The 144,179-nt window shown below is 31.4% G+C and overlaps 2 protein-coding genes across 6 annotated transcripts; one reads left to right on the plus strand and one right to left on the minus strand.

Annotated features, from left to right (window-relative positions):
• Window positions 1-634: 634 nt before the first annotated feature.
• LOC142228861 (uncharacterized) lies at window positions 635-117,527 on the minus strand. 5 transcript variants are annotated; one of them, XM_075299388.1, is made up of 4 exons: window positions 117,166-117,527; window positions 101,972-103,410; window positions 6,086-6,518; window positions 635-1,865 (listed from the first exon to the last, which is right to left on the minus strand). In XM_075299388.1, the coding sequence occupies exons 3-4, from the start codon at window positions 6,515-6,517 to the stop codon at window positions 1,671-1,673; spliced, it is 627 nt and encodes a 208-aa protein (XP_075155503.1). In that variant the 5' UTR covers window position 6,518; window positions 101,972-103,410; window positions 117,166-117,527; the 3' UTR covers window positions 635-1,670. The 5 variants fall into 5 exon arrangements, with proteins under 5 accessions (XP_075155503.1, XP_075155502.1, XP_075155506.1 ...); XM_075299387.1 differs by having other exon boundaries at window positions 116,980-117,527; XM_075299391.1 differs by lacking the exons at window positions 101,972-103,410; window positions 117,166-117,527 and adding an exon at window positions 51,222-51,446.
• On the plus strand, window positions 44,669-50,753 carry LOC142231169 (uncharacterized). The gene is made up of 3 exons (XM_075301787.1): window positions 44,669-44,741; window positions 44,919-45,028; window positions 49,882-50,753. The coding sequence occupies exons 1-3, from the start codon at window positions 44,669-44,671 to the stop codon at window positions 50,206-50,208; spliced, it is 510 nt and encodes a 169-aa protein (XP_075157902.1). The 3' UTR covers window positions 50,209-50,753.
• Window positions 117,528-144,179: the final 26,652 nt, after the last annotated feature.

The raw sequence follows: 144,179 nt of genomic DNA on the forward strand, positions 1-144,179 counted from the left end.
TTTATTTCTATCGAACATTTTGTCAAAATTTTATTTCTATAGAAAATTTTGTCAACATTTTTATTTCTATGTAAGATTTTGTCAAAATTTTATTTCTATAGAAAATTTTGTTAAAATTTTATTTGTATGGAAAATCTTTTCAGAATTTTATGTCTATAGAAAATTTTCTCAAAATTTTATGCCTATAGAAAATTTTGTCAAAATTTTATTTCTATAGAAAATTTTGTCAAAATTTTATTTCTATAGAAAATTTTGTCAAAATTTTATTTCTATCGAACATTTTCTCAAAATGTTATTTCTATAGAAGATTTTTTTAAAATTTTATTTCTATAGAAAATTTTCTTAAAATTTTATTTCTATAGAAAATTTTGTCAAAATTTTATTTCTATGTAAGATTTTGTCAAATTTTTATTTCTATGTAAGGTTTTGTCAAAATTTTATTTCTATAGAATATTTTGTTAAAATTTTATTTGTATGGAAAATTTTGTCAAAATGTTATTCCTATTGACAAAATTTCTATAGAAAATTTTGCCAAAATTTTATTTCTATTTGTCAACATTTGTATAGAAGTTACTAAGATTACTTACCTTATTTTAAAAACAACGCCACCTTTATGCAAATTAAAAATTCACAGTTCAAAATGAATAAAATTTATTGCATCGTTTTCTTACAAAAATCTTATAAACAATCTTATTTAGACCTAGGTTTATATCGTCTAACTACTAGGAATACCTCGGTATGGAAATTTTTAATTTACTAACTAAATATAAATTTATAAATATATATACAACTTATTAATGTAATTATATACACAGTTATGCATAATTACCTTCGTGTGGGTTCGTGTGCTATATGTAATAGCATTATTCCTATATATACATATGAATATGGTTTTATATAATATTTAAGTAGAGGATTACACAAATTTCGGACTAGATGAATTGGTTTGTGTGTGTATGTGTGTGGGTAAGGGTATATGTATGTGCATGTGTACGTGTATATGTGTATTTATATATGTGTGAATATAGCTGCCGTGACATAATTTAATAATTCGTAATAGTTCACTGAAATTATTTCAATCAAAATGTTAATTGAATTTCGGAAACGATATAATTAAAAAAATAATTTTAACAATTTCATTATTAAACAAAATAAGACTTTTTCACCCAAAAGTGAATCATTTAATGTTTCATGTCAATCAAAAATCCAATTAAATTTTAATCGATGCCCCTGTTCTTTGTTGTTGATTCGATCAATTAATTTTTGATTGAAAAATATTTTGTGTCTATTTTCTTTCAATTATAAAATTCATATACATATTTTTTCTTAATACAACACATGATAAAAATTTCCTTAACTTTTAGGCGCTAGCAAAATATATAAAATACTATACATTTTTTTCTCTCTCCCTCTATTTGGAAAAAGTCAAGAATTGTCCTTTACAATATTCCAAGCCCTTGATTTTCCTCATTGGCAAACATTTTGGTCAAACTAAAAAAATGCATCTATTTACAAAAAAAGCAGTATAAAAAAGCCCTATATATGTGCTTCAAATGAAATATTTTGTATAGATTTTCTATTAGAAAAAATTCAAAATTATTTCAATCTCTTTTCAATTCTCTCTCCCAAGGGATTAATCGTTTGTTTGCAGATTTTGTTGTTTGTCTTCTTTACATATGAACTACAGATGTATCGGTGGTGGTTGTTGTATTCGCCTTATCCGGTGAATCCTGTTCATCTTTGCATTGTTCCATATCGATTACGAGACAGTCATAGGGCGGTGGTGGTATATCGAATTTAACCACACTATCATAGCTAGGTGGCAGTGAGTCTACTATTCGTAGAATGTCATTTTGGGAATTTATCTGTGAAGTGGAAATAAACGAGAGAATTAATAATTCATATTTTCTTTAAGTATTTCGGAAAATCTTCAATAATCTAAATAGAAGATTAAAAAATTTCGGTTATGTTAGCTAAGATTAATGGCTCTTGCTGGCAGTCAATCACATGAGCATTCATTCATTCAAATTTTCTCTTCCTATTTTCACTTTATATGTCAAACATATTAATTTTGTCTCCTCGACGTCTTCCATAAGTTTTCTTTATTGGTAGGTTCGGTATCAATGTGTCCTCTAATCTAACATATATGCCTGGTCGGAATTCTTAAGGTCGCACTGATCATGTTCTTACTTTCCTTCAGTTATCACCTACCTAGCGACACGAAAAAAATAATTTCTATTTCTGTGAGACAAAATTTTAGACCTACGAAGTTTTGTTTTGTTGTTAAAGTTGTTTTTTTTTAAGCTAAACAAAGTTTTGTTGGGAACAAACGTATCATAAACAAATGTTTATTTGCTTTTGAACAGACAAATTTACCAGTAATAGAAAACATCGTTAGTCTAAAATTTCATTTCAAAGGAAAGAATTATTTTTTTTTTATTTAAATAAACCAACAGATATCAAGCTATTCTCATCGATATATTCCTTGTGTTTCTTTATTCTATAGAAAATATGACATATATTTCTATATAAAATTTTCTCAAAATTTTATTTCTATCGAAAATTTTCTCATTTTATATTACTTGTATTGTCAAAATTGTATTTTATAGCAAATTTTCTCAAAATTTTATTTCTATAGAAAATTTTGTCAAAATTGTATATCTTAGAAAATTTTTTCAAAATTTTATTTCTATAGAAAATTTTGTCAAAATTTTATATCTATAGAAAATTTTGTCAAAATGTTATTTCTATAGAAAATTTTGTCAAAATTTTATTTCTATAGAAAATATTGTCAAAATTTTATATCTATAGAAAATTTTGTCAAAATGTTATTTCTATAGAAAATTTTGTCAAAATTTGATTTCTATAGAAAATATTGTCAAAATTTTATTTCTATAGAAAATTTTCTCAAAATTTTATTGCTATAGAAAATTTTGTTAAAATTTTATTTCTATAGAAAATTTTCTCAAAATGTTATTTCTATAGAAAATTTTGTCAAAATTTTAATTCTGTAGAAAATTTTGTCAAATTTTATTTCTATAGAAAATTTTGTTAAAATTTTATTTCTATAGAAAATTTTGTTAAAATTTTATTTCTATAGAAAATTTTGTCAACATTTTATTACTATAGAAAAATTTGTCAACATTTTATTTCTATGGAAATTTTTTTCAAAATTTTATTTCTATAGAAAATGTTGTCAAAATTTTATTTCTATAGAAAATTTTGTCAAAATTTTATTACTATAGAAAACTTTGTCAAAATTTTATTTTTTGATTTAGCCTAAAATCATGCATACACTAAACTACAAGTGTAGCTTAACCAACAGAGGAAAAGAATGTTTGTCAAATTTATTTGGTCAAAGCCCTATAGACTGCAAGATGGTTGGATGGACGCACGTTTCGGAATTACCACATTCCTCATCAGCATCCTCTACTTGCAGCAAAACTATCAACCTATTATCAGAATAAATTCAGGCCGTTCATTAAACCCAACAATGAACCACACCTGAACCTTGCGAAAAAAGTTTTGCATGATAGCCGGCTTATGCCGAAATAAATTCGTACAAACATATCTCTTTTCCTATGTCACTGTAAAATCATGGATTTGAGTGCAGTTGGCTGGGTTTATTGTGAGCGTGCTTCCTCTTTTTGTCATTCGTTTTGTTATTGTTGGTTTTGTTCTTTAAGCATTGTTGTTTTTTGATTTCAGCTTAAAACCATGCATTGACTAAACTACAAGTGTAGCTTAGGAAAAGAGATATGTTTGTACGAATTTATTTCCGCATAAGCCGGCTATCATTCAAAACCTTTTTTCGGAAGGTTCAAGTGTGGTTCATTGTTGGGTTTAATGAACGGCCTGAATTTATTCTGATAATTGGTTGATAGTTTTGCTGCAAGTAGAGGATGCTGATGAGGAATGTGGTAATTCCGAAACGTGCGTCCATCCAACCATCTTGCAGTCTATAGGGCTTTGACCAAATAAATTTGACAAACATTCTTTTCCTCTGTTGGTTAAGCTACACTTGTAGTTTAGTCAATGCATGGTTTAAAGCTGAAATCAAAAAACAACTACAATGATTAAAGAACAAAACCAACAATAACAAAACAAAACGAATGAAAATTTTATTTCTATAGAAAATTTTGACAAAATTTTATTTCTATAGAAAATTTTGTCAAAATTTTATTTCTATAGAAAAATGTTATTTCTCTAGAAAATTTTGTCGAAATGTTACTTCTATAGAAAATTTTGTCAACATTTTATTTCTATAGAAAATTTTGTCAAAATTTTATTGCTATAGAAAATTTTGTCAAAATTTTATTTCTATAGAAAATTTTGTCAAAATTTTATTTCTATAGAAAATTTTGTCAAAATTTTATTTCTATAGAAAATTTTGTCAAAATGTTATTTCTATAGAAAATTTTGCCAAAATTTTATTTCTATAGAAAATTTTCTCAAAATTTTATTTCTATTGTCAAAATTTTATTTCTATAGAAAATTTTGTCAAAATTAATTTCTATAGAAAATTTTGTCAAAATTTTATTTGTATAGAAAATTTTGTCAAAATTTTATTTTTATAGAAAATTTTGTCAAAATTTTATTTCTATAGAAAATTTTGTCAAAATTTTATTTCTATAGAAAATTTTGTCAAAATTTTATTTCTATAGAAAATTTTGTCAAAATTTTATTTCTATAGAAAATTTTGTAAACGTTTTATTTTTATAGAAAATTTTGTAAACATTTTATTTTGATAGAAAATTTTGTCAAAATTGTTTTTCTATAGAAAATTTTGTCAAATTTCTTTTTCTATAGAAAATTTTGTCAACGTTTTTTTCTATAGAAAATTTTCTCAAAATTTTATTTCTATAGAAAATTTTGTAAAAATTTTATTTCTATAGAAAATTTTGTCAAAATTTTATTTCTATAGAAAATGTTGTCAAAATTTTATTTCTATAGAAAATTTTGTCAAAATTTTATTTCTATAGAAAATTTTGTCAAAATTTTATTTCTATGGAAAATTTTGTCAAAATTTTATTTCCATAGAAAATTTTGTCAAAATTTTATTTCTATAGAAAATTTTGTCAAAATTTTATTTCTATAGAAAATTTTGTCAAAATTTTATTTCTATAGAAAATTTTGTCAAAATTGTATTCCTATTGAAAATTTTGTCAATATTTTATTTCTATAGAAAATTTTCTCAAAATTTTATTTCTATAGAAAATTTTCTCAAAATTTTATTTTTATAGAAAATTTCTCGAAATTTTATTTCTATAGAAAATTTTATCAAAATTTTGTTTCTATAGAAAATTTTGTCAAAAGCATATTTCTATAGAAAATTTTGTCAAAATTTTATTTCTATAGAAAATTTTGTCAAAATTTTATTTCTATAGAAAATTTTATCAAAATTTTATTTTGTCAAAATTTTATTTCTATAGAAATTTTTTTCAAAATTTTATTTCTATAGAAAATTTTTTCAAAATTTTATTTCTATAGAAAATTGTGTAAATATTGTATTTTTATAGAAAATTTGTGAGTAACTCTTAGTTGTAGAGGAATATTTTTCAAAATATACCAAAACATCAAGAATTCGGCCAATCTACCAAACAGTAAAAAAAAATCTACCAGTATTGGCAGAATTCTTCCAAATATATCAAAAATTGTTTTTTCAGTGTTTGATCCTCTACAGGAATGCTGGTGATAATTGTGACTGTATGAAAGTAGATTCAGAAGTAATGCTCGAGCTAGGATATAGAAAACAGGCATGCTTGTCATTTAATTAAAAATAAAATTGTGCAGCATTAATTGGAAAGAGAGACTAGAAAATTGACTGTCACTACTGGATACATTTTTAAGTACAATAATTTCCCTCATTTTCCGATTTTCGTTTGATGATATTTTCCTTACCCTAAATCATATAAAATTAAAATTTGGCATTATACTTCTCCTTAGGGGAAATCTCAAATTAAAATTTGATTTAAGTCTGAGGGCATCTCGATTTTTTCGTTACAATATTTAAAAATTCTTGCGATTTGAGGTTCCGAATATCGGAATGGGGTTAGTTATAATTCTACAAAAAATGTATACTTACATGTGTCACACTTCGACTCCCACTTGAACTACCCACACGATTGCCCGTCTCATCAATGGGACCCGCCCATATGCATACTCCCATACGATGTGTAACATATCCGCATATTATAACACTGACAATCAGCATACCAATACCCAAAGCAAAGACAAGCCATCTACTCTCAGGACTATTGCCCATATCATGGAGATTCTTTTCCAATTGTAAAGCACACAGAATCAAAATGGGCACAGCAATCATGGCCACTAAGAGATCAATAATTGGTCGTTGTTGATTCATTCTGAATGTGGTGGCGGGTGGTGGGGGTGATGGTGGCAATGACAACGATTCATCCGTACTACTGGTGCTGGTTGTCGATGGGCTGGCGGTACGATTTGAGTTCGTCAATGTTCCAGATCGTGTTGGTATGGTGTTGTGATTTTGTAGTACCATGCTAGAAAAAAAATGATAAACAAAAAATGTCGCAATAAATATCAGAATCGATTGTGATAGACGTTACAAGACAAAGAAATTAAAAAAAAAATAATGTGATGCAATTCTAATTGATTTAAATATTTTCGCCTAAGTTTACAGTAGTTCCTGGCAGCTTAAAAAGGAATCAAAAGACAGTTTAATTACGTTTTGTAAAATTGTCGTATTTGTTGTTAAGAAAATCACGTTTCTTATCATTTGAATGCATAGCACATTCATCATATCACGTTCATAAAGCTCTACTGATGAGGGAGTTTTTGAAAAGGCTCGGGTTAGAGATGCATATTCGGGATTTTTATACCTTCCACCATATGATGGGGGGATATACTAACTTTGTTATTCCGCTTGTAAATATTGATCTCAGATACCACAAAGTTTATACAGGGTGGCTGATATGTAATGCAGCAAGCTTAAAAACACTATATTGTTTGTTTTTTTTTTCAAAAGCAAAAAATTTCGAAACATCGAAGTTTAGAATAAGTTAAGATTAGTGTGAATTGGCTCGAATTATGGCCTTTAAAGACCGACAAAGCCATCACACGACGCACGAACGCGGCTCTATGGAAAATTCCAACGGAGATTGGAGTGAGTGCGAAAGTTGTGAGTCCTGTTGGAATTACCATGCCCAGCAAAAAATGGAGCACTATTTCAGCAGGATTGTAAGGGAGAGAGGTGGTACCAACTGCTTACAAAACAACCGAATCAGCGCTGATTTTTGTGGGTGATGTCCCGATTTAAAGCAGCTTCTACATAGCGCTGATATAATTGCTAATTTCAATAGCAATATTGCTCAGAAGTGATACATAATCTTGAGTTTCCTATTTTATAGCATTTTTGGTTTGAAGGAAAACAGCACTACCTTTTATACATCTAAAACAAGTTTGATTACTCGTTTACGTTATTGTCAACGATACATGCAGGGTGGATGCACTGCCTACTTTATTGTATAACAAAAAGCGCAACTAAACTCATACTGCTGAAGTATTTTTTGCTGGGTGGTCTGCGTCCGAAATGTTTGTCTGTTCTTACTCTCCAAAATCCACTCACAAAAAAAGTGAATCCAATATGGCACTAAAGCCAATTTCATTCTATTCCGATATGGATCAATTTTTGACATGGTTATTAGCGGTCATATACTAACACCACGTTCCAAATTTCTACCGAATCGGATGAATTTTGGTCCTCCAAGAGGCTCCGGAGATCAAATCTGGGGAACGGTTTTATAGCCCCCATATATAATTATGGACCGATATGGACCAATTTTTGAATGGTTATTAGAGACCATATACTAACACCACGTACCAAATTTCAACCGAATCGGATAAATTTTGCTCCTCCAAGAGGTTCCGGAGATCAAATCTGGGGATCGATTTATATGGGGGCTACATATAATTATGGACCGATGTGAACCAATCCTTGCGTGTTTGTTAGAGACCACATATTAACACCCCGTTCCAAATTTCAACCGGATCGGATGAATTTTGCTCCTGCAAAAGGCTCTGGAGGTCAAATCTGGGGATCGGTTTATATGGGGGCTATATATAATTATGGACCTATATGGACCAATTTTTGCATGGTTGTTAAAGAACACCAATGAAAATCCATTCCGAATTGAGCAGTTTGTGAACAAATAAAATAGTCGGCCTTATTTGCCAAAAAGGTCAGCTGAAAATCTACACATTCGATTGACCATCAGAACTCATGCGCCGTCGATGATACCGCTGTAACGACCGTGGGGTAAAAATAAATGCCGAATATTAGCAAAAAATGTCCTAGACAGTATGAAGCCCATGGCAGACAAACATTTCGGCCACAAGACATGGACATTCCAACAGGACTCATGGCCACCAAATCTCTGGATCTCAATCATCTCTCGACCCAAAATTGGAGAAAATTTACCAAAACAAAAAAATTTATTTTGCAAAAGTTTATTTCTATAAATCTTTTTAAAAATTTTATTTCTATAATTTTTTTTCAGAATTTTATTTCTATATAAAATTTTCTCAAAATTTTATTTCTATAAAAAATTTTGTCAAAATTTTATTTATATAGAAAATTTTGTCAAAATTTTATTTCTATAGAAACTTTTTGGCGAAATTTTATTTCTATCGAAAATTTTGTCAACATTTTATTTCTATAGAAACTTTTTTTGGCGAAATTTTATTTCTATAGAAAATTTTTGCAAAATTTTATTTCTATAGAAAATAATGCCAAAATTGTATTTCTATAGAAAATTTTGTCAAAATTTTATTTCTATAGAAAATTTTGTCAAAATTTTATTTCAATAAAAAATTTTGTTAAAATTTTATTTCTATAAAAATTTTTGTCAAAATTTTATTTCTATAGAAAATTATGTCAAAATTTCTTTTTCTATAGAAACTTTTGTCAAAATTTCTTTTTCTATAGAAATTTTTTTCTCAAAAATTTTTTTTCTATAGAAAATTTTTTCAAAATTTTTTTCTATAGAAAATTTTGCCAAAATTTTATTTCTATAGAAAATTTTGTCGAAATTTTATTTCTATAGAAAATTTTATGAAAATTTTGTTTCTATAAAAGTATTGTCAAAATTCTATAAAAACTATTGTCAAAAATATTTTAAAAAATTTTTTGAATTTGAAAATTTTTTCGCTTCAACCGGGTGTTGAACCTGGCTTTGTAGGCGCCATAATAGAATGCCTTAACGAAGATGAAGCACCGAAATTATTATTGTTAAAATTATGTGGTTTTACCGTACTATGACACCAAGGCATAATATTTTAACTACTTCTAGAGATGTTCTATTAAAATTATGTGGTTTTACCGTACTAACCAAGGCATAACATTTTAACTACTTCTAGAGACGTTCTTTATTATTATTTTTAAAAAACTAAAGAACCAAGATTATTTTTTTATCAAATATTTTTCTAAACATTTGTTTTTTTTATGTTAAACATCACTTTTATTTTGTTATTTTCGGCACATATTTTTGTAGAAATATATTTTTCCATTTAATCAACAGAAAATTTAAAATTTTCGTAATTTGCAAAATCTTCTCAAAGGATCTTCCATGGCAGCGAAAAAGTCAACCGACCTGTGTCAGTTGACTTTTTCGCTGAGGTAAAACTTTTAATTTTATTTTCATTGATTTTTACTGTTTTATTGATTTTGTATTATTTTTTGTGAAATTTAATCGCCCAAAATTTAAATTTTCTCGTTAAACGGTCTTTATAAGGCTTTTCAAAAAAAAAATTATCGGAAGTGAAAAAAATTGGTGGAGGATCCCGGGATGCGCTTAAAAAGAAATGTTTGTGGAACAACTTCCAAAATATTTTTTCTGGTCTGTTTTACATATCTCCCTCTTTTTTAGGCGCGTAAACTTGCATTCACTTTTACAGTTTAAACTTCACACACACAAAGACATTTTTTTCTGATTCAATCACGAAATTAATTGTGATTAAAGACATTTTAAATTAAATGTCTTTAATCACTATTAATTTTTGTGATACTATTAATTTTTGTGATTGATTTGATACTATTAATTTTTGTGATTGATTTTTGTTTCAATTAATATATTTGTTTTATCAATTAAATTTTTAATTAAATATTTTTTTTAACTCAAGACTTTAATTGGAAAAATTTTCGTGAAAATGTTTTCTGTGCACCAAGATTGAAAGCTTAAAATCCATGGCGAAGGGTGTATGCTTGACCGCATTCTGCGTAGTTTTCTGATATCTTTTTCGCTACATTCAGAGATAGATAATCTATTGATAGTACTGGAATTCGTAATTTGTATCTTTTTCACATTAATTTTGGACCATATCGTTTTCATATACTGCTACAATACTGAATTACATTTTAATGGGAAAATATACCACTTTGCCCCGAAACATACCAAGTATTAATATTTAACACTATTCACGAACTAGTTGGAATATTGTTTCACATTTTTGGTCCGTACTATTTGAAATCACAATATCAACTGGAAATAGTTCAGAAAATTTTGTTACATTTGCAAAAGGGCAATTATCAGTAAAACCTTTTCTTTGTGCCAGATAAAAAAAAACTAATTCACTTTATAGGTGATATAAATATTATAGATAATTTTGCTTTTATATAAACTTTGCCCTTTATTGGATACATTTTAGTATTTGTACACAAACTTTATTTCTCTTGCATTACAGAAAATATACCCACAGATTATATTATGATATAAAAGTTGTTTATAGTTTTTTACTATGAAAAACTATTAAATGTTTATATTTTATACCAGACTTTTTTATTTGGAAATATAGCTTGCAGTTTGCAAGATTTTAGATAATTTGAGAAGAATTTGAAAGTACCTTTGTTTTGTTACATTTTAGATCTTCTTCTTTTCTTTGCAAAAATACTGATTTCATGTTTTTTATATAAAACGATTTCAAGCCTATTTTTTTGAGAGTATAATTAAATTGAAAAAACAAAAAAAAAAAACAAGTATATACGGCCGTAAGTTCGGCCAGGCCGAAGCTTATGTACCCTCCATCATGGATTGCGTAGAAACTTCCTCTAAACACTGCCACCCACAAGTGGCAGTTAAGTTGCGGTAACGCTTGCCGATGGCAATGTATCTTAAAACCTCCTAACACCATCTTCTAAATTGTATGTAAGTCCATACGTGGTATATATTAAATTAAAAAAGATCGATCCAATATGTATATAATTCAGTTTGACAAAGTAGACATAAAATTTTGACAAAATTTTCTACAGAAATAAAATTTTAACAAAATTTTCTATAGAAATAAAATTTTCACAAAATTTTCTATAGAAATAAAAATTTTCACAAAATTTTCTATAGAAATGAAATTTTGACAAAAATGTCTATAGAAATAAAATTTTAACAAAATTTTCTATAGAAATAACTTATGACAAAATTTTCTATAGAAATAAAATCTTGGTAGATTATTTTTGGCTAGAGTGGCAACCATGATTATGAACCGAATAAAATTTGAACAAATTTTCTATAGAAATAAAATTTTGACAATGATGAAAATTTTATTATGAACCGAATAAAATTTGAACAAAATTTTCTATAGAAATAAAATTTTGACAAAATTTTCTATAGAAATAAAATTTTGACAAAATTTTCTATAGAAATAAAATTTTGGTAGATTATTTTTGGCTCTAGTGGCAACCATGATTATGAACCGATATGGATCAAGTTTTGTGTGATTGGACCAATTTTGGTATGGTTGTTAGCGACCATATACTAACACCACGTTCCTAATTTTAACCGGATCGGATGAATTTTGCTCCTCCAAGAGGCTCCGGAGGTCAAATCTGGAGAACGTTTTATATGGGGGCTATATATAATTATGGACCGATATGGACCAATTTTTGCAAGGTTGTTAGAGACCATATAGCAACACCACGTACCAAATTTCAGCCGGATCGGATGAAATATGCTTCTCTTAGAGGCTCCACAAGCCAAATCTGGGGATCGGTTTATATGGGGGCTATATATAATTACGGACCGATGTGGACCAATTTTTGCATGTTTGTTAGAGACCATATACCAACACCATGTACCAAATTTCAGCCGGATCGGATGCAATTTTCTTCTCTTTGAGGCTCCATAAGCCAAATCTGCGGATCGGTTTATATGGGGGCTATATATAATTAAGGACCGATATGGACCAATTTTTGCATGGTTGTTAGAGACCATATAGCAACACCACGTACCAAAGTTCAGCCGGATCGGATGAAATATGCTTCTCTTAGAGGCTCCACAAGCCAAATCTGGGGATCGGTTTATATGGGGGCTATATATAATTATGGACCAATGTGGACCAATTTTTGCATGGTTGTTAGAGACCATATACCAACACCATGTACCAAATTTCAGCCGGATCGGATGTAATATGCTTCTGTTAGAGGCTCCACAAGCCAAATCTGAGGGTCCATTTATATGGGGGCTATACGTAAAAGTAGACCGATATGGCCCATTTTCAATACCATCCGACCTACATCGATAACAACTACTTGTGCCAAGTTGCAAGTCGATAGCTTGTTTCGTTCGGAAGTTAGCGTGATTACAACAGACGGACGGACGGGCATGCTTAGATCGACTCAGAATTTCACCACGACCCAGAATATATATACTTTATGGGGTCTTAGAGCAATATTTCGATGTGTTACAAACGGAATGACAAAGTTAATATACCCCCATCCTATGATGGAAGGTATAAAAATGTATTGTTAAAACATCATCAAGGCGTATACGTTCAACCAAAAACCTTAGTACTCATACGCAACATTGGATATTTGAAATGTTATGAATCATACGCACTGGGGGAAGCAAATATATGTCAATATTATGCAACTTTTTTTCCATCAATATAAAATTTCCTAATAATATCCTTATGCGATTCGATAGATTTTTCATTATTTTCTTGTTTTCTATTTTTCGTTGTCAACAACTTCATTAATAAATTTATTATTTAATTTAAAACTATTTTGTCCATATGGTAAAATGTATCATATAATATTAAAATATTAATAATGTAGACGTTAATTTGTAAAAATTATCACTTTTCCCTTGTAGTCATGCCATAGCAACGACTTGTACTATCAAATATTTGTACAAATGGTGTAAATTAATTAAATCAATTATTTATCGTTATGGATAAAGCAAACAATACAAAAAAGCGATATCTTCATTACCAGCGCAACCATTTTATACACAAAAATGTAAGTCTACGTCCAATTAATTACCACAACTGTATTATAAAAATGATAAGCAGATGTGATTGCGAAAGCAAAGTGAGAATGATGAGTGATTTAATTCAAATGTTCACCTAATTGGACTATGCAACTATACGATATTTAAAGTATTGGACATGTTTAGGTGACAATATTGACTGGAAATCTGGATTTGGGCTTTCAAACGGCGCTATGAATATGGGCCTACTCAAAATTAGCCCCAAAACTAAATTGAGTAGAATCCCGAAAACTACAACCTGAAATGTTTATTTTTTTGTGGGGAGTAAATTTTACTTTTGTACAGCGTTGCCAATTTAGCTTTTTTCCCGCTAGATTTGGCTTTTTTTGAAGACGTTTAGCGGGGAAAAAATGCATTTAGCTTTTAGCTTTTTTTCTGGCTTTTTTTCATGACCCTTTTAGCTATTTTTGGCTTTTTTATTTTCGACATGTTCCTATTGAGATATGGATAAAACTTCGTTTTTATCTAAGTCTTGCTGCCAGAATAAGGTTTTCTGCATATTTCAAAGCTCAATTGAAGCCTTAATAATTATTCAAGCCATTATGCGGGCATTTTTGCAGCAAATACACCTCGTTGTAAAGTTTTTTCCTCGTCTTCATAAAAGTTATCGTAAACTTTAAATCTACTATTACCATACAAATTCCATATATAAACTGTCAGTAAATTATTAGGAATAATAGCATTTGACTCGTTTATCCTTTTCATGTTATTTTAATACGTATTCTAAAGTTATTATGATATTACTAAATTAAAATAGTAGATGTGAATTGCTTTGTACACTGAAAAAATATTGTCATGAGGCCAAAGATTTCATGTCATTAAAATACGAACGCGAATTTTGGTTATAATAGCATTTGTGAATTTTTCTTATATGTTATAAAACTGTTTTCCTTGTCCAAAAGCCGATAAAATCGTTTTGTCCTTATAGTTAGGTGAACTTAAAAATGGGTATCTTTTCATGAAAGAAGGCTAGGGTCAATTCTAAAAAATTCTTAAAATTAATTAAATAGTCTTTAAATTTGTGGAGTTTTTGTATCTTGACCACAAACCAAAATAGCGTTCAAAAAAAGAAGAGGTTTTTCAACATTTTATTTTAAAAACGTATACACAGAATAATTTGTACTTAAAGTCGAGTCTGAATTTGGAAATTTAAGTTGTCGTTAGCACGTTTTTAAAGCACTGTGGTAGCTCATGAAGAAAAAGCTGAAAAAACGAATACATTCAAATTTGACTCTGAATCAATACCAAAATCATTAGTGTACAAAATCTTTGGAACCGAACATAGAAATAATTAAGGAAATAAAGTTTTGAATGTGGTATTATTTTTTTAACATCAAAAAAATGCAATAAAAAATTCGTAGTGATAGGGTCAAAACAAATCTGCTATTTATTAATGGAATGGATTTACATTTACGAAAATTGGACAATAGGTTTGTATGGGAAATTTTCGAATAAAAGTTATTCAGTATAAACTTGCAAGACAGTTAGAATGGGTTTTATTCTCTTGAGTAATATTAGGAGAAGTGTACACGTTCACAAATTTATCATTAATTCAGTTAAAACGAAATATATTGATATTTTCTAATGCAATTCTATGTGACATTGGTGATTAACCAGCTGATAATTGCAAGTTTACCGGGAAAAAAGTTTTTAGGAAATATAAATGAAGGACTTCCAGTAAAAATTTGTGATAGTAATCAAAATGTATCGAGTACGCACGAGTACGCAAACAGAGCTAATATGACATAGATTTTCTTACAGTCTCACAGAAATGGAAATAAAATGAATACAATTAAAATAATGTGCATTTTAAGTGAAATAAAGCCTTTAAGTTTGTTAAATTTCAATCAAAAATGTGACTTTTGATACAAAAAAATTTAGCTTTTTTCTAGCTATTTTTTAACATTATTTAGCTTTTTTTGGCTAGTTTTTTGGGCAAATCTAGCGGTTTTTGGTGAAACAATTCTGGCAACGCTGCTTTTGTAACCCTTTGCATTCACAGAAAAAAAATGATAACAAGATGTAAAATCTGGAATTTTACATTCAGTTTCAAGCAATTTTCATGATAAGTGCACTTTTTGTACCCTCAAGATCTAAAATCGGTCTATACGGAGGCCTTACCAAATGGACCGATAAAAACTAAATCATATACACTATTTTGTGGGTCTAAAATGCCAGTATATTTTTAATTTGTGGCAAATCGGATAAAAACTACAATTTCTAAAAACCCTGGGAGTTAAATCGGGAAATCGGTCTAATGGGGGCTATGGCAAAAACATGTGGGGATACACACAATATTCAGCACATCTAATTGTAGTTGTAGAATCTATACCCCAAGTCGGGGGGTCGGTATATAAGGGGGCTATATCCTAGAATACCTCTAGATTTCCAATCTGAGGCAAATTGGGTAAAAACTACGGATTCTAGAAGCCCAAGAAGTAAAATCGGGAGATCGGTCTATATGGGGGCTATATGAAAACATGGACCGTTACTCACCATTTTCGGCACACCTCTTTATGGTCCTGAATACCTCTAGATTTCCAATTTCAGACAAATTGGGTAAAAACTACGGATTCTAGAAGCCCAAGAAGTAAAATCGGGAGATCGGTCTATATGGGGGCTATATGAAAACATGGACCGTTACCATTTTCGGCACACCTCTTTATGATTCTAGAATACATCCAGATTTCCAATTTCAGGCAAATTGGATAAAAACTACGGTTTATATAAGCCTAAAACCCCATATCGGGGGACCGGTTTATATGGGAGCTTTATCAAAACCTGGACCAATATAGCCCATCTTCGAACTTGGCCTGCGCGCACACAAAAAACGATTCGGTGCCAAATTTCAGGACGATAGCTCCTTTATTGAAGACAACAGACAGACGGACGGCATGTATCGGGAGCCACCGTTATCATGCCCGCATTGCATACACAAGGTCGTGGGTTCGATTCCTGCTTCGACCGAACACCAAAAAGTTTGTCAGCGGTGGGTTATCCCACCTCAGTAATGCTGGTGTCATTTCAGAGTGTTTCAAGGCTTCTCTAAGTGGTTTCACTGCAATGTGGAACGCCGTTCGGACTCACTATAAAAAGGAGCTCCCTTGTTATTGAGCTTAACATGGAACCGGGCAGCACTCAGTGATAAGAGAGGAGTTCACCAATTTGGTATCACAATGGACTGAATAGTCCATTGTGGTGGTGGGTATAACAATTAAAATTACCAAATTAAAATATGAAAAGAAAAACGAGTTATAAAAAAATAAATTTAAAGACTTTTTATGTAGTTTAAATAAATAACATATTTGGGAGGACATTTTTGGAAGTGTTTTTAAAATTGTGCCTTTGGAATAACTTACAAAATTTTTTGCTGGATAGCTCTTGAACTAATTGAGGTAGGACCTAAAAATTATTTTTTTTTCCTACATGATGCTACACACAAAATTTTCTAATTCAATTTCGAAATTAATTGATCCAATTAATTTTTTTATTAAAATGTCTTCAATCACAGAAACGACAGTATCAATTAAAATAATTAATTGAAAGTAAAATAAAAAATTAATTGATACTTTTGTCATTGATTTTTGTTTTAATTAAACAATTTGTTGAATGAATTAAATTGTTAATTGATGTTGAATCAATTAAATTTTTAATTGATTACTCAATTAAGATTTTAATTGGAAAATTGTGAGCGAATTTTTTTTTCTGTCTACGATAATTAAAAAATAAAGAAAAAATAATGTTTTTAACATTAGGTTTATTTCGGTAGTGAAATGAATTTATTTTGATTAACTGCCCAACAAAAAAAGCGTCGCCAAAAAAGTAATGAAAATGTTATTTTTGGATCCGGAAGTGGTGCAAAATTGACGCAGAAGCGATGAATTTAACATGGGCTTGTCATAACAGGTTGGCTGATAAGTTCCCGGTCTAACAAAGAAAAACACATTTTTTTAGTACTCCTTCGGTTTCGCCTCAAAATAGGCCTAAGTTTTGGCGATCAAAATTTTTTCCCTGCGAACATCCTTTTGAGGTCTGAGAACAAGAAAAAGTCGCTGGGGACCAGATCTGGAGAATACGGTGGGTGGGGAAGCAATTCGAAGCCCAATTAATGAATTTTTGCCATCGTTCTCAATGACTTGTGGCACGATGCGTTGTCTTGGTGGAACAACACTTTTTTCTTCTTCATATGGGGCCGTTTTGCCGCGATTTCGACCTTCAAACGCTCCAATAACGCCATATAACAGTCACTGTTGATGGTTTTTCCCTTCTCAAGATAATCAATAAAAGTTATTCCATGTGCATCCCTAAAAACAGAGGCCATTACTTTGCCAGCGGACTTTTGAGTCTTTCCACGCTTCGGAGACGGTTCACCGGTCGCTGTCCACTCAGCCGACTGTCGATTGGACTCAGGAGTGTAGTGATGGAGCCATGTTTCATCCATTGTCACATATCGGCGGAAAAACTGGGGTGTATTACAAGTTAACAGCTGCAAAATCGCTCAGAATCATCAACACGTTGTTGTTTTTGGTCAAATGTCAGCTCGCGGCGCACCCATTTTGCACAGAGTTTCCGCATATCCAAATATTGATGAATGATATGACCAACACGTTCCTTTGATATCTTTAAGTCCTCTGCTATCTCGATCAACTTCACCTTACGGTTATTCAAAATAATTTTGTGGACTTTTGGATGTTTTCGTCGGTAACCATCTCTTTCGGGCGTCCACTGCGTTCACCGTCCTCCGTGCTCATTTCACCACGCTTGAATTTTGCATACCAATCAGTTATTGTTGATTTCCCTGGGGCAGAGTCCGGAAACTCATTATCAAGCCAAGTTTTTGCTTCCACCGTATTTTTTCCCAGAAAACAGTATTATATCAAAACACGAAATTCCTTTTTTCCATTTTTTCACAATAACAAAAGTTGCTTCACAAAAGACTCTCTATCTGACAAACTAATTGACTTACTGACGTCAAATTTTGACACGAATCATTTAAAGGTTGGTACTATATAAAAATAATATGCATTTAATACTAGCGACGCCATCTATGTGTCAGACCGGGGACTTATCAGCCAACCTGTTAGGTTTCACTGAATTTGCATCACTTCTTTGGGTGTGATCCGAATTCAATGTTTTGAATTTGATATTTTGTCAAATAAATAATTTGTATACTTTTTATGATTTTTAGTCGATTCTAACGCTTGTCGGAAACGTTTGACCTTAAAAATTGAATTAAAAGAACTTTCTGGGTAGTTAAAATAAATAACATCATTGGGAGTGAATCTTCTGGAAATGCTTTTAAAGTTGTGTCTTTGGAAGAACTTCCAAATTTTTTTGCTGGGTGTATGAGTTAATTTTTAATTGATTCCGTAATCAACTCCATCGGCATTTTATTTGGAAATATTTTGGTGATATTTTTACTGTGGTGTAAATTAAGTTTTATTATCTAAACCAAAGTAAACTGAATAAATTAGAATTAGGTTTACGTAAATCAAATTAAACTTAATTAGAATGCATTTAAATAAACTAAATTAGATAAATAACAGATATAATTTGAAAATAATTAAATTCAATTCAAATACACAAATAATTTAGCCGTATTTGGCGTTTGGTTTTTAGTTAATTTTGAATTGAATTGTAAGCCCCATGGTTGTTGACGGAATATATTGGTCGGAGCTGTGGTCATATAAGACACGTGTTCAAACATATTTGTTTATTAATTTTACAAAATTCAATAATATAGGTCATGACAAATATATAGGTCAGCTTTTTGTATATATTTATGTATATATAGATTTAAATGTTGGATAAATTAAGAATTGTTATATATAAATAAATGGGCTACCTTGGATCAAAAGCACTTTGAATCAGCAAATCACCAGGCAAGCTTACACGCATTTTGCCGGTTAACACAAAAACTGATTGGTTGATGAATATATGATTAACTTAATTTCGTTTGTGTTCTTAGTTGGGCATTTGTTGTTTTTTTGTTGTTTTCTGTTTAATTTTTTTATATTTTTATTTAGAATATTTATAAAACATTTATTACTTGGTGGCATTCGGGAGCATAAATTGCATTAATTGCTTGTCGTTGATTGGATTTAAGACGATTAACATTTCAAACTGCAAACAAATTTGAATTTTATTATTGTTATTTATTTGAATTTTATTATTGTTATTTATCTTTAGTTGGCACTTCACATATACACACTCACACACATCAAACACGACGAACACTTTCATTAAAGAACGTAACCTAAATGGATTCTTCTGAGGCGATTTGAATGGAACCACGACGATTGATATGTAGATAATAACGCTCATTGTTGTTTGAATTAAATCAGTGCTGTGTTGCTAAAAATATATTTATAAATTTTCTAAAAATAATATTTTTTTATTTGTTATAATTTTTTTCTCTAGTGCTTTAATTTTTTTTTTTTGTTATTATTACTATTTTTAATAATATTAAATATTTTTTGTTGCCATAATTTGTCCCGTGTGATGGTGTCATTCAAATGTACCTAGCAGAAAAAAAACAAATTTTTATTGGTGACAAAACAACAAATGATCGGGCATTGTTGTCACTACATTCATGGGAATTTGTTTTCGTTTACTTGCTTACCCATCAATTCGGAAACTAACAATAGCAACTAAATCAATGATTACTGGTTGTGAAATGTTTTTCCCATAATACTCAAATATACTAATTAGTAATATGCGTCCTTCCTATTTTGGTAATGAACTGAGAATCATTTAACAATAGCTGTCAATAGAGAGTTATTGAATTTTTTTTTTCACAAATAAAGGTCAAGATTAAGTTGATAGTATGAAAAATTCTTATAAAGGGCGATTTTGTTTAGCTATTATGGTTTTGACAACACTGGTTTAATCAGCTGACTTGTTTTGTTTCACTGTCAAACATTTTCAGTTTGGTCAACAAATTAACCATGACTTACAAGCGAACTACGATTGTAAGTTATTGAATTTTATTTTCAAAATGGGTGCTCCTTCTCGAAAATTGGCTCAATACACGGACGAAAAAGACTGTTTTTCATATGTTTGGGTGTAAAAATTATATGTTTGGAACTCAACTTTTTTAACACAATATTTTTAAGTGCAAGCATATAATGTTCATAAACTAGCATAACATATTTGGGACATATATGTTAATAAAATGTCTTTAGCGCTGTACGAAGTTCAAGACCTGTACAATTTTAGTAAAATTTACTCATTTGAGAGACTTATGAACTCAATTTAAGCTAACTTCTGACATTTTCGGAAAATATGAACTATTTTATTTTGTAGTAAAATTGTGCACTATATTTGTATACAAATTTTTTTTATTGTTTTTAGTTCACTTCATTAAAGTTAGCAAAAAATTATTCAAATAAGGAACATTTACTCATATTGTGCAAAATTTAACTAAAGTCAACTAATCTTCATGAACTAAAATAAAGTTCAGTTGGCATTAGAGCTCCTTTTTTCTGGATGCATGTAGAACAAAAATTGTTATTTTGAGAACCTATTACTTACTTCAAGAGTTATATGAGTTTGTTCTGAAAACTTGATTCTTGAATTGTGACCAAATGGCCTTACGAATATAAGCTAGTTGACGTATAATATCTCTCTACACTCAAAAAAAGTGAACTCTCTTTTTCACTAAAGCCAATTTAACTTTATTTTAGTTCATGGATTTATTATGTTTGAAGAAAGTTCCCTTTACTCTAATAATTTTTTGTTTACGTTAGTTAAATTAACTAAAACCGAGGAAAAAAATATACTCAAATGAAGCATAAAGATAAACTAAATTCGTGTCTTCCACAAAATAGTTCAGAATTTCTTTAAATTTGTAAATTTTACCAAAAATGCGTCCATCATGAACTTCGTATGTCACTAAAGACATTCTTGCAATTTTGAACTCCAAGTTTTTCCTTCAAACTACAACATTTTCTTTAACAAGTGAAAAAACCTAGTTATGTCTAATAAATTTTCTTGAATTTGTCGAAAAATATTTACTTATTTTTATGATATCGGCGTGATGCCAACGTTTGTAATACTGTTTAGTTAAAATTTTCTACAAATATTCAAAATTTTCTGAAATTATGGAAAGTTTTCTTCCTGGTGGGTTCACTGTTTTTTCAGTGTATTCAAAAAATAACCAGAAAAAATATCAGCTTTCGTTTTTGTATGAATGTCCATTTACTAGAGACATACAGTAGAAAAATGGTCCACAAAATGTCGTATTTTTCTTTTATTGTTAAAGAAGCTTACGAAAATACTAGCTTATTTAGATTAAAGACTCTACTTTAAAATAACATCGAGAAATAAATCGAAACTAAGTGGGAAAATAGAAATTGGTGTCGTCTTCGAATGTACTCCTAACTGGACATCACACCCTCAAAAAAAATCGCCTCTCTAACATATGTTCCAAACATATTTTGCAGGAAGCACATATATTATTGGATACTGCCGAAACATTAATATGTTTGTTTTATGTGAACATATAATATGTTTGGAAGCATTTTGAGCCCAAAAATATTATATGCTTGGAAGAATTTTCCCCAAAGAAGATTGTGCTCATTCCCTAATATAATTTTCACTTCCACGAATTTTTTTAGTTCTTGACACCTTTTTCTGTAATACAAATAATGTTGAAGAAATTATTCAATTTTATAATTTTTTTAAATTTTACCTTTCGCCTGGACGGAGAATCGAACCGAGGACCATACAGTTTGTAAGCCAACACACTACCACTGAGCTACGTAGCTGTTATAGTCACCAGTAGACAATTATCGTTATAAGTTACATTTATATAGCATAGTTTGCAGCGCCCACGAGCCCATGCAAACATAACATTATTTAACGGAAACATACATGTGTTGGCAACGTGGAGCAGTGGTTAGCATGTCTGCCGTACATACAAAGGGTCGTGGGTTCAATCTGTTCCGACCAAACACCATTTTTTTTTAAATTTACACATTTATATTTATACTATATTAAATTTTTATAATGAAACTTCGAAATGTGGGTTATTAAAGATTTACAGTCAGAAACAGTGCTTGATATAAACGAAATGGACTGAGCTTTTGGCTAAGATATTATTTTTTTATTGCAAAAATAACAATTTTGTAATAAAAAACTGGTTTTGGTATAAAAGTTTGAAATTTTGGAAGGAATTCAAAAACTCTAACAAGGGAAGAACGTGGGGTCGAGTATAAACATACATAAATAATTTTATAATATACACAAATTAAATAATAATTAGGCTTAAATTAAATAATATTTAGACTTAAGCATATACAATTTTTGGCCTTATCATAAAGCAGTTTCCGAAACAACATATAAGCGGTTTCACAGAAATTGCTCTCTTTTGATTCTCTCGCTGTGTTAATTTGATATCTTTCGTCGACCCTCCCGGTTTTTATCTCTATTTCTTTCTCTATACTCTCTCTCTCTCTCTGTCGCTCTCTGAATAAAATATCACAACATATATATATTTACTCGAAATTTTGTAAATGTATATATGTTTACATTCACACATATAATTTTTATGAAACATGCATGCCCCAAACATAATATATTCTAACATATTAACATATGTGTTCCAAACATTTAGTGTTAGTTTGAGAACATTACATGTTTGCACTTAAATATATGGTGTTTAAAAATTGTGCCCGAAACACATTTTGTTTATATCGAAACATATGAAAAACATATTTTTCTAACAGTGCAGTAGTCAAAGTGTTAATAAAGTTATTGACGTACAAAAAATGTTTAAAAATTGAAATTATAACGAATATTTCAAAGAAATATATGTTTTCTTAATTCAAAAAAAAAAAAAAAAAACTTTAAACCAAACATGCAAATTTCTCAAAATAAGTCTTAGCCTATATTTGAAGCGTTTTAATCTGAAATCTAAAGATTCAATATTTATGTTAATTTAAGAAAGATTTCTTCAAATCAAAAATGTGTTTCTTTACTTTAAGAGAAATCTGACTTAGTTCCAAGACATGCTACTTTAATGGAGGGACGTATATTTCCAAAAGAACAAAAAACATTTTGAAGCTAAGATTATAAACTATCCTTTATTCAAAATTTCATTATTTTAAAGAAATTTGTCCTTAATATTTTGTAAATTGCGCATCCTAAAATTAAGGTTGCATAATCTTTAATATCACGTAAATATTTTTTTCAGTGTGTGGTATCACAATGGACTGAATAATTGAGCCAATATACCGAACCTAACCCATCATTTTTCCAATATATGGCGTTATTTATATATTACGACGAAATTTAGACGAAATTTCGCACTAAAAACTCTTCTGCCAGTTTTGTTCTTAATTGCAAAACAAAATAATCTTTAAACCAAAGATGCGAAATCTTCAAAATATTTCTTCGTCTATATGGTTTTTATCGTTTATCTAGAGATTCAGCATCTCAGTTAATTTAAATATATTTCTGCAAATCAAAAATGTTTTTCTTTACATTAGGGAAAATTGTCCATACTTCAGAGACATACGACTTTAACGGAAGGGCGTAAATATCAACAATTTGTTTGTGAAATTTAATGAAAAAACTATTATTACAGAAAGATTATGAACATTGTTTTTGGATTTTAGAAAATATGAATCGAAAATTTGGATCATCTCCACTAAATTTTACCTGGACTTGTCATAGGATGGATATAGTCCGTTTTCGGATCCTTTGTACTACTTTAGAATTCATTTATTCATTAAACATCATTCATTTTTTAATTAAAGTAAAAATCAATCACATACATTAATTGAATCAATTACATTTTTATAGGGTAATTAATTTGTTGTAATTATCGTCTATAGATAAAACATTAGAAACATTTTTATAGAAAAAAGAATGACAAAATTTGCTATAGACAAAAAAATTTACAAAATTTTCTATAGAAATAAAATGTTGACAAAATTTTCTGTAGAAAAAAAAAAAAACAATCTATAGAAATAAAATTTTGAGAAAATTTGCTATTGAAATAAAATTTTGGGAAAATTTTCTATAGAAATACAATTTTGAGAAAAAATTTCTGTAGAAATAACATTTTGACAAAATATTCTATAGAAATAAAATCGTCCGAAACGAACCGATATAGCCCGTTTTCGGATCATATGTACTACTTATTCTTTAATCATCATTAATCATTAATTGTTTAATTAAAATAAAAATCGGTCACATACATAAATTGAATCATTTACATTTTTATAGGGTAATTAATTTGTTATAGTTATCGTCAATAGAAAAAAACAAGTAAGAAAAGTCTAAAGTCGGGCGGGTAAGAAAAGTCTAAAGCCGACTATATTATATATATATATATATATATATATATATATATATATATATATATATATATATATATATATATATATATATATATATATATATATATATATATATATATATATATATATATATATATATATATATATATATATATATATATATATATATATATATATATATATATATATATATATTTTTTTTTTTTTTTTATATATATCACATCCGTCAAATGTGTTGGGGGCTATATATAAAGGTTTGTCCCAAATACATACAATATATACAATTTAAATATCACTCAATCTGGACAGAATTTGATAGACTTCTACAAAATCTATAGACTCAAAATTTAAGTCGGCTAATGCACTAGGGTGGACCACAATGTTAGTAAAAAACAAGTAAGGAAAGTCTAAAGTCGGGCGGGGCCGACTATATTATACCCTGCACCACTTTGTAGATCTAAATTTTCCATACCATATCACATCCGTCAAATATGTTGGGGGCTATATATAAAGGTTTGTCCCAAATACATACATTTAAATATCACTCGATCTGAACAGAATTTGATAGACTTCTACAAAATCTATAGACTCAAAATTTAAGTCGGCTAATGCACTAGGATGGAACACAATTTTAGTAAAAAAAAAGTAAGGAAAGTCTAAAGTCGGGCGGGGCCGACTATATTATACCCTGCGCCACTTTGTAGATCTAAATTTTCGATACCATATCACATCCGTCAAATGTGTTGGGGGCTATATATAAAGGTTTGTCCCAAATACATACATTTAAATATCAGTCGATCTGGACAGAATTTGATAGACTTCTACAAAATCTATAGACTCAAAATGTAAGTCGGCTAATGCACTAGGGTGGAACACAATGTTAGTAAAAAAATATGGGAAACATTTAAATCTGGAGCAATTTTAAGAAAACTTCGCAAAAATTAATTTATGATTTATCGCTCGATATATATGCATTAGAAGTTAAGGAAAAATAGAGTCATTTTTACAACTTTTCGACTAAACAGTGGCGATTTTACATGGAAAATGTTGGTATTTGGACCATTTTTGTCGAAATCAGAAAAACATATATATGGGAGCTATATCTAAATCTAAACCGATTTCAACCAAATTTGGCACGCATAGCAACAATGCTAATTCTTGTGCAAAATTTCAACTAAATCGGAGCAAAAAATTGGCCTCTGTGGTCATATGAGTGTGAATCGGGCGAAAGCTATATATGGGAGCTATATCTAAATCTGAACCGATTTCAACCAAATTTGGCACGCATAGCTAACAATGCTAATTCTACTCCCTGTGCAAAATTTCAACTAAGTCGGAGCAAAAAATTGGCCTCTGTGGTCATATGAGTGTAAATCGGGCGAAAGCTATAGATGGGAGCTATATCTAAATCTGAACCGATTTCAACCAAATTTGACACGCATAGCTACAATGCTAATTTTAATCCCTGTGCAAAATTTCAACTAAATCGGAGCAAAAAATTGGCCTCTGTGAGCAAATGAGTGTAAATCGGGTGAAAGCTATATATGGGAGCTATATCTAAATCTGAACCGATTTGGCTGATATTTTGCAAGTTTTTCGAGACTCATAAAATATTCGGATGTACGGAATTTGAGGAAGATCGGTTGATATACACGCCAATTTTGACCAGATCGGTGAAAAATATATATGGCAGCTATATCTAAATCTGAACCGATTTTTTCCAAAATCAATAGGGATCGTCTTTGAGCCGAAACAGGACCCTATACCAAATTTTAGGACAATCGGACTAAAACTGCAAGCTGTACTTTGCACACAAAAATACATCAACAGACAGACAGACGGACAGACAGACAGACAGACAGACAGACAGACGGACATCGCTAAATCGACTCAGAATTTAATTCTAAGACGATCGGTATACTAAACGATGGGTCTCAGACTTTTCCTTCTTGGCGTTACATACAAATGCACAAACTTATTATACCCTGTACCACAGTAGTGGTGAAGGGTATAAATATGGGAAACATTTAAATTTGAAGCAATTTTAAGGAAACTTCGAAAAAGTTTATTTATGATTTATCGCTCGCTATACATGTATTAGAAGTGTAGGAAAATTAGAGTAATTTTTACAACTTTTCGACTAAGCAGTGACGATTTTACAAGGAAAATGTTGGTATTTTGACCATTTTTGTCGAAATCAGAAAAACATATATATGGGAGCTATATCTAAATCTGAACCGATTTCAACCAAAATTGACACACATAGCTACAATGCTAATTCTACTCCCTGTGCAAAATTTCAACTAAATCGGAGCTAAAAATTGGCCTCTTTGGTCATATGAGTGTAAATCGGGCGAATGCTATATATGGAAGCTATATCTAAATCTGAACCGATTTCCACCAAATTTGACACGCATAGCTACAATGCTAATTCTACTCCCTGTGCAAAACTTCAATTAAAGCGGAGTAAAAGATTGTCCACTGTAGTCATATGAGTATAAATCGGGCGAACGATATATATGGGAGCTATATCTAAATCTGAATCGATTTCAATAAAATTTGGCACACTTGACTACACTACTAATTGTACTCCTAGTGCAAAATTTCAACCAAATTGGGGTAAAACTCTGGCTTCTGGGACCGTATTAGTTCAAATCGGGCGAAAGATATATACGGGAGCTATATCTAAATCTGAACCGATTTCAATAAAATTTGGCACACTTTACTATAGTACTAATTGTTCTTCTTGTTCAAAATTTTAAGCAAATTAGGGTAAAACTCTGGCTTCTGGGGCCATATAAGTCCATATCGGGCGAAATATATATATATGGGAGCTGTATCTAAATCTGAACCGATTTCTTCCAAAATCAGTAGGGTTCCATTCTGAGTCAAAACACATACTTGTGCCAAATTTGAAGTCGATTGGACTAAAACTGCAACCTAGACTTTGATTACAAAAATGTGTACACGGACAGACGGACATGGCTATATTGACTCAGGAGCCCACCCTGAGCATCTTTGCCAAAGACACCATGTGTCTATCTCGTCTCCTTCTGGGTGTTCCAAACATATGCACTAACTTATAATACCCTGTTCCACAGTGTGGCGCAGGGTATAATTAACAAACAAATTGTTGGCTGAATATAAATATAAATAAATCACTGACTTAAATGATAGCTATGATTTGACTTCATTTTGCATTAATAACAAAACAGGGTATAAAAATTAAAAAATTTTTTATAGAAAAAATTGACAAAATAGAAACAAAAATTTGACAACATTTTCTATAGAAATAAAATATTGACAAAATTTTCTGTAGAAAACAATTCTATAGAAATAAAATTTTAAGAAAATTTTCTATTGAAATAAAATTTTGAGAAAATTTTCTATTGAACTAAAATTTTGAGAAAATTTTCTATAGAAATAAAATTTTGAGAAAATTTTCTATAGAAATAACATTTAGAGAAAATTGTCTATAGAAATAACATTTTGACAAAATATTCTATAGAAATAAAATCGTCGGAAACGGACCGATATAGCCCGTTTTCGGATCATTTGTACTACTTTAGGAGTCAGTTAATCTTTAATCATCATTAATTGTTAAATTAAAATAAAAATCAGCCAAATACATTAATTGAATCAATTACATTTTTATATGGTCTAATTAATTTGTTATACTAATTGTCGTCGGTGATTGATGGTACAATTTCCGTGATTGAAGAAGTCTCAATAAAAAAATTAATTGTATCAATTTTGTTGTTGTTTAAAACTAAATAATATTTTTTTCTTTCTGTATTGAATTAGTTTTGTTTATTATTTGACAAAGATTCTTCGATAAGGGGGAAACACAAGCTACGCGTTTACATTGGTTTGCATAGGATCCAAGAATGTTTGGAATCCGTCCCTAACTATCGCAAGTGGAATTGAATGCAATTTTTCGCCACATCCGGAATTACTGCTATGCATTATAACTATATAATAGTTATATAGTTTTTGCCTCTTTGTAAAAAAATACATCACAAACATGTGCTAAAAAAAACTAAAGAGAGACACCTTTGTCTAGAACAATTGGTCATAGACTATGACACCTCTTTTTGTTTGAAACGAGAGAAATATCTTATCACCATGCCGTAATCTAAATAAGGCTTTTTCACGAATTAAATAACTACTATTTTTAGTATGAAATAATAAATATAAGTATGCAGTGCTTGTCTTGGACATTTAAATGAAGTGGACAAAACAAATTGTAGTTATTTTAAGATGAAACGATGACTTATAACATATTTGACTTTAACGTCATCGAAACCATTATTAATTTGCCTTTTTTCGTCAAGGCATTGAAATATAAAACTAAGGCAAATAAAGTTTTTCCCATATTCAAAAGAATTTATTGACAGTTTATCGAATGAATTTATATGGCAAAATTAGGCTTGAAGTTTTCTTTAACTCTTTTTGTATATGGGAAAGTTTTTAAAGATATATAAAAAAAACAATATTATTTTTTAGTTTCAATCTCGAAATTAATGGATCGAATTAATTTTTAATTGAAATTGCTTCAATAACGGAATGGATAATATCAATCATCGACAACTGAGATAGTATTTTTAAATACTTTCTCGGTGTTTTTATATAGTTTCTTTGCTCTTAAGCAAACATTTTTTCCAGTGCAGATTCCATGGCTCAGTAAGTTGTACAACTTACTACGAGAACAACTGCATACATATGAGTATGCAATTTGTGTGTTTATCTTTCATCAAATGACATCGTAAATACGGGTAAATGTGATCAGGAAAGACATTACAGTCAAGTCAGCCAGCCAGCCAGTCATTCTATTAGTCCGTCAGTTACTATGTCATTTAGATGAATGGATCTAGTTTTTGTTTTGTGGTACAAACACACACACACATACTCCATACACTCCATTGCCGTAATTAGGAACGATGTGTAGTGCATATGATAGAGATCAATGTGCTAATGGTGATAATGATGGTGATCACGATTATTATTATTATTCTCCTCATCATTGCAATCATCATCTGTGTTATGGATTCAGATATTACTCATAATAATGTAGGATAATAATCTACAAAGAATTTAGTTTGGATGTTGGAAATGGGAAGAGTTGTCACATTGCCGTAGGTTTCTGTAGAAAAAGTCCGTATTGCTGAAAATTATATCGAAATACAAAACAACTGCTGGTGAAAAATTTGTTCGTAACACAAAAGATAAAAATACCCTAAACCACATAGTGGTCAGGGTATAATAACCAAAAAAATGTGCCTACCAGAAATATTGATGTTAGACCGCAGTGTCCACAGTTGGTAGAAATCTACCAAAAATGTTAGATGTTTTACTGTTTGGTAGATTGATAGAATTCTTGACGTTTTGGTAGGTCTTGTAAAATATTCCTTTTCACAAATTTTCTATAGAACTAAAATCTTGACTAAATTTTCTATAGAACTAAAATTTTGACAAAATTTTCTAAGAAATAAAATTTTGAGAGAATTTTCTACAGAAATAAAATTTTGACAAAATTTTCAATAGAAATAAAATTTTGACAAAATTTTCTATAGAAATAAAATTTTGACAAAATTTTCAATAGAAAAAAATTTTCTATAGAAATAAAATTTTGGCAAAATTTTCTATAGAAATAAAATTTTGACAAAATTTTCTATAGAAATAAAATTTTGACAAAATTTTCTATAGTAATAAAATGTTGACAAAATTGTATTTAGAAATAAAATTTAGAGAAAACAAGTAAGGAAAATCTAAAGTCGGACGGGGCCGACTATATTATACCCTGCACCACTTTGTAGATCTAAATTTTCGATACCATATATACGTCAAATGTGTTGGGGGCTATATATAAAGGTTTGTCCCAAATTTATACATTTAAATATCACTCGATCTGGACAGAATTTGATAGACTTCTACAAAATCTATAGACTCAAAATTTAAGTCGGCTAATGCACTAGGGTGGAACACAATGTTAGTAAAAAACAAGTAAGTAAAGTCTAAAGTCGGGCGGGGCCGACTATATTATACCCTTCACCACTATGTAGACCAACATTTGTGTTACCATCTCAACTATTTCAGATTTGCTGGGAGCTATATAAAGGTTTGCATTTCCAGATACAAATACTTATAATGGAGACAATTTTTTGTACTTCTACAAAATCTCTAGAATTAAAATTGAAATCGGCTAACGCCCTGGAATGAAACACAATGTTAATAAAAAATATGGGAAATATGAAGCGAGAGAAATTTTGAGGCAATAGTACAAAAGAGCATTTGCGATTTATCAGGCGATACTTATGTATTCGAGATATAGGACAATTTGAGTAACATTTACAATTTTTGCTACTCAGTGACGATTTTACAAGGATATTGGTTAGATCTTGCCAATATATGTGGTCAAGTGTGGGTTGCGATATATTATTTGGTCAAGTCGGGCGACTTGGAGCCTCATTTAAAACTCAACCTTTCTATGGAAAGTCTGGCATTACAGTGTGTAGGATATGATATGGGGAAATTATCACAGAATTTTGTGTAAAGTGTGGGAATTTTGGCCATATTTGTATAAACCGGAAAAACGAATATATGGAGGCTTTATCTAATTCTGAACCAAATTAGATCAAACTCGACACACTTGAATATCATATTAAATATATTCTCCGTGGAAACTATGCAGTCAATTGGAGGAAAATCCCATTGAAAATGGGTCTAAAATGTGAAATAGTCTACCATATTTTCCCAATTCTGGTGTACATATAACGGGAGCTATATATAAACTGAACCGATTTCGACTAAATTTGACATGCATAGTTAGAATAATAATTCTGTTATCTCTGCAAAATTTCACGTAAATGGGAGTTTAACTTTGGCCCCCGTAGTCATTTGAGTATAAATCGGGCGAAAGATATATATGGGAGCTATATCTAAATCTGAACCGATTTCAACCAAATTTGGCACACTTACCGATACTGTTAAACGTACACTTTGTGTGAAATTTGAACCAAATCACGGCAAAACTCTGGCTTTTGAGACCATATAAGTTCAAATCGGACGAAACATATATATGGGAGCTATATCTAAATTTGAACCGATTTGGTACACTTGTCGATACTATTAAACGTACTCCTTGTGCAAAATTTGAACTAAATCACGGCAAAACTCTGGCTTTTGAGGCCATATAAGTGCAAATCGGACGAAAGAAATATATGGGAGCTATTCAAAATCTGAACCGATTTCAATCAAATTTACCAAGCATTGGTAGAATGTCAATTCTACTCTTTATGCAAAATTTCACGTAAATCGGTAGTAAACTTTGGCCTCTGTGGTCATATGAGTCTAAATCGGACGATATGAAGGGTATATATATGGGAGCTATATCTAAATCTGAACCGATTTAGCTGATATTTTGCAAGTTTTTCGAGACTCATAAAATATTAGGATGTGCTGAATTTGAAGAACATCGGTTGATAAATACGCCAATTATGACCAGATCGGGGATAAATATATATGGCAGCTATATCTAAATCTGAACAGGTTTTTTCCAAAATCAATAGCGATTGTCTTTGTCCCAAAAAACTACCCTATGCCAAATTTGAGGACGATCGGACGTAAACTGCGACCTGTACTTTGCGCACAAAAATACATGAACAGACAGACAGACAGACGGACGGACGGACGGACGGACAGACAGACAGACAGACAGACGGACATCGCTAAATCGACTCAGAATTTAATTCTAAGACGATCGGTATACTAAACGATGGGTCTCAGACTTTTCCTTCTTGGCGTTACATACAAATGCACAAACTTATTATACCCTGTACCACAGTAGTGGTGAAGGGTATAAATATGGGAAACATTTAAATCTGAAGCAATTTTAAGGAAACTTCGCAAAAGTTTATTTATGATTTATCGCTCGATATATATGTATTAGAAGTTTAGGAAAATTAGAGCCATTTTTACAACTTTTCGACTAAGCAGTGGCGATTTTACAAGGAAAATGTTGGTATTTTGACCATTTTTGTCGAAATCAGAAAAACGTATATATGGGAGCTATATCTAAATCTGAACCGATTTCAACCAAATTTGGCACGCATACACGGATGAAAAAGACTGTTTTTCATATGTTTGGCTATAAACATTATATGTTTGGAACACAAATTTTAAAACACAATATTTTTGAGTGCAAGCATATAATGTTCATAAACTAGCATAACATGTTCGGGACATATATGTTAATATGTTAGAACATATTATGTTTGGGACATAAAATGTTTGTAAATATAATATGCTTGGATGCAAACATATATTAATTTAGAAATAGCCTATAAACATATATGTGTTTAGTAGCTTGGAGCGATATTTAACAGGGAGCGATATTGAATTAAGTTGGTGGTTGTTGCTTGTTATTACAAAATTAACATTTTATTTTTCCTTGGGCAATTGATCAGCTACTTCTTTGATCCTTACAAACTGTGTGGTCCGCTGTTCGAATCCCCGTCCGGCAAAAGGTAAAATTAAAATAAAAAAAATCATAAAATTGAATAATTTCTTCTACAATGTTTGTATTACAGAAAAAGGTGCTAAGAACTAAAAAATCTCGTGGAAGTGAGAAAGATGTCGGGCAATATACAATTTGGCAGAAACAAAATTTTGAGCATTCAGGTCGAAAACCTATGTTGTTAGCAGCTATATTACCTGTTTATTTTCATAGTTCATTATGATTGTAAATATATAAATAAATAAATAAAATTTTGAGCACAATATTGTGTGGAGAATTTTTTTTAAGCATATAATATTTTTGGGTGCAAAATGCTTCCAAACATATTATATGTTCACATAATAACATATTGTTTTTTGGAAGACAACATTATTGAATTTGGATGCAAAAATACAAAATGTTTGGAACTTAGACTACCCAAACATATATTGTTTAGACCAATATGCTTTCAAACATATTATATATTGGAAGAGATCAAACATTTAAATGTTTGGGCAATACCCAAAAATATATATGCTTGAAGCAAAATATGTTTGGGAGTATATGTTACAGAAGCGATTTTTTGTGAGCGTGTAGCTACAATGCTAATTCTACTCCCTGTGCAAAATTTCAACTAAATCGGAGTTAAAAATTGGCCTCTGTGGTCATATGGGTGTAAATCGGGCGAAAGCTATATATGGGAGATATATCTCAATCTGAACCGATTTCAACCAAATTTGGCACGCATAGCTACAATGCTAATTCTACTCCTTGTGCAAAATTTCAACTAAATGGGAGCAACAAATTAGCCTCTGTGGTCATATGAGTGTAAATCGGGCGAAAGCTACATATGGGAGCTATATCTAAATCTGAACCGATTTCAACCAAATTTGGCACGCATAGCTACAATGCTAATTCTACTCCCTGTGCAAAATTTCAGTCAAATCGGAGCAAAAAATTGGCCTCTGTGGTCATATGAGTGTAAATCGGGCGAAAGCTATATATGGGAGCTATATCTTAATCTGAACCGATTTCAATAAAATTTTGCACACTTGACTACACTACTGATTGTACTCCTAGTGCAAAATTTCAACCAAATTGGGATAAAACTCTGGCTTCTGGGGCCATATAAGTCCATATCGGGCGAAATATATATATGGGAGCTATATCTAAATCTGAACCGATTTCAATAAAATTTGGCACGCTTGACTACACCACTAATTGTACTCCTAGTGCAAAATTTCAACCAAATTGGGATAAAACTCTGGCTTCTGGGGCCATACAAGTCCATATCGGGCGAAATATATATGGGAGCTATATCTAAATCTGAACCGATTTCCAAAATCAATAGGATTCTATTCTGAGCCAAAACACATACTTGTGCCAAATTTGAAGTGGATTGGACTAAAACTGCGACCTAGACTTTGATTACAAAAATGTGTTCACGGACAGAAGGACATGGCTATACAGTCGACTCCGCTTTAGCGCAATGCGCTTTACTGAAAAACCTCGGATAACTGAAATCGATCGCATTCCCCAGTTGTTTTTTCTGTCCATTTCATTTAAATTACTCCGCTTTAGTGAAACTCCGCTTAACTGAAAAAATCGGATTACTGAAAAGTTTTTTGTGTTCAAATGAGTTTCGTCACATTAGTATGACTTCGCTTTACTGAAAATGCCACATTCTCGCTATTGAGAGAGAGTACATTTTCTTCTCCGTATTGAGAACGCTTTATTTCAAGTGAAGATGGCACTTTCAAAACAGTTTAAATCACTCTGTAAATAAAATCAACTGAAAGGTAAACTTGTAGATGGCACACACACGGAATCAAACACCTTGTTTTTATTATCTTATGTACATAGCATTGGTCATAAGTTCGGTTAACTGAAATTGAGTGGATTTTTTCCAGTTATACGGAGTCCGCTTTACTGAAACTTTTTCAGTTATCCGAAGTTCGCATTACTGGAAGTTTTTTTCAGTTATCCGTAGTCCGCTTTAGCAAAAACTTCGGATAACTGAAATTAAATGGCTGCATTTTTAACGTTTCAGTAAAGCGGAGTCGACTGTATGGACTCAGGAGCCCACCCTGAGCATTTTTGCCAAAGACACCATTTGTCTATCTCGTCTCCTTCTGGGTGTTGCAAACATATGCACTCACTTATAATACCCTGTTCCACAGTGTGGCGCAGGGTATAAAAATTTTCTATAAAAGTAAAGTTTTGACAAAATTTTATGTAGAAATAAAATTTTGACAAAATTTTCTATAGAAATAAAATTTGAGAAAATTTCTATAGAAATAAAATTTTGAGAAAATTTTCTATAGAAATAAGATGTTGAGAAAATTTTGACAAATTTTTGGAAAAATTTCTTTAGAAAAAAAATGTTGACAAAATTTTCTATAGAAATAAAATTTTGACAAAATTTTCTATAGTAATTAAATTTTGACAAAATTTTCTATAGAAATAAAATTTTGACAAAATTTTTTGTAGAAAAAAAAATGGACAAAAATTTCTATAGAAATAAAATTTTGAGAAAATTTTCTATAGAAATAAAATTTTGACAAAATTTTCTATAGAAATAAAATTTTGACAAAATTTTCTATAGAAATAAAATGTTGACAAAATTTTCTATAGAAAAAAATATTATATTTCATGTTAGCTCGATACCGAAACAGGCAATTGACGTTCAAATGCGTTATATCTAATTATACAATCATTTTTCGAGCTTCATGGACAGATATAGAAAGAAAACGCCAGATACAAATCTATACACGCCTGGACTGTACATGTTTCGGTTCGGGCGAATGAACCTTTCCACAGCCTTTAGTATAGATCTGGCTGGGAGAGATAATTCAATTCTGGGCCCTTTATGCTAACTCCTTATGGAGAAAACATTTGGGAATTTTCCTCTTACAAATTGAATCATCTTTTCTCCCACTGTACATCATCTTTTCATATAACTTACAAGTCCCTTAATCTTATTTTTATTTCGTTTTTTTACATAGTAATGCAACAACACTAAATTTATTTTTAGAAAATTTCAGAAAATTTTCTATTAAAATAAAATTTTGAAAAAAATATTCTATAGAAATAAAATTTTGGCTCGAGTGGCAACCGTGTGTTAGACCCCATAAAATATATACCGATCGACTGAGAATCATCTCCTGAGTCGATCTAGCTCTAGGTGCCCGCCATTCTGTCCATAAATTTGTTGTTTGCCGGATTTTGGTCGCAATTATTAATCGATTTTGATGAAATTTTGTATATGGCGTTTGATTGGCACCAGGACGAACGCTATTGAATTCGGAAAAGGGCGGATCAAATTTAGATATAGCTCCCATATATATGCATCGCACGATTTCGATAAATGTGGTGAGATTGAGTTCCTTTACTAACCGATCGGCGTCACATTTGACAGAACGTAATCCAATTCGCCACCCTTAAATTGTGCGAAATTTCATCGAAATCGGTTCAGATTTAGATTTGGCTCTCATAAATATGTATCGCACTATTTTCCCAAATTTGGTCCTAAAACCCTTATTTATTAACCGATCGTACTCTTATTTAGAACAAGATAACCTTCTGTGGTATTGACCAAACCTGCAAAATATCATCCAAATCAGTTCAGATTTAGATATACCTCCCACCCAGTAGTGATAGTAGTGAAAATGTTCTTTTTGGATACGGAAGTGGTGCACAATTGGGGCAGAAGCGATGAATATAACATGGGCTTGTCATAGGACGGATGTGCACCATTTCAACAGCCGTTGAACTGAATTTGCATCACTTCTTAAGGTGTGATCCCAATTCAGTGTTTTGGATGAGAATTAAGAAATTTTGTGATATTATGACAAATTATTTTTATTTTTGTATAATTGTTTATGCATTATAACGCATGTCTCTATTGTTTAACATCAAATATTTGCAAAAATTCGCAAATTTTCTAGAAAGTATTTTGCATTTTTTTTTGGCAAAAATTTTAATAATTTGTACCATTTTATTAATTCTTAATCTGTTTTTAACCCTATTTCCTATTAAAAATATGAAAAAAGCGAGTTATAAAAAAATTGACTCAATTGAACTTCCTCTGCAGTTAAAATAAAGAACATCTTTGGGAGGACATTTTTGGAAGTGCTTTTATAGTTGTGCTTTTAGAAGAACTTCCAAATTTTTTCCTGGGCAAACTTTTTTTTCCTGGGACCGAATTTCCCAAATTTATCCGATATTGCTCAAACTTCAATAATTAATATTTTATTGAAATTAACAATTAGTATTTTAATTTAACCTGTAAACATTTGCTATTAGTTTCTTAACTAATTTTATTTTTCAATTTGTATATTGTGTCACTTAGTTTTCTAATTGATAAAGTTTTCAGTTATAATAGACTTTTTAATTGGAAATAGTTTAGTTATATTTTTTCTGTGTATAAAAATATATAAACTCCTCTATTTGGAAGTTGGTTGATATTCTGATTACCTAGCAATAAAAGAAAATGTCATATGGTCTTTGCAAATATATTTTGGACAAATATTTTTGAATGTATTTATAAACACGAACTTATCATTTGTCCTAATCACTTGCAATTATGAAATATGAAAGTAACGAGAAAATTAATTTATAAATTGAAAAGCCAAATACATACGATGAGTCTGTAGTTGTCAAGATAAATATTCATTATCTCACACACAGTGAAAACGGGAGAAAAATTTAAAAAAAAAAAAAAAAACATGCAAATTGTTCATGAAAATGTCAACAATTTAATTTAATTAACATTTTATCACGCGTTTAAAAATTTTCTATCTTGCATACTATAGTATCTTGTGTATATAGTAAAAGTCAAATATTTGTGTTCTGGAAATTCTTGACATTTTTTTTACATATTATTTAATTACATTATTTAAATATTTCCCTTATCGTTTGGAGGGAGCTACTACAAAGGGTGATACGGTCAAAATTTGGTCAATATAAACTTGACGTATTTCTTTCAATTTTGCATTTAAAAACCTGAACACCCCTCATTTTGAAGGTGTGTGTGTAGAATGTTGCTCCTATTTTGATTTTGGAATTCACTCTTCAGTTGTCAAAATGCCGTCCAAGCAAGAAGAGCAGCGTATCAAAATTTTGCACGCGCATCGCGAAAATCCGAGCTACTCGCACGCAAAGCTGGCAAAATCGCTAAAAGTTGCCAAATCAACCGTTACAAATGTAATTAAAGTGTTTGGGGAACGTTTGTCGACAGCCAGGAAGTCTGGATCGGGGGGAAATCGAAAACCGGAAGCCGCTGAGACGACAAAGAGAGTTGCCGGTAGTTTCAAGCGAAACCCTAACCTCTCTCTCCGAGATGCCGCAAATAAGCTGGGTGTATCGTCTACAACCGTGCATCGAACAAAAAAACGAGCCGGACTATCAACTTACAAGTAGGTAGTGACTCCAAATCGCGATGATAAACAAAATACGACGGCCAAAGCCCGATCCCGGAGGCTGCACACGACGATGCTGACGAAGTTTGACTGCGTGGTAATGGACGACGAAACCTACGTCAAAGCCGACTACAAGCAGCTTCCGGGACAGGAGTTTTATACGGCAAAAGGAAGGGGAAAGGTAGCAGATATTTTCAAGCACATAAAACTGTCAAAGTTCGCAAAGAAATATCTGGTTTGGCAAGCCATCTGTACCTGTGGCGTGAAAAGCAGCATTTTCATAGCTTCCGGGACTGTCAACCAAGAAATTTACGTGAAAGAGTGTTTGAATAAACGCCTGCTGCCTTTCCTGAAGAAACACGGTTGTTCCGTACTGTTTTGGCCGGATTTGGTATCTTGCCATTACGGTAAAAAGGCCATGGAGTGCGAAGAAGGTGGACAAGGTGGCTGTACAAAATCTGATGGCAGGTGTCAAGCGTGAGGCCCGGCAATTCGGATTTGGAAAAGCGAAAGTCTAACTGAATATTATTCCTGAATTTTATACTAATTGAACTTGAAAAAGAAATTTAATTAAATTGGACCGATATGTACCAATTTTGGCATGGTTGTTAAAGACCATATACTAACACCACGTACCAAATTCCCACCGGATCGGATGAATTTTGCTTTTCCAAAAGGCTGCGGAGGTCAAATCTGGAGACCAGTTTATATGGGCTATATATAATTATGAACCGATAGGGACTAATTTTTGCATGGTTGTTAGTGTCCATATATATAGTTACAAAAAACACAAAAATTCAACTGAATCTGATGAAACTTGCTTCAACAAGAGGGTTCAAAACCAAATCTGGGGATCGGTGTATATAGGGGCTATATATGATTATACTCGTAGACCGATATGGACCAATTTTGGCATGATTGTTAAAGACTATATACTAACACCATGTACCAAATTTCAGACGGATCGGATGAAATTTGCTTCTCTTAGAGGCTCCGGGGGTCAAATCTGGAGATCGGTTTATATGGGAGATCGGTTTGTTATGGACCGATGTAGATCACTTTTTGCATGGTTATAAGAGACCATATACTTCTGCCATGTACCACATTTCAGCCGGATCGGATGAAATTTGCTTCTCTTAGAGGCTCCGGAGGTCAAATCTGGGGATCGGTTTATATGGGGACTATATATAATTATGGACCGATGTGGACCAACTTTTCCATAGTTGTGAGAGACCATATACTAACACCATGTACCAAATTTCAACCGGATCGGATGAATTTTGCTACTCCAAGAGGCTCCGCAAGCCAAATCTGAGCGTCGGTTTATATGAGGGCTATACGTAAAAGTGGTCCGATATGGCCCATTTGCAATACCATCCGACCCGCAACAATAACAACTACTTGTGCCAAGTTTCAAGTCGATAGCTTGTTTCGTTCGGAAGTTAGCGTGATTTCAACAGAAGGACGGACGGATGGACGGACGGACCGACATGCTTAGATCGACTCAGAATTTCACCACGACCCAGAATATATATACTTTATGGGGTCTTAGAGCAATATTTCGATGTGTTACAAACGGAATGACAAAGTTAATATACCCCCCATCCTATGGTGGAGGGTATAATGAAGCATAAAGATTTACTAAAATCGAACATCTGACAAAATAGTTCATTATTTCTTTAAATTTGCAAATTTTTCTACATATGTGCCCATCTGTGCCCTTTTTAAACTCCAATTTTTTTTCCTTCAAACTATAAAATTTTCTTTAACAAGTGAAAAAATAATTATGTCTAATAAATGTTCTTGAATTTGTTAAAAAATATTTACTTGCTTTTACGACATCGGCGTGATGTCAGCGTTTGTAATACTGTTTAGTTAAAATTTTCTCACAAAAAAAATCCTAATTTTCTAAAATTAATTAAAATTTTTCTTCAAAGTGGTTTCACTGTTTTTTGCAGTGTATTTAAGATACAATTCTCTTTTAAATTTGAGTTTTGCTTACTTGATTCTAGGTAAAAACTTTTATTTTATTCATTATTTCAGTATATTTCTTTATGTGCTATTAAAGTTTTGACCTTAGTCAAACAAAATTTTCATTCATTTTAAGAAACCCATCTTTAATTAAGTCGAAGGACAAAACAACTTTAATGAAAAGTTTATCGTCTTTTGGATCAGGAAAAAACTTATAGCAGATATGCTAAAGCAACACATTCGTCTTCTATGCTAATGCAACGCATTCGTAGTTTAAGGATCTCAAATGTTTGGCCTCACGACAATGTTTTTTTTTCAGTGTACTGATGAGAGGTTAATTTTAATATGACCATATAGCAAAAGTCCAATTTTGAGAGTGTCCGTTTTTTCAGATTGTCCAAATATCAGTGGTTTCACCGTTATTTTAATTAATTCATTTTAAATTTGCACAGAAAAAAAATCTGTTGTAAAACTGATGCTAAAAAGAAGTAATATTTATTGCAAACAAAATTATTTTGTTTTAGTCTATTTTTAAAATTTTGTAAGAAATTTTCCCCAGCCCAACGATTTTTTCTTTATTCCAAGTATGTCTCAACAATTTTATGAACTAAATGGCTGAAAAATTTCAATGACATAGAAATTAGTTAAATTCTAACAAAAACAGAAGAAGTTTTTCGTACACTTCTCAAAAATTGTGGGAATGAACTATAGCGTGGTTAAAATTAACCCTTTCACTACTGATGTCCACTTAGAAGGACATTCGAAAAAGACACCAAATTTTATTTTCTATAGAAGTTCACCAATGTGGTATCACAATGGACTGAATAGTCTAAGTGAGCCTGATACATCGGGCTGCCACCTAACCTAACCTAACCTAAATATTGTCCATATTAGTGAGATCTAAAATACATTTTTATAAACATCTTTAACAATAAACGAAAAATACGAACATTTGAGACAATTTTTCTACTGTATGTTTCTAGTAAATGGATATTTATACAAAAACTATAGCTGATACTTTTTCGGGTTCTGCTTTGTATTTTTTTTCTCACACTTTGAAAGATATTATAGGCCAAAATAGCGCTTATTTTCGTAAGGCCATTTGGTCACAATTCAAGAATCAAATTTTCAGAACAAGTTCATCATATAGCTCTTGAAGTAATTTAGGTAGGTTTTCAAAATGACAATATACATGCTGTTAGTACAAGTAAAAACAGAAGAAAAATTGAAGTTTTTAACATTAGGTTTATTTCGGTAGTGAAAGGGTTAAGATTTTTTCTTTATTTTTTGCTCATTTTTCTTTTCGAGAAAGATGCATTTCGTAAATGGTAATTAAAAATCAAAAAATGTTGGAAAAATTTCTTTAATTTAATGAATCTCAAAATTTGGAATACAATTTAGTTCAATTCAATTCATACACAGAAAAAAAAATTCCGTAGTTAAACTAGCGCTAAATTTAAATGTAGTTAAATTTTATTATTTTTATTTTATTTTCCACAGCTTAATGAAATTTTACTTTTTTTAAATATGTCTCAAAAATTTTATGAACTAAACGTGAGTAAGTGAGAAAGTTCGATGACCGTACATATAAGTTCAATATGAACTAAAACAAATGAACATTTTCGTACGATTCCCAAAAATAGTAAGAATGAACTACCGTATAGTTAAAATGGTCATGATTTGGTGCCAATGATTTTCTTCTTAACTTTTAGTTAATTTTTTCTTCTATGAGATGATGTAATTTCGTGAACTGCAGTTAAAAAGTATAACAGGACATTAAAATTTCCTGGTTTTAACATCGCTTTGTGGAAATCTCAAAATGTGGAGTAAAATTTAGTTCAATTTTCGTGCATGGTAGTTCATTCTTCCTATAATGAACTACCATATGGGAAAAATGATCTTCGGTGTAGATCATTTTTCCTTTTTTATACCCTCCACCATAGGATGGTGGTGGTATATAAAGTATATATATTCTGGGTCGTGATGAAATTCTGAGTCGATCTGAGCATGTCCGTCCGTCCGTCTGTTGAAATCACGCTAACTTTCGAAGGAAACAAGCTATCGACTTGAAACTTGGCACAAGTAGTTGTTATTGATGTAGGTCGGATGGTATTGCAAATGGGCCATATCGGTCACTTTTACGTATAGCCCCCATATAAACGGACCCCCAAATTTGGCTTGCGGGGACTCTAAGAGAAGCAAATTTCATCCGATCCGGCTGAAATTTGGTACATGGTGTCACCGTATGATCTCTAACAACCATGCAAAAATTGGTCCACATCGGTCCATAATTATATAAATATATACCCTGATTTATATATATCCCCCCGATTTGGCTTGCGGAGCCTCTAAGAGAAGCAAATTTCATCCAATTCGGCTGAAATTTGGTACATGGTGTTAGTATATGGTCTCTAATGACCATGCAAAAAAAGGTCCACATCGGTCAATAATTATATAGCCCACATATAAGCCGATCTTCCAATTTGGCTTACGGAGCCTCTAAGAGAAGCAAATTTCATCCGATCCGGCTGAAATTTGGTACATGGTGTTATTATATATATAATGACCATGCAAAAAATGGTCCACATAGGTCCATAATTATATATAGCCCCCATATAAACCGATCACCAGATTTGACCTCTGGAGCCTCTTGGAAGACCAAAATTCATTTGATTCAGTTGAAATTTGGTACGTGGTGTTAATATATGGCCTCAAACACCCATGCAAAATTGGTCGAAATCGGTCCATAATTATATATAGCCCCCATATAAACTGATCCCCAGATTTGACCTCCGGAGCCCCTTGAAAGAGCAAAATTCATCCGATTCGGTTGAAACTTGGTACGTGATGTTAGTATATGGTATCCAACAACCATGCAGGAATTGGTTCATATCAGTCCATAATTATATATAACCCCCATATAAACCAATCCCCAGATTTGACCTCCGGTGCCTTTTGGAGAAGCAAAATTCATCCGATCTGGTTGAAATTTGGTAGGTGGTGGTAGTATATGATATTTAACAACCATGCCAAAACTGGTCCATATCAGTCCATAATCATATATAGCCCCCATATAAACCGATCCCGAGATTTGGATTTGGAGCCTCTTGGTACGGTTAGAAGAGGTTTATACGCAATCCATGGTGGGGAGGGTACATAAGCTTCGGCCTGGCCGAACTTACGGCCGTATATACTTGTTAACATTAGGTTTTTTTTCGGTAGTGAAAGGGTTAATATTTTTTCTTTATTTGTAGTTCATTTTTTCTTTTTGAGAAAGATGCATTTCGTAAATGGTAATTAAAAATCCAAAAATGTCGAAAAAATTTCATTAATTGAATCTCAAAATTTGTAATACAATTTAGTTCAATTCAATTCATACACAGAAAAAAATTTCCGTAGTTAAACTAACGCTAAATTTAACTCATTTTTGTTGGAAAAAATTATTTGCTTGTAGTTGAATTTTATTAATCTTACTTTTTTTAAATATGTTTAAAAAATTTTATGAACTAAACGTGAGTATAAAGTTCAATGACCGTACATATAAGTTCAATATGAATTAAAACAAATGAACGTACGATTCCCAAAAATAGTAAGAATGAACTACTTTATGGTTAAAATGGTCATGATTTGGCGCCAATGATTTTCTTCTTAACTTTTAGTTAATTTTTTCTTCTATGAGATGATGTAATTTCGTGAACTGCAGTTAAAAAGTACAACAGGGCATTAAAATTTCCTGGTTTTAACATCGCTTTGTGGAAATCTCAAAATGTGGAGTAAAATTTAGTTAAATTTTCGTGCATGGTAGTTCATTCACTTTTTTTTCGGTGTAGATCATTTTTCCCATAATGTAGTTTACTTTTTTTTGTTTGTTTACTTAAAAAACAACTTGGAAAGTAATTAAAACAGAGAAGAGACAATCAGTGGTTCGTTTATTAAATAAAGAGGCTTTTTATATATCACAAAAAAAAAACTTTAGTAATTTTGTATACAAATTTCTTTAATATTATTTAATTTTTATTTTGTCGCTTGTTCTCGTTTTCATCGAAATTATTGTTTAAGTTCAAATGCCGTTTTTTTAGCTTTGTTCAGTCATATAATCATTTTCAAGTGTAACCCCTCCGTTAGGATTTGTCTATGCCTTTTTCTGCCTTTCGGTACGAAAATAAGGACATTTTCTAACGTCAAATGTCATCAACCCCCGCCTTTCGGCATCCAAGCTTTTTGTCATTCTCTTTGAGACTCTCTCGCTTCTACGAAGGTAAATATTGTTTGACGAACAATAATTTATTAAATAAAGCCCATACATTTTGGTTCAAATTCTAAACCAGTGCCTTTTTATTTCTTTTCTACTTTTATGCCACGCATTCATTGGTCCATTCGAGCCGAATAATTATTGGAAAGTATTAATTCGGTGTTTTTTATTTCTTCTTCGAAGGCAAAGGCTACGCCAATCAACAACAACAACAAACGATCGACGATCACCATCCTCTACGAGGCATTTTCAATTTATTGCACATAAATATAATTATATTATCAACAACCAAGGTATGTACTTTCAGTGATAATTAAAAAGTGAGCATATCCTTCGGTGTGAATATAAATAAAAACAGAAATAAACACTCGCCTACGGTCGCTTTACAACTCGTATTTTATATCGGTTGTACATTAAATCTCTACGAGAAAAAATTAAATTATCCGTCGGTCTTTAATACCCGGTTACATTCTCATTAAAGTGTTGAAAAGTGCGTTTAATTCCACTTTATTTTCGTCCAAATATTCTACGTCAAAGTTGAATTCAATTTCGCTGTATTTCTCCATTTGATTACATTCATATTGGTGTGTTTTTTTCTTTTGGTTTTTTGATCTTCGATCGGCATAGAAAAAACAAAAACAATTGCATTGGTTGTAAGCATTGGTTTGCCAATAGGCATCAATAGTAAAGTGTTATACAGTTGCCGTTCAACTTGCTATACACACGTACGCACACAGGTGTTACATCCAACATACGTTCGAACTGCATACACGTTGGTTTATTAGCGTGGGTCGCTTACGGCGCGAAATTATAAAAATAATTTTTTGCAAGTTCAATTGAGGAAAGTATTTATTGTTGATTCCTACGGATATCGGTCGTTTACTATTATCGTTCGTGTTACGTGGTAGTGTACCCTACGGTCGGTCGATATAAACAATAAAATAACAGTATTTATTATATATTATATTATCGTAATACTGACATATTTGAGTTTCCACGAAACTTTTTTATTTTTTATATTATTGTTGGACCTTACTGTTTCGTAGTGTGCATCTTACAGTCCATGCACCCTACAATCGGTCAAGTTGACATTTTACAATTTAAAGTTCACGACTTTTCATTGTCTTGTAATTTTTCCATTTGGCAAGTGATATTCACGATACACTTGCACAAATTTTGTGTATCTACGTACACTGGGAGAAATTTTGGATAATATATACACTGAGAGAAACTCTCTCGTAATATATAAAGTTTTCAATTTTTTCGATAATTCGCCACGCAAAAATTATTCTTTGTATTCTACGATACACTGAAAATATTTTTTGTATTCACGATACACTTGCAAAAATCTTTTGGAACACAGGGTACACTGGAAAAATATTGTAATATTTTCCAAATAAAGATTTTGCATATATTTCGCCACGCGAAAAAGGGTTTCTTGTATTTACGATACACTTGAAGAAACTTTACGTGTTTTCATACACTTGGAGAAATTTTTCGCCAATTTTTACAAAAAGTTAAAATACTTATACTTTACATTACAGAGCTAATTTTAGCTGGTATTTCCAATACACTGTAAGGAAATTGGTGTATCGACGATACACTGTAAAAAATTGGTTGTACTCCGTACACTGTGAGAAAGTTTCGGATCTCATTTTTTGTGTTTTTGTGGTAATCACGTTACCTTACTCACATTTTTAGTACTTTCGGTACACTGCGAAAAATATTGTGTGTTGACGATACAACTTTCGCATACACTGAGAGGAATAACTGCGTTTTCATTTGTTCGACGACAAATCGAAGTAGCTTTTTGAACCGATTTATACTCTTTTCGAGAGTTTTGGACATCACGTGTCAATTTTTTCGCCCTTTAAGTTTGACAGTACTTGGTCATAATGACTACTACACCACTGACTGCTTTCACAAGAGCAACTGACGCAGTAGTCCGATTTGAAACGAAGTTTCACAGTTTGCGAGACGATGATTTAACCGCCTATAGACTAGAATGTCATGGTTCCGAGGCTAAGTCGTTGTGGGAAAAAGTTAAGAGCTTATTCGACGAATGTCTTGACTTTGTGTCCACACAGAGCAACGCAACCGAGGCAGTCGCCGCTGCTGACAGCAAATATGACGTGGCTTATAATTGTTATCTGAATGTTATGGAATCAATTCAACGTAAATTGGATGCACTACGTGCACCATCTAAGCATTCTGCTAAATCGCCTCGGTTGGAGGACCAAACATCTCTTTTGAATGTTTCTCATAGGTCCGATGACTCACACAGTTCTTCCGTTAGCTCTAGGGGAGACAATAGTTCCTCCCATAGTCTCAATCTACCGCCTTGTGATATAGATGTTTTTGACGGCGATTTTCTCAATTGGCCAACATTTAGAGATTTCTTCACAGCGGTATACATTAACAATAGCCGACTTAGCGATATTGAGAAATTGTGTCATTTGCTCAAGAAGACCAGTGGTGAAGCTCGCGAGGTTGTTTCGAAATTTCCGCTCACGCATAGAAGCTTCGCTCTTGCGTGGAAGGCACTAAGGGGTACTTATGATAATACCCGCCTATTGGTGAATCACCAACTCAAATTATTATTCGATTTACCAGTCTTGGAGTCTGAGACCAGTTCAGGACTGAAGAAACTACAACGTGGTATCTCGACATGCATTTCGACAATGTCCATCTACGATGTGGCTACTGACGATTGGGATCCCATCCTCGTCTTTTTATGCCTTCAGAGGTTGCCGAAATGTACTGTTACACTTTGGGAACAGAGTATTAAGGACAAGTCTGCTTTGTCTTCTTGGTCAGATTTGGACTTCTTTCTCACGGAAAGAATCCAGACATTGACATGTCTTCGGGATATCCGCGGCATTGACGCCAGGCCTCCGGCCAACAAAAGAGTTCGTTCGCATTTCACGAATGCGAAAGCACCTCGTTCCCCAACAAGTACGCCTCGTTCCTCCCAGTCCTCTCCTGACAGATTATGCGTTCTCTGTCGACGACAGCATCACCTCAGAACGTGTTCTAGGTTTCATAATCTTTCAGTTCTTGAGAGGATGAATGTGATTAAGCGCCATCAGTGTTGTATGAATTGTCTGTCACGCAGACATGTGACAAATGATTGTCCCAGCGCATATGATTGCGGTAGATGTGGTAGAAGACACCACACTCTTTTGCATAGTGATATGTCGAATAGCCCTAGGACTACTCCGGTCGTTTCCGCACCGGCTACGCGAAATACCGAAGTGGCATCACCGGATGCCGATCAACCTTCTACGTCGACTGGCATTGTTTCTGGGTCGTCGAGTAGACAGGTATTCCATACTTCACGTACTGGAAATGTATTATTAGGGACTGCAATGGTGAATATCGTTCACCAGGGTATCACGTATTCTGCTAGGGCCTTAATAGATCCCGCTTCGGAATCATCCTTTATTACGGAAGGATTGCGGAACCGACTTGGACTGAGTACGTCTTCGACTTCGGCTACAATTTCTGGTGTGAATCAAAGTGTTTCGATCACGTCGAGAGAACTTTGTTCACTTTGCATTGGTACCCCACTAGACGAGTCGCTCCTACTGGAGACTACAGCGTACGTTCTCCCGAACATTTCCGGCAACCTGCCATCTTTTTCTCTAGATCGTGACATTGTGTCTAGTATGCCAAATCTACGTTTGGCTGACCCCAATTTATTTGTTTGTCGTCCTGTTGATCTGCTTTTGGGCGCGGATCTTTATCCGAAAATTGTGTTGGAGGGTACGCGAACGAATATTTTGGGATCATTACTAGCACAAAACACAGTCTTCGGCTGGGTTGTCACGGGTCCTATCCCTTCCTCGAATATTTCTGTCTACACGACTACTGTGGACCTCTCCAAGGAAAATGGTCTTCACGAGACACTTCTCCGCACTTTGGGAACTAGAAGAGCTTCCCCGACGTCCTCTCTTATCTGATTTAGATAAGTTTTGCGAGGAAAATTATAAAACGACATCCCGACGGTATTCTGAGTGAAGATACTCTTCCTCTTGAAAATTATTTCTTCGGACAAATCGGAAAGCAAGGACGGCCTGGCTGACACAATTTCTTCGAAATTAGGCATCCCTCTTGTGAAAACCATGAATTAAGACGATTCACCACGACTTTGTCCGGGGGTATATACAGTTATACCATATGAGGCCAGTTTAGGTTACGCCTACAAATGAAAATTTGTTATCTGCCTTATCGCCGGTCATCCACCGATAGAAAGACAATTTGACTTCGATTGGTTTTCACTGCCTTGAATGACATTTTTACACGTCGGTCCGACTCAACAATCAGACTTGTTTCTCCTCGTTTTGAGGTGGAGGTTGTATAAATTCGTATACAATTGCGATATCACACAGATGTATACAGACATATATATGTTGACCCGTCCTAGACATTTCTGCATTGAATACAGTTAAGATATTCTCTGCAAAATATTATCCGGAACTTTTAGTTACAGACAGTGACTTGGACAACTTTTGCATTTGGCTGACGACACGGAGAATGGGTTTCCTCTTTATGTACAAGTCCTACGGAAGAGCATGTACGTTGACGACGTATTGACGGGGTACCATAATTTGAATAATGCGTCTGGTTCAAGGGGCAATATACACCATAATTCTGAGCTGTCTTCTCACATAGAGCGCGACGCTATTTTACCACTACTGGTTTTGACAATGGGATTATGTGGAATGCTTTACAGGTCACGCCTTGATGATAACCCACGGTTATATTTACAAACCTGTCTGCTTTTCTACGAAAGCGGTAACTTTACATGCTACTTTTGATTTGTCCACGACATTCTCGACGAGAACTATTACTCCCCACTACGTGGAAATTATGTCGTATTCGCGATGTTCATCCGGGTACTAACGGTCGTCGTTTGTTCAAATGGATTACATCCTTGTCTTTTAGGGAGTTAACATAGGTCTATCTGTCGCGTTATGCTCGCGTCCTCCCTAGTTTTTGTTACGTGAAAAATCTTTGGGTTGATGGCCGCGTTCGAATCGCAATAGATCGGACTACAAGTTGTAAGGCGACCTACGGTTTCTGGTCACCCTGACCATTATGTTAATTTGGTTTTCCGTTCCGAAATCTTTCTATATTTTCATAGATAGAAAACATAGCAAAGATGGCTGCTACCCTTCCAGAGTCTGAGGACGACGTCCCCATGTTGGATGAGGAACGGGAGATTAATTCTAGCATCGCACCCCTTGCCGATGAACATACCATCAGTACGACTACTGATTCTGCCATTCTGGCCGACAATGTTGCAACAGCAACCAATAAAAAACCGTTGACGACGGCTTCTGGGGTTCCTCCAGGAGAATTGTTTGTGGCTTCGCCACCCCATATCACACTTGGGTGTAAGGTAGTCTTCAACTGCCTTCTGACTTTACGAGTCCTCGACACCCGGCTCTTCCGAGTCAAATTTATTTGAAATTTAAAAATCGATCGGGCTTAACGAGTCCATTTACGATCGCGTGCTTGACGAGCACATTTGTAAATATGAATTTGTTTTTGAAAAAATGAAACATGAATTGGAAACCATAACAAGAGAAAAAAAGAATTGAACTAAAATAAAATGCTCATTTTTGTTAACTGAAATGTACATTCTGTATACTTTCACTATTTCCTTATTGAACATGTAAATATTATTTAACTTATTCTTAAATTTTGCAACATGGCTGGATGTTGCAAGGCGGGCGGCAATGTTTAAGTTCAAATGCCGTTTTTTTAGCTTTGTTCAGTCATATAATCATTTTCAAGTGTAACCCCTCCGTTAGGATTTGTCTATGCCTTTTTCTGCCTTTCGGTACGAAAATAAGGACATTTTCTAACGTCAAATGTCATCAACCCCCGCCTTTCGGCATCCAAGCTTTTTGTCATTCTCTTTGAGACTCTCTCGCTTCTACGAAGGTAAATATTGTTTGACGAACAATAATTTATTAAATAAAGCCCATACATTTTGGTTCAAATTCTAAACCAGTGCCTTTTTATTTCTTTTCTACTTTTATGCCACGCAATCAATTATATTTGTGAGTAAATACAATTTGTTTTTGTTAGTATTAGAATTTCATAATTTGCATTAATATATTCTATATTTTTTTGTTGGCACTATGTGATGTTTTTATTTTTCTTTTCTCTTTTTTCACTCATAAGAACTATTATTTAAGTTCGATATTTTTGATATGTGAGCATCTGGTTTGTGTTGGTATCACATTTTCTTTTCTAAATTAAATTTTTTTCTAATTTTTGGTTTATTTTATTCTATTCCACAACTGTAGGGAATTTTTTGTATGCATACACTGTTATTAGTTGATTGCCACCTTAATTCTCCATCATAATTTATTTATAATCATCAAACACTCTTTTAAAGATTTTTATTTAAAAGAAGGGAAAAAACACAAAACACGAATTAAAAAAAAAAACATCAATGATCGTTGCTAGTACCGTTTATCGACCGCTTTTTTACCGGTTACTCGCCACGGAGTGCGTAGACCCGTTTGCTATTTTCAAATCTCTTTTTTCAAGTTCAAAATACCGAGAGTTGTTCTATTGCATGTTTTAATGTATGCTGCCCGTGTGTGCGTGTGTGAGTTTGTGTGAATGGTTATGAGTTTGTTTTTTTTAATTCACCAAAGTCTAAGAATTGAAACTCCAAAAACGAGTTATTATTATAAACCTTTTGCCACAAACGACGTTGATTGACTGTTAAATTTTGCACTAAACTTCAAAGAAAATTACAATTACAAACAGATGGATGGACGGACAGACAGACATAATACTACATACACACAGACACTCTCTCTGGGTAGAAAGAACCGAATGAACAAACGAGTGAGCGAGCTAACTGACTGCCAGAAAGACAGTCATACAGTGATATAGACAAAACCGAAAGACAATCGGACAGACGAATGCAGTATGCAGTTTGAGACTAAAATTCGCTTGCATTTATCGACGTCGACAACAACAACAACCGTAATAACAAAGAGAAATGCAACCACCCGGTTTATATGAAAAGCGCAACAACACCGCTATACCAGTTCCCATTGTCTGTCAGTAGGTGCTCTCACATTATTAATAGATCTGTTTTTGTTTTTGTTTCTGTTTCATTCATAATTTTCTAGTTTTGTCTCTCACTCTTGTATCTTGCAATACCTTGATACACAGCGGGAATTCATATAATTCCCCCACTTTCTATATACCAACAAATACATATGTATATATGTACACCCAGAAAAAAGTACTTTCGAAAATAAATAAAAAAATTTCATCAATTTAGCCATTTTGTTTACATTGATTTCTTCTTAACTAAAATCAGTTTTCCTCAAATTTAGTAAAAATTCCTATAACGACGATAAATCTGACCATACCGTGACGATAAATCTGACCGATACACACTACATTCGGCACACTTACCCAGCAAAAAAGCGTCACCAAAAAAGTAATGAAAATGTTCTTTTTGGATCCGGAAGTGGTGTGCAAAATTGACGCAGAAGCGATGAAATTAACATGGGCTTGTCATAGGACGGAAGTCCTCCATTTCAACAGCCTATGCACTGAATTTCTTTAGATGTAATCCGAATTCAATGTTTTGGATGTAAATTAAAAAAAATCTGTGATATTTTGTTAAAAAAATAATTTGTATAATTTTTTTATAATTTTCAACGCTTGTCTGAAACGTTTGACCTCAAATATTTTCAAAAATGCACAATTTTTTCAGATTGTATTTAGCATTTTTTTTTTGACAAAATTTCACTAATTTGTACCATTTTATGAATTCTTAAACTGTTTTTAACCAATTTGAAACAAAAAAGTTAAAATTACCTATTAAAAATATGAAAAATGTATGTTATAAAAAATTGAATGAAAATAACTTCCTGTGTAGTTAAAATAAAGAACATGATTTGGAGTACATCTTCTGGAAGTGTTTTTAAAGTTGTGCCTTTGGAAGAACTTCCAAATTTTTTTTGCTGGGTATTTATAGACTCAAAATACCTCTAGGTTTTGAATTTCTGATAAATCTGATAAAAAATAGCCGTTTCTAGAAGCCCAAATAGTCAAAAAGTCAAATCAGAAGATCGGGCTTTATGGGGCTATATCAAAATATGGACCAAATCACACCATACTTGGCACACTTATTTATGCACCCAAAATACCTGTCGATTTTCAAATTCAGGCAAATCGGATAAAAATTGCGGTGTTATATCAAAATCTGAACCAATATTGCTCATCTTCGAACTTGACCTCACTGCAGACAAAAGACGAGTTTGTGCAAAGTTTCACCTCGATAGCTTCATTATTGAAGGCTGTAGCGTGATTGCAACATACAGACGGGCTTTGTTATATAGTTTTAGAATTTCTGCCTGGTCAAACATATTGTACCCCATTGCCATCCTATGATCCGAAATGTGAAGGCCATATGTTATCGAAATCCGATGATAAGTAATTCCAAAATATAGCAGTTTGTAACCAACAAAATAATCGTGTTAGCCGAAAATTTATATCTTAAATTGGCCAACAATTTATATCTTCAACGCCGATGGTAATAACGGTCAATAGTCGCTCTCCGTTCGAATTCATTGGGGTCAAAATAAAGACAGTATTGAAGACGTGCCACGACAAACATTTCGGCCGAAGACCATCGCACTCAGCCCGCTTCAACCAAGAATGGCTTAAAAAGGAAGTTCGTCGGTTTTCTGCCGCACAATGGCCCCCAAAATCTCCGAATATCACTCCGATGGACTTTTGCGCCTATATGTAAGATTTCTTCAGTGGGAGTCACCGTGGTGCATTGGTTTACATGTCCGCCTTGCATATAAAGGGTCATGGGTTCAATCGCAGTTTCGAACAAGCACCAAAATTTTGTAAGCGGTGGATTGTTGTCTTCCTACTGGTGACTCCTCTGAGTGTATCAAACTTCTCTAAAGTGGTTTCACCGTAACGTGCTCACGGTTTTCACTCGTGTCAAAAATAATCTACTAAAATTTGAAAAAAAATGTATCAAAACTCTATCAAATTTAAAAAATCTTAGTTTGAAGTCTTCAAATTTAAAAAATCTTAGTTTGAAGTCTTTGATATTAGCGACAATTTCTTGGGTGTATTTATTTCTATAGAAAATTTTGTCAACATTTTATTTCTATAGAAAATTTTGTCAAAATTTTATTTCTATAGAAAATTTTCTCAAAATTGTATTTATATAGAAAATTTTGTCAAAATTTTATTTCTTTAGAAAATTTTCTCAAAATTTTATTTCTATAGAAAATGTTGTCATAATTTTATTTCTATAGAAAAAATTGTCAAAATTTTAGAAAATTTTGTCAAAAATTTATTTCTATAGAATATTTGGTCCTATTTTTATTTCTATTGTCAAAATTTTATTTCCGTAGAAAATTTTGTCAAAATTTTATTTCTATAAAAAATTTGGTCATATTTTATTTCTATAGAAAATTTTGTCAAAATTTTATTTCTATAGAAAATTTTGTTAATTTTTTTTTCTATAGATAATATTGATAATTGTATTTCTATAGAAAATTTTGTCAAAATTGTATTTCTATAGACAAGTTTGTCAAAACTTTATTTCCATAGAAAATTTTGTCAAAATTTTATTTCTATAGAAAATTTTGTCAAAATTTTATTTCTATAGAAAATTTTGATAAAATTTTATTTCTATAGAAAATTTTGTCAAAGATTTTATTATGTGAAAATTATTATTATATTTAATTTAGTACTGGAAATAGACAAACTATTAAAAAATAGATTATTATTATGATATATTTCCTTTGGGAAATTCACAACCCGAAGGGATTTATTCATTTGCTTTTATGTTGGAGTCTAATTTAATTTTGATATATTTGTGGTGATAACATAACAACCTTTAAAAATCAATTTCAATCATATAAAAATTATTAATAAATCACTTATATTAGAAAAAAGATAAGATTGAAAGAAAGTTAAAGAACTGTGTCTCCAAAGAGGTTAACAAACTTTTGGGTATATTTAATGCATACAATAAAAAAATGCATACTGACATGGGAAAAACGCTTCTATTATTTCTGTTAAATTTAATATCAATGAACGTAGAGTGTTTAATATAAACGTCATGACATTTTGTTCTTTCTATTGAAAATTTTGACAACATTTTATATCTATAGAAAATTTTGTCAAAACTTTATTTATATAGAAAATGTTGTCCAAATTTATTTCTATAGAAAATTTTGTCAAAATTTTATTTCTATAGAAAATTTTGTCAAAAGTTTATTTACATAGAAAATGTTGTCAACATTTTACTTCTATAGAAAATGTTGTCCAAATTTTATTTCTATAGAAAATGTTGTCAACATTTTATTTCTATAGAATATTTGGTCCTATTTTTATTTCTATTGTCAAAATTGTATTTCTGTAGAGAATTTTTTCAAAATTTTAGTTATATATAAAAATTTTGTCAAAATTTTAGTTATATATAAAATTTTTGACAAAATTTTAGTTATATATAAAATTTTTGTCAAAATTTTATTTCTATAGAAAATTTTGTCTAAATTTTATTTCTATAGAAAATTTTGTCAAAATTTTATTATTATAGAAAATTTTGTCAAACTTTTATATCTATAGAAAATTTTGTCAAAATTCTATTTCCATAGAAAATTTTGTCAAAATTTTATTTCCATAGAAAATTTTGTCAAAATGTTATTTCTATAAAAAATTTTGTTAAAATGTTATTTCTATAGAAAATTATGTCAAAATTTTATTTCTATAGGAAATTTTGTGAAAATTATTATTATATTTAATTTAGTACTGTAGATAGGCACATTATTAAAAAAAATAGATTATGATATCTTCTAGGGATAATTCACGACTTCTATAGAACATTTTTTCAAAATTATATTTCCATAAAAAACGTTGTCCAAATTTTATTTCTATAGAAAATTTTGTCAAAATTATAATTCTATAGAAAAGTTTGTCAAAATTTTAATTCTATAGAAAATTTTGTCAAAATTATAATTCTATAGAAAAGTTTGTCAAAATTTTAATTCTATAGAAAAGTTTGTCAAAATTTTATTTCTATAGAAAAGCTTGTCAAAATTTTATTTCTATAGAAAATTTTGTCAAAATTTTATTTCTATAGAAAATTTTCTTAAAATTTTACTTCTATAGAAAATTTTGTCACAATTTTATTTCTATAGAAATTTTTTTAAAAATTTTATTTCTATAGAAAATTTTGTCAAAATTTTATTTCTATAGAAAATTTTGTCAAAATTTTATTTCATTAGAAAATTTTGTCAAAATTTTATTTCTATTGAAAATTTTGTCAAAATTTTATTTCTATAGAAAATTTTGTCAAAATTTTATTTCTATAGAAAATGTTTCTTTAGAAAATTTTGTCAAAATTTTATTTCTATAGAAAATGTTGTCAAAATTGTATTTCTATAGAAAATTGTGTCAAAATTTTATTTCCATAGAAAATGTTCTCAAAATTATATTTCTATAGAAATTTTTGTAAAAATTTTAATTCTATACAAAAGTTTGTCCTAATTTAATTTCTATAGAAAATTTTGTCAAAATTTTAATTCTGTAGAAAAGTTTGTCAAAATTTTATTTCTATAGAAAAGTTTGTCAAAATTTTATTTCTATAGAAAATTTTGTCAAAATTTTATTTCGAAAGAAAATTTTGTCAAAATTTTATTTCTATAGAAAATTTTGTCAAAATTTTATTTCTATAGAAAATTTTGTAAAAATTTTATTTCTATAGAAAATTTTGTCACAATTTTATTTCTATAGAATGCTTGGTCCTAATTTTATTTCTATAAAAAGGTTTGTCAAAATTTTATTTCTATAGAAAATTTTCTAAAAAATTTATTTCCATAGAAAATGTTGTCAAAATTTTACTTCTATAGAAAATTTTGTCAAAATTTTATTTCCATAGAAAATTTTGTTAAAATTTTATTTCCATAGAAAATGTTGTCAAAATTTTATTTCTATAGAAAATTTTGACAAAATTGTATTTCTATAGAAAATTTTGTCAAAATTTTATTTCTATAGAAAATTTTATAAAAATGTTTTTTGCTATAGAAAGTTTTGTCAAAATTTTATTTCTATAGAAAATTTTATAATTTTTTTTTCTATTGAAAATTTTGATAAAATTTTATTTCCATCGAAAATTTGTCAAAATTTTATTTCCATAGAAAATTTTGTCAAAATTTTATTTCTATAGAAAATTTTTCAAAATTTTATTTCTATAGAAAATGTCATAATTTTATTTCTATAGAAAATTTTGTAAAAATTTTATTTCTATAGAAAATTTTGTCAAAATTTTATTTCTATAGAAAATTTTGTCAAAATTTTATTGCTATAGAAAATTTTGTCAAAATTTTATTTCTATAGAAAATGTTGTCAAAATTTTATTTCATTAGAAAATTTTGTTAACATTTTATTTCCATAAAAAATGTTGTCAAAATTTTATTTCTATAGAAAATTTTGTTAAAATTTTATTTCCATAGAAAATTTTGTCAAAATTTTATTTCTATAGAAAAATTTCTTAAAATTTTATTTCCATAGACAATGTTATCAAAATTTTATTTTTATAGAAAATTTTGTTAAAATTTTATTTCCATAGAAAAATTTTATCAAATTTTTTTTTCTATAGAAAATTTTGTTAAAATTTTATTTTTATAGAAAATTTTGTCAAAATTTTATTTCTATACAAAATTTTGTCAAAATTTTATTTCTACAGAAAATTTTGTCAAAATTTTATTTCTACAGAAAATTTTGTCAAAATTTTATTTCTACAGAAAATTATGTCAAAATGTTATTTCAATAGAAAATTTTGTCAAAATGTTATTTCTATAGAAAATTTTGTCAAAATGTTATTTTTATAGAAAATTTTGTTAAAATTTTATTTCCATAGAAAATTTTGTCAAAATTTTTTTTCCATAGAAAATTTTGTCAAACCTTTATTTCCATAGAAAATTTTGTCAAAATTTTATTCTATAGAAAATTTTGTCAAAATTTTATTCTATAGAAAATTTTGTCAAAATTTTATTCTATAGACAATTTTGTCAAAATTTTATTTCTATAGAAAATTTTGGCAAAATTTTATTTCTGTAGAAAATTTTGTCAACATTTTATTTCTATAGAAAAATTTGTGAAAATTATTATTATATTTAATTTAGTACTGGAGATAGACAAACTAGAGGTATGCGCGTGACACGAAATTTTCGCGTGAATCACGTGAGTGAACAAAATTTGGAAGAACTCTCGTGAATGTGCGTGAATGGGACTAAAATGAATATGTCGTGTATGAGCGTGCGTGAGAAATAAAATCGGTTCGTGAGTGTTCGTGAATAAAATTTCTGCAAAATCACGCTTACGAAAAAAATCAATATTTAATTCATACTCGTATGTAAACTGAAATTAATTTAGCTCTCGAACTATATTCTCTTTTTGAATTTTGTTACCTTTGCTGATTTCCGTTTGGAAAATGTCGTGAGTCTCGTGAAGTGTGAGTCTTTAAAAGTAGTTCGTGCGTGAGCGTGCGTGAGTACTGGTTTTCATTTCGTGAATGTGCGTGAGTGGGATTGGCTACCACACGTATCGTGCGTGAGCGTGCGTGAATAAGATTTTGCTTCGTGAGTGGGGAAATTCACAAATCCAAGGGTTTCATTCATTCGCTTTTGTGGTGAATTCTAATTTCATTTTGACATATTTGTGGTGATAACATAGCCACATTTCAAAATCAATTCCAATCATATAAAAATTATTAATAAATCACTTCTATTAGTAAAAAGATAAGATTGAAATAAAGTTAAAGAAATGTGTCTCCAAAGAGGTTAACAAACTTTTGGGTAAATTTAATGCATCCTATAAAAAATGCATACTGACATGGGAAAAAACGCTTCTATTATTTCTGTTATTATGATAAAATTAAATTTAATATCAATGAACGTAGAGTGTTTAATATAAACGTCATGACATTTTGTTTGTATTTCCCGGCGCGTGAGCAGGCAAATGGAACGGAACAGTCGAGGCAATGGACGAACGAACAGACTGATCTAACTAGCGGAGGAAGAGAACATATACGACTACAGGCGGACTTGACTGTTGCTATTGTCGCCAACGCTTTAGATATCCAGATTGCCATCGTTTGTCATTTGACGTTTGTTGGTTTTTGGTTTTGGTTCTGGTTTCAGCTCACAAACCCCATGTCTCATTGTATGTAGGCCCCCATCCTCCGACCCGCTGCCACTTCTATGCCATTCTATTGAAAATTTTCTTCTTTTTCTTATTCACATTTAAAAAGTTTGTGGTTAACTTTTCCTCTTCACCCCATAGTTCACAAATAACCAATGCTGAGTGTTGTGGAAGTCGCCCCAGTCCATTATGGTTATGCTGATGCAGCTGAAAATTGTTACTTCGTTTAGTTGGCATTTTTTGTTTTTGTTTTGAGATCTTAAATTTTGTTTTTGTAATTGCTAACATTGGACTTTACATTAACGAGAAGGAAAAAACAAACGTGATGATAACAGCTGATATAGTTGATCCAAAGCGAGGCGAGCGATGGGTCTAACAGTGTTCTGACTGTCAGTTATTATTAAACAGTTTCAATATCAAAGTTTTATTTTTATTTCAGTTCCATTTAATTTTAATGTAAATTCAATTTAATTAATTTTAATATTGTTGTACATACTACCATAGGATGGGGTATAACAAATTAGCCATTCCGATTAGAACAAATTAAATATCGTGTAAAGTGTACACAGGAAAATAAATTAACTCGCAAGAAAATTGAACTAAATTGTATGACTGTGTTGACTACATCCAATTGTCAAAAACATGTCTTCCCTGTAGGAAATGTCAATAGTGAAACAGTACTGACTTGCTATTGACTGTGTGGCCAGTACTACTGACCAAATATACCCCAGACAATGTAAAATTCTATTGACATTTAACATGTACTTGTCATTGAGAATGAACTACTGACACAGGAACTACTGACTAGGTGGTACTTTTGGAACCATATGGAGACATTGGAACCACTGGATCAGTAGTCCATTGTCACCATTTTGTCAACACTTTTTTACCAAATAAAAAGGCGTAAAATTAGAAATTAAAATTATATTTATTATGTATATTTAATTAAATTAAAGAAAAATTCAGTCTTTTTCATGGGCACTATTTCTTCAAGGCGGAACGTCTAGGCCTTCCTCCTGCAATATACTGAGCAGCTTCTCCAAACACTTTCTGGAAGGCGATGTTTCGATGTACCACTGCTTCAGTTTTTCCCTCAAATTCAGAGTTGGAGTGGGCAAATCAGCTAACTCAAAATTTTCAAGAGTTTCAAAATTTTCTTCATGCAGCACAAAATCACTGAAAGTGCTCTCTAGAAATTAACTCCTCTTCAGCATTTGCTCTATCTTTGTACAATTTTAATTGCTTTTTTACAAATCTTTTGTAATTTCTTTTATTCATTTTTTAATTCACTTATAAAACTCACTTTTCTTTTTAAACTATTGTCCAATTATTGCGATACAACGTGTTTTCACAACCAAAAAAGCGAAATATTTGTAGACAAGCTGTAGACAAATTATCAACAATGTCACCATAATAGTTGACAAAAGTGGTGACATCGAGACACATATCCCCAGACTTCCTACAGGGTTGTTACTATTGGTTATGTTACATTTTACATTCCACAGGTTACTATTGTCAAAAATATATATGGTTACTAATGGTGACATAGGTAACTAACATTAAATTTGTAAACAAAACAAATTGAAAATATTTAATATCTTTTGTTTACTAACATTAAATTTGTAAACAAAACTGACATTTGGGTGTACTTGAATTTGGTTGTTTTTATTGTTTTTGTAATACTGCAACTACCTGGGAATTATTTGGCAAGGTATCTTAAAACCTCCTAACACCGTCTTCTAAATTGTATGTAAGTCCATACGTGGTATATATTAAATCAAAAAAGATCGATGAAATACGTATATAATTCAGTTTGACAAAATTTTCTATAGATATAAATTTTTGTTGTTTTTTATTTCAGCTTAAAACCATACATTGACTAAACTACAAGAGTAGCTTAACCAACAGAGGAAAAGAATGTTTGTCAAATTTATTTGGGCAAAGCCCTATAGACTGCAAGATGGTTGGATGGACGAACGTTTCGGAATTACCACATTCCTCATCAGCATCCTCTGCTTGCAGCAAAACTATCAACCAATTATCAGAATAAATTCAGGCAGTTTATTAAACCCAACAAAAATCACACTTGAACCCTCCGAAAAAAGGTTTTACATTGATAGCCGGCTTATGCCGAAATAAATTCGAAACAAACATATCTCTTTTCCTATGCCACTGTCAAATCATCGATTTGAATTCACATGGCTGGGTTTATTTTGAGCGTGCCTCCTCTTCTTTTTCCATTCCTCATCAGCATCTTCTGCTTGCAGCAAAACTATCAACCAATTATCAGAATAAATTCAGGCAGTTTATTAAACCCAACAAAAACCACACTTGAACCCTCCGAAAAAAGGTTTTACATTGATAGCCGGCTTATGCCGAAATAAATTCGAAACAAACATATCTCTTTTCCTATGCCACTGTCAAATCATATGTTATGTGGAGGGTATAATAAAATAAATTTATTAAAAAAGAATAAACTAAACAATTTTTTTGCAATAAACATAAGTTAAATTTAGCATCAGTTTAACAGCGAATCTGGGTAAAAATCTAAGACGATCTAACAATGTCCCTCTGTCTGTTATAATATCTTTACAGGCTGCAATAACGAATCTATCGTGACAACAGGCGTTTTGCCTGGAAGCAGCACAGAAAAAAGTCTGTTGTAAAACTGATGCTAAAATGAACTAATATTTATTGCAAAAAATTATTATGTTTTAGTTGATTTTTAAAATTTTTTAAGAAATTTTCCCCAACCCAACGATTTTTTCCAAGTATGTCTCAAAAATTGTATGAACTAAATGGCAACAAAATATCAATGATATAAAAATTAGATAAATTTTAACTAAAACCGAAGAAGTTTTTCGTACACTTCTCAAAAATAGTAAGAATGAACTACAGCGTGGTTAAAATGGGAATGATCTGGCGCCTAATATTTTTTCATTATTTTTCGTTCTTTTCGAGAAAGATGAATTTCGTAAATGGTAATTAAAAAACAAAAAATGGCGGAAAATTTTCGTTAATTTAATGAATCTCAAAATTTGGATACAATTTAGTTCAATTTTCGCACGAGATAAATAGTTGATTTTTCCCATAATGTAGTTTACTTTTTTTCTATGAGGCTATTGGTTCCAGATAAACCAAACTCTCGATTTGACTTCTTGAGCATCTATACTTTGCAATTTATTATCCCATATTCTTGTAATTAAAGAAACATAGGTATTTAAGTTTATTAAAGAGATTTGTCAAATTTGCTTTAGGTTAGGTATAGTGGCAGCCCTATATTTCAGACTCACTTAGACTATTTAGTTCATTGTGATACCACAGTGGTGAACTTCTCTCTTATCACTGAGTGCTACCCGATTCTATGTTTTGCTTAATTGCAAAGGACCTACTTTTTATAGCCGAATCCGAACGGCGTTCCACATTGCAGTGAAACCACTTGGAGAAGCTTTGGAGCACTCAGAAATGTCACCAGCATTACTGGGAGGAATAATCCACCGCTGAAAACTTTTTTTGGTGTTCGGTCGGAACTGAACTGACCCATGCTAATTAGTGCACCACGGTGGTTTATATCGGCCCACCGGTTCATACATAAAATTTTTTTCTGATTCAATCAAGAAATTCATTAATCCAATTAATTTTTTAATTAAAATGTCTTCAATCACAGAAATGATAGTCTCAAATAAAAAATTTATTGAAGGTCAATTAATTTATGTGATTGATTTTAGTTTCAATTAAAAAAAATTTTTGAATCAATGAATCAAAACATTAGTCGACGGAGCTTCATTGCCAAAAATTGAATCAAGTTCATCGATGCACTGTTGTTGAGTTAATCCACGTCGAAAGTTGTAAAAAATAATCGCACGAAAATGTTCACAATTTAATTCCATTTTTTGGGCGGGATGAATCTTTAAGTTGCTGTAAATAACTTAAATAGCACCCGTATGTCGAAACATTCTGAGTACGTATAACCTCAAAAATTTTAAGCTTTACGATAGAGCTGCCGGCAAATTACAACACTAAGATTGCCATATTCCGAAATAGAAAAGGCAACCCTAGTACTTGCTATTTTATTATATTATTACTACAATGGATTTTCATTTATTTCTCACCGTCCAAGCACTGAAAAAAAGATTGGTATAATATGAAAGATTATACATCATACATTTTAGGCCAGGTATATATACAATATTAAAGACAAATTTCTTTAAAATAATGAGATTTTAATTTAAAAAAATTTTATAATCTTTGCTTCAAAAATTATTTTCATTAAATTTCAGACACGAATCTTACAAATTTGCATTCCTTTGTTGTAAGTTGTATGTCTTTGAACTAAGGAACATTTTCTTAAAATAAAGAAAAACATTTTAAAAAGAAATTTAAATTCAATGATATATTGAATCTTTTGATTTAAGATAAAAACGCTTCAAATACAGTCTTATTTTTGAGGCTTTTGCATATTTGGCTTAACTTTTTTTTGTAAATTAGGAAATATTTTTCTACTTTCAAGTACCTGTTATAATTTGGATATTCAAACTGGCATTTATTTGTACATGAATAGCTTTGTTAATATATCTCAAAAAAAAAAAAAAAGACAGGAATTCCATAAATGAATGAAAATTTCATAAATTAGATAATTTTAATTTTATTGCTCCTAGATTAAAAACTAGATAGGTCCCTCAAAAATGTATTTATTTTAAAGAAGCTGCATCTTTGACTTGGAATCTTTTTTTTTTTTTAGTATGACATTTAGTTTCGAAATACTGTTTTTATTCTTCAAGTTTCAGTTTTTCTTTTATTTATTATGGTGGTATACTTAAAGTTCATTTTATTTGTGACTCTCATAAAATCTGGCACAATTATTGCGAAAAAGGAATGCGAGTAAGCAAAATGTCTTCAACTACCATGGTCTGATATTCTTCATATGCAAGCCTTTAGATTGGTTGACAAAAACCAACAAAAAAAAAAAATATGGGAGAACCTGGAAGTGATTAATTGTAATTAAAGGAAATTTATTGCAATACAATGTCACTGCTTTATTGATTGTCTTGATAATTGGGACAATTGAAATAAAAACGAAAAACTAAAGAATAATTGTGTAACAGTAAGTTTTTAGCTAGAGAGTCCATTGATGGAAGACAAATGGTTACCATACCAAGAACATGCTATATGAAATTTGAGATGTAAAATAGTACACACGAATAAAATAACGATAAGACAATGCTATGGGGAAAATGAATCATGCTTAGATTATCAATCGAATGAAAAAAGTAATACGATTGCAATCTATTATTGCATGAATGTTATGTGTTCCACGGCTTAACCTTAGTCTCAATGCTTTATCCGATTACATTACAGAAAATGACAAGATCGATGATAATTCAAATATTTGTGGAAATAACAGAAACGATACAGTAAACCTCAATGGGTTATAACTTATGCACCGAAAAATAATAAACTGCTTTATAGCAAGAATGAATATGCGAAAATTGAACTAAATTGTCCACCACATTTTGAGATTTTCACAAAGCTTAGAAAAAAAAATTAACTAAAAGTAAAGAAGGAAAATCATTACGCGAAAAAAAAAATAAAATTTAACTACAAACAAATAATTTTATTTGCAATAAAAATAAGTTAAATTTAGCGTTAGTTTAACCGTGGATTTTTTTCTGTTTCCATAGAAAAATTTGTCAAAATTTTATTTCCATAGAAAATTTTGTCAAAATTTCAGTTCTATAGAAAAATTTGTCAACATTTTATTTCCATTGAAAATTTTGTCAAAATTTAAATTCTATAGAAAATTTTGTCAAAATTTTATTTCTATAGAAAATTTTGTCAGAATTTTATTTCAATAGAAAATTTTGTCAAAATTTTATTTCAATAGGAAATTTTGTCAAAATTTTATTTCAATAGAAACTTATGTCAAAATTTTATTTCTATAGACAATTTTGTCAACTTTTAATTTCTATAGGAAATTTTGTTAAAATTTTATTTCTCTAGGGAATTTTGTCAAAATGTTATTACCATAGAAAATTTTGTCAACTTTTTATTTCTATAGGAAATTTGGTCAAAATTTTATTTCAATAGAAAATTTTGGCAAAATTTTATTTCTATAAAAATTTTTGTCAAAATTTTATTTCTATAAAAAAATTTTGTTACAATTTTATTTCTATAGAAAAATTTTTCAAAATTTTAGTTCGAAAGAAAATTTTGTCAAAATTTTATTTCTATAGAAAATTTTGTTAAAATTTTATTTCTATAGGAAATTTAGCAAAATTTAATTTCTATAGAGAATTTTGTCAAAATTTAATTGCGATAGAAAATTTTGTCAAAATTTTATTTCTATAGAAAAATGTCTCAAAATTTTTTCTTAGTTGGAAAAGAATAATTTGCAAAATCTACTAAAACATCAAGAATTTACTAAACTACCAATCAGTAAAAAATCTACAAGTTTTGGTAGAATTCCATCAACTGTGGCATAGAAAATTTGGCCAAGCTTTTATTTCAATAGAAAACTTTGTCAAAATTTTATCTGCAAGTTTTGGTAGAATTCTATCAACTGTGGAATAGAAAATTTGGTCAAAATTTTATTTCAATAGAAAATTTTGTCAAAATTTTATTTCTATAGGAAAATTTGTCAAAATTTTATTTCAATAGGAATTTTTGTAAAAATTTTACTTCAATAGGATTTTTTGTCAAAATTTTAGTTCGAAAGAAAATTTTGTCAAAATTAATTTCTATAGAAAATTTTGTCAAAATTTATTTCTATAGAAAATTTTGTGAAAATTTTATTTCAATAGAAAATTTTGTCAAAATTTTATTTCTATAGGAAATTTTGTCAAAATTTTATTTCAATAGGAAATTTTGTCAAATATTTTATTTCAATAGGAAATTTTGTCAAAATTTTGTTTCTATAGATAATTTTGTCAAAATTTTATTTCTATAGAAAATTTTGTCAACATTTTATTTCTATAGAAATTTTTGCCAAAATTTTATTTCTATAGGAAATTTGGTCAGAATTTTATTTCTATATAATATTTTGTCAAAAGTTTATTTCTATAGGAAATTTTGTCAAAAATGTATTTTTTATAGGAAATTTTGGCAAAATTTAATTTTTTATAGAAAATTTGTCAATATTTTATTTCTATAGGAAATTTTGTGAAAATTTTATTTCCTTAGACAATTTTATTTCCATATAAAATTCTGTGAAAAGATTATTTTATTTCTATATGAAATTTAGCAAAATTTTATTTCTATCGAGAATTTTGTCAAAATTTTATTTCTATAGGAAATTTTACCAAAAAGTGTATTTATGTATGAAGTTTGACAAAATTTTGTTTCCATAGAAAATTTTGGCATTTTTTTTATATAGAAAGTTTAGTCAAAAATTTATTACTTTAGAAAATTTTGTCAAAATTTTATTTCCATAGAATATTTTGTCAAAATTTTACTTCCGTAGAAAAGTTTGTCATAATGTAATTCTATAGGAAAGTTAGTCAAAATTTTATTTTCATAAAACATTTTGTCAAAAGTTTAGTTCCATAGAATATTTTGCCAAAATTTTAGTTCTATAAGAACTTTTGTCAACATTTTATTTGCATAGATATGGGCGAAGTAGAATGATTTAGGAGTAAATCCTGCGAAGAACCCAACATTTCTATGATATGATAGGTAAATTTATTGTGTTAATATAGAAAACGTCTCAAGCCAGTTGTTCACTTTTGAGAGCTGTCTGTTATAATGGGGTATTTGTTATAACTTTCTCAGACATTATGTATCTGATTTCGTCAACCACTTTTATAGTTGGCGTGAAAACAAAAATTTTCCGACAAGAATTTTCCATTTTCCCCATCCTAAAATAGGATTAACTCTGTCTGCTAACGTTTTATGAACAATCAGAAGAAAATAATCGGTAAAAACTAGAAATACCTGTATTCAATAGATATTTTTAGTTAATGTGTTGTCACAATGGGCTGAAGAGTCTAAGTGAGACTGGAATGAAGCGAGCTGCCACTTAAACAAAACCTTGTATTTATTCTAGACATTCTGGAAAAATTATGTTTTCTCTCCATATACATGGTTGGCGAAATCAGATACACAATTTTCAAGAACATAATGTGGTTGCTACAAACCCATTACTGGTTCTTCGCCCAAAAATAATATTTTGCTCTTGAAACATGTTTGAAGTTATCCCTTCTCGGAAACGGAACTCATTTAGCGGAAACTTAAATGCGAAAAACCTGGTTTTGTATTCCGTTTCGAATTCCAAACAAGTTTCTAAAAATATAAAATTCGTTTCGGGATTTCGTTTTAAATCTTATACGGGCAAGAGTATAAGATTTAAAACGAAATCCCATACAACTGAAATGAATCACGTTGACGTCAAGTGTCACGGATTGAAATGATCGTTAAAAGAAATATTTGTTCATGGCTGGTGGGCCACGAAGTGTGGCGGTGAGATATTTTATGCAAGGAAATCTTCAATTAAAATTTATTGTTTTTCTTTTTCTTTTGTTTTTGGTTTTTGTTTTTGTTTTCAAAATCGGTCAATGGCTGATTTGTCATAATTGGCGAAATAAATTGCGAATTACCACCAACACCTACATCAGACTTATTCGTAGTTAAATCACATGGCATGCGGTTATATGGTGTTATTGAAATTGCATTAATATCAAATGCATTGTTAGATTTTTATCTTAAACCATGGGTGAGTGATCAATCGATTAGTTGTATTGGCATCGAAATCAGTCAAATGAAATTCTTTGTCAATGAAATTTACTGGCCGAAAACATATAAGAATGGTAAATATGTATATTAGTCAAGGTCGAAGTGTATATACCCTCCACCACGAATTTGAATTAAAAGTCTATGGTGTAGCCACACTGTGGAACAGGGTATTATAAGTTAATGCATATCTTTGCAATACACAGACAATATGGCTCAGTGTCGGCCTCTGAGAACGTTTGCCACAGTTGGTGGAATTCTACCAAAACTGGTAGATTTTTTTAGAAATAGAAATAAAATTTTGCCGAAATTTTCTATAGAAAAAAAAATTTTGACAAAATTTTCTATATTAATAAAATTTTGACAAAATTTTCTATATTAATAAAATTTTGACAAAATTTTCTATATTAATAAAATTTTGACAAAATTTTCTATAGAAATAAAATTTTGACAAAATTTTCTATAGAAATAAAATTTTGACAAAATTTTCTATAGAAATGAAATTTTGACAAATCTTCCTAACGAAATAAAATTTTAACAAAATTGTTCTATAGAAATAAAATTTTGACAAAATTTTCTATAGAAAAAAAATTTTGACAAAATTTTCTATAGAAATAAAATTTTGACAAAATTTTCTATAGAAATAAAATTTTGACAAAATTTTCTATAGAAATAAAACTTTGACAGAATTTTCTATAGAAATAAAATTTTGAAAAAATTTTCTATAGAAATAAAATGTTGACAAAATTTTCTATAGAAATGAAATTTTGACAAAATTTTCTATAGCAATAAAATTTTAGCGAAAATTTCAATAGAAATAAAATTTTGACAAAATTTTCTATAGAAATTAAATTTTGACAAAATTTCCTATAGAAACACACAATTGACACAATTTTCTATAGGAATAAAATTTTAACAAATTTTTCTATAGAAATAAAATTTTGACAAAATTTCCTAAAGGGATAAAATTTTGACAAAATTTCCTAACGAAATAAAATTTTAACAAAATTTTTCTATAGAAATAAAATTTTGACAAAATTTTCTATAGAAATAAAATTTTGACAAAATTTTCTATAGAAATGAAATGTTAACAAAATTTTCTGTAGAAATAAAATTTTGACAAAATTTTCTATAGAAATAAAATTTTGACAAAATTTTCTAAAGAAATAAAATTTGACAAAATTTTCCATAGAATTAAAATTTTGAGAAAATTTTCTATAGAAATAACATTTTGAGAAAAATTTCTATAAAAATAACATTTTGAGAAAATTTTTCTATAGAAATAACATTTTGAGAAAATGTTCTATAGAAATAAAATGTTGACAAAATTTTCTATAGAAATAAAATTTTGACAAAATTTTCTATAGAAATAAAATTTTGACAAAATTTTCTATAGAAATAATATTTTGACAAAATTTTCCACAGAATTAAAATTTTGAGAAAATTTTGTATAGAAATAACATTTTGAGAAAATGTTCTATAGAAATAATATTTTGACAAAATTTTCTATAGAAATAAAGTTTTGACAAAATTTTCTATAGAAATAAAATTTTGACAAAATTTCCTAATGAAATAAAATTTTAACAAATTTTTTCTACAGAAATAAAATTTTGACAAAATTTTCTATAGAAACAAAATTTTAACAAAATTTTTTATAGAAATAAAATTTAGACAAAATTTTCTAAAGAAATAAAATTTGGCAAAAATTTCCATAGAATTAAAATTTTGAGAAAATTTTCTATAGAAATAACATTTTGAGAAAATTTTCTATAGAAATAAAATTTTAACAAAATTTCCTAACGAAATAAAATTTTAACAAAATTTTTCTATAGAAATAAAATTTTGACAAAATTTTCTATAGAAATAAAATTTTGACAAAATTTTCCATAGAATTAAAATTTTGAGAAAATTTTGTATAGAAATAACATTTTGAGAAAATGTTCTATAGAAATAAAATTTTGACAAAATTTTCTATAGAAATAAAATTTTGACAAAATTTTCTATAGAAATAAAATGTTGAAAATATGTAATTGTCTATAGAAATAAAATTTGACAACATTTTCTATAGAAATAAAATTTTGATAAAATTTCCTAACGAAATAAAATGTTAACAAGATTTTTCTATAGAAATACAATGTTGACAAAATTTTCTATAGAAATAAAATTTTGACAAAATTTTCTATAGAAATAAAATTTTGACAAAATTTTCCATAGAATTAAAATTTTGAGAAAATTTTGTATAGAAATAACATTTTGAGAAAATGTTCTATAGAAATAACATTTTGAGAAAATGTTCTATGGAAATAATATTTTGAGAAAATTTTCTATAGAAATAAAATTTTGACAAAATTTTCTATAGAAATAAAATTTGACAACATTTTCTATAGAAATAAAATTTTGATAAAATTTCCTAACGAAATAAAATGTTAACAAGATTCTTCTATAGAAATACAATGTTGACAAAATTTTCTATAGAAATAAAATTTTGACAAAAGTTTCCATAGAAATAAAATTTTGACAAAATTTTCTATAGAAATGAAATTTTAACAAAATTTTCTATAGAAATAAAATTTTGACAAAATTTCCTATAGAAATAAAATTTTGACAAAATTTTCTATAAAAATAAAATTTTGACAAAATTTTCTATAAAAATAAAATTTTGACAAAATTTTCCATAGAATCAAAATTTTGAGAAAAATAACATTCTGAGAAAATGTTCTATAGAAATAATATTTTGAAAAAATTTTCTATAGAAATAAAATTTTGACAAAATTTTTTATAGAAACAAAATTTTGACAAAATTTTCTATAGAAATAACATTTTGAGAAAATGCTCTATAGAAATAGTATTTTGAGAAAATTTTCTATAAAAATAAAATTTTGAAAATATTGTCTATAGAAATAAAATTTGACAAAGTTTTCTATAGAAATAACATTTTGACAAAATTTTGTATAGAAATAACATTTTGACAAAATTTTCTATAGAAATAAAATTTTAAGAAAACTTTCTATAAAAATAAAATTTTGACAACATTTTCTATAGAAATAATATTTTGAGAAAATTTTCTATAGAAATAAAATTTTGAGAAAATTTTCTATAGAAATAAAATTTTGACAACATTTTCTATAGAAATAAAATTGAAAAAATTTTCTGTATAAATAAAATTTTGTAAAATAAGATTTTATCGTGTGGTAGTTTTTTGGTAAAATTTTGTCAAATTTGGAAAAATTTATTAAAAATAGTAAATGTTTTCTGTAGTTTAATAAAATTTCCTATTGTGAAGAAGCAATTGGGTTTAAATTTTTTAAATTATCTTTAGCGCTATATAAATGTAAAGATAGAAACAATTTAGGTAAATTTTCACCTCATTTTAGAAACTTATGGACACAATTTAAGTTAAATTTACGTAGAAAAGTATCTGCTCTAGAGTAGATTGGGTCTAGAAATATTTTGTTGGAAAATTTTCACAATAGTTATAAAAAAATATTTAAATTGTTTTTTTTTTTGTTATAATAAAAATCAACCCCATCTTATGTATTCTTATATCGGAAACTAGATTGCCTTGAATAAAGTCATGGCAATCATTTCGACGCCATTGGTGAGAATCAATTGGAACTGGTTCGTTTCAATTATGACACAACAGCATATTGATTGACCAACATATTTATAGAATATTTCTCAATGATTTAATTCGATTTCAATACAAAGGCGTCGTTATTGTATTTTTTTTAATTTAGACAATTGCAAATGAATGAACATTTGTTGGAATTGTAAATATCCGTTTTATTGAAATAATTGTTATTTTTATATTTATTTTTTTTTAATTGAGAAAATTGCAATGAATGAACTTGTGCTAAATTATAAATATATGTTTTATTAAAGTTTATGTTATTTAATATTACTTCCTACTATAACGTTTAAAAAAAAATGTATTAATTTCTATAAATATTGCAATACGTAAAATTTGTTTCAAGATTTCTGGACCTAGATCTTAACTTACACTGAAATAATTTAAATTTAAATTCTCAATTTAAATTCTCAAGCAATGAAACTTTGGACAAACGATGTTTCCTTTTGGTGCTAAAAAATATAATTAGATCTCAATGCTGTCCCTTCAAGTCTAACCCGGTATGATGGAATATACACGCAAAAAAATAATTCTTTCCTCCCAAACGAAATTTTAGACAAACAAAGTTCGTTTCTCATTTGCTTTTCGCTGTAAGGAAGTGTATTTGGAAGAAAAGTATATACTTTTTGTGATAAACGTTTATTCTTTTCCAGGATGTAAAAACAATTTCATAAAGACTAGCTCAAAAAAAAAAACATTATTTTCTTGCTAATTGCATTGTCCCTCACATCTTTCTCACATCCACGAGGATTTTTAGTTCTTAACACCTTTTCCTGTAATACCAACAATGTAGAAGAAATTATACGATTTTATAAATTTTTAAAATTTTTTACCTTTCGCCTGGACGGAGAATCGAACCGCGGACCATGCACATTGTAAGCCAACACACTAACCACTGAGCTATGTACCTGTTATGGTCATCAATAGATAAATAACCATATAAGTTATATTTATATAGCATAGCTTGCGGCGCCCACGAACCGAATAAACAAAGTTTATTTAACAGAAACAAACATTTAGTTTGGCACCGTGGAGCAGTGGTAGCTACGTCCGACTCTCATGCCAAGGGTCGTGGGTTCGAGCCCTGCTTCGGCCAAAGTTTTTTTTTGCTTTTGTTTTTTTTTACATACATTCCAGATGTATTCGGAAGATTCCGAAAAAATGTTTAACATTACATTGTACTATATTAAATTTTGAACTGTAAAATGTGTCTTATTAAAGACCTAAAGTCAGAAAAGAACAGTGTTTGATATAAACGAAATGGACTGTGTTGTTATTTCAAAAATAACTTTTTTTATTGAAAAAATAAAAATGTTGTAACAAACGAATTTTTTTGGTGATAAAAGTTTAAAATTTTCGAAGCAATTCAAAAAACTCTAACAAAAGAAAAACGTTTTCGGTACACGTTTTCCAAACGTTTTTTTTTCTTTGCGTGTAACAAGATATAATCCCATATATGGCAATATCTAACATCAGATCTAACTACATATAAGGCTATACATGCCAGAAAAAAATTTGGAAGTTATTCTAAGGGCACACCTTTAAAAGCAAAAATATTCTCCCAAAGATGTTCTTCATTTCAACTACACAGGATGATCTTAATTCGTTTTATAACTCGTTCTTTTTATATTTTTAATGGGTAACTTTAACTTTTTTCCAAGTGGGTTAAAAAACAGAGGAAGAATTAATAAAATGGTATAAATTATTTAAATTTTGTCAAAAAATAATGGTAAATCCATCCTAATTTGAGGTCAAACGTATTTGAGGTCAAACGTTTCAGAATGTTAGGTTAGGTTAGGTGGCAGGTCGATGTATCAGGCTCACTTAGACTATTCAGTCCAATGTGATACCACATTGGTGAGCTTCTCTCTTATCACTGAGTGCTGCCCGGTTCCATGTTAAGCTCAACCTCCTTTTTATTGCCGAGTCCGAACGACGTTCCACATTGCAGTGAAACCACTTAGAGAAGCTTTGAAACCCTCAGAAGTGTCACCAGCATTACTGAGGTGGGATAATCCACCGCTGAAAAACTTTTTGGTGTACGGTCGAAGCAGGAATCGAACCCACGACCTCGTGTATGCTAGGCGGGCATGCTAACCATTGCACCACGGTGGTGGCCACGGCCACATACTAGCACAATGTACCAAATTTCAACTGACTCGGATGAAATTTGCTCCTCCAAGAGGCTCCAAAACCAAATCGCGGGATCGGTTTATATGTGGGCTATATATGATTATGGACTGATATGGACCACTTTTGACATGGCTGTTAAATATCATATACTACCATCACGTACCAAATTTCAACCAGATCGGATGAATTTTGCTCCTCCAAGATGCACCGGAGGTCAAATCTGGGGATCGGTTTATATGGGGGCTATATATAATTATGGACTGATATGAACCAATACCTGTATGGTTTTTGGATACCATATACTAACATCACGTACCAAATTTCAACCGAATTGGAAGAATTTTGCTCTTCCAAGGGGCTCCGGAGGTCAAATCTGGGAATCGGTTTATATGGGGGCTATATATAATTATGGACCGATTTCGACCAATTTTTGCATGGGTGTTTGAGGTCATATATTAACACCACGTACCAAATTTCAACTGAATCAGATGAATTTTGGTCTTCCAAGAGGCTCCGGAGGTCAAATCTGGTGATCGGTTTATATGGGGGCTATATATAATTATAGACCGATGTGGACCAATTTTTGCATGGTTATTAGACTACTAACACCATGTACTAACACCATGTACCAAATTTCAACCGGATCGGATGAAATTTGCTTCTCTTAGAGGCTCCGCAAGCCAAATCGGTGGATGGGTTTATATGGGGGCTATATATAATTATAGACCGATGTGGACGAATGTTTGCATGGTTGTTAGAGATCATATGCTGACACCATGTATCAAATTTCAGCTGGATCGGATGAAATTTGCTTCTCTTAGAGTCCCCGCAAGCCAAATTTGGATGTGGACCAATTTTTGCGTGGTTGTTAGAGATCATATGCTGACACCATGTACCAAATTTCAGCTGGATCGGATGAAATTTGCTTCTCTTAGAGTCCCCGCAAGCCAAATTTGGGGGTCCGTTTATATGGGGGCTATACGTAAAAGTGGACCGATATGGCCCATTTGCAATACCATCCGACCTACATCAATAACAACTACTTGCGCCAAGTTTCAAGTCGATTTCTTGTTTCGTTCGGAAGTTCGAAGGTCGACTCAGAATTCCACCAAGACCCAGAATATATATACTTTATGGGGTCTTAGAGCAATATTTCGAAATGTTACAAACAGAATGACAAATTTAGTATACCCCCATCGTATGGTGGAGGGTATAAAATATATTTATACAAAAATATACGCAAAAAAATAATTAATAAAAATAACCGTTGGTGAGATTTGAATCGGTGTTCCTCAGTTTTTCATTCATACTAATCAAAGTTATTATACTCTGACCACTATGTGGTTTAGGGTATAAAAAGACAATTACAATTTTTGAATTTTCTGAAGTAAGGACGTAATTTGGTTCCGTCAGAAAAAAAAATACATGGGCCACATCGTGGGCATTTCTAGGATGTCTCCTCGTGCATCAGATCTATCCATAACGAGATATATTTGAAGATAGTGATGGCCTATGTTTATGGATCGAGCACATACTCGTAATATACCTCACAGAAATCTTAAAATTTTAAGAAATCAAGCAAAATTTACATTCTATCCCAATTTATATTCTAGTCAAATTATATTCATCTCAAAGTTTCGGTATCAAATATAACTTTATGAAACCTCATTCTCACACTTTATTGTATAATCTCTCAAAATAGCTTCTGTTCTATCTTTCAGCGAACCTCAATATACGGGCCAGCAGAACAGAGGATTTCGGTGAGTTTTATTTTTCTTTCCTTTTCTCTATCATACACCCAGAGAAGGAATATGATCACCTCAAACATGTTTTAAGAGCAAAAATTTTTGAATGGTGACCATGTAACATGGTTTTCGCAACCATGTTATTTTCTCGGAAATCGTGTATCTGATTTCGACTAGCAGGTTATATTTGACGAGAAAATAACATTTTATTGACAAACATGTTACATGGTCACCATACAAAAATAACATTTTGCTCTTGAAACATGTTTGAGGTGATCATATTCCTTCTCTGCGTGTACTTAAAATCATAACTAATTTACCCAATATCATTTTTTACTGGATTATCATTATTTTATTATAATTATTTTTAGAAATACCGTAAATATTAATTCCATTAACTATAATCAGCGTTACCGTTGTGCCACTTTAGTGGCAAATTTGCCACTTTTTTTGGCCGGTGATATCTTTTACGATTTTGTGCCACTTTTCAAAAATAATTGTGCCACTTTTTTCGACGCTATTTGTTGAAAATTCCCAACGGTAACGCTAACTATGTTATACTAAATCTGGTTTTATGTCCGATGGAAAAATCACTTCTTCAGAACTAAGCATGGCCGGAAGCATTAAGGTAGCACATTCCTCCGGATTGAGGCCGTATAGGGAGAATCGTTACAGTAACATTTTTTTGATCAAAGATTAATACTTTCTCTATTCAAAGTTTCTCCAATTTGTGATCTATATTAATTTGATTTAATTTTTCAATATTTGTTAATTGTGTAGACATATGTACATAAATAGTATGGGTTTATATATTCCCACACTTGGCTTATTATTTCTAAAGCTATTATTCAATGTTTGATCACATGTTCAAACTTTTGATGATAATTAGATACAATTCCATTAATGGCATAGTTTTGAGATAATTTTTTTTTCATCCAGGTTGACATTGAATTTTCAATTATAAATATTGTCATTAATTTTTACGTGATACAAATTAATTATATATATTGAATAATATATTCTTATTACTCATGGGATAAATTCCCATTTACCATACTATTGGGTATATTCAAAAGTGTTTTCCTATTTCTATTCAAATTTTAATTAATTTTTCTTTGCGATTGCTTGCTTCAATCTCATCAGTTGTTGACAGCAAAATTTAGAATCAATTGTTTGACCAGGCTGGAATAGCTCATAGTTCATGCTTCTTTTCCTATTCCATAGCATTACCTTTATAAGCCTCAATCCTGGTATCCATGACATTTTCCGCAAATTATTGCCGTATTTAATCCAATACTGTTACCATTCGCTTTAGAAATAGTTAAATGACGCTGAAAAGTTCACTTTTCCAAACCCATATGGCATGATACAATATAATTGTAATAACACTGGAAACAGCTCCAATGACATCTATTATAGAATAATTTACGAATAGACTTTTCTGTCAACCCAATAAATCTAGATTGATATTTTGTTTGTCTAATGTAAAAAAAAACTGGGAAATTTTCAAAAATAAACACAAACGCATATCGAATATAGAAATTTTGTATTCGTGCATTGTTCCAGATTAGGCCATACGATAAATAGCTAAAATATTGACTTAACACGAAATGGAAAGTAAACACAATAGTGAAAAAAGAACATAACATTAATAGAAAATAATAAAAAAATACGTTGAATCAAAACCTATATACAGGGTGACTTATATGTATTGGAACCAATTGCAGGTTGCTATCATTTCTAAACTGGTCATTTGACAACTGACTCATTTATTCCAGTGACAGTTTATTTTCGTTTTTTTATAATCTTGCAACAATATTTTGATCTATTGCATTCACATATTATTTGTGAATGCAATAGATCAAAATGGTATTTAGGCGTGGCAGTGTGATTGTTTTATATATGAGGCTTGAAAATCACAAATGATTATCGTTAGAGCCCTCTAGCATTTAAATGCTAATAAATCTTTTGTTTCTAATATCATTGTTCATTATCGCGATATTGGCAGTACTGCAACCACGGTTGCCACCGTTGGTATAACTCTACCAAAAATGTTCGATTTTTTACTATTTTTTAGATTAGTAGAATCCTTGATGTTTTGGTAAATTTTTTTTTCTATAGAAATAAAATTTTGAAAAAATTTTTATAGAAATAAAATTTTGAAATTTCCAATAGAAATAAAATTTTGACAAAATTTTCGATAGAAATAAAATTTTGACAAAATTTTCTATAGAAATAAAATTTTGACAAAATTGTCTATAGATGTAAAATTTTGACCAAATTTTCTATAGAAATAAAATTTTGATAAAATTTTCTATAGAAATAAAATTTTGACAAAATTTTCTATAGAAATACAATTTTGACAATATTTTCTATAAAAATAAAATTTTGATAAAATTTTCTTTAGAAATAAAATTTTGTCAAAATTTTCTATAGAAATAAAATTTTGTCAAAATTTTCTATAGAAAAAAAAATTGGACAAAATTGTCTATAGAAATAAAATTTTGACAACATTTTCTATAGAAATAAAATTTTGACAACATTTTCTACAGAAATAAAATTTTAAAAAAATATTCTATAGAAATTAAAATTTTGACAAAAATTTTCTATGGAAATAACATTTTGACAAAAATTTCTATAGAAATAAAATTTTTGAAATTTCGACAAAATTTTCTATAAAAATAAAGTGTTGACAAAATTTTCTATAAAAATTAAGTTTTGACAAAATTTTCTATAGATATTGACAAACATTTCTATAGAAATTAAATTTTGAGAAAATTTTCTATAGAAGTTAAATTTTAAGAAAATTTTCTATAGAAGTTAAATTTTAAGAAAATTTTCTATAGAATTAAAATTTTGACAAAATTTTCTATAGAATTAAAATTTTGACAAAATTTTCTATAGAAATAACATTTTGACAATATTTGACAAAAATGTTCTATAGAAATAAAAAAATTTTCTATAGAAATAAAATTTTTATAAAATTTTCTATAAAAATAAAATTTTGATAAAATATTCTATAGAAATAAAATTTTGACAAAATTGTTATAGAAAATCTTCTATAGAAGATTTTCTATTTTCTATAGAAATAAAATTTTTGTAGTTGTTTTTGATTTCAGCTTAAAACCATGCAGTGACTAAATTTTATTTATAAAGGGTGATTTGTTAAGAGCTTGATAACTTTTTTTTAAAAAAAAACGCATAAAATTTGCAAAATCTCATCGGTTCTTTATTTGAAACGTTAGATTGGTCCATGACATTTACTTTTTGAAGATAATTTCATTTAAATGTCGACTATCATGTAAAACCTTTTTTTCGGAAGGTTCAAGTGTGGTTTACTTTTGGGTTTAGTGAACTGCCTGAATTTATTCTGATAATTAGTTGAAAGTTTTGCTGTAAGTAGAGGGCGGAATGTGGTAATTGCCAAACGTGCGTCTATCCAACCATCTTGCAGTATATAGGGCTTTGTCCAAATAAATTTGACAAACATTATTTTCCTCTGTTGGTTAACTAAGCTACACTTGTAGTTTAGTCAATGCATGGTTTTAAGCTGAAATCAAAAACAACAGCAATGATTAAAGAACAAAACCAACAAAAATGAATGAAATAAAATTTTGACAAAATTTTCTATAGAAATAAAATTTTGAGTAAATTTTTTATTATAAAAATAAAATTTTGAGAAAATTTTCTAAGGAAATAAAATTTTGAGAAAATTTTGAGAAAGTTTTCTAAGGAAATAAAATTTTTGAGAATATTTTCTATAAAAAAAAATTTTGAGAAAATTTTCTATAGAAATAAAATTTGAGAAAAATGAATGAAATAAAATTTTGACAAAATTTTCAATAGAAATAAAATTTTGAGTAAATTTTTTATTATAGAAATAAAATTTTGAGAACATTTTCTAAGGAAATAAAATTTTGAGAAAATTTTGAGAAAGTTTTCTAAGGAAATAAAATTTTTGAGAATATTTTCTATAAAAAAAAAAATTTTTGAGAAATGAAATTTTGGGAAAATTTTCTTTAGCAATACAATTTTGGTAAAATTTTCTTTAAAAAAAATTTGACAACATTTTCTATAGAAATAACATTTTGATAAAATAAAATGTTCTACATAAATAAAAATTTGAAAAAATTTTCTATAGAAATAAAATATTGAGAAAATTTTCTATAGAAATAAAATGTTGAGAAAATTTTCTATAGAAATACAATTTTGATAAAATTTTCTATTAAAAGATATTTTGACAACATTTCCAATAGAAATAAAATGTTGACAAAATTTTCTATAAAAATAAAATTTTAACAAAATTTTCTATAGAAATAAAATGTTGACAAAATTTTCTATAAAATAAAATTTGTGGCAAAATTTTCTATAGAAATAAAATTTTAACAAACATTTCTGTAGAAATAAAATGTTGATAAAATTTTCTATAGATATAAAATATAGACAAACATTTCTATAGAAATTAAATTTTGAGAAAATTTTCTATAGAAATAACATTTTGAAAAAATGTTCTATTTGACAAAATTTTCTATAGAAATAAAATGATGAGTAAATTTTCTATAGAAATAAAATTTTGACAACATTTTCTATAGAAATAAAATTTTGACTAAATTTTCTATAGAAATACAATTTTGAGAAAATTTTCTATTGAAATAAAATTTTGACAAAGTTTCCTATAGAAATAAAATTTTGACAAAATTTTCTATAGAAATATGAAATTGTCTTTCAATTTGTTGCCTTTTTGCATCTTGACTACAAAGCAAAAAATCGTTCAAATATAGGACATGTTTTTCAACACTTCATTTTAAAGACGTTTATTACTTGGAACATATCATAATTTCTACTGGAAGTCAAGTCTTAATTTGGAACATAAAGTTGTCGTTAACTCGCTTTTAAAGCTGAAAAAGCGAAAAATTAAAATTTGCTTCCTAGAAGCAAGTACACAAAACCCACATTTAAAAGAGAATTGTGTCTTTAAAGTATCCTTACTTGTATTCTCCGCTTCTTTAGCTCGGAATCAATACCAACATTTTTAAAGTAAAAACAAAATCTTTGGAACCGGGCATGCTTTTTTTTCAGTGCACCCTGTAGATTTTGTATGTGCTGATTAACGATTCCTACCGGAAAACCTCTTAGTAGTTTCGATTGATGTGATTAAGTATTACTACGAGTTTTAAATTTTATAATATTTTCTTTTTATATTAATTTATTTTTCATTGTGGAATTTCCTAGTAAATGAATTATTTCACTATTCATATACTAGCTGGGATTTCTATGTGAATCGGTGAAATACACAATTCGAAAGAAAGGCGCTCACCTAAACTGTGCTCACCAAAATAAAATTTTTGTTGAGAAATCTATATATGTATATAGTAATATTTTTGTCATTTATACTTTTTAGGCCATTAATATTTATTTTTCATGGGTGATTGTTTTGGCCTAGGCTAATAGTTAAATAGGAGATTAGTTAATTGTTTAAAATAACATATAATAAAACATTTTGAATTGAATTAAAAACTAATTTAATTCACTTTAAATGAAATAAATATAATTTAATTGAATACATTTAATTTAGTTCTATTTCAGTAAATTTAGTTTAAATTAATTAAATTTTAAAAATTTAAAGTAATTCCATATATTTTCTTTTTTTTTAAATACCCTTCATTCATAAAATGGAAAACGGAAGTCGTCGAATATTCTATGTGTGTTTATAACAAGGAAACAACCAAAGATAATATGTTGACGTATTTCGAAATCTTGTTGAAAGTAATAAAATCTGTGCGCGATTTTTCAACTTACCTACCACCATTCGAGACAATGAATGATCATTCGTTTTGTGGTGGCAAACATTTTAATTAAGAATACCCCATTGCATGTTTTCCGTCTTCAGTTTATTTCTCTTAAGTATCTGTCGGTCCGTCTGTCCAATGATCTATTTGGCTGGTTATTGGTTGTGCCAAGGTAACGGCATTGCCACCTTGAAAATGTTTTCCATATAAACAAAATATAATAAATCAGCGAAAATTTCTTAAATTACAAAATAAACAAAATAATGTGTAAAAGAGTTGTGGTGTTCCACAAGAACGAACGAAACGAGAGACCCATAAAAAACAATCACATGTGTTAATAAAATTCACAGCCCAAAGCAAACAATTTGCTTGGCCAGCACATTTTTAAGGTGTCCAATAATACAGCTTTAATTTTAGAAACGTATAACTTCACCCAAGGCGGGGGGAGTTGATGTGAGATAATTATGACCAAAAGAACTGTCAGCACGTAACTAAAAGTAGGGCAAAATGTTCTTCGTTCGTCAAAAAAAAAAAAAAAATAATAATAATGATACCAAATCAATACTACACAGAAAAAAAAATAAGTTTAGAATTTACGAAGAACGAAAAAAGTTGAACGGACTAGACTGAATCACCCTACTGAATCGACAAAATATTTTTGATATGTATTCAAATGAAGATATTGATCTTTGAAGCTAGCAAACTGGGAAAGGATTTTTTATACCCTCCACCATAGGATGGGGGTATATTAACTTTGTCATTCCGTTTGTAACACATCGAAATATTGCTCTAAGACCCCGTAAAGTATATATATTCTGGGTCGTGGTGAAATTCTGAGTCGATCTGAGCATGTCCGTCTGTCCGTCCGTCCGTCTGTTGAAATCACGCTAACTTCCGTACGAAACAAGCTATCGACTTAAAACTTGGCACAGGTAGTTGTTATTGATGTAGGTCGGATGGTATTGCAAATGGGCCATATCGGTCCACTTTTACGTATAGTCCCCATACAAACGGACCCCAAATTTGGCTTGCCGATCCTCTATGAGAAGCAAATTTCATCCGATCCGGCTGAAGTTTGGAACATGGTGTCAGCATATGATCTCTAGCAACCGTGCAAAAATTTGTCCACATCGGTCCATAATTATATATATCCACCATATAAACCTATCCCCCGATTTGGCTTGCGGAGCCTCTAAGAGAAGCAAATTTCATTCGATCCGACTAAAATTTGTTACAAGGTGTTGGTATATGATCTCTAACAACCATGTAAAAATTGGTTCACATTGGTACATAATTATATATAGCCCTCATATAAACCGATCCCGAGATTTGACCTCCGGAGCCTCATGGATGAGCAAAATTCATTCGATGCGGTTGAAATTTGGTACGTGGTGTTAGAATATGGTCTCTGACAACCACGCGGGAATTAGTTCATATCAGTCCATAATTATATATAGCCCCCATATAAACCGATCCCCAGATTTGACGTCCGGTGCCTTGTGGAGAAGCAAAATTCATCCGATCTGGTTGAAATTTGGTACGTGGTGGAAGTATATGATATTTAACAACCATGCCAAAAGTGGTCCATATCAGTCCGTAATCATATATAGCCCCCATATAAACCGATCCCGAGATTTGGTTTTGGAGCCTTTTGGAGGAGTAAATTTCCTCCGAGTCTGTTGAAATTTGGTAGATTGTGCTAGTATATGGCCGTTAACAACCATGCCTAACTAGGTCCATATCGGTCTATAGTTATATATAGCCCTCAGATAAATCGATCCCCAATCACACAAAAATTGGTCCATATCAAGTTCATAACTGTATATAGCCCCCATATAAGCGACCCCCATATTTCAATTCTGGCTCCCTACGTACCGTGAAAAAGTCCATATCGATTCGTAATTATTTGTAGACTTACATACCTTTTTGTCTAATATATACCACGTGTGGACTAATTCACAATTTAGAAAACGATTAAAGATATCACAACCCAAGTAATTCGATTGTGGATGACAGTCTTTCGTAGAAGTTTCTACGCAATTCATGGTGGAGGGTACTTAAGATTCGGCCTGGCCGAACTTACTGCCGTTTATACATGTTATTTATTTATAATTCTGTTACCTTTAAATGAAATAATTTTCTTGTAATTTTATAGGAGTTTATACTTTCTTTGCATTTAAAATTTTATGAAACTAAATATTTCCGAACAAAATTTTTAATAACACTTCTTATTAGAAACATTTTTTTAATTAATTAAGATCCCAGTAAAAAAAACATCGCCAAAAAAGTAGTGAACATTTTCTGTTTGGATCCGGAAGTAGTGCAAAATTGGCACAGAAGCGATAAATTTCACATGGGCTTGTCATAGGACGAATGTTCACCATTTCAACAGCCGTTGCACTGAACTTGCATCACTTCTTACTGTGTGATACAAATTCAGTGTTTTGGATGTGAATTAAAAAAATGTTGTCATATTTTGACAAATAAATATTTTTTTATAATTTTTTAATGCATTCTAACGCTTGTCCGAAACGTTTGAATTAAAATATTTTGAAAACATCGCAATATTTCTTGAATGGATTTAATTTTTTTTCGACAATATTTCAATAATTTGTACCATTTTATTAAAGCTTTCTCTGTTTTTAACCTTTTTGAAACCAGAAATTTAAATTTACCCATTAAAAATAAGAAAAAACGAGTTATAAATAATTGAATTAAAAGAACTTCCTGTGTAGTTGAAATAAAGAACATCTTTGGGAGTACATCTTTTGGAAGTGCTTTTAAAGTTGTGCCTTTGGAAGAACTTCCAAATTTTTTTGCTGGGATGTTAAATGGCAAATTCATATTTTAATTTAAAATTTTAAATCATTTTTAATTGTAAATAACTTTGTAATATTTTTCCGGTGTAGAGGGATTGTACAAGTGCAAGTATTTGGTCAATGATGGTTAAGAATGCGTGCCAAATTTTATTTATTTTTATTGCAAAAAATATTTTCATTTAAGTTTAATTTTATAATTTATTTTTTGGAAATTTTCCACAGCTCAATACGATTTTCCTTATCCCAACCAAAATTGTATATTTTTATACCCACCACCATAGAATGGTGACGGGGGTATAATAAGTTTGCCATTCCATTTGTAATACATCGAAATACTGATTTCTGACTATATATAGTATATTATATAACCATGTGCGTCTGTCTGTGGTAATCACGCTACAGTCTTCAATAATGGAACAATCGTGCTGAAATTTTGCACAAACTCGTCTTTCGTCTGCAGGCAAGGTTTTGATATATTCCCAATATAAACCTACCTCCCGATTTAGGGTCTTGGGCTTATAGAAAGGTTTTGATATATTCCCCATATAAACATACCTCCCGATTTAGGATCTTGGGCTTATAGAAACCGTAGTTTTTATCAAATTTGCCTGAAAGTGGAAATCGAGAGGTTTTTAGGACTATAAAGAGGTGTGCTAAAAATGGTGAATCTCCCGATCTTGGGCTTATAGAAACCGTAGTTTTTATCTAATTTGCCTGAAAGTGGAAATCTAGAGGTATTTTACGACCACAAAGAGTTGTGCTGAAAATGGTGAGTACCGGCCCATGTTTTGATATAGCTCCCAAATAATTTAGTATTTTCACTATATATGAATCGCCCGATGTTCACAAATTTGGCCGTAAAATCCTTATTTAGCAACCGATCTTACTCAAACTAGGCTTACTCTTATCTTCTATAGAACAAACTATATGTGCAAAAAATCATGGAAATCGGTTCAGATTTAGATATAGCTCTAATATATATGCATTGTCCGATTTTCTAAAATTTGGGCACAATAACCTTATTTATTAACCGGTCTTACTCAAATATAACACTAGATATCTCTTTCTCTGGTATCAATCAAGTCTGCAAAATATCATCCAAATCGGTTCAGATTTAGATATAGTTCCCATATATATGTTTCGCCCGATTTAAAAAAAAAAAATTGCCTAATAACCTTATTTTTCACCATAATAGCCTTATTTATTAACCAATCTTACTAAAATTTAGCACAAGGTAAACTTCTCCGGTATCAATAAAACCTGCAATATATTATCCAAATTGGTTCAGACTTAGCTATAGCTGCGTTCGCTCGATGTCTTTAAAGCAAGGTATTTTTTTTAACAAAGTAAACCATATTCGATTTAAATAAATAATCTTAAAATAATTAAAATTAATTTATACATGAATAGCTTTGTTAATATCAATACCAAATATAAATAAAATATTGAGAAAATTTTCTATAGAAACAAAATTTTTAAACATTTTGATATAAAACAATACATTTAATTTTATTAGAAAATGCAAAGATTTCCCTTTCATTTGAGCGGAAGAAGATTTTAATTAACTTTTGCATCATATATAAACTAAAGTAATTTGGTTGCTGGTACATTTAAATTATGGGCCACAACCTCATTTCACAATTAAAGCGTTATACAAGTATTTTCACTTGCCCTCGACCCTCGAAATTAAGTCGAAGCAGAGATAGTAGACAGAAATTTCTTTCTTCACCTCAAAATATTGAAATTGAAAACAAAAGCGAAATTAGAGTTAGAAATTTATTTTGTTACCAAATTTAAATTTATGGCATTTGGTTTAATGTTTGTGTTTCAAGAAAAGATAAATTACAAAAGAAAATAATAGCTTCCACATAGAAAAAAAAAAACAAAATATTTTATATGTTAATTACCATGTGGGTATGTTTTGAGGCTTTCCCCCCAATCGGTCTCTTTTGGATGGCATACACGCATTTCATGTTTTATTAACCCTAATTGCACTCACGCACCCCAGTCTGTTTTCTATACAAACAAAATTCATTTTTATTTAACTGATATGAATTTGTTAGGGGAATTTTTCAGAATATTTCTTTGTTGATTTTTCAATTTCCAACTTATTAAAGCAATTGCACAATATTCAAAATGGTATTTTGAAAATATTCAATTTTGTTAATATTTTCCATATTTGTCATTGTTGTCAGTGTTTATTAATTAACGAAGTATGATAGTACTTAAATATTACAAAATATTGTAAATATTTTAATATTTGGAATGATTCACTGTGAACGTTGTAACGACTGGTCGTGAAGTTATTTGAAAATCCATAGATATCTAAATGTTTGATATAATAAAAAATATTGCGTAATGCATTTTACTTTGTACAATTATTATGAATATTTAAATTTTATTGTTAAATATTTTTTTCATATACGTCAAAGCTAAGAATTTTGCTGTGGGCGTCATCATCAGACCTGAAAATATGATACGTCCACACACAGTTTCCACTAGACCAAAAACTAATCTACCAAAATTTGGATAAAATTTTATCAAAATTTTATTTCTATGGAAAATTTTGTCAAAATTTCATTCCTACAAAAATTTTTCACAAAATTTTATTTCTATGGAAAATTTTTTCAAAATGTTATTTCTATAGAAAATTTTGTCAAAATTTTATTTATATTTATTTTGTCAACATTTTATTTCTATACAAAATTTTCCCAACATTTTATTTCTATCGAAAATTTTGTCAAAATTTTATTTCTATAGAAAATTTTGTCAAAATTTTATTTCTGTAGAAAATTTTGCCAAAATTGTATTTCTATAGAAAATGTTATCACAATTGTATTTCTGTAGCAAATTTTGTCAAAATTTTATTTCTATAGAAAATTTTGTCAAAATTTTATTTCTATAGAAAATTTTGTCAAAATTTTATTTCTATAGAAAATTTTGTCAAAATTTTATTTTTACAAGATATTTTGTCAAAATTTTATTTCTATAGAAAATTTTATCAAAATTTTATTTCTATGGAAAATTTTGTAAAAATTTTATTCCTACAATTTTTTTTTACAAAATTTTATTTCTACGGAAAATTTTTTTAAAATATTATTTCTATAGAAAATTTTGTCAAAATTTTATTTCTAAAGAAAATTTTGTCAAAATTTTATTTCTAAAGAAAATTTGGTAAGATTTTTATTTCTATAGAAAATTTTGTCAAAATTTTATTTCTATGGAAAATTTTGTCAAAATTTCATTCCTACAAAAATTTTTCACAAAATTTTATTTCTATGGAAAATTTTTTCAAAATGTTATTTCTATAGAAAATGTTGTCAAAATTTTATTTATATTTATTTTGTCAACATTTTATTTCTATACAAAATTTTCCCAACATTTTATTTCTATCGAAAATTTTGTCAAAATTTTATTTCTATAGAAAATTTTGTCAAAATTTTATTTCTGCAGAAAATTTTGTCAAAATTTTATTTCTATAGAAAATTTTGTCAAAATTTTATTTTTACAAGATATTTTGTCAAAATTTTATTTCTATATAAAATTTTGTTTCTATAGAAAATTTTATCAAAATTTTATTTCTATGGAAAATTTTGTAAAAATTTTATTCCTACAATTTTTTTTTACAAAATTTTATTTCTACGGAAAATTTTTTTCAAATATTATTTCTATAGAAAATTTTGTCAAAATTTTATTTCTAAAGAAAATTTTGTCAAAATTTTATTTCTAAAGAAAATTTGGTAAGATTTTTATTTCTATAGAAAATTTTGTCAAAATTTTATTTCTATAGAAAATTTTGTTAAAATTTTATTTCTATAGAAAATTTTGTCAAAATTTTATTTCTATAGAAAATTTTGTAAACATTTTGTTTCTATAGAAAATTTTGTCAAAGTATTATTTCTATAGAAAATATTGTCAAAATTTTATTTCTATACAAAATGTTGTCAAAAATTTATTTCTATAAAAAAAATTGCCAAATTCTATTCCTATAGACAATTTTCTCAAAATTTTATTTCTATAGAAAATTTTGCCACAATTTTATTTCTATAGAAAATTTTGTCAAAATTTTATATATATAGAAAATTTTCTCAAAATTTTTTTATATTGTTAAAATTTTATTTCTATAGAAAATTTGTCAAAATTTTATTTCTATAGAAAATTTCGTCAAAATTTTATTACTATAGAAAATTTTGTCAAAATTTTATTTCTATAGAAAAATTTGTCAACATTTTATTTTTACAAGATATTTTGTCAAATATTTATTTCTATAGGCAATTTTGCCAAAATTTTATTTCCATAGAGCATTTTGTCAAAATTTTATTTCTATAGAAAATGTTGTCAAAATTTTATTTCTATAGAAAATTTTGTCAAAATTTAATTTTTATACCCTCCATCACAGGATGGGGGTATATTAACTTTGTCATTCCGTTTGTAACACATCGAAATATTGCTCTAAGACCCCATAAAGTATATATATTCTGGGTCGTGGTGAAATTCTGAGTCGATCTAAGCATGTCCGTCCGTCTGTTAAAATCACGCTAACTTCCGAACGAAACAAGCTATCGACTTGAAACTTGGCACAAGTAGTTGCTATCGATGTAGGTTAGGTTAGGTTAAAGTGGCAGCCCGATTAAGATTCAGGCTCACTTAGACTATTCAGTCCATTGTGATACCACATTAACTAAAAGTACCTATTACATATGGGCACTTCTAGTTTTAACCGCTGAACCTTCTTGATTATTTTTCTTTGTTGAACCAACCAGATTGTTCCAAAAACATTAGCAGACTGCTTAAGTTAACGTTTTCCAGATCCGCCAGTAATCTGAAGCTATATGCTCCTAAAAGTTGCTTGCGCTTTACACAAAATGCAGGACACTCACACAAGAGGTGTTTAATTGATTCTTTTTCCTCCGCATCATGACAGCTCATACAATAGTCATTATACTTCGCGCCAATAGTTTTTGCAAAATCGCCTATCAGGCAGCGACCCGTTATAGCAGATATCAGGAGTGATATCTGACGTCTCGAGAACATTAGCATATCTAGTGTGCGGTTTAAGTTGAAATGGGGCCATATTTGCTTGGTGTCGTTACAACCCTTGCAATTCTCCCATCGAACATTTGCCATCCTAACAGCCTTCTCACGCAGCATGAGCTTGCAGGTAGCTAGGGGCATACCAACAAATTCCAGTTCCCCTGGAATATGTAAGGTAGTCCCTAGCCTTGCCAACTCATCCGCTTCGCAGTTCCCCGGTATGTTCCTATGGCCAGGCACCCATATTAGGTGAATATTGTACTGCTCAGCCATCTCATTGAGAGATTTGCGGCAGTCGATGGCCGTTTTCGAGTTGAGGAACACAGAGTCCAAGGATTTTATTGCAGGTTGACTGTCTGAGTATATATTAATGCCAATATTTGTTGGAACATTACTTCTCAGCCAATTCGCCACCTCTCTTATTGCTAATATTTCAGCCTGAAAAACACTACAGTGATTAGGTAATCTTTTCGCTATTCGAATTTCCAGATCTTTAGAATATACTCCGAACCCCACTTGTCCATTCAATTTGGAGCCATCAGTATAGAAATCTACATATCTTTTATTCCCCGGGGTCTGTGTACACCACGCCTCACTGTTGGGAATTAGAGTTTCAAACTTTTTGTCGAAAAGTGGTTTTGCCAGGGTATAATCCACTACGTTAGGCACATCTGGCATTATTTTGAGGACCGAACTATGACCGTACATTTTTTCCGACCACAGCGATAGCTCGCGCAACCGCACAGCCGTTGTTGCAGCTGACTGTTTGGCCAAAATGTCTAAAGGCAATAGATGTAGCATGACATTAAGGGAGTCTGTTCCTGTCTTACTAAATGCGCCTGAGATACATAAGCTCGCCATACGCTGAACTTTATCTAAACAAGTCGGTTTCTGAAGTGCCGGCCACCAGACTACAACACCATATAGCATTATAGGTCTAACTACTGCAGTGTATAGCCAATGCACAATTTTTGGTTTTAGTCCCCACTTTTTCCCTATTGCTTTTTTGCACGAGTACAAAGCTACCGTGGCTTTTCTCGCCCTCTCTTCAATATTAAGCCTAAAATTCAGCTTCCTGTCCAAAATAACGCCAAGGTATTTTGCACACTCGCCAAAGGGAATTTCAGTACCCCCTAAGGAAATGGGCCTAACCGTGGGAGTTTTACGATCTTTGCAGTACATGATTAGTTCTGTCTTTGCTGGATTTACACCAAGACCATTATCTTTCGCCCATTTCTCAGTCATCCGGAGAGCTCTCTGTATAATATCTCTGATTGTGGATGGGAATTTTCCCCTGACTGCTAGCGCCACATCATCTGCGTATGCCACCACTTTTATCCTTTCTTTTTCTAGGGAAACCAGAAGATTGTTTATAGCAACATTCCAAAGAAGAGGTGATAGAACTCCTCCTTGGGGAGTGCCTCTGTTCACATACCTTTGTATGTTTGCTTGCCCTAGTGTGGCTGAAATACGTCTCTTTATTAGAAGTTCGTCTAACAGCCTAAGTATACCTGGATCAACATTCAGAGTTGTCAGTCCATTTAATATCGAGCTCGGATGGACATTATTGAACGCCCCTTCGATGTCTAGAAACGCCACGATTGTGTATTCTTTGACAGATAGTGAGCTTTCAATAAAGCTGACTAGTTCATGCAATGCGGTCTCAGTAGACCTGCCCTTCGAGTATGCATGCTGTCGTTTCGAGAGCAAACTTGAATCCACGCTAGTTCTAAGATACATGTCTATCATCCTCTCCAGGGTCTTAAGTAGGAATGAGGATAAGCTGATTGGTCGGAAATCCTTCGCACTCGAGTGAGAGGCTATTCCTGCTTTAGGTATGAAGACGACTTTTGTTTCCCTCCACTTTTCTGGAATATATGCTAAGTTTACACATCGTTTATATATCACCGTCAACCAGGGGATAACTCTTTCAGCCACTGCCTGTAACTCCGCCGGAGTAATTCCATCAGGTCCGGGGGATTTGAATGGTCCAAAGCTATTTAAAGCCCATTTTATTCTAGATTCCGACACAATTTCCTCGATAGGAAATGATCGCTGAGCCTCTGTTACACCGCCGGAACATGGTTCAACCGTCTGATTTCCAGGGAAGTGTGTGTCCAAAAGTACCTCCAACGTCTCCTCACTGGACGTTGTCCAATTTCCCTCCGATGTTTTAATGAAACCTGGAGCGGTGTTAGTGGATGCTAGTACCTTCCGTAGTCTGGAAGCCTCTGACGTATTCTCAATACTGCTACAGTAATCATCCCAAGAGTTTTGTTGAGACCTTCTCAGTTCTCGTTTATATTCTCTCAGATTCATCTTGTAAGTGTCCCAATCCTCCGGAGCTCTTGTGGACTTTGCTTTGTTAAAGAGCTTCCTGCAGGATTTCCTCATATTACTTAACTCCGTAGTCCACCATGGCGGCCGATTTTTTCCCCTTGGTTTTCCTCTAGGGCAAGCAGCTTTCAGTGAAATGTTGAAGGCCTTAGTAATCCGCTCCACTGCGTGTTCGATATCTTGCACAGTGCTCATATTTGTCTCCGGCATTTCCGGTATCATCGAATTGAACGATTCCCTATACCTATTCCAATCAGCTTTCCTAACATTTGGCGGAAATATGGTCTTTGAAGTACGAACAGCCAATCTGAAACTGATGTAGCGATGATCTGAGAAGCTATGTTCCCTCAAAACTTGCCACTCAGATATCTTATCATTCAGTTCCGGAGAGGTCAACGTTACGTCCAAAACCTCTTGTCTGTTCCTGGTGACGAAGGTTGGTGCATCTCCCTTATTGCAAACTACCAGGTTAGTACGCAAAATAAACTCTATTAGCGACTCTCCCCTTGCATTAGTATCACTACTTCCCCAAATACTATGATGTGCATTTGCATCGCATCCCATAATGAGTTTTGTCTTTGTTTTTAGTGACTCCTCAACTAAGGTCTTAACGGCACAGGGTGGCATCTCCCTATCATGTCCCATGTAGACCGAAGATACCCAATATTTGCATGTGGATATCTCTAGACTGGCTACGACAGTGTCTGCATTGCTCAATGAAGGAAGCAGAAACAAGTTTAGTTCGTTTTTAGCAATTATACATGCTCGATTTATATCGGTACCGGTATTATGCAAAAGTTTGAAACCCGGAGTGCTTAATTCACAGATATTGTTCTTATATATGTATGGTTCTTGAATAAGAACTATATCTATGTCTCCTTTCATCAGGAGAACTTTTAAGGCAGCACAAGCGGCCTTACAATGGTGAAGATTTATCTGGAGGAACCGTAGAACCATCCAAATTTTCAACCACCGTCACATCAGCCGCTTCAATTGAGTCATCAAGGGCTTCCTCTTCACAGATCTCGGTGACTCTCGCAACAATCCGCGGTTCAGTTTTGGTGAGGCTTGAGCCTGTAGAAACTTCCCTCATATGATTTTCGCCATAGTCTGCAGGTTTTATGTCTCCTTCGGCTTCGCTAGGAGATTTTTCCACTGCTGACTCTACCGGAGGCTTGTCCGTTTCGGAATCCTTTGGCTGATCGCTTTTGTATACCTTCATATGGATATCATGAAAGCCATAACTTACGCGTCCTTGGGTCTGGGCTAGATGTGGCAGCGACTCTATGTTTAATATAAACACCGCATGCCGTCTTGGTCCATCCACCTCATCCAAACGACCAACCTTCCAATCGGCGGTTGGAAGATCTGGGTTACATTCTTTTAGTCTCTCTAGTATTGACTCAGGATCAGGAGGGTTTGCCGGTATCCATGCATGTGCTCTAGGTTTAGCCGGTATGTCTTTTTTATCGACTAACTCCAAAGCGGCTCCTTCCCAAACTTCACCAATTAGCATCAATGCAGCTTTAAAGCAATCCATAGACCTCTGGTCTGCAAAAGCTATTAACTTATATCGTCCTTGATACCATCCAGCATCTTGCCGTCGAGGACTTGGTCCGGGAAACTTTTTTCGCACCTCTGAGTAGACACCAGACATCGCGTTCTCAATTTCCCCCCATTTTTGCCTTGGAATCATACCGTCCAATGCTCCTTTATTAATAATAGCCATCACAAGGCTGTCTTTTGCAACTGAGGCAAACGATCTTTGATCCCGTTTAGAGGATGGCAGCTGATCCGGTGATCGTTCCCTTTTTCCAGCTTCAAGAATTCCTTGAGCCCATTTTAAGGAATCGCTTTGCTTAGCCGACAACGTGCTTGGGTCGACTGATCCTAATTTCTTTAGGATAAACAAAGCATTTCTTCGTTCCTTGAATCTCTTTCGAGAGGGATTGCCTCCTTTTGATGTCGTCACCTTAGAAAAGGTTCGTCTTGCCAAAGTGTCACCGCCAGTCGACCCGTCTACAGGTCGACTAATTGGGCCTGACTCTTGGTCGATGCCCAAATTTATAACTTCAGTCGTTACCCGTCCACTGGGCCCTGAAGTTAGCAACCCAGTGGATGACTTTGAATTTCGCTGCATGGCGGTTTATTATTTCCACCACACGTGAAATTCGTAATAAGTACTTATTACGATGAAATACTCCGCTATTAAAAAACACGTCCGTTCAGTTCGACGGTTGAAGAACAGCTATCGATGTAGGTCGGATGGTATTGAAAATGGGCCATATCGGTCCACTTTTACGTATAGCCCCCATATAAAGGGACCCTCAGATTTGGCTTGTGGAGCCTCTAACAGAAGCATATTTCATCCGATCCGGCTGAAATTTGGTACATGGTATTGGTATATGGTCTCTAACAACCATGCAAAAATTGGTCCATATCGGTCGTTAATTATATATAGCCCCCATATAAACCAATCCCCAGATTTGGCTTGTGGAGCCTCTAAGAGAAGCATATTTCATCCGATCCGGCTGAAATTTGGTACATGGTGTTGGTATATGGTCTCTAAGAATCATGCAAAAATTGGTCCACATCGGTTCATAATTATATATAGCCCCCATATAAACCGATCCCCAGATTTGGCTTGCGGAGCCTCAAAGAGAAGAAAATTTCATCCGATCCGGCTGAAATTTGGTACATGATGTTGGTATATGGTCTCTAACAACCGTGCAAAAATTGGTCCACATCGGTTCATAATTATATATAGCCCCCATATAAACCGATCCCCAGATTTGGCTTGCGAAGTCTCCAAGAGAAGAAAATTTCATCCAAGCCGGTTGTAATTTGGAACATGGTGTTAGTATATGATCTTTAACAACCGTGCCAGAATTGGTCCATATCGGTCCATAATTATATATAGCTCCCATATAAAACTTTCTCCAGATTTGACCTCCGGAGCCTCTTGGAGGAGCAAAATTCATCCGATCCGGTGCAAATTAGGAACGTGGTGTTAGTATATGGTCGCTAACAACCATACCAAAATTGGTCCAATCACACAAAAATTGGTCCATATCGGTTCATAATCATGGTTGCCACTAGAGCCAAAAATAATCTACATAAATTTTATTTCTATAGAAAATTTTGTCAAAATTTTAATTCTATAGAAAATTTTGTCAAAATTTTATTTCTATAGAAAATTTTGTTCAAATTTTATTCGGTTCATAATTATGGCTGCCACTCGAGCCACAAATAATCTACCAAGATTTTATTTCTATAGAAAATTTTGTCAAAAGTTTATTTCTATAGTAAATTTTGTTAAAATTTTATTTCAGTAGAAATTTTTGTCAAAATTTTCGTTCTATAGAAAATTTTGTGAAAATTTTATTTCTATAGAAAATGTTGTTAAAATTTTATTTCTGTAGAAAATTTTGTCAAAATTTTATGTTCACTTTGTCAAACTGAATTATATACGTATTGGATCGATCTTTTTTGATTTAATATATACCACGTATGGACTTACATACAATTTAGAAGATGGTGTTAGGAGGTTTTAAGATACCTTGCCATCGGCAAGCGTTACCGCAACTTAAGTAATTCGATTGTGGATGGCAGTGTTTAGAAGAAGTTTCTACGCAACCCATGATGGAGGGTACATAAGCTTCGGCCTGGCCGAACTTACGGCCGTATTTACTTGTTTTTTAATCATTGTTGTTGTTTTTGATTTCATCTTAAAACCATGCATTGACTAAACTACAAGTGTAGCTTAACCAACAGAGGAAAATAATGTTTGTCAAATTTATTTGGGCAAAGCCCTATAGACTGCAAGATGGTTGGATGGACGCAAAGTAAAAATTACCCATTTAAAAAAAATATGAAAACGCGAGTTATAAACAAATGATTTAAAAGAACTTCCTGTGTAGTTAAAATAAAGAACATCTTTGGAAGGACATTTTAGGAAGTGCTTATAATGTTGTGCATTTAGAAGAACTTTTTAGCTGGGATATCGTTAAGCTCCATGCAAATAATAAAGAAATTTATGCTACCAATGTTCAGTTGTTACCATAAGTCTATTCTATTTCTAGTTTGTCAATTATTTTCAGTGCTACCAATAACATGGTTTCATACCATAAGATATTAGAAAGGCGAATTTTTAAGCTTCATTTATTTAACCAAACAAAACAAAAGTAAATTCGGAAAAGTTAAAAAGGAATACAACTTAAAAAAAAAATATGTGAAAAAAATGAAGAAAATTCCAATATTTGGAAATTTTTATATAAAAATGAAAGAATACCATTCAAGTTACCGTGATGCATAATCGAAAAAGCCGATTCGTATTTTTGCAATAGATGTCATTGCAGTCAAATTGTGTCTATTCAAGCAAACCTAATTTTTATTTAGGAATATTTTTTATACTCCGACATATTATTTATTTGCTGATTTTTTTATTTATTGAAATAATTGCACAATATTGAAATGGAATTTTGAAAATATTTAATTTTGTTAATATTTTCCACATTTGTCATTGTTAAGCGTTTATTAATTAACAATGGAAAATAATACTTAAATATTTCAAAATATTGGAAATATTTGAATATTTAAATATTTGGAATGGTTCTCTGTGAACGCTGTATCGATTAGTCGTGTAGTTATTTGAGATTCAATAAATATCTAAAAGGTATGTTTTTGTTTGAAATTTCCCATATTTTGCATTATTAAGCATTTATATATTATAAACTGGAATATAACTCTTAAATATTTTAAGAAAGATTTTTTTCAGTGTTATGATTTTTTTCTGTATTAGATGAGCAGGCAGCCGGTTCACAGTCGATTAGTTGAAAAGTCGATTTTTTTTTAAATAGCTCGACCAAAATGTCAATTTTCATGCGAAGCCGGTATATTTGTTGATGTTTGGCCGACAACGAATGTTTATATTATTCACCTGTGTTAATACTAAAAAAAAAAACTACCGGAACAAGCAAATAAACATTTATTATTTCTTTTACTGAATTCCTTTTAGTACTTCAAACAAGACTCAACAAAACATTTGCAAAAATATTTGCAATAATATATTATTATATTTTGCAACATTTGAACAAGTGTTATGTGGTTGACTTGTTTTTTTTTTTAAACAACAACTTCATAAATAACATAGATTTCATCTAAAAGATAATTTAAAAAAAATGTAGTCTCCCTTAATTTAACATAAATGATAAATGATTAAAATATTTTAGATAAATTCAAAACTATTGTTTCATAACGACTTCCTCCTTCACTTAAATCTTATATATGTTAATTGTAAACGTTTGGTAGTAATCTCTCCCATAACATTATTCAACATACTTGTCATAAGATCTGCTCTTCTTCCTCATTCATTGAAAGAATATTTAAAAAATTGAAATTATTAATTCAATCACCCCATTTTAGTTGGTTTCATTATTTTAATATACTAACGTAATTGCTTGTAGTCTTGTCTTTGTTTAATTAATTGAATAGTCTGGGCATGTACGTATAGCCGTAAGCTGTTGTGGGTTTAACGCGTTTCCTCATCCAGATAACAATAATTATCATACAATGTAAAGCTGTCGCAAAAACTCAAGAATAAGACAGCATTTGCAAAAAAAAAAATATAATAATTAATAGTGCGTTCAGGCAAATGAGTAAATATCGTAGCAGACAAAAATGTTCTGAGAAGTTTGTCAACAGTATTTTCAATATTTTCTATAGAACATTTTATTTCCATCGAAAAATTTTGCATAGTAAATTTTGACAAAATTTTATTTGTAAAGAACATTTCTGCAAATTTTCATTTCTTTAGAAAACTTAAAAAAAAAATTTTTTTTTGACAAATTTATTTTCATAGAAAGTTTTTCTGAATTTTAATAATTTAATAATTTTCACAGAAAATTTGCAAAATTTTATTTTTATAGCAATTAGTTTGCAAAATTTTACTTAATTTTCGCAAATTTTATTTGTGTAGAAAGTTTTTGAAAATATTATTTCTAAAGAAATTTTTTTCTTTTTAGAATATTTTTGAACAATTTTATTTCTATAGAAAATTTTTATAAAATTCGTAAAATTTTATTTCCAAAAAAATGTTTTTGCCCAAAAAATTTTTATAGCAAATTTTTGTAAAATTTGTTTTCTATAGAAAATTTTGCAAACTTTATTTGTATACAAAACTTTTGCAAAATTTTATTTTCTATAGAATTTTTTTGCAAGTTTTTTTTAGAAAAATTTTGTTTTTTTGTTTACAGAAAATGTTTCTATTTCTATTATTCTACTTAAATTTTCTATATGTATAGAAAAGTTTTGCAAAATATGATTTCCTTCTTTTATATTTTTGCCAAATTTGATTTATATTGGATTTTTTTTTAATTACATTTCTCTAGAAAATAAGTAAATCTTTATTACTATAGAAAATCTTTTCAAATGTTTATATCTTCAGAACATTTTTCCAAATTTTATTTACTGATTTACAATCGAAAATTACAAGTTCGGATACAAAAAAATCCAAATTATAGCTTTATTTCTATAGAAAATTTTGCCAAAATTTTATTTCTATAGAAAATTTTGTCACAATTTTATTTCTATAGAAAATTTTGTCAAAATTTTATTTCTATAGAAAATTTTGTCAAAATTTTATTTCTATAGAAAATTTTGTCAAAATTTTATTTCTAAGGATATTTTGTCAAAATTTTATTTCTATAGAAAATTATGTCAACATTTTATTTCTATAGAAAATTTTGTCAACTTTATTACTATAGAAAATTTTGTCAATATTTTATTTCTATAGAAAATTTTGTCAAAACTTTATTTCTATAGAAAATGTTGTCAAAATTTTATTTCCATACAAAATTTTGTCAACATTTTATTTCTGTATAAAAAGTTTTAAAAATTTTATTTCTATAGAAAATTTTGTCAAAATTTTATTTCTATCACAAATTTTGTCAAGATTTTGTTTCTATAGAAAATTTTGTCAAAATTTTATTTCTATAGCAAAATTTTGTCAATGTTTTTTTTAGTAAAACTTTGTCAAAATTTTATTTTATTTTTTAAAATTTCATTTCTATAGTAAAACTGTCAAAATTGTTATTTAATTATGTCAACATTTTATTTCTATAGAAAATTTTGTCAAGATTTTGTTTCTATAGAAAATTTTGTCAAAATTTTATTTCTATAGAAAATTTTGTCAAAATTTTATTTCTATAGAAAATTTTGTCAAAATTTTATTTCTATAGAAAGTTTAGTTAAAATTTAATTCTATAGAAAATTTTGTCAAAATTTTATTTCTATCAAAAATGTTGTCAAAATTTGATTTCTATCAAAAATTTTGTCCAGATTTTGTTTCTATAGCTACATTTTGTCAAAATTTTATTTCTATAGTAAAAGTTTGTCAACATTTTTTCCCATAGTAAAACTTTGTCAAGATTTTATTTCTTTTTTAGGATTAACTTAGACATGAGCTTTGTAAGGAGAAAGTCCATAACTTTGTAAAATATAATATCTCGCTGAAGATGATCACCGATGGTGTATCGAAATATCCGAGAACAGCAACATTTCAATAAAAAAGTAATGAAAAACAACAACACCAGCATTTTTCATTAGTCCATGACCTCAATTGTAAAATTCCAAACGTCAACTAAAAAAACTAAACAGATTTTATTTCTATATTTGGAAAAAATTTATTTCTATTGCAAAAATTTGTCAAAATTTTATTTTTTTTTTAGAAAATTTTTTTAAAATTTTATTTCTATAGAAAATTTTGTAAAAATTTTATTGCTATAGAATATTTTGTCAAAATTTTATTGCTATAGAAAATTTTGTCAAAATTTTATTTCTATAGAAAATTTTGTCAAGATTTTGTTTCTATAGGAAATTTTGTCAACATTTTATTACTATAGCTACATATTGTCAAAATTTTATTTCTATAGCTACATATTGTCAAAATTTTATTTCTATAGCAACATTTTGTTAAAATTATTTTTCTATAGTAAAACTTCGTCAAAATTTTATTTCTATAGAAAATCTTGTCAATATTATATTTCTATAGAAAATTCTGTCAAAATTTTAGTTCTGTAGAAACTTTTTTTTTAAATTTCATTTCTATAAAAAATTTTGTCAAAATTTTATTTCTATAGAAAATTTGTCAAAATTGTATTTCTATAGAAAATTTTGTCAAAATTGTATTTCTATAGAAAATGTTGTCAAAATTTTATTTCTATAGAAAATTTTGTCAAAATTTTATTGCTATAGAAAATTTTCTCAAAATTTTATTTCTATAGAAAATTTTGTCAAGATTTTGTTTCTATAGGAAATTTTGTCAACATTTTATTACTATAGCTACATATTGTCAAAATTTTATTTCTATAGCTACATATTGTCAAAATTTTATTTCTATAGCAAAATTTTGTTAAAATTATTTTTCTATAGTAAAACTTCGTCAACATTTTATTTCTATAGAAAATCTTGTCAATATTATATTTCTATAGAAAATTCTGTCAAAATTTTATTTCTGTAGAAAATTTTGTTAAAATTTCATTTCTATAAAAAATTTGGTTAAAATTTCATTTCTATAGAAAGTTTTGTCAAAATTTCATTTCTAAAGAAAATTTTGTCAAAATTTTATTTCTAAAGAAAATTTTGTCAAAATTTTATTTCTATCGGAAATTTTGTCAAAATTTTATTTCTATCGGAAATTTTGTCAACATTTTATTTTATTTGTATAAAAAATTGTGGACATTTTAATTTCTATAGAAAATTTTCTCAAAATTTTATTTCTATAGGAAATTTTGTCAAAATTTTATTTCTATAGCTACATTTTGTCATTTTTTTTTTTCTATAGTAAAACTTTGTCAAAAGTTTATTTCTATAGAAAAATTTGTCAAAAGTTTTAATTCTCTAGACAGTCTTGTCAAAATTTTATTTCTATAGAAAATCTTGACAACATTATATTTCTATAGAAGGTTAGGTTAGGTTAGGTGGCAACCCGAAGTATCAGGCTCACTTAGACTATTCAGCTTCTCTCTTATCAATGAGTGCTGCCCTATTCCATATTAAGCTCAATGACAAGGGACCTCCTTTTTATAGCCGAGTCCGAACGGCGTTCCACATTGCAGTGAAGCCACTTAGAGAAGCTTTGAAACCCTTAGAAATGTCACCAGCATTACTGAGGTGGGATAATCCACCGCTGAAAAACTTTTTGATGTTCGGTCGAAGCAGGAATCGAACCCACGACCTTGTGTATGCAAGGCGGGCATGCTAACCATTGCACCACGGTGGCTCCCATATTTCTATAGAAAATTCTGTCAAAATTTTATTTCTATAGAAAATTTTGTTAAAATTTCATTTTTATAGAAAATTTTGTGAAAATTTGATTTCTTTAAAAAATTTTGTTAAAATTTCATTTCTATAGAAAATTTTCTCAAAATTTTATTTCTATCGAAATTTTTCTCAAAATTTTATTTCTATATAAAATTTTGGCAAAAATTTATTCCTATAGAAAATTTTTATTTTTATTATTTTATTTAAAATTATAATAAATTATGAAAATAAATATAAAATAAAGTTACTAACAACTAAGGTTTTCGACCTAATAGAAAATTTTTGCAAAATTTTATTTCTATAGAAAATTTTTGGAAATTTTTATTTCTATAGAAACTTTGTGCAAAATTTTATTTTTCATTAATTTTATTACTACTTATTTCTTGTCAATATTGCTATTCTCAATGACTAAATTTACCCAACTTTATTGTATATTTTAAATATTCTACATTTCATATTATTATTATTTGAAAATCTACATTAATATACATATACACGCAAAGAAAAAAAAAACGTTTGGAAAACGTGTACCAAAAACGTTTTTCTTTTGTTAGAGTTTTTTGAATTGCTTCGAAAAGTATACACTTTTATCACAAAAAACAATTCGTTTGTTACAAAATTTTTATTTTTTCAATAAAAAAAGTTGTTTTTGAACCAACAACACAGTCCATTTCGTTTATATCAAACACTGTTCTTTTCTGACTTTAGGTGTTTAATAAGACACATTTTACAGTTCATAGTAAAAATTTAATATAGTAGAATGTAATGTTGAACATTTTTTTCGGAAACTTCCGACCATATCTGGAATATATGTAAAAAAAAACTTTGGTCGGAGCAGGCATCGAACCCACGACCCTTGGCATGCAAGTCGGACGTAGCAACCACTGCTCCACGGTGGCCAACTAAATGTATTTTTCTGTTAAATAAACTTTGTTTAATCGGCTCGTGGGCGCCGTAAGCTATGCTATGTAAATATAACTTATATGGTTTCGATTCTCCGTCCAGGCGAAAGGTAAAAAAAAATTTTAAATTTATAAAATCGTACAATTTCTTCTACACTGTTTGTATTACAGAAAAAGGTGCTAATAACTAAAAAACTTCGCGGAAGTGAGAAAGATGTGAGTGAAAATGCAATTAGCTAGAAAAAAAATTTGTTTGAGGTAGTCTTTATGAAATTGTTTTTACATCCTGGAAAAGAATAAACGTTTATCACAAAAAAATATATACTTTTCTTCCAAATACACTTCCTTTCAACGAAAAGCAAATGAGAAACGAACTTTGTTTGTCTAAAATTTCGTTTGGGAGGAAAGAATTATTTTTTTGCCTGTATTTTGTCCCCAACTGTTTTGTATATTCCATGATAATACTATATACATAAATTATTTATATTTGCGAATCGTCATTTGCTTGTCGCAGTAGAATTATAAACAATAAGATAAAAAATATGATTTTGTTTATGAATAGGCAATTACATGATACTCACTTTTGTTTGTCTCAGGTATTGACTGTTGTTGTGGCAGATTTTTTTCCTTTGAATAAACAGACTAGAAGACAAAGAACTCTTATGTGCTACGTCACAATTGCTGCAGTGCACTGGAAGTCAAATGTCAGGAAGAAGTCACTTATTGCAATTATTGGCGGTAGGCAGTTTCGGTTTTTGTATTGTTTAATTTTGTGTTTCTTATTTAAAAATTTTATAATTTGTCCCAATGGTTCTTTGATCTTTCAAAGACAAATTTTCACTCAATGCTCTCGCGTTTTTCTTGTTTATTTTTGGGGAAATTTAAAAATATTTTTGTTTTCGTTTCGTTTTTAAAAAGATAGAGGGAAAACTGTATGAGGAAATGTTCTCGGTTTTTTTTTATGCTCTAGACGAATAATTTCCCCGCCAAATGTGAATGAGTTAATTAAGCAAATGGTGTTGTCGTTGTTGTTGGCGTTGATGATTGTGATCACAATGTTGCCGATGTCGATGTGCAATTTTGCCTGATGTTGTTTGAAAGTGACTGACGACTCTATTCTCCATAGAAAATCTAATTTTGTGTTTTTGTTTATGTCGCGTTCTCTTCGCTGCCTTAGTGCTCTATTTTTATGTTTATTTCGTTTTATTTAGCTGATGTTTTGATGATCTTTTTACCATATTACAAAAACACCAAGAACACCCTTTGCAGCTCGTAGAGCGTTGATCGCTCTTCCCCGTTTGGCAGGCACACTTCGTGTATAGAGTTTATAGACCTATTCGGCCGGATGGGTTATTGCACTTTTGTTGCAATATTGGCTCTCGTTTTTAGGTTTATTGCAAACTGGCGTTTTATTTTTTGTGGTGTTTGTGGCGGCGGTGTTTTTGTTACAATTGGCGGCTGTGGTGTTATTGTCGTTCTCGGTGATGTTGGGCCTCTGGTTGGCGTTGTTGTTGTTGTTGTTATTACAAAATACTATTTGTGAGTTTATTTGGGTCAACCTAACATCTATGTGTATGGGGGCTGTAAATCAGTTAGTGTATGTGTGTTTATGTGTATCTTCGCATTTGTATATGCTGTTGTTTTTCTTTATGGATTTCCCTCCTCCTCAATCGTATGTTTATCAAAATTTTTGCATCACTTAACGTTAGTTTATGGACCGTTTCTGCTGTTTTTGTGGTTGCGGTGATTGTTTTTGCTGTTGTGCCAAATGTTGTTGATTTCCGATGAATTTATTTTCATTAAATTCTATTAAACTCATGCGGTAACGTCTTTTGATTTTATTGATATTCAAACGAGACAACGTTTTATGTTGCATTACAGTATATCTTCGTCTCGCTACTTTGCCCTTGTTAATTTTTGTTTTTTGTTTTTTGTAAAATCGTGAAAATACCCAAGCAGCCAAACTAAAGTTTACAGTTGTCTGATATATAGTAGTAGTAGAGACGTTCTTCCGTTAAATCTGCAAATAAAATTTGCAAAAATTAATTACAAAAGCATCTAACATATACATATAAAGAATCATAACTTAGAGTTAGAAAGACAATGTTCTCGGTTGGTGCAAACAGTGTTGCCAAGTTGGAAATGTTCCCCCAAATTTAGGATTGTTTCACGGAAAACTACCAAACAAAAAAAAACTTCTAAAGAAAATTTTGCCAACATTTTATTTCTATCAAAAATGTTGGCCAAATTTTATTTCTATTGAAAATTTTGTCAAAATTTTATTTCTATAGAAAATTTTACCAAAATTTTATTTCTATAGAAAATTTTGTCAAAATTTTATATCTATAGAAAATTTTGTCAACATTTTATTTCTATAGAAAATTTTGTCAAAATTTTATTTCAAAATTTTATTTGTATAGAAAATTTTGTCTAAATTTTATTTGTATAGAAAATTTTGTCTAAATTTTATTTCTATTGAAAATTTTGTCAAAATTTTATTTCTATAGAAAATTTTGTCAAAATTTTATTTCTATAGAAAATTTTTTCAAACCATTATTTCGATTGAAAATTTTGCCAAAATTTTATTTCTATAGAAAAATTTGTCAACATTTTATTTGTAAGGATATTTTGTAAAAATTTTATTTCTAAGGATATTTTGTCAAAATTATATTTCTATAAAAAATTTTGTCAAAGTTTTATTTCTATAGAAAATTTTGTCAAAATTTTATTTCTATAGAAAATTTTGTTAAAATTTTATTTCTATAGAACATTTTATCAAAATTTTATTTCTGTAGAAAATTTTGTCAAAATTTTATTTCTAGAGAAAATTTTGTCAAAATTGTATTTCTAGAGAAAATTTTGTCAAAATTTTATATCTATACAAAATTTTATCAAAATTTTATTTCCATAGAACATTTTACCAAAATTTTATTTCTACAGAAAATTTTGTCAAAATTTTATTTCTATAGAAAATTTTTTCAACATTTTATTTCTATAGAAAATTTTGTCAAAATTTTATTTCTATAGAAAATTTTTTCAAACCATTATTTCGATTGAAAATTTTGCCAAAATTTTATTTCTATAGAAAAATTTGTCATAATTTTATTTCTATAGAAAAATTTTGTAAAAATTTTATTTTTAAGGATATTTTGTCAAAATTATATTTCTATAAAAAATTTTGTCAAAGGTTTATTTCTATAGAAAATTTTGTCAAAATTTTATTTCTATGAAAATTTTGCCAGAATTTTATGTCTATAGAAAATTTTTGACAAAATTTTATTTCTATAGAAAATTTTACCAAAATTGTATGTCTATAGAAAATTTTGCCAAATGTTATTTCCATAAAAAAATTTTATCTCTACAAAAATTTTGACAAAATTTTATTTCTATAGGAAATTTTGTCAAAAATTTATCTCTATAAAAAAATTTGCCAAAATTTTATTTCTATAGAAAATTTTTTAAAGAGGAATATTTCGCAAATTCTATATAAACATCAAAAATTCTACCAATCTACCAAACAAAAAAAAATTATGTCTATAGAGAATTTAGCCAATTTTTATTTCTATAGAAAATATTGTCAAAATGTTATCTCTTTAAAAAAAATTTGCCAAAATCTATAGAAAATTTCTTCGATATTTTATTTCTATAAAAAATTTTTGCCAAAATTTTATTTCTATAGAAAATTTCTTCGAAATTTTATTTCTATAAAAAAATTTGCCAAAATTTTATTTCTATAGAAAATTTTGCCAAAATTTTATTTCTATAGAATATTTTTTAGTGAGGAATATTTCGCAAAATCTACCAAAACACCAAAAAATCTACCAATCTACCAAAAAAAAAAATCCCAAAATTGTATGTCTACACCCTCACAAAAAATCGCTTCTGTAACATATACTCCCAAACATATTTTGCTTCAAGCATATACATTTTTGGGTATTGCCCAAACATTTATATGTTTGATCTCTTCCAATATATAATATGTTTGAAAGCATATTGGTCTAAACAATATATGTTTGGGTAGTCTAAGTTCCAAACATTTTGTATTTTTGCATCCAAATTCAATAATGTTGTCTTCCAAAAAACAATATGTTATTATGTGAACATATAATATGTTTGGAAGCATTTTGCACCCAAAAATATTATATGCTTAAAAAAAATTCTCCCAAACAATATTGTGCTCAAAATTTTATTTATTTATTTATATATTTACAGTCATAATGAATTATGAAAATAAACAGGTAATATAGGTGCTAACAACATAGGTTTTCGACCTGAATACTCAAAATTTTGTTTCCACGTGATTTTTTAGTTCTTAGCACCTTTTTCTGTAATACAAACATTGTAGAAGAAATTATTCAATTTTATGATTTTTTTTTATTTTAATTTTACCTTTTGCCGGACGGGGATTCGAACAGCGGACCACACAGTTTGTAAGGATCAAAGAAGTAGCTGATCAATTGCCCAAGGAAAAATAAAATGTTAATTTTGTAATAACAAGCAACAACCACCAACTTAATTTAATATCGCTCCCTGTTAAATAACGCTCCAAGCTACTAAACACATATATGTTTATAGGCTATTTCTAAATTAATATATGTTTGCATCCAAGCATATTATATTTACAAACATTTTATGTCCCAAACATAATATGTTCTAACATATTAACATATATGTCCCAAACATGTTATGCTGGTTTATGAACATTATATGCTTGCACTCAAAAATATTGTGTTTAAAAATTTGTGTTCCAAACATATAATGTTTATAGCCAAACATATGAAAAACAGTCTTTTTCATCCGTGTATGGAGAATTTAGTCAAATTTTATTTCTATAGAAAATTTTTCCAAAATTTTATTTCTATAGAAAATTTTGCCAACATTTCATTTCTATAGAAAATTTTGCCAACATGTTATGTATATAGAAAATTTTGTCAAAATTTAATTTCTATAGAAAATTTCTTCGAAATTTTATTTCTATAGAAAATTTTTTAGAGAGGAATATTTTGCACCAAAACATCAATAATTCTACAAATCTACCAAACAGTAAAAAATGTACCATTTTTGGTAGAATTCTACCAACTGTAGTAACTGTCGTTTCAGTTCTTGGAAAATGAGGAACTCTTTGTACGCAAAAAAATAATTCTTTCCTCCCAAACGAAATTTTAGACAAACAGAGTTCGTTTCTCATTTGCTTTTCGCTGAAAGGAAGTGTATTTGGAAGAAAAGTATATACTTTTTTATTCTTTTCCAGGATGTAAAAACAATTTCATAAAGACTAACTCAAAAAACAAAAAATCTGTATTTTCCCTCACATCTTTCTGACTTCCACGAAGTTTTTTAGTTCTTAGCACCTTTTTCTGTAATACAAACAATGTAGAAGAAATTATACGATTTTATAAATTTTTAATTTTTTTACCTTTCGCCTGGACGGAGAATCGAAACGCGGACCATGCAATTTGTAAGCCAACACACTATCCACTGAGCTATGTAGCCGTTATTGTCATCAATAGACAATTACCCATATACGTTATATTTATGTAACATAGCTTGCGGCGCCCACGAGCCGGTTAAACAAACTTTATTTAACAGAAAAATACATTTAGTTGGGCACCGTGCAGCAGTGGTTGCTACGTCCGACTTGCATGTCAAGGGTCGTGGGTTCGATCCCTGCTTCGACCAAAGTTTTTTTTTACATATATTCCAGATATTGTCGGAAGATTCCGAAAAAATGTTTAACATTACATTCTACTATATTAAATTTTTACTATGAACTGTAAAATGTGTTTTATTAAAGACCTAAAGTCAGAAAAGAACAGTGTTTGATATAAACGAAATGGACTGTGTTGTTGCTTCAAAACTAACTTTTTTTATTGAAAAAATAAAAATTTTGTAACAAACGAATTTTTTTTGGTGAGAAAAGTGTATAATTTTCGAAGCAATTCAAAAAACTCTAACAAAAGAAAAACGTTTTCGGTACACGTTTTCCAAACGTTTTTTTCTTTGCGTGTGTATGTTGCTCACATTTATGGGAAATTGTTTGGTCCCAAGAACGAATCCTTTTTTTATACTTTTCCCTCAAATATGTCTTTAAAATATAAGCTCAATTTAAATTTAACTCATACAGTGCCACACATAAGTATTGGTACAGCACATTAAGCCACATAGTGGCCGCGGTATCTGGAAAAATGTTTTGTGTGCAGGAGAAGTTTTTAGTAAATATTTCATGGGGTGAACCCACCCACTTTTTTCTCGGTGTAAATACGTGTTCGACTCTAGCGTCTACAACTAACGACAATTTTTGAGACGGTTTGCAAACTCTTTTTTCCCTATGTAGAATTGATGCCATTGTAGAATTATAAATTATCGACATTGTTAATTCATTTGAAATAGTAATAAATAATTAAAGTTGAATTAAAAGATGTGTTCATTGAGAATTTCATGCTGTTTTGTAATTTCAAAACGGAGAACTTTCTAAATGCCGGCTTATTCATTTTACCGGCAACAGAGACTTCAGCTCTCTGTGTACCGCATGGTGTGTTTGTTGTAGGCCAATAAACTGTTGGGGCCGTTATTATGCGAATTAGTTGCCTACAACAATAAAAACAAAGACAAAAACAAATGGCAAACTTTATATCGTCTTTTGTTCGTTCTCCTCGATTGTCGTTTCCTGAAATGCTGAATGACGCTAGCGAATGTTAACATGGTTCATTCTTTTGTTGCGGCTATGGCTCATTTTCGAATTCGTCTTCTTAAGGTGTTTCTCTATTTCTGTTTTTTTTTTATCGTTTATGCCTGAGCTGCTTAGCAAGTATTTGTTTGTTGTTTTGTCTAATTCTATTTGCCATGGTTTGAAATAGTTGTTGGTTTGGTTTCTTTTCACATTATCGACACATGGAAGATGCCATGTGTGTAGTGGCATATTATTCGCAATTCTCCTTGGCAAAACTGATGAAATTTTATTACACAAACCTTTCACAGAGTTGTGGAATACTCCAACGAACCCATTAATTGACTATGTAATTATTCACAAATTGTCTGTATGTAGGTCTCATCAAAAGTGCAAACATGTATATCAAAATTGTTTTTAAATTAGAATCTTCATTTAATTAGAAGACACTCTCAAATTCATGAAGCTCTTTTACATCAAAGTTCGCTAACCAAATTTTATACCGTACAATGAATATGTAAATACACTGAAAAAATAATTATTTATTAAAATAAATCTCAATAGGTGTTTGTTAAATTTAGGACACAAATTTCGAAAATTTTCGTCCCTCTATTAAAGATGCATGTCTTTGAACCAAGGCAAATTTTCCTTAAAGTAAAAAACACATTTTTGATTTAAAGAAATCGTTTTTAAATTAATCGAAATATTGAATCTTTAGATTTAAGATAAAAACGCTTTAAATATAGGCTAAGACTTATTTTGAGGATTTAGCATTTTTGGTTTTAAGGTTTTTTTTTTGGAATTAAGAAAACATTTTTTACTTTGAAGTATCCGTTTGTTTGTTTGTACGTGAATAGCTTTATTAATAATAACAAGTATATACGGCCGTAAGTTCGGCCAGGCCGAATCTTATGTACCATCCACCGTGGATTGCGTACACACAAAAAATAAAATATGAATTTGTACATTTTTATAAATTTATGGACTTTTTCATAAAAAATGTGTACACTTACATAATGTATTGTTTTCATAAATACTTGTTTTGAAATTATGAATCTTTTAATAATATATAGAGACGGTTTCATAAAATTAATGAAATTTTACTTAATATATCAAAAATACTGGTTTTCTCTTAGAGTGAGAGAGCCACAACATAGAGTCACTCTCATATGTATACAAAACAAGCATATAGTACGAGACAACAAAAAACGAAACATAACGTTTTGAAGGTAACACGCGAGTTTGATGTATTTGAGTTTTTCAGTACAGTTTGAGTCGCCGTTGCGATTTGAAGATTTTTTATTGCTGTAAAAAAAAAAATGACGAAAAAACAATATTAACTGGAGGCGTTGGTGCTCATGTTTTTCAATAATATAAAATATTATAAAAGTATATTCTTTGCTGGCTGGACTTTAATGCGGGTTTTAATAAATGTGTTCATACATTTTGACCAATTATGCAGGCATTAAGAATCAGGAGAAAAAAATTAAAAGTTGCATATAATGCATGACGTTTTTAGTACATATTATGTAAAGGTACATATTTTTCAATGACAAACATATGTATACTTTATTTGTAATATTAAAAATTCCATTCATATTATGTACACATTCATAATCAATGAAAACCTGTATTTTTGATTTTATGAATTGTTTTCATATAATTTGTGAATCCCGTGTTTGGAAAATTGTTGTGAACACTATTCATAAAATAAATGTATTATTTTTTTTGTGTAGAAACTTCTACTAAAGACGGTTATCCAAAAATTGAATTATTTGGGTTGCGTCCGACGGTAAGGCATCTTAAAACGTCTTTACATCATCTTATAAATTGTAAGTTAGTCCATGCGGGATATATATTAGAAAAAAAAGGTTCTTGACCGGTATATATAGGGAAGAAATAATTACGAACCGATATGAACTTTTGTGCGGGAATTATAGAGCCAGCATTGAAATATGGGGGTCGCTTTATATGGGGGCTATATACAATTATGAACACGAGTCTACCAAAAATGACAGATTTTTTACTGTTTGGTGTTTTGGAAGATTTTGCAAAATATTCTTCATAAATTTTCTATAGAAATAATATTTTGACAAACTTTTTTACAGAAATAAAATTGTGACAACATTTTCTATAAAAAAAAATTCACAAAATTCTCCATAGATATTATATTTTAACAAAATTTCCTAAAGAAGTAAAATGTTGACAAAATGTTCTATAGAAATAAAATTTTGAAAAAATTTTCTATAGCAATAAAATTTTGGTTGATTATTTTTGACTCGAGTGGCAATCGTGATCTTTCTGTGATTGGCGATCGGCTTATCTGGTGGCTATATATAACTATTGATCGATACGGACCAATTTTGTCATGGTCATATATTAGCGCAATGTACCAAATTTCAACCGGATCGGATGAATTTTACTCCTTCAATCTGGGGATCGGTTTATATGGGGGCTATATATAATTATGGCCCGATATGCACCGATTTTTGTATGTTTGTTAGAGACCATATACTAACACCATGTACCAAATTTCAGCCTGATTAGATGAAATTTGCTTCTCTTAGAGGATCCGCAAGCCAAATCTGGGGATCGGTTTATATGGGGGCTATATATAATTATGGACCGATATGGACCAATTTTTGCATAGTTGTTAGAGACCACATACCAATACCATGTACCAAATTTCAGCCGGATCGGATGAAATTTGCTTCTGTTTGAGGCTTCGCAAATTAAATTTAGGGATCGGTTTATATGGGGGCTATATGTAATTATGGACCGATGTGGACCAATTTTTGCATGGTTGCTAGAGACCATATACCAATACAATGTACCAAATTTCAGCCGGATTGGATGAAACTTGCTTCTCTTAGAGGATCCGCAAGCCAAATCTGGGATCGGTTTATATGGGGGCTATATATAATTACGATGTGGACCAATTTTTGCATGGTTGTTAGAGACTATATACTAACAGGACGTACTAAATTTCAACCGGATCGGATGTCAAATCTGGGGATCGGAGGTCAAATCTGGGGATCGGTATATATGGGGGCTACATATAAATTATGGACCGATGTGGACCAATTTTTGCATGGTTGTTAGAGACCATATACCAATACAATGTACCAAATTTCATCCGGATTGGATGAAATTTGCTGCTCTTAGAGGATCCGCAAGCCAAATCTGGGGATCGATTTAACAAATGGGGGCTATATATAAATATGGGCCGATATGGACCAATTTTTGCATGTTTGTTAGAGACCATATACCAATACAATGTACCAAATTTGGGTGTCCGTTTATATAGGGGCTATACGTAAAAGTAAACCTATATGGCCCATTTGCAATACCATCCGACCTACATCAATAACAACTTCTTGTGCCAAGTTTCAAGTCGACGGACGGACATGCTTAGATCGACTCGATATTTCGATATGTTACAAACGGAATGACAAAGTTAATATACCTCCATCCTATGGTGGAGGGTGTAATAAAGAAAAAAAAAACTTTATATTAGAAAAATGTTTGTTAGAGACCATATACTAACACCATGTACCAAATTTCAGCCTGATTAAATGAAATTTGCTTCTCTTAGAGGATCCGCAAGCCAAATCTGGGGATCGGTTTATATGGGGGCTATATATAATTATGGACCGATGTGGACCAATTTTTGCATGGTTGTTAGAGACCATATACCAATACAATGTACCAAATTTCATCCGGATTGGATGAAATTTGCTGCTCTTAGAGGATCCGCAAGCCAAATCTGGGGATCGATTTAACAAATGGGGGCTATATATAAATATGGGCCGATATGGAAAATTTTTGCCTGTTTGTTAGAGACCATATACCAATACAATGTACCAAATTTGGGGGTCCGTTTATATGGGGGCTATACGTAAAAGTAAACCTATATGACCCATTTGCAATACCATCCGATCTACATCAATAACAACTTCTTGTGCCAAGTTTCAAGTCGACGGACGGACATGCATAGATCGACTCGATATTTCGATATGTTACAAACGGAATGACAAAGTTAATATACATCCATCCTATGGTGGAGGGTGTAATAAAGAAAAAAAACTTTATATTAGAAAAATGTCTCTTTTATGCTAAGAAAAATCGCATGTGTATTTTTAGGATAAAGGGCGATACGATCAAAATTTGGTCAATATAAACTTGACGTATTTCTTTCAATTTTGTATTTAAAAAACCTGAACACCCCCCATTTTGAAGGTGTGTGTGTGTATTTTGATTTTGGAATTCACCCTTCAGTTGTCAAAATGCCGTCCAAGCAAGAAGAGCAGTGTATCAAAATTTTGCTCGCGCATCGCGAAAATCCGAGCTACTCGCACGCAAAGCTGGCAAAATCGCTAAAAGTTGTCAAATCAACCGTTACAAATGTAATTAAAGTGTTTGGGGAACGTTTGTCGACAGCCAGGAAGTCTGGATCGGGGGGAAATCGAAAACCGGAAGCCGCTGAGACGACAAAGAGAGTTGCCGGTTGTTTCAAGCGAAACCCTAACCTCTCTCTCCGAGATGCCGCAAATAAGCTGGGTGTATCGTCTACAACCGTGCATCGAGCCAAAAAACGAGCCGGACTATCGACTTACAAGAATGTAGTGACTCCAAATCGCGATGATAAACAAAATACGACGGCAAAAGCGCGATCCCGGAGGCTGTACATGACGATGCTGACGAAGTTTGACTGCGTGGTAATGGACGACGAAACCTACATCAAAGCCGACTACAAGAAGCTTCCGGGACAGGAGTTTTATATGGCAAAAGGGGAAAGGTAGCAGATATTTTCAAGCACATAAAACTGTCAAAGTTCGCAAAGAAATATCTGGTTTGGCAAGCCATATCTACCTGTGGCTTGAAAAGCAGCATTTTCATAGCTTCCGGGACTGTCAACCAAGAAATTTACGTGAAAGAGTGTTTGAATAAACGTCTGCTGCCTTTCCTGAAGAAACACGGTTGTTCCGTACTGTTTTGGTCGGATTTGACATCTTGCCATCTTGCAGGTGGTTCCCAAGGACAAGAACCCTCCCAACACGCCAGAGCTCCGCCCAATTGAGAAATACTGGGCTATTGTCAAGCGGAACCTAAAGAAGACCAAAAAAACTGCTAAGGACGAGCAGCTGTTCAAGGCAAACTGGCTTTCTGCGGCGAAGAAGGTGGACAAGGTGGCTGTACAAAATCTGATGGCCGGTGTCAAGCGTGAGGCCCGGCAATTCGGATTTGGAAAAGCGAAAGCCTAACTGAATATTTTTCCTGAATTTTATACTAATTGAACTTGAACAAGAAATTTAATTTGATTTTTTAAATAAACGATTTCACCGATTTACACGCGTTTTCCCTTGACCAAATTTTGACGGTATCACCCTTTAAGAAATCTTTGTCCTCGGCCTAAAAGAAGTTTATAGTCTAGCTTGATTCAAATTCAGTTTTGAAAATTATGTACTCTTAAATCTATTTATATTTTCCATTGGGTCCAAATCGACCATTACTACAAACCCATTAATGACAAACTTTGACATTGTAGGTAATTTTTGAAAACCCTTTTGTCTGTAGCACAAAAAAAGCATGGCTGCTAGACGAAACATTAGAAGAAACTACTTTTGCGGTTTGCTTTGTCTGGAAGAGTATGAGATATCAGATATTGTGGTATATAGACGCATGGTGGAAACTTGGATACATGATTGGATGATAATGACGACCCTGATCAACTAACAACAATTGTATTTCGCGTTTTTTTGGTGACTGTGTTTTTCGCCTTTGTCTCTTTGTATCCGTCTTCATGAAACCAGTTAAGTTTGGTTCTTATTGTTTACAGAATTTGCGTTGTTGCTGCTGCTGCTCTTCATATTTTCTAAATTGTGTTATACACTCGAAAAAATGTTTCAATTAATTTGACATGAGAAGTTATAAGAACTGCATTATTACAAATGTTAGCAGCATTACTGAGAGTTCATAAGCTACCGCATAAGCTACCGGTGTTTGTTCGAACTGGGTTTGAATCCATGAACCTTTGTGCATTGTTTTTCTCTATATTCTTGAATTAGAATCACATATATTTTTCCTTTCATCAGAAAAAATTTTTAGACAGTACATGCAACGTTATAATTGTAAAAATTTATCTGGGAGATCCGTATGTTCTTTAAATTCTTTGATTCAGTATTAAAATATGTCGACCTCACAGAGCTTTCTTTTTTTGGATACGAAATTGTAGTTCAATGAAGTTTTCTATTGTTGTTAAAGTGGTTCGCTGGTGCCAAAATTTTAATTTTGGAGAAAGCAACGAATTTTCAAACACCTCAAAGATAGCAAAATACTCGTGTATCGCTCCATAAATTGTTATAATGATACTGGTAGCGTTGTCAAACGAAGTGGTGGCGGTTCTCAAAAGAACCAGAAACAACACCTGAGATTGTTTGGAGTTTGAATGTTAGAACTCAACGATGTGGTTTCACAATGAACTGAATGTATATTCTAAGCGATCTTACTGGGAGGACGTAAGAAAATTTAAGCGTCTACGAACGGCAAACCGGTCAAGTATAAAAATATGTACACGCAGAGAAGGAATATGATCACCTCAACCATGTTTCAAGAGCAAAATGTTATTTTTGGATGGTGACCATGTAACATGTTTATGGCAAAAATGTTCTTTTCTCGCCAAAAATAATATGCTTGCCGAAATCAGACACATAATCTCCGAGAAAATAACATGGTTGCGACAAACATGTTACATGGTCACCATTCAAAAATAACATTTTGCTCTTGAAACATGGTTGAGGTGATCATATTCCTTCTCTGGGTGTAGAGCTTTGTTCCGTACTCCGTAGTCTTGGAATTCTTCCGCTTCGCGAGTAAATTTAGCACGATTGTCAACCAGAGAAAAAAATCTTTGCTACCTTACCGGCAAATAAATAATTAATTTTCTGAGAAACGAAATTTTAGACCAACTAATTTTTATTTTGTAGTTAAAGTTGTTGTTTGAGCTAAAACAAAAGTTCGTTGGAGGCAAAACTGTCAAGAGGGACCATAAACAAAGATCTGCTAAATATTTGGGGCGTTAATTATGACCCGGAACGGTCACATAAAGCACGTTTAAAGCAAAAAAAATAATTTCGCCACTTAAATAATCCTCATAGTGGCAGTCCAATTCCGATGGATTTGTTCAAGGTAATTACAGAAATATGGCTTTAACGTACACTGAAGCGCTCCGTTAACTAACGATCTTTTAAGCGGTATTATGGACATAACAGGTTGGCTGATAAGCCCCGGTCTAAAAACGAAAAACACATTTTTTTGTCAAAAATCGTTTTTATTATTCAACATAGTTCCCTTCAAGAGCGATACAACGATTATAACGACCTTCCAATTTTTTGATACCATTTTGCCTCAAAATAGGCCTCAGTTTCGGCGATCACCTCTTCATTGCAGCCAAATTGTTTCCCTGCGAGCATCCTTTTGAAGTCTGAGAACAAGAAAAAGTCGCTGGGGCCAGATCTGGAGAATACGGTGGGTGGGGAAGCAATTCGAAGCCCAATTCATGAATTTTTGCCATCGTTCTCAATGACTTGTGGCACGGTGCGTTGTCTTGGTGGAACAACACTTTTTTCTTCTTCATATGGGACCGTTTTGCCGCGATTTCGACCTTTAAACGCTCCAATAACGCCATATAATAGTCACTGTTGATGATTTTTCCCTTCTCAAGATAATCGATAAAAATTATTCCATGCGCATCCCAAAAAACAGAGGCCATTACTTTGCCAGCGGACTTTTGAGTCTTTCCACGCTTCGGAGACGGTTCACCGAACGCTGTCCACTCAGCTGACTGTCGATTGGACTCTCAGGAGTGTAGTGATGGAGCCATGTTTCATCCATTGTCACATATCGAAGGAAAAACTCGGGTGTATTACGAGTTAACAGCTGCAAACACCGCTCAGAATCATCAACACGTTGTTGTTTTTGATCAAATGTGAGCTCGCGCGGCATGATATGACCAACCAACACGTTCCTTTGATATCTTTAAGGCCTCTGCTATCTTGATCAACTTCATTTTACGGTCATTCAAAATCATTTTGTGGATTTTTTTGATGTTTTCGTCGGTAACCACCTCTTTCGGGCGTCCACTGCGTTCACCGTCCTCCGTGCTCCTTTCACCACGCTTGAATTTTGCATACCAATCAATTATTGTTGATTTCCCTGGGGCAGAGTCCGAAAACTCATTATCAAGCCAAGTTTTTGCTTCCACCGTATTTTTCCCCTTCAGAAAACAGTATTTTATCAAAACACGAAATTCCTTTTTTCCATTTTTTCACAATAACAAAAGTTGCTTCACAAAAGACGCTCTATCTCATAAACTAATGGCTTACAGACGTCAAATTTTGACACGAATCATTTGGTACTATATAAAAATAATATGCATTTAATACTAGCGACGCCATCTATGTGTCAGACCGGGGACTTATGAGCCAACCTGTTAGCTGTCATTTTGCCTATATATTCCATATGCCAGTTAGGAACTTAACTGCCGAAAATTGTTCAGTTAATGTTAACCGGAGAGAAGATATTTGCAATTTACTTTCTGTTAACTGGGAGTTAAAGCCTAACGGAGCTACATGAAAATGGCCGTAAATTAGAAAAACATTTTTTATTTTCGATTTTTTTGTATAATTTGGAAATTTAAACTGACATTAATTTGCCCATGAATAGCTTGTGTATAATTTTTAATTTTCTAGAGACTAGTTTTAAAGCTAGAAAGCTTCCTAACACATTTCCCTATTTTAATTTCTTAAAATTCTTAAGCGAATGACAAAATCTTTGCTACCCACAAACAAGTTCCAGAATTGCCTAAATTTAATTTTTTTTGGTTTGGTTCTTTTGAGTTGAGTGTAAGCCAAGTCTTCTTACTTGTGATCACAGACGTAGTGGCAGAAGAAACCGGCTTTAGTTAGCAGCAGTGGTAGCTTGCGTATTCTCATTTAAGGGCAAAAACAAAACCAAAAAAATGGCAAAGAATTTTTGTTTTTTAAATGGACCATAATCTTCTTGTTTAGTAGCTTTGTTCTTGTTCGGTGGATATATCGAGAAACTCACTTTTATTTTCATTCGATTTTCCTTTGTTATTGACTCTATTATTTATATACATTAATTTTAAGAAAATTCTTCCTCGTTTGTTTTTTTTATTTATTTATTGCTACAGATATGTACACACATCCATTTCTCTTGACAATTTTCTTCTTCTCTTTAAATTTTCAATATATTTTCATTAGAATTTCTTGTTTTGTATTGGAAAAACAAATTTCACTATTCATTCATGCAAACACTCGAGAACGCGCTACGCGTAAATGACACTCGAAATCTATTCTTCTCTACTTTTGCCGACAAGTCACTCAATCACTTCGTTACTATGTTATTCACTATTGAATCGACTACGTGACGACGTTGTTAGCCAAGCAGTGTTAAATTGAAACTGAAGTGTTCCAATGAAAGCATTCGACAATTTTGTTGTTTTGCTAGAGATGGGCGCCAGCGTAGATGTTAACGACGCTGCTGCGCAACAACAATGTGATCGTTCGTCTGTGATCCCACCACCCATCTATTTGTTAATCGCATTCATTGCTCTTCATTTGTGCGTTTAGCACAACGGCTCCATCTGTTGTTTGTTTAGTTAACATGTGTTCTATCTATCTCATTTTCTTCATTGTATTCTTCTGCTTTTATGCTTCTTCAGTTTTCTTGGGTCATTGTTTAGTTGTCTCTATTTTTGCTACGGCGCCACAGCGCTGTATTGAAAGAGAAGAGTACCATATGAAACGACGAAGTCAACGCCGAAAGATTTACTACACTACTACTGCTACTGTTGGTGCTATTGTTGTTGTTGTTGTTGTTACTGCAGATAGTAAACTTTCTCAGATTGTTATCATTACGTTGATGTTTCTTACATACCAAATGGATCGCTTGTCTTTAGTAAAATCATTTATGGTATATGCATATGTATGTACTACAGAGTGTCATACGACCTTCAAAGATACTTGGAGTTTTAACCTCATTCCTCTTGTCAAAGAGAATGATTTGAATGCCATAAAGAAAAGAAATTCTCAATGAATTGGTACAATGCGGAAAGAGCAACATAGGAACGGCTTTATCTTCGGCTTGGTCTCGCCGAAGTTCAGATATCCTACACTTCGAATTTTAATTATTATCGGGATGTGTTTAGAAAAGTAGACGATGTTTCTAACGAACATGGTTATAAGGAATTTATCATTGTAGCCGGACACTATTTGTGGCCTATTAACCATATTGCGTTGAGCCTTTCACAGTCCTCCTTGAGCCTTTCACAGACATGACTTTGAGAATCGATTGCGTCTATTCCCTAAATTAAGCGTCGAAAAGCCAAAAGGATGTTAATTCGTTATTACTCTAAACAACGAACAATCCCACCCAAATCTTAAACAACTCCAGAGTTTTATATGAAAAACTAAGCGCCAAATCCTGAAAAATAGAAAAATTTAGATGAAAACCCACTTTTGCTAATATCTCCTAAACTAAGCGTCCTATCGCGAAAAAGAGGTTAATTCATGACCACCCCCAAAACTTCGAAAATTCCATCTAAACCCTAAAAAATCCTAATTTTTATATGAAAACCTTCTGTTGCTCATATTTCCTAAAGGAAGCGTGCTAGACACATTGACTCTCGTTCAAAAAATTATCTACAACAACTTTAAGAAAATTTTACCAAAAATCTACCAAATTTAAAAAATTTTATTTTGAAGTTTTTGATCAAAATTTTGCCAATTTTCTTTCTCTAGAAAATTTTGTCAAAATTTTATTTCTATAGAAAATTTTGTCAAAATTGTATTTCTATAGAAAATTTTGTCAAAATTTTATTTCTATAGAAAATTTTGTCAAAATTTTATTTCTCTAGAAAATTTTGTCAAAATTTTATTTCTCTAGAAAATTTTATCAAAATTTTATTTCTATAAAAAAAAAATATTTCTATAGAAAACTTTGTCCAAATTGTATTTCTATAGAAAATTTTGTTAACATAATATAAATTCTATAAAAAATTTTGTCAAAATTTTACTTCTATAGAAAATTTTGCCAAAATTTTATTTCTGTAGAAAATTTGCTGCAAGTAACATAGAGGATGCTGATGAGGAATGTGGTAATTCCGAAACGTACGTCCATCCAACCATCTTGCAGTCCTGCAGGGCTTTGCCCAAATAAATTTGACAAACATTATTTTCCTCTGTTGGTTAAGCTACTCTTGTAGTTTAGTCAACGCAATGGTTTTAAAGCTGAGATCAAAACAACAAATATAGACAATTTTGTCAAAATTTTATTTCTATTGAAAATTTTGTAAAAATGTTATTTCTATAGAAAATTTTGTCAAAATTTCATTTCTATAGAAAATTTTGTCAAAATTTTATTTCTATAGAAAATTTTGTCAAAATTTTATTTTTATAGAAAATTTTGTCCAAATTTCATTTCTATAGAAAACGTTGTCCAAATTGTATTTCTGATTATAAAAAATTGTCAAAATTATATTTCTATAGAAAATTTTGTCAAAATTTTATTTCTATAAAAAATTCTGTCAAATTTTTATTTCTATAGAAAAATTTTTCAAAATTTTATTTCTATAGAAAATTTTGTCAAAATTTTATTTCTGTGGGAAAATTTTGTCAACATTTTATTTCTATAAAAAATTTTATTTCTATAAATAATTTTGTTAACATAATATAAATTCTATAAAAAAATTTGTCAAAATTTTACTTCTATAGAAAATTTTGCCAAAATTTTATTTCTATAGAAAATTTGCTGTAGGTAACATAGAGGATGCTGATGAGGAATGTAGTAATTCCGACACGTACGTCCATCCAACCATCTTGCAGTCTATAGGGATTTGCCCAAATAAATTTGACAAACATTATTTTCCTCTGTTGGTTAAGCTACTCTTGTAGTTTAGTCAACGCAATGGTCTGAGATCAAAATAACAAATATAGACAATTTTGTCAAAATTTTATTTCTGTAGAAAATTTTGTCAAAATTTTATTTCTATAGAAAATTTTGTCCAAATTTTATTTCTATAGAAAATTTTGTCAAAATTTTATTTCTATAGAAAATTTTAACAAAATTTTATTTCTATTGAAAATTTTGTCAAAATTTTATTTCTATAGAAAAATTTGTCAAAATTTTATTTCTTTAGAAAATTTTGTAAAAACTTTATTTCTATAGAAAATTTTGTCCAAATTGTATTTCTATAGAAAACGTTGTCCAAATTGTATTTCTGATTATAAAAAATTTTCAAAATTATATTTGTACAGAAAATTTTGTCAAAATTTTATTTCTATAAAAAATTCTGTAAAATTTTTGTTTCTATAGAAAAATTTTTCAAAATTTTATTTCTATAGAAAATTTTGTCACACTATTATTTCTATAGAAAATGTTGTCAAAATTTTATTTTTATAGAAAATTTTGTAAAAATTTTATTTCTATAGAATAGTTAGTAAAAATTTTATTCCCATAGAAAATTTTGTAAAAATTTTATTTCTATAGAAAATTTTGTCACTTCTATAGAAAATTTTGTTATTTCTATAGAAAATTTTATTTCTATCGAAAATTTGCTGCAAGTAGAGGATGCTGATGAGGAATGTGGTAATTCCGAAACGTGCGTCCATCCAACCATCCTGCAGTCTATAGAGCTTTGCCCAAATAAATATGGCAAACATTCTTTTCCTCTGTTGGTTAAGCTACTCTTGTAGTTTAGTCAACGCAATGGTTTTAAAGCTGAGATAAAAACAACAAATATAGACAATTTTGTCAAAATTTTATTTCTATTGAAAATTTTGTAAAAATTTTAGTTCTATAGAAAATTTTGTCAACATTTTATTTCTATAGAAAATTTTGTCAAAATTTTATTTCTATAGAAAATTTTAACAAAATTTTATTTCTATTGAAAATTTTGTCAAAATTTTATTTCTTTAGAAAATTTTGTAAAAACTTTATTTCTATAGAAAATTTTGTCCAAATTTTATTTCTATAGAAAAATTTTTCAAAATTTTATTTCTATTGAAAATTTTGTAAAAATTTTAGTTCTATAGAAAATTTTGTCAACATTTTATTTCTATAGAAAATTTTGTCAAAATTTTATTTCTATAGAAAATTTTGTCAAAATTTTATTTCTGTAGAAAATGTTGTCCAAATTTTATTTCTATAGAAAACGTTGTCCAAATTGTATTTCTAATTATAAAAAATTGTCCAAATTATATTTCTATAGAAAAATTTTTCAAAATTTCATTTCTATAGAAAATTTTGTCAAAATTTTATTTCTGTGGGAAAATTTTGTCAAAATTTTATTTCTATAGAAAATTTTGTCAAAATTTTATTTCTATAGAAAATTTTATTTATATTTTGTCAAAATTTTATTTCTATAGAAAATTTTGTCAAAATTTTATTCCTATAGAAAATTTTGTCAAAATTTTATTTCTATAGGAAATTTTGTCAAAATTTTATTTCTAAAGAACATTTCACCAAAAATTTTATTTCTATAAATTTTTTTTGTCAAAATTTTATTTCTATAGAAAATTTTGGCAAAGTTTTTTTCCTATAGAAAATTTTGTCAAAATTTTATTTCTAAAGAAAATTTTGTAAAAATTGTATTTCCATAGAAAATTTTGTAAAAATTTTATTTCTATAGAAAATGATTTCTATAGAAAATTTTGTCAAAATTTTATTCCTATAGAAAATTTTGTCAAAATTTTATTTCTATAGAAAATTTTGCCGAAATTTTATTTCTAAAGAACATTTCACCAAAAATTTTATTTCTATAAATTTTTTTGTCAAAATTTTATTTCTTTAGAAAATTTTGGCAAAATTTTTTTCCTATAGAAAATTTTGTCAAAATTTTATTTCTAAAGAAAATTTTGTACAAATTTTATTTCCATAGAAAATTTTGTAAAAATTTTATTTCTATAGAAAATGATTTCTATAGAAAATTTTGTCAATATATGATTTCTATAGAAAATTTTGTCAAAATTTTATTTCTATAGGAAATTTTATTTCTATAGAAAATGATTTCTATAGAAAATTTTGTCAATATATGATTTCTATAGAAAATTTTGTCAAAATTTTATTCCTATAGAAAGTTTGTCAAAATTTTATTTGTATAGGAAATTTTGTCAAAATTTTATTTCTAAAGAACATTTCACCAAAAATTTTATTTCTATAAATTTTTTTGTCAAAATTTTATTTCTATAGAAAATTTTGGCAAAATTTTTTTCCTATAGAAAATTTTGTCAAAATTTTATTTCTAAAGAAAATTTTGTAAAAATTTTATTTCCATAGAAAATTTTGTAAAAATTTTATTTCTATAGAAAATGATTCTTATAGAAAATTTTGTCAAAATTTTATTCCTATAGAAAATTTTGTCAAAATTTTATTTCTATAGAAAATTTTGTCAAAATTTTATTTCTAAAGAACATTTCACTAAAAATTTTATTTCTATTAATTTTTTTTGTCAAAATTTTATTTCTATAGAACATTTTGTCGAAATATGATTTCTATAGAAAATTTTATCAAAAATTTTATTTCTGTAGAAAATTTTGTCAAAGTGTTATTTCTATAGAAAATTTTGTCAAAATTGTATTTCTATAGAGGTTAGGTTAGGTTAAAGCAGCCCGATTAAGATTCAGGCTCACTTAGACTATTCAGTCCATTGTGATACCACATTAACTAAAAGTACCTATTACATATGGATACTTCTAGTTTTAACCGCTTAACCTTCTCGATTATTTTCTTCTGTTGAACCAACCAGATTGTTCCAAAAACATTAGCAGACTGCTTAAGTTAACGTTTTCCAGGTCCGCCAGTAATCTGAAGCTATATGCCCCTAAAATTTGCTTACGCCTTACACAAAATGCAGGACACTCACTCAAGAGATGTTTTATTGATTCCTTTTCCTCCGCATCATGACAGCTCATACAATAGTCATTATACTTCGCACCAATAGTTTTTGCAAAACCTATCAGGCAGCGACCCATTATAGCAGATATCAGGACTGATATCTGGCGTCTCGAGAACACTAGCATATCTAGTGTGCGGTTTAAGTTTAAATGGGGCCATATTTGCTTGGTGTCGTTACAACCCTTGCAATTCTCCCATCGAACATTTACCATCATGACAGCCTTCTCACGCAGTAAGAGCTTGCAGGTAGCCAGAGGCATACCAACAGATTCTAGTTCTCCTGGAATATGTAAGGTAGTTCCTAGTCTTGCTAGCTCATCTGCATCGCAGTTCCCCGGTATGTTCCTATGGCCAGGCACCCATATTAGGTGAATATTGTGCTGCTCAGCCATCTCATTGAAAGATTTTCGGCAGTCGATGACCGTATTCGAGTTGAGGAACACAGAGTCCAAGGATTTTATTGCAGGTTGACTGTCAGAGTATATATTAATGCCAATATTGCTTGGATCATTACTTTTCAGCCAGTTCACCACTTCTCTTATTGCCAATATTTCAGCCTGAAAAATACTACAGTGATCAGGTAATCTTTTCGCTATTCGAAGTTCCAGATCTTTAGAATATACTCCGAAACCCACTTGTCCATCCAATTTGGAGCCATCAGTGTAGAAATCTATATATCTTTTATTCCCCGGGGTCCGTGTACACCACGCCTCACTGTTGAGGATTAGAGTCTCAAACTTTTTGTCGAAAAGTGGTCTCGCCAAAGTGTAATCCACTACGTTAGGCACATCTGGCATTATTTTGAGGGCCGAACTGTGATCGTAACTTTTTTCCGACCATAGCGAAAGCTCGCGCAACCGCACAGCCGTTGTTGCAGCTGACTGTTTGTCCAAAATGTCTACAGGCAATAGATGCAGTATGACATTAAGGGAATTTGTTCCTGTCGTGCTGAATGCACCTGAGCACGCCATACGCTGAACTTTGTCTAAACTTGTCGGCTGGTGAAGTGCCGGCCACCAGACTACAACATCATATAGCATTATAGGTCAAACCACTGCCGTGTATAGCCAATGCACAATTTTTGGTTTTAGTCCCCACTTTTTCCCTATTGCCTTTTTGCACGAGTATAAAGCAACCGTTGCTTTTCTCGCCCTTTCTTCAATATTAAGCTTAAAGTTCGGCTTCCTGTCCGAAATAACGCCAAGGTTCTATTCTATAGAAAATTTTGTCAAAATCGTATTTCTATGAAAATTGAAGTATATCTTATTTTGAGAGGAATATTTTGTCAAATTTTGTTATTATTTTGTCAAATTTTTATAGAAAAAGAAAGAAAATTTTGCCAAAATTTTATTTCTATAGAAAATTTTGCCAAAGTCGTATTTCTATGAAAATTGAAGTATATCTTATTTTGAGAGGAATATTTTGCAAAATCTACCGGAATATCAAGAATTCTATCAATCTACCAAATAGTAAAAAATCTACAATTTTTGGCAGAATTCTAGCAACTGTGGCAACCGTGGTTCTAGAGCGTCCACCCTAAAAAATTCCATACAAGTCGTGGAAAAATGCAAAAACATGTTTTGCTCTTTTCTCCAACACTAAGCGTCCTATAGGGAAAAAGAGGTTGTTTCATGACCACCCCCCCAAAAATTCGAAAATACCTTCGAAAACCAGAAAAAATCCAAATTTTTATATGAAAACTTCTTTTGCTTATATATATTCAATATTAACCCTAATGAAGTTTTTTTTGGCAATCATAGCGATAAATAATGGCAAAACATATTTGCAAAGTTTTTTGGATTTTAGAAAAGGTGGACGTTTTCCTCCACCAAGATAAGTATTACCATGTCTTACTTCTATAGTGTCAATGTATATGGCTCGAAACCAGAAGCAATGTTAAACTTTTTGATATTCAAGTTATAGCTTCCCAGCAAAAAAATTTGGAAGTTCTTCCAAAGGCACAACTTTAAAAGCACTTCCAGAAGATGCACTCCCAATGTTAATGTTATTTATTTTAACTACCCAGGAAGTTCTTTTAATTCAATTTTTTATAACTTGGTTTTTTCATACTTTTAATGGTTAATTTTAACTTTTTTTGTTTCAAGTAGCTTAAAAACAAAGTAAGAATTTATAAAATGGTACAAATCATTTAAATTTTGTCGAAAAAAAAATCCTAATTCCAATCTGAAAAATTGTGAATTTTTGAAAATATTTGTAGTCAAACGTTTCCGACAAGCGTTAGAATCCATTAAAATTAAAAAAAAAAAAAAAATTATAAAAATTATTTATTTGACAAAATATAACAGAATTTGTTTATTTACATCCAAAACATTGAATTCGGATCACACCTAAAGAAGTGATGCAAATTCAGTGCAACGGCTGTTGAAAAGGAGGACTTCCGTCCTATGACAAGCCCATGTTAAATTCATCGCTTCTGCGTCAATTTTGCACCACTTCCGCACGCTCACAAAAAATCGCTTCTGTAACATATACTCCCAAACATATTTTGCTTCAAGCATATACATTTTTGGGTATTGCCCAAACATTTATATGTTTGATCTCTTCCAATATATAATATGTTTGAAAGCATATTAGTCTAAACAATATATGTTTGGGTAGTCTAAGTTCCAAACATTTTGTATTTTTGCATCCAAATTCAATAATGTTGGCTTCCAAAAAACAATATGTTATTATGTGAACATATAATATGTTTGGAAGCATTTTGCACCCAAAAATATTATATGCTTAAAAAAATTCTCCCAAACAATATTGTGCTCAAAATTTTATTTATTTATTTATATATTTACAATCATAACGAATTATGAAAATAAACAGGTAATATAGGTGCTAACAACATAGGTTTTCGACCTGAATGCTCAAAATTTTGTTTCTGCCCAATTGTATATTCCCCCACATCTTTCTCACTTCCACGAGATTTTTTAGTTCTTAGCACCTTTTTCTGTAATACAAACATTGTAGAAGAAATTATTCAATTGTATGATTTTTTTTATTTTAATTTTACCTTTTGCCGGACGGGGATTCGAACAGCGGACCACACAGTTTGTAAGGATCAAAGAAGTAGCTGATCAATTGCCCAAGGAAAAATAAAATGTTAATTTTGTAATAACAAGCAACAACCACCAACTTAATTCAATATCGCTCCCCATTAAATAGCGCTCCAAGCTACTAAACACATATATGTTTATAGGCTATTTCTAAATTAATATATGTTTGCATCCAAGCATATTATATTTACAAACATTTTATGTCCCAAACATAATATGTTGTAACATATTAACATATATGTCCCAAACATGTTATGCTAGTTTATGAACATTATATGCTTGCACTCAAAAATATTGTGTTTAAAAATTTGTGTTCCAAACATATAATGATTATAGCCAAACATATGAAAAACAGCCTTTTTCATCCGTGCGGATCCAAAAAGAACATTTTCATTACTTTTTTGGCGACGCTTTTTTTGCTGGGTTGAAATGAGATGTACTGTCATGGTTATTATCTGCATAATTGTAGTCTTTTGTGGATGTGATCCAAGTCATTTCATTTCAAGTTCATTCATTGGTTGATAAATGCCAACGGTGACAATCATACTGAGATGATACCAGAACGCCACACACTGAATTAGCATTTCAAAGTTTCACCGCATTGCAACTTTCGACAATTGTTGCCCACATATCTAAAACAGCAGTAAAAAATAATAAACCCGAAACAGATAGCATTTTCAGTTGAAAACGATAAGCGATATCATAAAATTTTCTACAAAAAAAAAAATAGGTGAGATTTTTATTAACACATAATTAAGGTAATCTTCAGCACAGCTATCAGATTGCGAATTCTAATAAAACAATTGTTTTCCTTCGAATTGTATGAATAAATAAAAATAAAGTGTATTATTTTTATCGTCCAATCAAAAACTCATAAAGTTGAGAGTGTGGAAATTTTTCATTTAATTTAATTCCCCAAATGCTAGATGGGCCACCAACCCCAAAAAAAAAAAACATATAGAATTTCCCAGAAAGTTAATACGATAGCAAACGTGTTAGCATAATATTTTCCAAGCACAATTTAAGATGACACACCGTTTAGATGTGTATGGCCGGAAATTAGTAAACTGATGCAAAAATATTGACAAGATGCGCTTTATATATCTTAAGAACGGAGCACGTGTTTCTAGTATACACTGGCAGAATTTTCTTCAAGTTCACTGAAGTAATCATAGAAGTTAAAATAATGAATTAGATGTGGTTATTTCCACATTAAATGAATTTTGAAATGCATAGCCACAGCCGTCGCCGCTTTTGATTTAGAGACCACAGAGTCCAAAGATTTGTCTGCAGTATGATTTTGCGATCATTCACTCAAAAAAAAGTGAACTCTCTATTTCACTAAAGCCAATTTAACTTTAGTATAGTTCATGGAATTATTATGTTTAGCGAAAGTTTTCTTTACTCTAATAATTTTTTGTGTACGTTAGTTAAATTAACTAAACCCGTGGTAAAAAATATACTTAATTGAAGCATAAAGATGAACTAAATTCGTGTCTTCCACAAAATAGTTGAGAATTTCTTTAAATTTGTAAATTTTACCAAAAATGCGTCCATCATGAACTTCGTATGTCACTAAAGACATTCTTGCAATTTTGAACTCCAAGTTTTTTCTTCAAACTACAAAATTTTCTTTAACAAGTGAAACAAGTAAGTAAAGTAGAAAGTCGCGCGGGGCCAACTATATCATACCCTAAACCACCATTACAGAATTAGTAATCATAAGCATTTGTGGGGTAACATATAGGTCTGGGAGATAAACCGCAGTTGCATATTTAAGAAAATTAAGTCTATGGGTGATTTGTGTCAATCTGACTATTGCTCATAGTCAATGTTGCCCTACAAGGACATAAAAAGTTCCCTACTTTCCCATACATTCCCAAACAATTTTCCCTACTATATTTTTCGTTAAATTTAAAAAAAATTTACAAAACAAAAATGGTTCTAAGTACTTTATTACCTTAAAACATGAATATGCAACGTATATAACTTAGAATATAAATTTGTATTACCACCACGGTTGCCACAGTTGGTAGAATTCTACCCAAATTAGTAATCTTTTTTGTTAAATCTCTATAAAAATAAAATTTTGGAAAAAGTTTCTATAAATTTTGAGAAAAAATTCAACAGAAATAAAATTTTGCGAAAATTTTTTATAGAAATAATATTTTGAAAAAAATTTCTATAGAAATACAATTTTGACAAAATGTCTATAGAAATAAAATGTTGACAAAATTTTCTACAGGAATAAAGTTTACCACACATTGTTAAAGATCAAGCCTTGCCGGCTTCTAATTTCCTCCTCTAGAGCTACTAAAATGTAAAAATTATTACAAATTGTGTTGAGTGAAAATGTCCTACATTGTGGCCCTACGTCCCTACAAGACGCTAAATATTAGAAAAACCCTACATATAGGGAATTTCCCCTACTTCTAGCAACACTGGCTGTGTTGATATTACGCCTATGGAGTTAGTATGCCACTAATATTGAGCCCATTATTAAAAAAGAGAAAATCGTTAAATTAGTGTGGGTAATAAATACAAAATTGTAAAAATCGAGCAATATTCTTATGTAAGAGCTACAAGTACGTATAAGTACGATCGGCTAGTACATCAAAATTTGAAATTTGAGTAACATTGGTTAATAAATAAGAGTACTATGGCCAAATTTGGGAAAATCGAGCAATACATATGTATGGAAGCTATATCTAAATTTGAACCAATTTGCATAATATTTTGCAGGTTTGATTAATACCACAAAAGGTTACCTTGTGCAAGATTTGAGTAGGTTAGGTTAGGTTAGGTTAGGTTAAAGTGGCAGCCCGATTAAGATTCAGGGTCACTTAGACTATTCAGACCATTGTGATACCACATTAACTAAAAGTACCTATTACATATGGGCACTTCTAGTTTTAACCGCTGAACCTTCTTGATTATTTTTCTTTGTTGAACAAACCAGATTGTTCCAAAAACATTAGCAGACTGCTTAAGTTAACGTTTTCCAGATCCGCCAGTAATCTGAAGCTATATGCTCCTAAAAGTTGCTTGCGCTTTACACAAAATGCAGGACACTCACACAAGAGGTGTTTAATTGATTCTTTTTCCTCCGCATCATGACAGCTCATACAATAGTCATTATACTTCGCGCCAATAGTTTGTGCAAAATCGCCTATCAGGCAGCGACCCGTTATAGCAGATATCAGGAGTGATATCTGACGTCTCGAGAACATTAGCATATCTAGTGTGAGGTTTAAGTTGAAATGGGGCCATAGTTGCTTGGTGTCGTTACAACCCTTGCAATTCTCCCATCGAACATTTGTCATCATAACAGCCTTCTCACGCAGCATGAGCTTGCAGGTAGCTAGGGGCATACCAACAAATTCTAGTTCCCCTGGAATATGTAAGGTAGTCCCTAGCCTTGCCAACTCATCCGCTTCGCAGTTCCCCGGTATGTTCCTATGGCCAGGCACCCATATTAGGTGAATATTGTACTGCTCAGCCATCTCATTGAGAGATTTGCGGCAGTCGATGGCCGTTTTCGAGTTGAGGAACACAGAATCCAAGGATTTTATTGCAGGTTGACTGTCTGAGTATATATTAATGCCCACATTTTTTGGAACATTACTTCTCAGCCAATTCGCCACCTCTCTTATTGCTAATATTTCAGCCTGCAAAACACTACAGTGATTAGGTAATCTTTTCGCTATTCGAAGTTCCATATCATTAGAATATACTCCGAACCCCACTTGTCCATCCAATTTGGAGCCATCAGTGTAGAAATATATATATTCTTTATTATAAAAAAAAAACTTTTAGTAAGATCGGTTAATAAATAAAGGTTCTATGGCCAAATTTGGGAAAATCGGGCTATACATATATATGGGATCTATATCTAAATCTAAACCGATTTCGATGATTTGTTGCACATATAGTTTAGCCAAATTTGGGTAAGATCGGTTGATAAATAAGGGTTTTATGGCCAAATTTAGAAAAATCGGGCGGTACATATATATGGGAGCTATAGCTAAATCTGAACCGATTTCGATAATTTTTTGCACATATAGTTAGTGCTATAGAAGATTATATTTAGCCAGCTTTGAGTAAGATCGGTTGATAAATGAAGGTTTTGTGGCGAAATTGAGGAAAATCGGGCGATACATATATATGAGAGCTATATCTAAATCTGAACCGATTTGGATGAAATTTTGCAGACTTGAAGGGCGATGGAATAGATTACCTTTTGCCAAATTTGGTGACGATCCGTTTGAAAAAAAGCGCAACGTGACCCCATTTGTCGAAATCGGGCGATACATATATATGGAAGCTATATCTAAATTTGATCCGATTTCTTCCAAATTCTATAGAATTCGTCCTTGTGCCCAAAAACCTCCCTGTACCAAATTTTATCAAAAATCGGTTAATAATTGCGACCGGAATCCTGTGAACAACAAATACATGGACAGACGGACGGACAACAAAAGCTAAAGGGTGATACGGTCAAAATTTGGTCAAGGGAAAACGCGTGTAAATCGGTGAAATCGTTTATTTAAAAAATCAAATTAAATTTCTTTTTCAAGTTCAATTAGTATAAAATTCAGGAAAAATATTCAGTTAGGTTTTCGCTTTTCCAAATCCGAATTACCGGGCCTCACGCTTGACACCTGCCATCAGATTTTGTACAGCCACCTTGTCCACCTTCTTCGCCGCAGAAAGCCAGTTTGCCTTGAACTGCTGCTCGTCCTTAGCAGTTTTTTTGGTCTTCTTTAGGTTCCGCTTGACAATAGCCCAGTATTTCTTAATTGGGCGGAGCTATGGCGTGTTGGGAGGGTTCTTGTCCTTGGGAACCACCTGCACGTTGTTGGCGGCGTGCCACTCCATGGCCTTTTTACCGTAATGGCAAGATGCCAAATCCGGCCAAAATAGTACGGAACAACCGTGTTTCTTCAGGAAAGGCAGCAGACGTTTATTCAAACACTCTTTCACGTAAATTTCTTGGTTGACAGTCCCGGAAGCTATGAAAATGCTGCTTTTCAAGCCACAGGTACAGATGGCTTGCCAAACCAGATATTTCTTTGTGAACTTTGACAGTCCTTTTGCCGTATAAAACTCCTGTCCCGGAAGCTGCTTGTAGTCGGCTTTGACGTAGGTTTCGTCGTCCATTACCACGCAGTCAAACTTCATCAGCATCGTCGTGTACAGCCTCCGGGATCGCGCTTTGGCCGTCGTATTTTGTTTATCATCGCGATTTGGAGTCACTACCTTCTTGTAAGTCGATAGTCCAGCTCGTTTTTTGGCTCGATGCACGGTTGTAGACGATACACCCAGCTTATTTGCGGCATCTCGGAGAGAGTGGTTAGGGTTTCGCTTGAAACTACCGGCAACTCTCTTTGTCGTCTCAGCGCCTTCCGGTTTTCAATTTCCCCCCGATCCAGACTTCCTGGCTGTCGACAAACGTTCCCCAAACACTTTAATTACATTTGAAACGGTTGATTTGGCAAGTTTTAGCGATTTTGCCAGCTTTGCGTGCGAGTAGCTCGGATTTTCGCGATGCGCGAGCAAAATTTTGATACGCTGCTCTTCTCGCTTGGATGGCATTTTGACAACTGAAGAGTGAATTCCAAAATCAAAACAGGAGCAACATTCTACACACACACACCTTCAAAATGAGGGGTGTTCAGGTTTTTTAAATGCAAAATTGAAAGAAATACGTCAAGTTTATATTGATCAAATTTTGACCGCATCACCCTTTAGATCGACTCAGGAGGTGATTCTGAGTCGATCGGTATATATTTTATGGGGTCTAAAATCAATATTTGTGGTAGGCACATTTTTTGGCCGATCAAACTTATTATACCCTGACCACTATGTGGTTTAGGGTATAAAAACTTAGTTATGTCTAATAAATTTTCTTGAGTTTGTCGAAAAATATGTACTTTTTTTTACGGCAACCGTCGAACGGAACGGACGTGTTTTTCAATAGCGGATAAACTCATCGTAATAGGTACCTACTACGAATTTCAAGTGTGGTGGGATATTAAGCCACCATGCAGCGAAATTCCAAGTCATCCACTGGGTTGCTAACTTCAGGGCCCAGTGGACGGGTATCGACTGGAGTTATAAATCTGGGCAATGACCAAGAGTTAGGCCCAATTAGTCGACCTGTAGACGGGTCGACAGGTGGCGACACTCTGACAAGTCGAACTTTTTCTAAGGTAACGACATCAAAAGGAGGTAATCCCTCACGAAAGAGATTCAAGGAACGCAGAAATGCTTTGTTTATCCTAAAGAAGTTAGGATCAGTCGACCCAAGCACGCTGTCGGCTAAACAAAGCGATTCCTTAAAATGGGCTCAAGGAATTCTTGAGACTGGAAAAAGGGAACGATCGCCGGATGAGCTGCCATCCTCCAAAAGGGATCAAAGATCGTTTGCCTCAGTTGCTAAAGATAGCCTTGTGATGGCTATCATTAATAAAGGAGCATTGGACGGTATGGTTCCAAAGCAAAAATGGGGGGAAATTGAGAATGCTCTATCTGTCGTCTACTCACAGGTGCTGGAAAAGTTTCCCGGCCCAGATCCTCGACACCAAGAGGCTGGTTGGTATCAAGGACGATTTAAGCTAGTCGCATTTGAGGACCAGAGGTCTATAGAATGTTTTAAAGCTGCTCTGATACTAATTGGTGAGGTTTGGGAAGGAGCTGCTCTAGAGTTAGTCGAGAAGAAAGACATACCGGCTAGACCTAGAGCACATGCCTGGATACCTGCAAACCCTTCTGACCCTGAATCTATTTTAAATAGACTGAAACGATGCAATCCAGATCTTCCAACAGCTGATTGGAAGGTTGGCCGTTTGGATGAAGTGGATGGACCAAGACGGCATGCAGTGTTTATATTGAACACTCAGTCTTTGCCACATCTGGCAAAGTCCCAGGGCCGTGTATGTTATGGCTTTCATTATATCCAAATGAAGGTGTATAAAAACGATCAGCTAAAGGATTCAGAAATGGACAAGCCTCTGTCTGAATCAGAAGTAAGCGGATCCTCTTGCGAAGTCGAGGGAGATACCAAAGTTGAAGACATGGATAGATACCGTATGCGTGAGGAGGCTTCTATTGCCTCAGAACTCACCAAAGTCGAACCTATGGTTATTGCGAGAGTCACCGATATCTCTGAAGAGGACATTCTTGATGACTCGATCGAAGCGGCTGATGTGACGGTTGTTGAAAATCTCGATGGTCCTACGGATCCTCCAGATAAATCTTCATCATTGTAAGGCTGCATGTGCTGCCTTAAAAGTTCTCCTGATGAAAGGGGACATAGACATAGTTCTTATTCAAGAACCATATGTTTATAGAAACAAAATATGTGAATTAAGTACTCCGGGGTACAAACTATTGCAGTATACTGGTAATGATGTAATTCGAGCCTGTATAATTGCTAAAAACGAGCTTAACTTGTTTCTGCTTCCTTCAATGTGCAATGCAGACACTGTCGTTGCCAATTTAGAAATAGCCAAATGCAAATATTGGGTATCTTCGGTCTATATGGGACATGACAGGGAGATGCCTCCATGTGCCGTTAAGACCTTAGTTGAGGAGTCACTGAAAACAAAGACGAAACTCATTATGGGATGCGATGCGAATGCGCATCATAGTATATGGGGAAGTAGTGATACTAATGCAAGGGGAGAGTCGCTAATAGAGTTTATTTTGCGTACTAATCTGGTAGTTTGCAACAAGGGAGATGCCCCAACCTTTGTCACTAAAAACAGGCAAGAGGTTTTGGACATCACCTTGGCCTCGCAAGAACTGAATGAAATGATATCTGAGTGGCATGTTTTAAGTGAACACAGCTTCTCAGATCATCGCTACATCAGTTTCAAATTTGATGTTCATATCACCAAGACCATATTTTCGCCAAATGTTAGGAAAGCTGACTGGAATAGGTATAGGGAATCGTTCAATATGATGATACCGGAAATAACAGAGACAAATATGAGAAATGTGCAAGATATCGAACACGCAGTGGAGCGGATTACTAAGGCCTTCAACATCTCACTGAAAGCTGCATGCCCTAGAGGAAAGCCAAGGGGGAAACATCGACCACCATGGTGGTCTACGGAATTAAGTAATATGAGGAAATCCTGCAGGAAGCTCTTTAACAAGGCAAAGTCCACCAGAGCCCCTAAGGACTGGGACGCTTACAAGAGGAATCTGAGAGGATACAAGCGAGAACTGAGAAAGGCTCAGCATAACTCTTGGAATGACTACTGCAGCAGTATTGAGAATACGTCCGAGGCTTCCAGACTACGGAAGGTTCTAGCATCCACCAACTCCGCTCCAGGTTTCATTAAAACATCGGAGGGAAATTGGACAACGTCCAGTGAGGAGACGCTGGAGGTACTATTGGACACACATTTTCCTGGAAATCAGACGGTTGAACCATGTACTGGCGGTGCCACAGTTGCTCAGCGGTCGTTTCCTGTCGAGGAAATTGTATCGGAAACTAGAATAAAATGGGCGCTAAATAGCTTTGGACCATTCAAATCCCCCGGACCTGATGGAATTACTCCGGCGGAGTTACAAGCTGTAACTGACAAAATTATCCCCTGGTTGTCAGTGATATATAAAGGATGTATCAACTTATCATATATCCCAGGAAAGTGGAGGGAAACAAAAGTCGTTTTCATACCTAAAGCGGGAAAAGCCTCTCACTCGAGGGCGAAGGATTTCCGACCAATCAGTTTATCCTCATTCCTACTTAAGACTCTGGAGAGGATGATAGATATTTATCTTAGAACTAGCATCGATTCAAGGTTGTTCTCGAAAGGACAGCATGCATACTCGAAGGGCAGGTCTACTGAGACCGCACTACATGAACTAGTTAGCTTTATTGAAAGCTCACTATCTGTCAAAGAATACACAATCGTGGCGTTTCTAGACATCGAAGGGGCGTTCAATAATGTCCATCCGAGCTCGATATTAAATGGACTGACAACTCTGAATGTTGATCCATGTATACTCAGGCTGTTAGACGAACTGCTAATGAAGAGACGTATTTCAGCCACACTAGGTCAAGCAAACATACAAAGGTATGTGAACAGAGGCACCCCCCAAGGAGGAGTTCTATCACCTCTTCTTTGGAATGTTGCTATAAATAGCCTTCTGGTTACTCTAGAAAAAGAAAGGATAAAAGTGGTGGCATACGCAGATGATGTGGCTCTGGCAGTCAGGGGAAAATTCCCATCCACAATCAGAGATATTATTCAGAGGGCCCTCCGGATGACTGAGAAATGGGCGAAAGACAATGGTCTTGGGGTAAATCCTGCAAAGACAGAATTAGTCATGTACTGCAACGATCGCAAAACTCCCACGGTTAGGCCTATTTCCTTAGGGGGTATTGAAATTCCCTTTGGTGAATGTGCAAAATACCTTGGCGTTATTTTGGACAGGAAGCTGAACTTTAAGCTTAATATTGAAGAAAGGGCGAGAAAGGCAACTGTAGCTTTGTACTCGTGCAAAAAGGCAATAGGAAAAAAGTGGGGACTGAAACCAAAAATTGTGCATTGGCTATACACGGCAGTGGTTAGACCTATAATGCTATATGGTGTTGTAGTCTGGTGGCCGGCACTTCAGAAACCGACTTGTTTAGATAAAGTTCAGCGTATGGCGTGTTTGTGTATTTCAGGCGCATTCAGCAAGACAGGAACAAATGCCCTTAATGTCGTGCTGCATCTATTGCCTTTAGACATTTTGGCCAAACAGTCAGCTGCAACAACGGCTGTGCGGTTGCGCGAACTATCGCTGTGGTCGGAAAAAGGTTACGGTCACAGTTCTGTCCTCAAAACAATGCCAGATGTGCCTAACGTAGTGGATTACACTTTGGCGAGTCCACTTTTCGACAAAAAGTTTGAGGCTCTAATTCCCAACAGTGAGGCGTGGTGCACACAGACCCCGGGGAATAAAGAATATATAGATTTCTACACTGATGGCTCCAAATTGGATGGACAAGTGGGGTTCGGAGTATATTCTAATGATCTGGAACTTCGAATAGCGAAAAGATTACCTAATCACTGTAGTGTTTTTCAGGCTGAAATATTAGCAATAAGAGAGGTGGCGAATTGGCTGAGAAGTAATGTTCCAAAAAATGTGGGCATTAATATATACTCAGACAGTCAACCTGCAATAAAATCCTTGGACTCTGTGTTCCTCAACTCGAAAACGGCCATCGACTGCCGCAAATCTCTCAATGAGATGGCTGAGCAGTACAATATTCACCTAATATGGGTGCCTGGCCATAGGAACATACCGGGGAACTGCGAAGCGGATGAGTTGGCAAGGCTAGGGACTACCTTACATATTCCAGGGGAACTAGAATTTGTTGGTATGCCCCTAGCTACCTGCAAGCTCATGCTGCGTGAGAAGGCTGTTATGATGGCAAATGTTCGATGGGAGAATTGCAAGGGTTGTAACGACACCAAGCAAATATGGCCCCATTTCAACTTAAACCGCACACTAGATATGCTAATGTTCTCGAGACGTCAGATATCACTCCTGATATCTGCTATAACGGGTCGCTGCCTGATAGGCGATTTTGCAAAAACTATTGGCGCGAAGTATAATGACTATTGTATGAGCTGTCATGATGCGGAGGAAAAAGAATCAATTAAACACCTCTTGTGTGAGTGTCCTGCATTTTGTGTAAAGCGCAAGCAACTTTTAGGAGCATATAGCTTCAGATTACTGGCGGATCTGGAAAACGTTAACTTAAGCAGTCTGCTACTGTTTTTGGAACAATCTGGTTGGTTCAACAAAGAAAAATAATCAAGAAGGTTCAGCGGTTAAAACTAGATGTGCCCATATGTAATAGGTACTTTTAGTTAATGTGGTATCACAATGGACTGAATAGTCTAAGTGAGCCTGAATCTTAATCGGGCTGCCACTTTAACCTAACCTAACCTAACCTTTTACGACATCAGCGTGATGCCAACGTTTGTAATGCTGTTTAGTTAAAATTTTCAACAAATATTCAAAATTTTCTAAAATTAACCGAAAATTGGTGGGTTCACTGTTTTTTCAGTGTTCGATGTTATTCGCTAAGTATTTACTATTGTTGATTGAAGTTGGGAGTTTTTGCGGGGTCGATGCTAGGCAAAAAAAAAACTACATTTGGCCAAAGCTGAATATTTCTTAAAATTCACAATTAAAGATTATTGAAGTTGTTTTGCTTCCACAATTCTATAGAAGAAATTCTCTGAGAAATTTCACTGAAAAACAAATATTGTCACAAGCAAAAAATTTTTATAACCTTAAAAAATGAATGCAATTTTTGCATAGCATACACTTAAGAAAATATACAACTAATATGTAAGATTATGCGATTTCAATTTTAGGATATGCAATGTACATAATATTAATAAGAAATATCTTTAAAATAATGAAATTTGAAATGAAAGAAAATTCATAATCTTTGCTTTAAATTATTTTGTTTTCCTTGAATTTAGGACACGATTCGTTGAAAATTAAGTCTTTCAGTATGGCAATTTTTCATTAAAGTAAAGAAGATATTGCGTATTTGGTTTCATCATGATAATAGACCGGTTCACACCTACCGAATCGTTAATGTCATATTTGGCAAATTGAACTACGAGCTAGTACACCTTTCAACGATTTGCAGGTATGGAGCACCTTAAGTGTACATATTTATTTTTACCCCAAACAATTTTCGTGTGTGTTGGGAAAAAATTCCAAAGAAATATATGGCATGTTACTTTATTCAAAAATTTGTCCATGTTTTATTTTTCTGAACAATTAAAAAAATTGAATGAATTGTGCAATAATCTAGAAATGAAATTTCTAAATAAAATAAATTTCTAAACAAAATCCCAAGATAACTTGGCAGCAGTTTAATTTGAAATACGCCCCCTAAATGCATTTATGACATTTACGTGATACGAGTATGAATTTTATCTCGTGTTCAGAATTAAATATCATTTTATCTATTTGGATTTTTTTTCTATTGAAATTGCGGTTAGATGCCAACTCTCTATATGACAATCAGAGTGCAAGGAACACTTAAATGGGTGGTGGTTAATTGTTAGCTAAACAATAGCGTAAATCTGTCCGATAAAAAAAAAACGATAAAATTCAGTATTTTATGGATGTAAAATAAATAAAAGAGAGAGAGAGAGAGAAAGGTGATCATCGTTATCTTTATCACTTGTTTGCAAAGACAAGCGCAAATTATAACTCTACAATTATGATAACAAAAGAACTCAACATTAATCATTATAATTTTTTTTTTTATGAAAACTTTTTATAAAGTAAAGCTTTTTTCAAATATTTTTACTCCATAAAATATTTTCTTTGGCGAAATATAATTGAGTACATTGTCCACAAAAAAGCTATTAAACGCTGATGTATTTAAAAGCGGATTAGATGAGCATATTAGGTATTACTCCATGAGTCATGAAACATTCGAAACATTGCGAATGAACAGCTATAAAAAGCAAGTTTTTAAATTGAACCATATTTATATGTAGAACCCATAGAAAACTTTAAACCAAAGATTGAAAATCCTCAAAAAAGTCATAGCGTATACGAGAGAGCAGTTCGGAAACTTCTTAGCCTAGCACAAAAAGTGCGGTATAAACAGAAAAAAGTTAAGTGTTTTGGAAACTTCCATCTCTGTTATGAACACATGTTAAATTTTGTTTCGATCTGTCAACTCCTTCATATAGAAACAGGTGTTCAAAAAAGACGCATCCGCAATTTTTTTCAAGGGTGATACGGTCAAAATTTGGTCAAGGGAAAATGCGTGTAAATCGGTGAAATCGTTTATTTAAAAAATCAAATTAAATTTCTTTTTCAAGTTCAATTAGTATAAAATTCAGGAAAAATATTCAGTTAGGCTTTCGCTTTTCCAAATCCGAATTGCCGGGCCTCACGCTTGACACCTGCCATCAGATTTTGTACAGCCACCTTGTCCACCTTCTTCGCCGCAGAAAACCAGTTTGCCTTGAACTGCTGCTCGTCCTTAGCAGTTTGTTTGGTATTCTTTAGGTTCCGCTTGACAATAGCCCAGTATTTCTCAATTGGGCGGAGCTCTGGCGTGTTGGGAGGGTTCTTGTCCTTGGGAACCACCTGCACCTGCACGTTGTTGGTGGCGTACCACTCCATGGCCTTTTTACCGTAATGGCAAGATGCCAAATCCGGCCAAAACAGTACGGAACAACCGTGTTTCTTCAGGAAAGGCAGCAGACGTTTATTCAAACACTCTTTCACGTAAATTTCTTGGTTGACAGTCCCGGAAGCTATGAAAATGCTGCTTTTCAAGCCACAGGTACAGATGGCTTGCCAAACCAGATATTTCTTTGCGAACTTTGACAGTCCTTTTGCCGTATAAAACTCCTGTCCCGGAAGCTGCTTGTAGTCGGCTTTGACGTAGGTTTCGTCGTCCATTACCACGCAGTCAAACTTCGTCAGCATCGTCGTGTACAGCCTCCGGGATCGCGCTTTGGCCGTCGTATTTTGTTTATCATCGCGATTTGGAGTCACTACCTTCTTGTAAGTCGATAGTCCGGCTCGTTTTTTGGCTCGATGCACCGTTGTAGACGATACACCCAGCTTATTTGCGGCATCTCGGAGAGAGAGGTTAGGGTTTCGCTTGAAACTACCGACAACTCTCTTTGTCGTCTCAGCGGCTTCCGGTTTTCGATTTCCCCTCGATCCAGACTTCCTGGCTGTCGACAAACGTTCCCCAAACACTTTAATTACATTTGTAACGGTTGATTTGGCAACTTTTAGCGATATTACCAGCTTTGCGTGCGAGTAGCTCGGATTTTCGCGATGCGCGAGCAAAATTTTGATACGCTGCTCTTCTTGCTTGGACGGCATTTTGACAACTGAAGAGTGAATTCCAAAATCAAAATAGGAGCAACATTCTACACACACACACACCTTCAAAATGAGGGGTGTTCAGGTTTTTTAAATGCAAAATTGAAAGAAATACGTCAAGTTTATATTGACCAAATTTTGACCGTATCACCCTTTATGTAGAACCCATACAAAACTTTAAACCAAAGATTGAAAATCCTCAAAAAAGACATAGCGAATATTTAAGTGTTTTTATCTTTAATCCGATTTAATTCATTAAATCAGAAGAATTTCTCTTTCCTTTAAGGAAAATTTGCCCAACTTGAAAACACGACGGAAGGTCGAAAATTTAAAAAATGTCATTTATTTAATAAATTTAATTACAAAAATATTAACAACGTTTTTGAACTTTTAATTAAATTTTTTTTAATTTAAAGGAATTTGTCCTTAATACACTCAAAAAAAAGTTTACTTGAATCCAAAGGCTTTGACCTTCCCTTAAGGATTTTGGTATTGATTGCGAGCCAAAGATGCGGCTTCTTTAAAATAAAGAAATTTTTTAGCGACCTACATAGCTTTAATTCTAGGACCAATAAAATTAAAATTAGGATACAGATCTAATTTATCAACTTTTCATTCTCTCTTCGCGGTTTATTAATAAAGGTACAAACAAATGCCAGTTTAAAAATCCAAATTATAACGGATACTTCAAATTAAACAAGTATATACGGCCATAAGTTCGGCCAGGCCGAATCTTATTTACCCTCCACCATAGATTGCGTAGAAACTTCTACAAAAGACTGTCATCCATAATCGATGCAAGGTAAATAGCTTAAAGCTTCTTAACACCGTCTTCTAAATTTTAAGTTAGTCCATACGGGGTATATATATATAAACAAAAAAGCGGATTAAATACGTATATAGTTCAGTTTGACAAAATTTTCTATAGAAATAAAATTTTGACAAATTTTTCTATAGAAATAAAAATTTGATAAAATTTTCTATAGAAATAAAATTTTGGTAGATTATTTTTGGCGATATGGACCAATTTTTGTGTGATTGGCGATCGGCTATATATAACTATAGACCGATATGGACCAATTGTTGCATGGCCGTTAGCGGCCATATACTAGTGCTATGTACAAAATTTCAACCGAATTGGATGAATTTTGCTCCTCCAAGAGGCTCCGGAGGTCAAATTTGGCGATCGGTTTATATGGGGGTTATAACATATATAATTAAACTCTAATTCCCAACAGTGAGGCGTGCTGTACACAGACCCCGGGGAATAAAAGATATATAGATTTCTACACTGATGGGTCCAAATTGGATGGACAAGTGGGTTTCGGAAGATCTGGAATTCCTTTAATTACGATGAACATAGCGGTTTTAATCATTGAATTATTAACCGATGTGGACCAATTTTTGCATAGGTGTTAGAGACCATATACTTACACCATGTACCAAATTTCAGCTGGATCGGATGAAATTTGCTTCTCTTAGAGTCCCCGCAAGCCAAATTTGGGGGTCAGTTCATATGGGGGCTATACGTAAAAGTGGACCGATATGACCCATTTGCAATACCATCCGACCTACATCAATAACAACTACTTGTGTCAAGTTTCAAGTCGATAGCTTCTTTCGTTCGGAAGTTAGCGTGGTTTCAACAGACGGAAGGACGGACATGCTCAGATCGACTCTGAATTTCACTACGACCCAGAATATATATACTTTATGGGGTCTTAGAGCAATATTTCGATGTGTTACAAACGGAATGACAAAGTTAATATACCCCCATCCTATGGTGGAGGATATAATAAAATGAATTCTATTGTTTTGTTTTCAAAAATGTATGCTACTTCAATTTTATTCAATCTACTCCACTTTTTTCCAAAATCTACTTCACTCAATTTTTCACTAGCGGCAGCACTGGTCCACATCCATATCTTCCAATTCGGGCCATAAAAAGTTCGTTATCATCTCACGATAGCGAACACCATTCACAGTAACTACCTGACCGGTAACCGCACCAAACAGTCACTCTTTGTGGGTGCATTGGTTTGTTGACAATCACTCTTGGATTCTCATTCGCCCAAAATGCGGCAATTCTGTTTATTGACGAATCCACTGAGGTGAAAATGTGCCTCATCACTGAAGATGATTTTCTTCGAAAATTGATCATCCACTGTTGCCATTTCTTGGAACCATTTAACACGTTGTTGGATTGTGTATCTCTCCATAGTTCAAATTGAGTAAGTCTGAAATAGAGAAATGTCAAATAAAATTCGGAAAAAAACTTGACATTTAGGTGTGGTTCACATTCAACATCGGCCCTTACAATTTAACCACCCTTTATAATTATGGACCGATATGGGCCAATTTTTGCATGGTTGGTAGAGACCATCGGATGAAGTTTGCTCCTCTAAGAGGCTCCGAAGGTCAAATCTGGGGATCGGTTCATATGGACCAATTTTTGCATGGTTGTTAGAGACCATATAATAACACCACGTACCAAATTTCAACCGGCGATATTGACCAATTTTTGTGTGATTGGCGATCGGCTATATATAACTATAGACCGATATGGACCAATTGTTGCATGGCTGTTAGCGGCCATATACTAGTGCTATGTACAAAATTTCAACCGAATTGGATGAATTTTGCTCCTCCAAGAGGCTCCGGAGGTCAAATTTGGCGATCGGTTTATATGGGGGTTATAACATATATAATTAAACTCTAATTCCCAACAGTGAGGCGTGCTGTACACAGACCCCGGGGAATAAAAGATATATAGATTTCTACACTGATGGGTCCAAATTGGATGGACAAGTGGGTTTCGGAAGATCTGGAACTTCGAATAGGGAAAAGATTACCTAATCACTATAGTGTTTTTCAGGCTGAAATATTAGCAATAAAAGAGGTGGCGAAATGACTGAGGAGTAATGTTCCAAAAATTGTTGGCATTAATGTATACTCAGACAGTCAACGTGCTATAAAATCCTTGGACTCTGTGTTCCTTTACTCGAAAACGGCCATCGACTGTCGCAAATCTCTCAAAGAGATTGCTGAGCAGTACAATATTCACCTAATATGGGTGCCTGGCCATAGGAACATACCGGGGAACTGTCAAGCAGATGAGTTAGCAAGGCTGGGAACTACCTTACATATTCCGGGGGAACTAGAATCTGTTGGTATGTCTCTGGCAACCTGCAAGCTCTTACTGCGTGGGAGTTGTAACGACACCAAGCAAATATGGCCCCATTTAAACTTGAACCGCACAGTAGATATGCTAGTGTTCTCAAGACGTCAGATATCACTTCTGATATCTGCTATAACGGGTCGCTGCCTGATAGGCGAATTTGCAAAAACTATTGGCGCGAAGTATAATGACTATTGTATGAGCTATCATGATGCGGAGGAAAATGAATCAATTAAACACCCCTTGTGTGAGTGTCCTGCATTTTGTGTAAAGCGCAAGCAATTTTTAGGAGCATATAGCTTCAGATTACTGGCGGATCTGGAAAACGTTAACTTAATCAGTCTGCTAATATTTTTGGAACAATCTGGTTGGTTCAACAAAGAAAAATAAGCAAGAAGGTTTTGCGGTTAAAACTAGAAGTGCCCATATGTAATAGGTAATTTTAGTTAATGTGGTATCACAATGGGCTGAATAGTCTAAGTGAGTCTGAATCTTAATCGGGCTGCCACTTTAACCTAACCTAACCATGGTAGTTTAATGACGCGTAGTTCTTTAGACGATCCGATTTTGAGAGACTCAATTTTGTCCCTTGAAATTCGAGATCTTTATAATCAGTAATTTTCCTTCTTCTAGTGAAGAGCACTATATCTGCTTTCTTTGGATTAATCACAGCTGCTTGCCCAGTCCCACAAAGATTGTAACGATTCACTCATCACGTCAGAGATCGTGTTGAAGAATAGCCAGACACCATTATTGTTATAATACCATAAATTAAGGTTTGTATATCCAAATAAAATAACTAGCTCCCTACTTTTTTAACCGTGAGACACTGTTTTAGTATTTGGCCATTTGCAAGATTATTTTCTATAAGAGGCGTAGAGACACATTTTTCGCTATATTCTATTTATTATTGTTAAGTTGACTTAATTTCTTATCTTGAGTCAAGAAATGCCTGTAAGATAACAAAGATATTTTATTACGGTAGGTCCAAAGTAGGTTAAGGTGTTTGC

The sequence above is a fragment of the Haematobia irritans genome, chromosome 3, assembly GCF_050003625.1.
Source record: "Haematobia irritans isolate KBUSLIRL chromosome 3, ASM5000362v1, whole genome shotgun sequence".
NCBI lineage: Eukaryota > Metazoa > Arthropoda > Insecta > Diptera > Muscidae > Haematobia > Haematobia irritans.

Bases quoted from the DNA above. Each gene is read 5' to 3' on its own strand.
- LOC142231169 (XM_075301787.1), top strand. From the start codon at position 44,669: ATGTCATCAACCCCCGCCTTTCGGCATCCAAGCTTTTTGTCATTCTCT. The intron at 44,742-44,918 runs GTAAATATTGTT...TCTTCTTCGAAG, and splicing joins ACTCTCTCGCTTCTACGAAG to GCAAAGGCTACGCCAATCAA. The intron at 45,029-49,881 runs GTATGTACTTTC...ATATTTTCATAG, and splicing joins TTATATTATCAACAACCAAG to ATAGAAAACATAGCAAAGAT.
- LOC142228861 (XM_075299386.1), bottom strand. From the start codon at position 19,190: ATGCGTGTAAGCTTGCCTGGTGATTTGCTGATTCAAAGTGCTTTTGAT. The intron at 6,519-19,137 runs GTAGCCCATTTA...TTTTTTTTCTAG, and splicing joins CAAAGTGCTTTTGATCCAAG to CATGGTACTACAAAATCACA. The intron at 1,866-6,085 runs GTAAGTATACAT...TCCACTTCACAG, and splicing joins GGAGTCGAAGTGTGACACAT to ATAAATTCCCAAAATGACAT.